Source organism: Falco rusticolus, chromosome 4 (genome assembly GCF_015220075.1).
Source record: "Falco rusticolus isolate bFalRus1 chromosome 4, bFalRus1.pri, whole genome shotgun sequence".
NCBI classification, from domain to species: domain Eukaryota; kingdom Metazoa; phylum Chordata; class Aves; order Falconiformes; family Falconidae; genus Falco; species Falco rusticolus.
The window spans coordinates 26,443,633-26,557,814 of record NC_051190.1 but is presented as its reverse complement, the minus strand read 5'-3'; the positions used below and the strand labels follow the sequence as shown (position 1 = coordinate 26,557,814).

The following is a 114,182-nucleotide window of genomic DNA, read 5'->3' as shown; positions in this document are numbered from 1 at the left end:
AGAGAGCAGTCACATGTTGACACTCCCTTAACGGCAGCAGAAATGTGGGGATTGAAACAGGCCAGAGGAGATGACAGAGGTGATCTATAATAAGCCCTTGGCATAAACCAAGTCAGAAAGTGGTCCTGCTGGGTGCTTCCACCAGCCGAACAACAGGCCTTGGGAGGAGACAAGCACAGCAGCCCCAATCTTTTCAGGACCTGTACAGGATGGGTTTCTTTACACCCAATCATCTTGCAACAGCCTGGTTTTATCCATGGTTTACACCGGGGCTTGGTTTGGCTCCTAGCGAGGTGCAAAATCAATGTTTCCTTCAGAAGTCAAAACTGTTTCATAAAAAACACACTTTGTATAACTCTACTTCCCCTGGGCTGAGTTCTCAGCGTGAGTGGTAGTGCTTTCTGCATTCCTCCTCTTTCCCATTCCAGAAGCTGCTTCAATTAAAGATAAAACTCTTGATTCCATCCTGAGAACAAGAGGTACCAAGCCTGTCAGAGATCAAAATACCCACTGACCTCAGCAGCAAGTTCTTGTGAAAGTACAGCTGGCCTCCAAAGTATCTGACAACTTCCAAAAAGCTTAATGGAGAGTGAAAAATACCTCGTTCAGTTCATTCTAGCACTAATTTAAATCAAGACTGGCTGCATACTGTGAATCACACGTTACTGATGATACTTTGCTAAAGACTGGGTGTCCAGGAAGCTAACCTGGGCTTTGAAATACAGCACGGGAGCGAACGTCTTCTGAATAAAATCATAAAAACCTCTGAAGCATTACTATTTCTCACCAGCTCAATCTCAGGGCTCTGATGACACAAGAGGAAATATCAAGATAGCATTTAAATTTTGCCGATTCTGACTACAATCTAATTCAATAATTGTCACTTGTGTGAGCAGTATTTGCTCTCATAGTCATATCACAGCCTGCACGACTAGTCACTCAAGACAGACATATTTGGTCAGACTTCTAACAGACGCCGACAGGCCTCACAGGACTCCTGAGTGTTTGGTGTACTGAAGAAAGTAAAGCTTTGAAAAGTAGCAGGTGATAATAAATCAACTGTGTCCATATTAACAGGAGCTTGGCAGGGTCCTTACAAACGGCAAGGATTAAAGGCATGGCCATGTATGACAAAGGACCGTAATTCACCTCCCCTAAAGCTGAAGAGTCACCTTCCTTTCACTATTGAGATGAAACTCACATTTCAGAACTGCATCAGGGACGACCACAGAAACAAAGAACTTCCTCTTCTAAAACCATCCTCTTGACATTAAGCCACAACCCACAAACCTTTAAATCACAGATATACAAGACGACAAACCGGTCTCGCACCTATCAGCCTTCATCAGTGTTTTTAAAATCTCCCTTCACTCCCTGACCTCAAGCACACAACTGACCGCCCAAGGTCCAACTGGCTCCGGCCATTCAGGTGCCTGCAGTGGCTGCTGTCTTCCTCCACCTTCCCATACTCCCCAGTGGAGCAGCAGTCCAGCCCCTGGCAAACCCCTCTGATACCTCCAAGGTATTGACCTACCTCCTCTGAAGCAAAACCCCACCAAACCTTTCTGTTATTGGGCAGAAGCTTCCAAAGAAGCAGAACAAAGCATCTTTCCATCCACTGGAAGCTCAGAGATGGAATTCATTGTCACCGGACACCAGAGATGCCAAAATGCAATTAGACAAATTCATGCAAGACAAATCCACCATGGGGCCCTTAAGTACAAAGACACGTTTCCATTCCCTGGCTTAGGAATTCCTCTGACAGAGACAGGTGAAACCAGGGATTCACAGGTCAAATTCAGAAGAGTCTGTTTGTAAGTTCTTACATTCAATTCAGCAAGAGTTTGCACCCATTTCAGTTTTTAGGATACAGAAGCACTTTCCTGAGCCAAAAAAAGAGATAGTTGAATAGAGCAAGTAGCTAAGAAAAATCATAGGAAAATGTAGACTGTGAGCTTATTCAAACAATCCCTTTGGGATCAAAAGTACAACAGAACAGATGATTAGCCCATCACAACAGAAGTATCCTAACAAGCCTGCAAGGAAACTGTCCTTACATAGATTCAATGCTTTTCTTTACACCACTACTGAGGAAATGTTTCCTGTACCAGAGTAAGTGCATAACAACCAGTAACTGCAGCAACAGTTTATTAAAACAGTGTTATGTGATGCCTCTTTGTTGGCTAGTCATTAACTTCCTACTGGAGCTGAGACTTAATTTCCATGAGACTACACAGTAAAATTCTGCCAAGTTCTGAGCTTTCCAGGGGATGTTCAACGGCCCCCCACAAACCCACTTGGGAAAATAATACAGAAATTTTGTCTATACAATTGCACTATCAAGTCTACATGAATTCTATGACCTTTCCTATAAGCTATTCTCACTTTAAGGCAGCTCATTTCCATGCTGAATGGGTGGAGAAGGACAGAGACCGCTACTGGAGTTCAATTTTTTTTTAACAAGTGGCAGTAGTTATGTGATACCTGAGGATACCACAGGAAGGGCTGGGCCTTTGTTGCTTGGAACAGAGTCAAAGAAGTCACCTGGCATCACTCACCATGTTCACTGTGATCAACTGGGTACCACCATATAAAAAGGTGGCACTGGAGAAAGAGCTACTGCTGTAGACAGTTGCTGGACTACATGCTGCTTTCTAGAATTCACGAAGTTCTGGAAGGAGAAAAAGTAAGTTTTGGGAGGTATGGCTGTTTTGTCTTTCAGCTAAACAATTAAGTTAATGATTATTAATGAGCAAGTTGCTACTCTGTGTAGGAATGTGTATGTTGTTGCTCTTCCATGTAATTAGGCAGAGGAATTGATTTCCAGTTGAACTGCATGTTGTTCTTGGCCAATTCCAGCCATTGCATTATCACTTACAAGGATTTTTAAATAATAAAGTGAGGTGCTCAGAGAAAAGATAGAGGCAGAAAGGCACAGTGAAAGTGATAGGTAAAATATGACACAATTTCAAAACAGCGATTGGTCAATGGCTGTGGCTGTTCTAGGACATAAGGTGGTTGAAAACTTGCTCTATCAAGGCAAGATATTACATTGATTGAAACACTGGAGGGATCTGTGGCACAGGCTTTGTGCTGTGCTTCAGTGAGATACGTTACAGAGAAGAATGTTGGAGAATTTCTAATGTAAGCGAGATCTGACTGTCTCTGGTCATCAAGCTGACTGACAGTTGACAGAAAGTACATTAGGCAAAGAAAGTAACAACTTTCAAAGAAAGATACTTTTATGAAAAAATACAATCAGATTTTAGGGGTACCTTTTAGTGCTGGAGGAATGTTTCTGTTCACCGGTGATTAATATCAGCTCTGATTATTTGTGCGAGGCACCCATCCCTCTGTCTGTTTCACAAATGCTGAAGCCACTGAACTCTCCCTGGCACTAGCCACCATGCCAGGAGCAAAGTGAACCTGGGTCACAATCACCATAATGGAGCTGCCATTGGTTCCAAGGGATGTAAACAGAGATGCCAGGAGGATCCTTTGCCTTATAGCTTCACTTCCCAAGCTGCAGCATGCACTAACCCAGAGCAGCTTTCCAATACAGCCACAGGGACAACTTGCAGAAGCATGTCTACTGTCAGGGAGCTTCCACTCACTTTGCAGGGATCTATACTTGCCCTTGGAGTAAACCTCAGAAAAGGCTGAAAGCCCTTACAGCAGTTAAGGAGAGCACTAGTTCCAGTGAGCAGTAAGGAAGTCTACAGCCAGACCATGGATGTGCTCAGTGCACTCCACTGTTCTCCAGCTCCATCTGCAGAGTAATGGTCCTGACAATCTGAGCAGTAAGGACAATTTTTGCAGAATTTCAGGAGAGTAGCTGTACTCAAAAGACACAATTCGCAGATCTTTTATGCTTTTTTTTCAGCCTTGAAAAGACAATCCAAGAAAAGAAGAGCAATGAAGGCAAAAGAAAGGCCACCACTTTTAATCGTGCTTATGACTTTACTCAGTTTAGGTAAGTCAGTTCCGCCCCACAACCATGCTGAGGGCTGATTCCCACACAGCTGAATATACAGATTAGTGGATCAAAGCAAAGTGTCTCTAACGTTGTCAAGACTTTGCAGTGTGGTTTGGGCACCAACACTGAACATGTAGTGCTATGTAACAAAACCAGCACAAATGATTGGGGTGCGTGCTCAGTATTAGTATATAACCAATGAAGGATGAAAACTTACCTCCATTTCATACTCTCCTAGTCTCTGTTCTTGCATTTCTGTGGGGGTCTACAATAGTTAGATGACTGAAACTAAACTGATTTTCATCTAACTATTCCATCTGCATTTTGGTTTTTTTTTTTTTCCCCTAGGACCACGTGTAAAAGGTTTAAATCAGGTATGTGTGTAACATCACCAAATGCTGTAAAAAGCTTTTCTGTGTTATCAGTCATAGAGCAGACACTTAGTAGTAACATCAGTTACCTGCAACAGCCACTTATGCACAAAATACACTTGTATCCACTTAAGAGCCATCTAGTGCAAGGGAATCTCCATAAGGTTACTAACAAAGACCTGCAATACTTCCCAGAGCTCCACAAGCCCACGGGCTGGAGCAGAGAAGGTATAATACTGCAGCCAGGGAGGATTCCTGCTTTAAAGCTGATCTGTTGGCTGGAATAAAAGTGCAGCTCCACCAAGACACTGATCATCAGCTCATACCAGCTGAGAATCTGGTCAAGTCTGTCCTGAGCTGGGAGCAACCAGTCTGTTCTAACCAACAGATGCATAGTGGTACTGGGCACCTTTCAACCCATCCCAATGGTTTGCCTGATGCAAACAGGGCAAGGCAGTACAGGAGTAATTGCTTCATAGCTAGCAGCCCGAGTAAATTACATCCTATTTCATGCCATGAATGCTCTATCCTCACCAGTGCTTTCTCTCCTTTCTTTTCCCAGTGCCCAGCATTCCTCATGTGTAAGTAAAATTTTTTTTGTATCTAAGGTACCATTTGTACACTTGAGATGTTGGACAGGGTCTAGCACACAAAAGAGCACAATGGAAGTGTTTTGAAAGCTAATACCCCTAGGAAATATCCCTGAATAGAGCCCATGTAGATTTTCTGCATCACTTATTTAAGGGCTCTCTAAAGCATTTCAGGGGTCTCAGCCCAGCACTGAAAAGAAAAGCTATTATACACCCACAATTTCACATACAACATGAACAGGAAACACAAGGAGCAGAACAGAGAGATTGTCAAGTGTAAGACTGGAAGAAGTGTTCCAATACTTTCTGTACCCAAAGAAAAGCATCACATGTATCCTTAAAGTGAGAGACTAAAATATTAAATGTCATACACTTCTTTCTTCTTTCACAGCTCCAACATACTGCTCATCTGAAATCAGGTAGGCACCGCTGGGAACTGGTATCCACACTGCTTGGGAGAGATTACACTACTGCTAAAATATCTCCCAAAAGCTTCACCAAAAGAACCTGAGCCCTTTGCAGCCTACCAAGCCCTCTTCTCATCAGACATTTAATGGAAAATGTTCAATGTTTCCTGCTTCCTTTCCAGTTCAAATCTAAGCTCCATCCTGAAGAGCGGTGACTGGTGCAGCCCTTCCCTCCGGCAGTACGCCTGTGCTTCAGTAAGTCACCTCCAACAGGTCTCTCCTACCAACTCCCCAGATACTCCTTTCTAGCTACTTTAAGACACTCACAGTCAGATCTGGCTTCCCCTCCTTGGGCACATCAGACAGCCTTGCTCTGGAATCACTCCCACCAGGCAAAAGGCAGTAAGCCAGGCACTCCTCTTTCCCTTGAGATTGTCTGTAGGAACAAGGAGAGCAAGAGAACCTCAAACTTTGACCTTGGACTTGTAGTTCTTTACCCTTTTTTCTGACGTAACATGCTTGTGTCTGTCCCAGGGCACCAAGCTGACATCAAGACAACTCTCCTCCATCCTCAAGTGCTACATCACGGATGCTACTGCTCTCTTGGACCAAGAGACTTTCCTGCTCTTGTTTCAACAAGTCAACACTGAAGTGCTGCAAACTGCTCTGAATGAAATCAGCGTGCAGGTAATATTAGCATCAGAGGAGAGGACAGTCAGCAGCTCCCTCTTTAGACGATACGCCGGCACGCTTTAGCCTGGGCTACATCCACAGCTGCTTGAGTACTTGACTGTTTTTTTCCCCCATGCTGCTAGACGAGCAGAGATTATTCAATAGTTACCTTGAGAGCCTGCAGCTCTGGGTCTCTAGTATGTTGTTACTACAATTACACGGAAATGTGAGCACAAGTTTCAGTACAAACCAGCCTTCTCCTCTCTTCTCTTCCCTTCTTCCTCTCCAAATCCTCCCCAAGACCTTTCCCATTCTCCTTAACAAGAACAGGAGAGGAGTCTGGCTACCAAGGTGATGAATCCACTTCTTACTCAGCTGAACACTTCCTTGTTCTCCTTCTCTACCTGCATTTACTTCTCTCTGTTGAAGAGAGCACAGCCTACCTGAACAAGTTACTACCTTTCAGCCCAGATGCAGTTCTTGCAGTCTCCATGCTCCTAGCACAGTGCCAGCACCAAGGAAAATAGGTTTGTTCAAGCCACTCTCAGGAGTAATTTTCAAGGCAGTATAGATAAACTCATATGAAGTAGCATTTGGGGATTAGAAGCACAAAGGCAATTTCTAGATCTTCTCAAGAAGAGCCAAGCCAGTTACAGTTGGACAAGCATGACGAGAATCAACTTGAAGATCCTGGGAAAAGGACAGCACTCTTGTCCCAGTGTTTGTGCAGAATCTGCCACAAAGAGTTTCTAGTCTTGGCACTACCCTTAAGCATGGCAATAATACCCGTAACACATTAGCAATACTTTGAGAATTTTCTATCTTGTTTTCAGGTCCGCAGTGACCAGGTTGCATCTGCCACCAAAGCCTTCATGTTAAATGCAGCATGGGAAGTCATGAAGTCTGATCCTAAAGTTGCAAATGCAGGTTTCCTGGCATCCTGGTTCCAGGAGACCCTGCACGCCTACCTTCCCTCCATCGGCACCAACATCCTGGACTGCATGGCACAGCTTCCAGTCACTTGTGATGGCCTAGCCACAGTGTATGTCTGTTCTAAGCTCAGGGTCTAATTAGATGGTATGCATGAGCGCGTGGTTTGACAGAACCAGGAAATGCATTGCATTGTCAAAACAGGGCTTTTTAAGATTTGAATTTTGATGTCTATTTTCCTGCCAGTTATCTCTGTTCCTAATTGGTGCTATTAAGATTGATCCACAGAAGAGTTAAGATAGGGCTAGAAAAAAAAGGAAGATAGAACAAGATCCCAGAGCCCAGTCTGTGAAAGCTACCAGCAAAGAGCAATACAAAGGTAGCACACTGTCCAGACAGCGTGGTGTGCTTACTGGAATCAGTGTCACATGATTGTATAGGGTACAACCATATGTAATACTCATCTGTGCCTCACACACCTTCACTGCTGTTCGGGAGGTAGATGTAAGCAGGTTTCTGTTCCAGCCATATAAGAAAGCAGCAGATATTTATTAGACATAAATACCATTTTTTACTATTACATTCTGTGCCTCTTGAGGACCTCTCCCACAGAGAGAAGCTGGTGAAGGAGATGAGTGGAAATGGGTAGAAACTTGGGAAGCAGCGTGAAGCAGGATGGAGATGTGAAGGAATTAGCTGGGATATGGGAAGAGCTCTACAAATTCACCTTAGAACATGAAGGGTTATCTTAGTTTCTGTCACGCACCCAAACAGAATTTCTAATGTTCATCTTAAAGAAGGAAATTAAGGGCACTATGAGCTAACAAATTGTTATACATATCAGCACTTGGCAATGGCTTTTGTCTCATCGGTCCCTTTTGAATTCTAGGGTTCAAGCTCTGGACACTGCTTATTCTGAGATGGACAACAGCACAAGGCAACTGGTAGCTGACTGGATCAGAAGATTCCTTACTACACAGGGTTAGTGATCAGTATTTACAGTCCAAATTTTCCTGATATAATTGCAATAGATTCAACAGATACCAGTATAAACTACTAACATCTATTGTCTGCAGAATAAGAATTAGCTGTTAAGATCAGATGATAAAGTACTCTAACGAAAATGATTCAGTAACATACCCTTGCTTCCAGCAGCACAATGAGATAATTTAAAAAGCTTTTCTGAACTCATGTCAAATCATTATGTTAGAGGACAGAAGATCAGTGACAATGATGTTTTTTGGATCAAATTAATCTTATTTTTCCCCGTACCCTCCCTCCAAGCCTTTTCCATACCCATGGCCTCATAGGAGACCAACCCTTATCTGTCCATCAAGAAATAACAAGTTATTTTATGTTTTTAGTTTGCGAAAAAAATTCAGCAAAAGAGTGGCTACTGACCAACTGGAAGAGTTTCCAAAGTCATGCATCATATAATGATCTCACTTCTTGCTGGAGCAGCTTTGATGGGGTAAGAAATCACTTTGAAAATAAGGTTTCCTCCAGTTGTTTCACCCAGCAGGCTGTGAACACTCAAGCAACAGATAAGCAGGGGGATAAAGTGACTGAAACTTTTACTTGCCTATGGATTGTAGTATTGGTGGTTAGAACTACAGGTCAGTGAACAGGCTTCAGCAGTCCACTCCCACATGGCACCTACTAACCTTACCTCATATATTCAACAATCTGGTAATTACAGTGTTGTATGGAAGAATTTAGCTCACATGGCAACTTGTTCAGTAGTTTAACCCTTGCCCTGGGTCTTTAGTCATGCCTCTCTGTTCCCAGTTTACAGCTCTTGAGGTGCTCACCGCCAGCCAGCTAGCTCAGCTTACAGTCCTCAGCCATGTGCTCTCCAACAGCAGCTTAGCCGCTGCCATCGCACAAGTGCTCAGCACCAATAATGTCCTCTACCTGGAAGACTACTTAACCGAGTTATCAGCTTTAAGACTGACTCCTCCGCTTGACCACAATGCAATGTACTCAATGCTGGAGACCATTTTAACCAAAGTCAGAGAGAACTTCCCAGATCTGTGCTCACCCTCCTTGAAAGACTTGTTTCAGGTGAAACTGAAAAGGATGTTGGCTGTTACTGATGCAAATATATTAAGACTCTTCCCAACGAAAATAGGCTGCACTGATTTCCAAGATATGTGAGTATACCTGTCATATGCACTTACTAAGAAATTAAGTTAGCAGAGATAATACATAAACATGGCTCAGCACTGCCAGCCTTGCGACTATTTTTATTACCTGTCACTGCTAAGACTACCATGAAATCAAACCTGCAGCACTTCTCATGTTGTCAAATGTTGCCCTGGAGATTTTGAAATGAGCACTTTTAGATTATGACCATAAGATAAATGATGTTATGTCTCTCCAGAAAAAGCAGTACAGCACAATGAAAATAACTATTAGCATAGGCTAAACTTGCCCAGAAGATATATGAACAAAGCACCTCAACACAAGTGAACGTTAATCTTCTACAAGGTTCAAAACTGTTTTACTTATCTCTCACTGGGTAAAGTTATCTTAGGCTTTAAAAAGTATTCCTTTTTTTTTTTTTTGGTACAGCATGGCTCATAACTACTTTGATGTGAAACACTGAAATCACATTTCATTTTTGTCAATATACAGCTATAAAGGACTGAATTCTGTGCACCATGAGTTAGATCCTGACACACAGAGAGCTGTATACCAAGCCAGAATGGATTTTCTCAACAGGCAAGCAGCAAAAGAAGGTAACAGATTACTGCATATTACTTTCCTTTATGATCCTCTGAGTACTTTAATACTAAAACCTTACACTAGTTTTGAGCAACACATGAGCAGTAATACTCATATTTTCAAGATTACAACAAAATTCACAAAAACAAGCAGACCCTTGCCTCGTCTTGGGTGAACTACACCAGGAGTACTCTCTGGTATGGCATGGCCAAGCTAAACTGCAGAAGGGTGGGACGATTCTAGTATCTGAATTTAGGATGAAACTTCAACCTCTTCATTGGCACTCCTGAGCACCACTTTCTACTTCCTACATCCACTCTGAGCTTCTTCAAGGCCCAGCTGTGGCTACAGCACCATTTCCACCTCACCTTCTATTTTTCCAGGAGCACATGCCTCTCTGGCTGTCTTGCATAAATGAGCATCTGACGTTAGACAAAGCTTCCCTCTCTCCTGCCAACAGGCTGTCAACTTCTGACCTCCCAACACCCTGTCTCTTGCAGGAGTAGCCTGTACATTCACCACTGCTAACAGTCGAGACTGGTTAGAGGACAACTTTGGCTTCTCTAGTATTTACGCTGACTACAGTGATCTCCTCCGCCTCAACCCCAGCTTCAACGGAGTAGGTATCACACCAAGCAAAGCTTACATTGGGATTCCACAAGGCTGCTCCGTTGTGTTGCTCTGCAATGGCAGTAGGGCATTGTCCTCGGCCTGGGGTTACCTGTAAGCTTCTGAGCAGCCACTCACATGCCAAAAGGCAAAAGCTGGTGGGGGCATTTAACTGCCGCTACAATGACATTCTTCTCCTTTCCTTTTTAGTTTGAGGTGACAGATATGCTAACTTCAGTGCAGCTAGGAAAGCTACTCATCACCTCCTGTATCCTGACTGACAACACCAGGGCCAACGCAGAGACAGATGTTACAGAGATCATGAAAACCCTCCAAACGCGGAATGTCTCTGAACTACACACCTTTCTGCATGAAGTTAATTCTCTTGCAGCACAGGTAAGAGAGCTCCTCCAGTTGCAGACTCTAGGCACCATCCTTTCTCTTGTTGGGTCTCATTTTCATTTGCCCTTGCTCCTGACTGCACAATCATCAATAGATTTCTCCAAAGCAGATTTCTATAAAACAATATAACGGTATGATTCCAAACAAGCAGAATGATCAAGTTTCTCTGATTAAGCAGCAGCAGGGGGAAAAAAAAAAAAGAAAAAAGGAAAACAGCCCAGCACATTTTCATTTTCACTACCCAGCCATGTATCACAAAATCTGCTGTTCATATCTGCAAGAACAAAGCCACACTAATATACATAACTGAGACTGAAAGATAAGCATCTCCGTCACACTCCAGTAGCACATCACTTCCCATTTTTTCTTCTCCCTAGATGCACAAGGAAAGCATAACAAGCACTGGGGTTCGTGACATAATGCTCAAAGGCATTTTCCAGATCCTGAAGCCACATTTTGCCTCAATGACAAGAACAGACTTGGAATCCCTGTTCAACGGGACACTGACCTTTTATCTAGGCTCCATCACTCACGATGAATTAATGACACTGCCTACTGTCAGTGACTGCCCACTCTTACAAGTGATGTGAGTATAAGTCCAGCTCAGTTTCTCTCATCTGTGTGCACTGTAAAGGAGAATGTCACTGTAGCTACGGGGAGGGATCTGACGGACAAGCGAGAGGAAGAGTTGTGAATTCATCTGTCCCATCAAAGAAGACATTTCTAACTACCTGCGCTAAAAATGTTATTAGCTTGGGTCTGTGAACGTCACGGAAAGTAAGTGATGCTGACGTGTCTCCTCTCTCCTTGACCTGCAGAGTGAGAGGTTTGGACTACGCGTTTGATGACATGACAACAGAGACAAAGACTGACATAACCCAATGGATTGTCCAAACTATTGCTCGCTTAGGTGAGCCTTTTCTTCCCACTGAGTTTGTTCAGGCATCTGGTTTCCCTCAGACCTTGCTGGCATGTGGATTTCTCCTCTGCCTAGGAGTTTTCAGTAATCTGGAGCCATGGTTTTTGTTGACTGTAAATGTTGCACTCCAATTACAGCTCAATAAGCCAGTTCCACCTCAGTGCAGCTTCCCCAATACAAAGTGGAGAGCAGCCCTTGTCCCTATAAAGCAGCAACACCAGAATTTCTTGTTGACTGAAGGGAAGGGCAAATTTAAAAAAAAAAAATTAATTGCATACTTATTATAAGCACAAACTGCTTTTAAGACCTACTGAACCACTGAATTATGTTCCCTGTTCAACATCTTTGTCTTACAATGTTTGTAAGGAATAAAAGTTGAAATGTAACGAAGCAGCAGTGTCCTGATTTCCATGAAATCACTAGTCACTACTTTGTGAGAGTCTTTCAGGAACTGCACCAACATGAGCTACCCTAATCGAACCTGGTGATTCACTGCTTAGATGCATGGTAATTGGAAATACTTCCTCTATCATTTCCATAAATACCCTGGAATGATCTTTGGTTTTGTGAGTCTTAAACTGAAACATAAATGATTTGTTATTGCTGCGTTTTAGATTGTGAGATGGATGAAAACTGGATGATGTTTAACTTCCGGAGATTCAGATCCATAGCTAACATCACAGACTTTGTTGCTGCCTATGAAAACTTTACTGGGGTAAGACTACTGATTTAGACACTTTGTCACAGAGCAAAACTATTCCTTTTTTTTAGATAGTCACACAATTAATAGTGGGATTTATAGCCTGACAGCCAGAGGGTATTACAAAACAGCTTGAAGAACAGGCATGAATGGAAAATGTGTTGCCCTTTCCTCCTTAATTAGAAACAATGGAATTTTTTCCATCCTTCTCAGGAGAGAGAGGACTTTCCCCTCTGCTACAAGAAGAGTTCAACTAGTTTCTGATTATTCCCATGCACTTCAATTCCAACAAACCCTGGCCAGTTGGTTCATTTTCCCTTAACACAACACCCAGCAGAAAGGACGGGTGCACAGCTAGAGCACCTGCATGGCAACTAAAGGATCTCTGTATCTGATCCAGATCCTCTGTCTGTCAGAGATGGTTATTAGACAACTTGGTTTGTTTTCCATGGGGCACTGAAGGGATATTTCCATGGAGTGTACCAGAGAAGCCTAAACTGGGGCCTGTCTCACTCTCACCTCAACAAAAGAAGGAGGTCCAAGAGCTATCCAGCTCATCTGGGCCAAGCAAACACCCACAATCTTTCACCAGCCTTTCCAAAATGAATCTTATTCATTAAAACCTAACACTTCTGCTGCAAAGACTCTCTCCTATTTCAAGACTACAAAAACCAGAACAGTCTGTTTCAGCCTCACACCATTGCTCCATCACAAACATTATATATCATAACCTACATCTGCCAGAAGAGAAAGAGTCCTCGTCCTCGAGGACAAGGTGTGCAGCAAAGCTGTGGACACACATGCCAACAATGTCAATCCAAGAAAATACAAATGTACACTTATAATTAATTCTCTCTCTCTGTTCTAGATGGTGCTCCTGGAGGAGTTGACTGCCGTCCAGCTTGCCCAGTTAACACTGTCCCAAGACATGCTCAGCTCTGTTGCTAACATTGAACGAATCTTTGACAGGTTAACCAAGCTGCCAGGTCTCCAGGAGCTGGCTGTTTACTGGGATGAGTTTAACTCTGCTTTAGAGGAGGTAACTGCAGACAGCTGGTTAATGGGGCTCTGTGGGAGAGGTCTGTGAGGACAGAAGTCTTCCCATGGTACATGTGCAGTAACCGAGAGTAAAAGGAAGGTGATACAACAGGTTTGCCAGGGAACCTTGCAACAGATTCAAGGCCAAAAAGAGATTATGCCATTGCATTCCTCACATACTTAAGTCTGTGCTCTGGTTTGACAAAACTGCCACCAACCCCTTCCCATCTCAGACTGGCTGAAACACACAGGCCAGATCTCCAGCCTTTGTAAAAGGGTAAGGCTCAAAGAGCCCCCTAAAGCACCATTAATTTACATCATTTTAATTCACAGTTTACAATTTGTCTTTGGCTCAGGCTGTAGTAACTCCTCTCCCACATAGTTCTGACTGTGCACCCAGTGCCAATTACTTCCTGAGGTTCCTTTAATAAGTAATTAGCTAAGAGCCCTTCTTGGCTCCTTGTAAATACAATACCTTTTATCAGGCCAACAGAAGATATACAAAGTCTCAGTCTGCAAGACTCAGAATCTGGAGGTCTCTCCCTCAGGTAAGATCTGATCACAGAGAGAAGACTTCCTACTGGGTTATGGCATCATGACTAACTCGGCTTTTCCCAGGACTATGACAGCTAGCTTTATACCAGAGCAACTGCCTTTAATTCTCCACATTCATCCAGAAGATAAAGCACATGCCTGGAATGATATAAAGCTAGCCTCTGGCCTGCAAAGTTGTAAATGTTACTACCCCCCCCCCCCCCTTAAAATAGCAAAGAATGAAACACTTCAGCATCCATCTGCTCCCACCTTTTTTGATGAGAAAGCAACTCTAGTGTGGAGGCAGAGTCTCACCTGGGCTGTACTCACAGAGCTGCTGGAAGCCCCTCCTGGTGGCAGCAGGAGGTTCAGACACTTTAGCAGCTTTGTCACACCAACATGGGTCCTTCAGTGCTCCCCTGGGGCCTGGCTTTGCAGGGTGCTCAGCACTCTCTGAGAGGCAACAAAGCTCAACAAGCTGAAAGCAAGGGATATCTGAAATCTCTGGTCCTGTTCCAGGCTCTGCAGCAGAGGTGACAGAAAAGACTGTATGCCTGTTTCTCAGGTGTCACAGTTCCTAGCCCAGCATATCCATTTAAGCTGCCGTTAATGGCCACTGACAGCCTGCACCAAGACACAAGGTGTGGTAGCCACCAGGTGACAGCTAGAAGAGTAGCAAAGGGCTGAGAGTCAGACCTGTAATTCTCCCTTAAACAATAATGGCATGAAATGAGAAAACGATCTCAACAGTGAAAATAACACACCTGTCAAAGAAAACAGCTGACCAAACCATTTCCTGAGGCTCAGTAGGAACTGAACTATAAAACAGTGCTACATAGCTTATATTTTTTGCTATAAAATACAGGACTTGTGCTGAGGTGTCAGGGAATATATTTATATCATAGATCAGAAGTAAGTCAGAAAACCTCTTCATTCTTGTGTAAGCAGCGGGAGCTGTACCTGCTTGGCTGCCTCAAATAATTCCCAAATACGGAAGAATGCCATCCCTGAAAACTGAAGGTCTAGAGGAGAACACAAAAGTTTGTTTCTCCTACTGTGCTGCATTAGTTTCAAAACATTTCCCTGCTGCAGAAGATCAAGGTGGGAACATAAACAAAAATCTCTGTTCTTCTACGCTGATTTTGCCAGAAATTTTGCATGTAACTTGATGCTTAACGGTAATTCAGTCAGGTCTTGGCTGCACTGTTACAATGCTGTAAAATCCTTACAGATGTAGCACGATTTGCTATTACTGTTGGGTTAGAAATAGAAACTGCACCACCCAGAAATACTCTTCTCAGTTTTCAAATATTGCCCTAGAGCCTTACAGTTGCATTTTGTGTTCCTGCTGCAGCCTTCTGCCAACACCTTCAATATCTCCATGGCGGTGAAGCGCACCATGTTGGCACGAACAGTGGAACAGCTCCGTTCTGCGCTCCCCACCTTCACAGACAACGACTACCAACTCTGGTTTCAGAAGAGGCTCGTGGCTGTTCTGCCAGGCATTCATGCCACCATCCTTCAGGGCATCCCCAACACGATGTCCTGCAGTTCCTACAAGTCTCTGTGAGTCATGGTTGCCCTGCCTGAGGCTGTTTCGTATTACTTGAGATTTAAACTATTTAGTAAAAGAATAATTCAGTGCAGTGAATGAACTGCAAAAGGAGGGAACATGCTGCCATGCTTACCGAAAAAGGCCAGAAGAGTTACTCCCACTTTTCTCACTCATTTTGTCTTGTATGTTTTGGCAGGTCACTTTATTTGGCTTTTATTTACTTTACGTATCAGCCCACAAGCTCCTGAATTCAGGTATTAATTGGACTTCAAACATTTTCTAGGGACAAGATATTTAGAAGACCCCAATTTGGACTCACTTTGCCTCCACTAAAACCAATGACAAACTCCCCAGGCAACAATGAAGCCAGGCTTTCAATACTTCACATTGATTCTTCCAATACATTTATTTTCAGGGCAGCCAGAGAGAACAACCCCAAAATATTTCATGAGAACTACTCAGCAAATGGGGTTGGCTCCCAAAAGTCCTTCACTTACACCGGGTTACTTTCTTCTACAGGATTACTGGAATCAATACAGTCTTCTCTGAAATCCCTACAGCTGGCAAAATGGACATATATAACTACATTGTGGCATTCCTCACCCAGAAGTCCGAGCTCACTGGTAATATCTATCAGTTCAGCTAATTCTCTGTGAGCCCTGTCACCTTCTGCAAGTTGTGGGACAGAGCTAATTTCTTTCTTTGCTCAATACCTTCTGAACTGCTTGATTAAGGAACAGGTGTCTCTTCTCAGAACTCACTCCTGCCCACAGTATGAAAATAAAAGAAGGCAGAGCATGTCACTGGAGGACTGATGCATAAGCCATCAAAATCAGGGACTTCAAGCCTTTCTTTTCCTTCAAGGTGCTCTAGCAATCCTGGGTACTGATGTGTACTTGAATCCACTCTCCCATGTTACCTGTTTTTCTGTGCCCTCACCATAGGTCCTGCCTGCTCCACCCAAGCCACAACCAGAGACTGGGTATTACAGTTCTTTGGAAAATTCTGCACAGAAGCACCTTACACTCAATTGGTTTCACTCTACCACCAACCTTTTGATGCGGTAAGTCTGTATATATCCAGGCTGCCTTTGCACTCAAGAGAGGATGTGCCAGAAAAGATGGACGTTAAATTGCCCAGGTGTGGGGTAACAGAATTCATCTCCTCTCTCCTCCTCCAGTATGCAATTTTGGACCTCCTCACTCCCACTCAGATTGGTGACATGATGGTATACTCAGACACACTGACCCGTATGGATGCAGCAGTCCAGCTTGTCCAGTTCTTCCAGCAAAGTGAAGCTGAGGATGTTCAGAGGATTCTGACACAGTTCACCAAGGCTGCAACCACGGTAAACACCACCCATGTTCTCTGCAGTCTCCACCTCCCCTGCAGATACCTGCCACCTTAAGTTGTTAGGTGAAAAAAAGGCTTTGCAAATACCATGATTTTGAAAGTACACTGTTGCAACAGTAACCTTTAAACATCTGTACACATCAGGTCCTTTCAGTGACACAGACTGCACTCTTCAGAGTATTGTTCACTTCCATTTTGAATTCCTAAAATTCTGGCCTAGAAAACCACTTAAAGAGCCCCCTCCCCAACTGTAGCATTGCAGTTCTGATTGCCCTAACAGCAATGTGTTCATCACATAATTTTGTTCCAGCGTAAGATCACAGTCCTGCCAAATGATGAGATTGCTCAGCTGCTCCTACTGCAATACCTGACCAGCATGTCCGAGCAAATGAAGACATACACTGCCGCTGACTGGAACATCACATTCCAAAATGGGTTGCACTTCCTGAGTCCTGTCATCAATGAATCCACCCTCGCCCTTGTTGTGCCACAGGATTATGACTCCTTCGTTGCTGTGTAAGTCTTCTGGGCTTCACTGGGATCTCTCTTCAGCCAGTAAACAGGGCAACACTGTCCTTCATGGAGTCAGGTTGAAATGTGAGACAGCTGATGTGCTGTTGGCCTGGATGGCTCTGTTTGAGTACTTTTTCACAGCTCTTTTCTGATAAGTTTGAGGGGAAGTTAGAGCTGGGCCATATCAAATCTAGGCCTTGGTCCACAGATGCTATTTGTACAATAAGGATGGAGTATTAAGTCCCTCAGCAGAAATTTCCAGAAGGAATGGGCCCCAGTATTTTGGAGAAGAGACTGGTTGTCTTGTCCAAGGCTCAAATTAGACAAAGTTACAAAGACTCTGTCACCATATGTATTTCACCTGGGTCCTTTTTCTTGTTCATCCAGTGTTACTGCACTTGATAACACTTATGAATACATGACTGAGTCCTCTAGAAGAGACGTAGCACTCTGGATTGCACAGAACCTTCTGAACTTGAAAGGTAATATTGGGAATCTCACACCCCAGCTGGCTCTGCTAACAGATTCTTCCAGGAAAACAAGGGCTCAGCTGACAGACTTCTTCCAGGATGCATTCAACCACAGCAATATTGGCTTGTATAAAAAGGCAAGCATTAGTGCACTACCAAGGCTGTCCAAGTGGGAAAATGCTGTCTTTCCAATGTTCCCCTCACACCAGGATGCTTTGTTGGTCTCTGGTGACCGTTGCAAGATTATGATGTATATTCCTGGAAACTGAAAAAAGAAGGATTAAGGGACATCTCTGTCATCTTGACCTGATCTGAGTATCCTCATTTGTCTTTCTTCTCTTTCTCTCTCTTGGTATTTATTACATTGATTTTACCTTCTCAAGGTACAAAATCTCATTTCCCTTTGAAAAAAACACAAATTCCACCTAGTTCAGCACCCTGTATCCAGCACTAGTCAGAAGTGGATGTCCGAGAAGGAGTAAAGGAACCCAACCAGCATAATCTGGTATTTCCCTTTTACTTTTCACTGTTTTCCAAGTGATCTGTGGCTCAGACTTCCTTGAGCTACAAGTGACACTACAATGTATCAGTAACTATGCAGCTATTCTTTCAGTCAATTGGGATCTGAGTTTTCCACTTTTCTGCAATAAACATATTGTTTGAGAAGCAGGACGTACTGTGGTGGGTAATTTCCTGAGAGTCACTGCATCTTTCTCCTACTTAGGTGGTCCAACCGAGTCCACGACCGCATGGATACAAGTCAACTGGAAAACCTTCTTCCATAATATAGCCCTCCAGGAAGTCATAGCGACCAACAACAACTTTGACCCTGTACGTATGATCTCTACACCAATTGCATACGGGTAACTAGGGCTTTTAGAGGCCCCTAAAAGATTTAATTTCAAAATTTGTAATGGAATATATTCCCACTTCTCCTCAGCAACTCTAAAACCAGAAATAGTATGTTTTCAACTAGCTGGACTTTCAAAGAAGCTTCTATTTGGAACAGGCACCCTCAGACAGTCCAAACAAAAATATGTCAGCTTTTTGAATCTCCTCCCTATGCTGAAATAGCTTTGCCTAGGATGTGAAAAATAACTTCAGGATATAAGCAAACCTCTACAAACCATGAGACTAATACACACATTTAGCAAAAAGAAAAGTGTGAAAACTGTGAAAAAAATATTTCAGCTAGTTCTAGCGAAGCGGGGATAAACTCATCTTCAGTGGCTGACATTAGCATTTCCTAGGCCAAAATTCTGGACGTCCTGAGTATTGAGCAGCTGGTGGAATACAGCCTGACTTCTGATGTGCTGGTCAACGTGACCGCAATGCAAGATGTCCTGAATGCCCTGAGGGGTGAAAATCCCCAAATCTTAGAGCCTAAAATGAGTGAATTCTTGATGAAGTTCAATCTGGCTCTGACACAGGTACTGTAACTTTCTTTATAATCATTCTTCCCTTTAAAAAGGCAGGGATTCTCAGGCACTTCATGTGTAAGAAAGTCCTCCATCATGGTGCCAGGGAAAACAAGGAAGCTGATGAAAGGGAGTCATGATACCCCTTCACCATGCCACTGCCAAACAGCTCCCAGGTAACAGACATTTCCACTCTCCACAGGAAGGCATTGTGGACATAAGAAATGATGAAGTAAGGACAGAAATGCTGACAACGCTCTTCACAGACCTTTCCAAGCACTTTTATAAATTTGCTGATATTGACTATGAATTCTGGTTCCTGGAGAACCTAAGATTTCTCTTGCCCAGTATAAACACGGATCTGCTCGAGTTAATCCCAGGAGACCTCAGCTTCCCAGCCTACACAGCCATGTGAGTATCATGTGCTGCGGAGCGCTGCCTGCCAGACTTGTACTGCAGGAAAGCAGTGCACATTTTAGCAACTTCTTTCCCAGCATAAGTATGTGCTAGTAATTCACGTGGATTAAAAAAAAAAAAAAGTCTCAATTTGATTTTTGCAGTAAAGGAGACTCAGATAGCATTTTTCACACATATATGTACTGTATTGTGCTCTACTTAGGTCTCTTCACATACCCTCCAACCCCTTTTGTTCCCTGCTGCAGGACAGCATACTCTGAATGAGGCAGGTGGATGCCAACTCTCCCCATGACTTACAAAGCCTGTACCTTTTGCACTTCTTGTTATTACCATTGTTCCTGTAATGTATTACAGTTGAGGCAAGATGTACACTACATATTATCATAAATAATGTTATTATTTACTTATTACAAGTCTCTACAATCTCAGGCTTATGAGATCTCACTTCTTGACTCTTGCAGAGTGCAAGGCTTAGATAAAGTCTTTCCAGAGCTTCCACAAAACACATCCCATGCGATCTACCTCTTCATCAAAAGGATCCTGGAATCTCAACTTACTTTTTCAGGTACTGGTCTGCTTTCAGGGTTGCTTCACAACATAGTTGAATTGTAGCTATTTGTCACCTGTGTGCTAAAATTTCTGCCATCTGCCTGTCCCTCCTTGGGTCAGAGAGGAATTCACTTGCAGGAGTAAGTACAACATGGGGAGGTTGCCCCGCAGCCTTTTGGTCATTGGGCTTCCCAAAGCAGAGTACTGGCTTTCCTCTGAAACATCAAGTATTGCTTGCAGCTTATAATCAAGGAACCAAAACACTTGGGCACCTGTTCTCTTCCATGATGCCTCAGCACCACAGCTCTCCCAGTAACACTACCAGGAATACCCCAGTAGCTGCCAGAACCACATAGCAAACAGCAGCTCACTGTGCCCGAACCAGCCCCACAGCCACCGGGGACCTCTAGCCCTGCCTGGTACCCACAGCTCTCCAAAGCCCTCTGCATGCCGAATCCCCCATGCTCTGCAGCTGCTCAGGACTGAGGGAGAGCCACGTTGTGGAGTGCTGACAAGGAAAGATCAGTTACAACAGTATGCTGACAGACTTGTACTTTCTCAGAAAAGGTGTTTCCTGGCACATATGACAGCAGCCGAAGTTTCCTGGAACTTATCTTCTACAGATTTTCACATTTTGCTCCTTACAGTGACCTCACAGACTTCTACAAGGCCTTTAATGGGGTAAGGACATGCATAGTTCTGACAGCACAAAATTTATAAACAGTTCATGGAAAATTTGTCTTTCATTCCCTGTTATGACTTCAGTGAGTAAGAAACATTTTTTAGTATCACCTTCAGACATAACCCTACAGTTCATAATCCTCTTAACCTTGTTGCTGCCAACATTGACACTCCAAGACTAGAAATCAAGACAAACCCACAACCATTTAGGAATCTCACAAAGAGACTTTTCTTACAAGCTTTCCACACTCAGACAGCTCTGTAAAAGGGATAAAAAGTTCTGAATGTTTTTCACAAGCTGAACTTCCAGGAGGTATTATCCTCTTCCATAACCACCTCCAAGGGAAGAGCCTCGCCAAAGAAATCAGTACTTCCTCCGACTTTTAGCATTAAATGCAGTTCATGATTCCTCCATGAATTTTACAGAAGTGTAACAACCAAGCAGGGACACTTCTTAGCCTAACACTTTCCACTCTTCTGCAGAACTCATTGCCATACAGGTTTTTAATACTGCAGTAGAGGAAGTTACGTGATTAGAGAACAGAATGGCTGTTACATTAGTTAGCTAGAGCAGCTGATGATTAGCATTACCCTCAGTCTTCTGTGTTAGGACATAATACCGTTTTTAACCACCCCAGCTAGGAAAAGCTCTCACTTGGTGCTGCGTAGCATGGTAGAGACATTTGGGTGGCTTTAGGGCTTTGATGAATTCAGTCAGAAACATAAACAATGAACTATGTACATGGCTGAGAACTGTAATCAGGGGACAAGCAAACAGCTTTTGAAGTCTGTATTCTTTCTGCTGTGTTTTCCTCATTAGTATGAAGTTCTTGACATTCTGTCTGCCAGACAAATAGGAGAGATGACAGTTCTCACAAATGCTTTTAAGAGGGAACGCCTTACTGTCCAGATTTTGCTGGAGATGGAGAAACGCTCCTTTGAGGAGCTGACTGAATTCATAAAGGAGCTGAACGCTGTAGCAGAAGAGGTATGGTAAAAGCTCCCACCCCAGAGAACAGCATCCTGTTACAAGTCTGAGAAATACTAAAATGCCACAGAGACAAACTCTTTCCTACAGTAATGTAAGCCCTGGGCTCTAGACCACTAGGTTAGAGCTCACATGTCTGGGTTTCCCAGAGGAGTATCCAGACAAAATAATTATTCTTATGCATGTTATGGGTTACACTGCAGATACCTTACTCATTTAAAAAGGTTATTTATTTTCTTTCACAATGTTTATTTAGTTACTTCAACTCAGAACTCATCCCTTAGGCACGAGGAATAATAATCTTCATTAGCTAAGGCCGTGATCAAATGGCTTTTCTACTCGAAAATGCAGAGCACATCTATTTCATTAATTTGCTACAATAATAATCTCATTCAGTTCCAAAATTCATTACTCCAGCATTACGCTGCATTGTGCTACTACACATCCATGCTGAAACACTGGTGGCTTTCCTGAAAACTGTAGACCACATGACAGGGAGGAGAGGAAACCTCTCTTGCCACCAGGCAGCTTACCTGTGGAAAGCAGTAATTGCTAAAATCAATTTTTGTGTGCTGGTTTTGTTTCCAGATGGATCTCACTGTCCTTCCTGACCCCTGGATTCGTGAGCTGCTCTTCGATTTCCTTTTTAAATCTTTACCGCTCAGCACCTTTACAGCCAACGAATATGCCTTCTGGTTTGGTTCGGAGCTGCAGCTATTCCTGCCAGCTATGAATGCCAACTACCTGCAGCTCCTGCCTCTGGGTATTGACTGCCAGTCTCATCAAAACCTGTGAGTCATGAGCAGCCAGCTTCCCTGAGGGTGGTACCTTGTCAAACCAACAGCATCACTTTCCCCAGAGTATCTGACATCTTACTGCTGTTAGCGTACTGAGCTTCACAACAGTTTTGCATCAGCCAAAATCATTCGTCAGATAAAATGCCTGTCTGTACCTTCATTTCATTTTTCAAGGCTTTATGAAGGGAACAAGGAGGAAAAGGAACAGTTTTATTTAAACCAAATTAAATATTTCAGGTTTACTGACACTAGAGTACTCTCAGCTCATGTTTCCTATGGACTCAATTTTTTCCTCCAAAGGAAAACTGCTCTCTGCAGATGTTTGACCCATAACCTACTTCTGCTCTTGTGTTGATACAGTGTGCAAGCAATGGACAGAGTGTATGAGCATTACACAGACGAGCAGAGACTTTCCATCCATCACAGAATACACAGCTTTCTGGAGATGTACCACACCACTCAAGGTAAACGCACACTAATGACTCAAGAGCTTTTCTTTTTTCTGCCATTGTAAAATTTAATCTTTGTGCTTGGCAAATACTTCCTGGGTTGAAATCTTCTAACCTAAAACCTATACACAAGCAGAGCACTTTAACTGCAAAAAGGGAGTTATGTAGACCCTCTGTGAAGTCCACTAGGATCTTGCTATTGCTATTAATTTTACACATTAAATTCCTAGATGCTACAGTGATGGACAGTGGTATAAGAGTTCTAACACAAATTAGACAGACAAGAAGATGCTTTCTGAATCTGCTCTGCTTGCTGCCCTCACTCTAACATCCTGTTGAACCCAGCTGAGGTGGATCTGATGTTCCTCCCATCCCTATCACTAGGCAGGCTTTGTTGTCACGCTAACCAACAGCTGAGGAAACTGCTGACTGTTTACTGACTGTGGGCTCTTCTGCATTTCAGGTGTCACCTGTTCCCCGAATGCAAACAGCAGTACATGGTTAGCTGCCAACTACGGCTATTTCAGTGCCCATGCCACTCTGCATGAGTTCTCTTCGCTCAATCCAAATTTCAGTGGGGTAGGTCACATACTGAAGCTTGCTGTATTTGAGTATTGTTGGCTCCTTCCTACATAAACTTAGCTGATCCATAACTTCTTGCCACAACGTTGACAGTGAACCTGTTTATGAATATACAGGTGTTTCTGTGTTCCTTTTCAGATGTCAGCTCTGGAAAAGCTGTCACCAGCTCAGCTGGCACAACTAACACTGGAAACAGGGGCTCTGGCTGATGAAACAAGTGTGATCACCATCATGGACAACCTACGTACACCATCAGATCTTGCTAAGTTCTTTGCCACGCTGAATGACATGGCATCGGTAACTTCCCTTATTGTACCTCAAAGCTCCTCCATCCAAACACTGCAGCTACTTCAATCAATGCCCACTGATGTCTGATACTCAAACTCCAGCCCTGACCGAAGAAAAGAAGGGCTTGTCCTATAGCCTCGCTGGTCATCACAGGGAAACCTTCTTGAGACAAGGCCACAGGTCAAACCCTTGGATAGCTGTTCCTTAAAGGCCTGAGGCTGTAGCAATCTGTTTTTCTGTCTAGATACCTAGTTATTCTTCCTCTAAGGGGCTACACGGAGCCGTAGCAGGATGTGATGGGAAGAGATGTGAGCAGAGCTCAGGGAAAACAGACCCATTCAAGAACAAGCACTTTCCAAGAGCGCCCTCCTTGGGTCCTTCTCTTGATGCTACAACCCAGTCACCTTTATTCTGACTTCCCAAGCACAAAGAGAGAGATATGAAATAATCCTGAACAATATCTCAAATTGCAGAAGGTTTAGCATGACAAATTACATGTCAACTATACTGAAAGGTGTTGTGTGATTGCAGGTGGAGCTTCAGAACAGCGACCTTGCCCATCTCCTACTAAGCAGTGCCTTGCATGGAATAGCTCCTAGTTTTCACAAAATGAAAGCTGCTGGCTTTGCTGACTGGTTTCAAGACACTCTACAAAACGTGTTGCATGCGGTGAATGAGATGATTGTTCCAGAGATACCTGTCAATATTTCATGTGACTCTTATCAGCAAATGTGAGTCACCCATTCCATACATATCTATCTTAACTGAGCAGTTCTATTTACTTATGCTGTATATGGCTTTCTGGTGATACGTTCACATATTCTTAAAGCAGAATGTGATGCTCCTGCTGGAAAGCAGAAGTAACCGCAGTAAAACACTCAGCGTTTTCAGGCTTGCATGGAATATACACTGAAACTCAGCAAGTTTTTAGTTAAGAGCACCCTTAGCAATTCTGTGACCTTTATCTTAAAACAATTGCACCAAGTAGGGACCATACTTTAAAAAAAAAAACAATGGCCTTATCACATAGGTAGGATATGTTCAGACTGATCTGAAGATACTTTGCAGTTACTTCTTAAGAACCTCTCTGATAAGGTCTTGCAATAGTTAATTAATAATAATTAATAATGATGAAAGCTGTTAACATTTTTCTAATGAAAAAGTTTTTGCTATTGGAAAATTCTGATTTGATTAAATCAAAATACTTCCATGACCATCCCAGCATTCCCTCCTGCAGGTTGAAGGGTTTCAACAAAATCTATGCTGTCATCCCAGCAGAAAACATTCCCCATATTTTTGGATTCTGTAAAACCTTCTTGACATCAAAAGTGAAATCAGGTAACGGAATAAAAAGTCTTAATTTGGGAATGTCTTTTGAGAGCTTTCCAGCACACTCTCAGCTTGAGAAGCAGCAGAAATTCCTGTAGTAGTGTCTGATATGCTCCTAATGGCAAGAAAAGGAAAGAAAGCAGATACTTATATTGTTGCTCCAAGACTCTGGCCTTCCTCTTACTGACAGGATTCTCACAACTCCCCTATTTTGGATAGCTCACTACTAAGTTTAACCATTGCCAGCCACAACACTGGATGCTCAACATTGTTAAACAAGCCCAAATTTAGACAACAGCACAAAAAAATGTTATTAGTTAATAATGAAGACTCTAATAATGAATGATCTCTCTCACACCAATGTGAATTCAAAGTATTCTGCTGTCCGCAAGGGCTTACTGGGAACTTGCAAGATTGACTAGGGTTTCCAGTCAGAAGGTCAGAGACGAACATATAGTCCCCAGCATTCCCAGTGTCATTATTTTTCCAGGTGTTGCATGCGACAGTGCAACCCAAAGTACTCAGAAGTGGTTGGAAGTAAACCTTGGAAATTTTAGCAAATATGCTGAGTATCAAGACTTAGTCACTTGGAACAAACACTTTGTGGGAGTAAGTATTTTTAATATATTTTTTCACTAGCATTCACATGGCGGTGTTCCACCATGAAACATTACTTTGCCAACATTTGCAATGCCTTTATGCTCTATGCAGCATGGGAGGTGATGGATCACTACCCTTAAAAAATATTCTGGCATTAGTGTTCAATTATCACAAACATTTTTACTGCTTTTCACTGGCTAGTGGCACTTGCAGAGCTACAGTAGTATTCAGAAATGAAATAGTACACATCCTGATGGAAAAAGGACTTTACAAGTCCTGTGGATATTCCAGCCTTGCAGATTTGTCTTGAGTCTTCTTGAAAGCAGTAGCTTTTACAAATCACTCACATGCTTAAAAAGTTTGTCATCTGCTTTGTGTCCCTTTGCACAGATGGATGTCTTGGACAAATTATCCCCACGACAACTAGCATCCCTGACACTTTCATCTGATGCCATTAATGAAGAAGGGGAGATGTGTCAGATCCTTGCAAAACTACACAACAAACCATCAGAGGAAATCTATCAGTATTTAGACCAGTTCAACAGAGAGGCAGCCCAGGTAGGGTATTAACACTGCAAGTCCAGCATAAACCCAGTGCAGCATGGACTTCAGCTATCCAGAATCTGAAAGACACCATCAAAGATGGTTTCTGAGCCTTTATCTCGAAGTATGAAGAATTGCAACAAAGCACATCACATACCACCTCTCATCATGGGTGTTTGGCCCAAAGTGCTCAAACACCAGTGCCCGAGGCTTAATGGCTGGCTGATACTCAAGCGCATGCTTATGGCAATGCTGTGGTTGTACCAAGCATAGCTACTGAACCTTGTGATCTGTGCTCTGTGGAGGAGGCTGATCCTTGTAGCCACTCCTCACCTGAGACATGCACCTCCCTGTCCTTGAGTAGTCACAAGCATGCAGACAGTGCCTTCAGTGACCCTGCAGTGGTGGTGTCCCTGCCTCACTCAGGGACACCTGCTGAGACTGACAGCTACCCCTTGGTGTTGGCTGCCTACATGGCAGGTTCACAGGATATCCCTAAGATGCATCTTCCCTTCAATGGGACTCGCCCTGGGTCTTTTTCTACAATGCCTAGTCCCTGTGGCTTTGCACTAGGGTCCCTAAAAAATTAAAAATCCTGCCTTCTCACTGATGTTCATTACCTCTCTTTCAGCTGGCAATAACCACTATAAAGAACAACAATGTGAGGAAAAAGATGCTCACCCAGTTCGCAGGAGACATCGAGGCAGAATTTCCAGCTTTCAGCCCTGCTGAATGGACTCGTTTCCTTGCAAGACTCACTCTGCTACTGCCAAGTGCGGACAAGGAGGACACCAAACTCCTCCTGTCCCACATTTCTGGTTGTGACAGTTTCAGAGCTCTGTAAGTACACCAGGGAAGCATCCTCTTTACTGTGTGCAAAACAAAAAAAAAAGGAGGTTGTCAGGAAAGAGCAAAGAATTGCCAGGGCAGCACTGTGCTAAAGAACATATGTGCAAGAGAGTATCATTTACAAAAATGCTCCATCAAGTAAATAAAACAGCCAGGGTCAGATCTTTGTTCCTTTAAGTAAAACTGTGCAAAAGCAAATAAACCCATTTTCTAATACAGTACAAAGTCATTTGTAATTTCTATCAAATAGATTTTACCTGTTTGTAAAATAGTGCAACTAGGAGCAGTAAGATGAAAAAATATCAGGAAGAGGAAATATCCCTGTTAATGAAATATGTTAAGCTGAGAAATAAACTCCAAAGGGCAGCACTGGAGGGAAACTGCACAGACAGTCACGTCTGGGCGACGCAAAGCAGGGAAGACCACACTGCCAACAGCAGTCCTGCTTTGACCCAGGAAAAACACAGGAAAACAAACAGCAGGGCTGGGCTCAGAACAGACATTTCCAGTCTGGTCCTGTATTTCCCTTTTCTGGCACAACTTTATTCTCATGGGCTGGCACGACACAGCTCTGCTTTTTGCATCTGTACAGGACTTCTGTATCTATAGCAAGTGCTTCAGATCTAGCAGTTTATATTGACTCTTCAGAAAGCACTCTGAAATTAATTTGGCAATACAGGGAGTGAAGCTAATTACCCATTTCACGAGCTGTTCGGGGGGGTTAAGATCCATGAAGCACGCAAAGAGATCACTAGGGGAGGCTGTACTATCAGAGTCTCTAAGGACTTCCGACAACAACCTAGATAAATATCTGCACGGAGCTAATCCTGCCCTGGGGCACACATCTCTCAAAGACCCTTGGTAGCCCAGTCTTTCACATACAGAGCACAGCCAGCAAGAAACAAAGCAACGTGCCATTTCATAACAACTAAGCTTTCTCTTCCTCTTCCTTTCATTTTGTAAAACTGTTTACTCTGGAGTCACATCTCTGCCATCTATAGCAACATGGCACTAGCTAGAAAGCAAGAATTAAATCTTTCCCATGTGATTTCCATCCACAGTGTGTCCTTCTTGAGCCAGGCATACCCATCCCTGTTGCCCATGAATCAGCAAGGCATCTGTAGTGCTTTTGTGACCTTCCTTGAAAGCCAACACACCATGACAGGTAAAATAAGCCAAAATCTAAAATGGGTTTTCAGCATTCCTGTGCATTCTAGCAAACCTGTTCTCCTGTGCTGCAGGTTCTGCATGTGCTTTGGGACAGGAAACAAGCCTGGACTGGCTGGAAAAGAACTTGGGGGCATTTGCAGCCAATGCTCATTATGAAGATTTCACCAGATTAATGACAGATTTCCGTGGGGTTAGTTTGTTTTCTGACTCAGACCCAAGTGCTTTGCCTTTGCTCAGGTTTAGCATCCTGCTCTGCTACAGCTCCTTGCATGCACAAGGCTAAGCATGCTCCTAGCTGATCTAATTCAGTAAACAGACATTGCTTCAGCCATAGCAGAGCTCTTCCCAATGTGGGGAATCCAGCCAACTCTATGGCTTAGGTCTCCACCTGTTAGCAAAATCGTACTGCTTGCTGATCACGTCCCATTTGTTTTGCAGTTCAATGTGAGAGACAATCTCACGGATACCCAGCTCGCCCACGTATTTTTTGACCCTGGAGTCCTGGATGATACCAGCATGGTTGAAACCCTCCTGGTCTCCCTGGACAGCAGGCCAGCTCTGGACATCTCTGCCTTTGTTGCAGAGTTTGTGGCCACTGCTTCTCAGGTGAGATACTGACCCTTGCTCTGGATTTGCAGGGAAACACAGCTGCTCATGGGGATCTTGTTTTAGATCACAGTGAATTGGGGGAACAATGTCCAGCACAAACTACCAGGCTTCAGGCCATGTGGACCTAGAGAATATCTTCCCAGAGCTGGGCCCCCTGTCAAATGCTTTATTACACACAGACCCACACGCTTGCTACAGCAAGAGCTGGGAAACACCTGCTCACAGCTGATTTGTGTTCTTACCCACTTTGTTTTGCAGCAAGGCTTACCATCCCTGGCAAATGTCCAAGTTCGAGACGCCATGTTCAGTGCAATCTTTCGCAGACTCCAAGACCAGTTCCCTACTTTCAGTGTCTCCCAGTACAAGGACTGGTTCCAGAACAAGCTCAGTTTGTGGCTGGGCAGCATAAATGCCTCTGCCCTTGCAGCTATCCCAAGGAACATACCCTGTAGAATATACCAAATTATGTGAGTACTCCATTGCCTGCATTCACTTCAACCTTGCTTTTCACTTCAGCTTTTGCACACAGTAAGGACAATAGGAATTCTCTACTTGATCCTGTCTGAATACAGAAACAAAATTGTATCATGGCTCTTAAAATCCCAGGCTCACACTTCCTTCCTGTTTTCATTCCCAATAGATCCATTCTCTCACAGCTCCAGTTTCTGACCAGGGCTGTCATCTCTATCCAACTATTCCAAGTGTTCTGGCATAACAATCTTATTTAACAATTCAAATTTGTCTAAAGAAAGAAGTTGGGTTACCACTGAGAAAACAGGCCATAGACTGCACAGTTCTCATGTGCAACCATATTACAAACTTTTGGTGACTTCAGTCATCGAAACCAAGGCTTTACTGCTACAATGAACCTCCTGCTTTCCCTTCTCTCACAGAATGAGCGGCTTAGAAAGCAGTTTTCCACAGATGTCCCTCGCTACCCACCAGGATGTTTACAGCTTTGCAAAAAGCTACCTGTCTGCCAAGACCTCTCAAGGAGGTATGCTGAAGGTGTCCCACACACCCTCCCTCCTGTAACTTCCCTGTGTCTCTGTCAGAAGCAGTAACATACAGAGTTACAGGATGCTGGGCATTTACTCATGAAGAAGACAATCCAGTTAAAATTGGAAGATGTCAACTGCTTTTTGCTCTATAGCAAGGAGAGAAGGAGCACAGAGTGTCTGCAGGAGCAGCTGTGTTCTTCCCTGAGGCAAGGACAAGCCCTGGTGTTAATCGTTGCCCCTCACCACAGTGGCAGCTCACCAGCTGGGAGCTGGTTGGCACCTCCCCAGCTTCCATTACCATAATATCTGAGAATGTCCACAAATTCACATTCTGATCCCTAGATCTTTGCCAAAAGGTATGGGAATGCCATTTCCTTACCAGCTGCTTACAGGTCTAAAGGTACATGTTGGGCATTAGCCACTTCAGTGCTGCTGATATCACAGAGGGATTTAGGCACCCAGACATTCTGGGTACAGTCATATTATTCTCACAGAAGAACCGGGGGACTGAACCGCTGCTTATATCACCCTTGAATTACACTTTGTTTAAAAGGTAGCCCATGTGTTGAGAACACCCGGGGAAGCTTGGGCTGGCTACAAACAAATCTGGGCTCCTTCAGCTCCTTGGCTACATACAAAGACCTGACCAACATGAATGCAGATTTCAGTGTTGTAAGTAACTCTTACTTACCCAAATCCTGCCTGGCAGCCTTTCACAGCTAGTGAATACTTGCTGTCATAAGGCAAGGCCAATATTTTAACATTTGATTTCACAGGATGATGCTGTGGCAGGGCTCAGCCCAGAGCAACTGGCAGCTTACACGCTGGCTAGCGATGTCCTGCGTGACATGGACAAAGCAGTCAAGGTCTTCAGCTCTCTGAGCTCTCACACCATTGGGGATTTCATGGATGCATTCAATGCAGCTGCAAAGCAGGTAGCAACTTTACCTCTTGTTCAAGAGACTGGAATAAAGCAGCTTACACATGAAGTGCACGCTGATGTGGAAGCTGAGGTTCCAGGGTAGGAAGAGGCCACAACCCTTAATTACCCTGGGTCCCATCCTGGGAGGGATACAGATTCTCTACAATACTGCCACTCTTTAACCCGGTTTGAATTCCAGTGTTGTCACAAAGCCTAACAAGTCTCAGGGAAAGAACAAAGGAGTCATTGTGTAGGCATTGCATTATGGTCTCCTTAATCAAACAGTAAAAGCCCTGGGTCTTTTACTACCTATAGCCATGAGCATCCTCAGAGGATCCCCCAGGAGGCTGTACCCACAGGCCATGTGCTGGAGACAGAGCAGGCTACACCAGCAGTTTGTGTATCCACACCCTTAACTGCCCCGGAAGGGGCAAGCCCTGGACTCACACTCACTGCAGTCCCACATCGAGCAGACAAGCCACCAAAACTGCACAAACAGCAGCAAATTAAATTACTTCATCTTGTCTCAAGATACATCTCCAGTAAGGTTATCTCAGAACTGCTTGGCCCTCTGTTTGACTCCTTTTTACCAGTTCCACCTTTAATATTAAACTGCATTGCACACTTTTAATGATATCTTTTTCTTTTGGTTGAAGCGTAATCTATCTCTGCTTCCTCATGGTGACGTGAAACGATTTATCCTGGGGCAGATCTTCTGTCACTTAAGCACAGCATTTGAGCTCTTCTCTACTGAAGACTATTTTGCCTGGTTTGGAGGAAAGCTTGGCCTCTTCCTGAGCAGCCTCAATGCACAGAGTCTCGGCTTCTTACCCAGTGACATGACATGCGAATCTCTTGCAGCCATGTAGGTATCAAGTCCACTATCATTTCAGTGACATTCTTCTTAGTTCTTTGTTTGCCTGTAAAGATGGGAGCCTAACTACTGGGGTGAGGAGAGCAGCTTTCACCACCCCAAACAACCAGTACCAAACCTGAGATACACATTTGGTAAATATCATTATGATCTTACTTGGCTGCCACTGCAGTTTCACATTTCAGGCCACAAAGAGGAGACTCTAAGCAGAGACCGCTTCACTCCAATACACCTGCAAATCCACGTAAAAGCAACCAAAGAGCCTGATCTCCTGAAGAAGCAGTTCTGGTCACGCTCTTGATTAACGTGTCTGTTCCCTGGCATCAAGGGAATGGAAACATCTCCTGAATGCAGCCCTAACACCTCTCCACTCAGTGGCAGAGGGCTCTGCAGGTCCTGCCCCACTGGCTGTGGATTGCTTAGTTGCAGCTGGCTTACCTGGCCTACTCGTGTCCTGCAGAGTGAAGATCCTGGACGAACACAAAGCCCAAGGGGCCTATGAGAATCCAGAGCACATCTACTCCTTCATTAAGAGAGTTCTTCACTTCCATCTGCAGAACTCAGGTAACAAATGTCTGGGCCTGCTCATGTCCAGGTATTCAGGAACACAGAAAGGCAGAAAAATTCAGCCACCTCATAAAACATCTTTGATTTCAGGTGACATACAGACCTGTTCTTTCTGTGGGCAAGAGTCATTTTATCATTTTAGCAACCTGACAGTTAAGTGCCTAACCAATACTAGGCCTTTAGCGTCCCCTGAAGTCAATAGACAGAGAAGTGGCTCTACCTTTGGATAAGCTGCTTCCCCAGCAGACAAATAAGCTGAATCGCCTGCTAATACCTAATGAGTCCTCTCTCACTCCTCAGGCTTCTGCTTAGCCCTTCAGCTCACAGCAGCCAGAGAAAGATCCCACCATCCTCTTTAGAGGACTGAAACCCTTCTCAGACAGCTGAGAGCTGAGGTGAAGAAACAGAAGCTGCATCAAGAACAAAACTAGAACTGCTGACAGGGCAGGAATCTGGCCAGCCCAGTATGCTCAAAGGCTAAATTATTCCCCCATCTCCTCTCTGGTAGTGCTTGGATCCCCACAGGGAGCTTGTAACATGAACTATAACATATATTTCATTGTCAGTGGGGACTCACAGTATTACACACCTCAGCGATTCAGTTAAAGAAGTTATGTATCTTCTGAGCTTTGCTGTTCCTTTTGTAGGCTCTGCCTGCACACAGGGCACTGCAGCAGACAGAGAATGGCTGCTACGGTATTTTGGTTTATTCACTGCTTTTGGATCATACTCTGATTTTGCAACACTGAAAAGCAACTTCCATGGGGTAAGGGCTAGATACAAAATATCTAGCATTTTATTGTTAGCCGTGAAACAAGCTGACAGGAACATAGTTCAACTTAATCAGTTATGTGTTGTTAATTTTCTCCTATGTGCTTCCTTTTTTTTTCCTCATTGTTTATTCTTGTTAAGTTTTAATGCTAAAACGGTGTCAAAAGCACTGGCTCTAGGAGATAACCATCTTATCAGCAGAATATAAATTCCATAGGAAGACAAGATTTCAATGACAAGCTCCAAACAGCAGTGTCTGGTACTGTTTGGACACAGTAAGAGCAATAGAAAGGAAATAAAAGCAAAAAGAAAGAGCAAAAGAAAGAGCAAAAGACACAGGAAGAGCAAATACTAAATTACAGATGGTCTGCTAAGAATATTCTCACAAATCACCTGTCTAGCAGCAGAGAACAACTATTATTAAATGTAATCTCAGTACTGTGCACTGCTTGTCTGAAACCGAGAGAAGTTAAATGTTCCTTATATGTCAAAGCTCAGGTGGGCTGAGAGAGGTGACATGGGGGAGAATGCTGTGGCTTGGTTTCCAGGCCTCACTCTGTGCTCTGGCTTCTCCAGCAAGACTCCCTAGACCTTCTCTCAGCTGAGGCACTGGCCCAGCTGACTGTTCAGAGCAAGACCATCTACAGCCCCTCAGCCATCCAGATGGTCCTGGAGGCAATTGGGCACAAGAAGGAGCCTCTCCAATACCTCAGTGCCTTCCTAGAGGACTTCAGCACTTTTGCCCTGAAGGTAAGTAGCCCAAGCATCCACAATAACTGAGTCCTGGGGAGCAGAACAGGTCACAGGTGAACTTTCAGGCTTCCAACTCTGTGACTCTCATGGCCAGATATAAAGTAAACCTGGAAGACAAGCCAGAAAGGATTTCATCCTGCTCCAGTATGATCTTGATCTCAGTCCAGACCTTACCCTGGCTTAACCTCTGTGCATAAACCAGTGTAACTAGTTCCTCTTCAGAGGCCATGTTTGGGAAGCACATTCACCACTCAAACCTACAGCCAGGATGTAAACAGCAAGGGCTTCTCTACTGCTGATCTGTGGTGGATAATGACTTATGAAAGGTTCTGGACCATGCCCCTAGTATCGCTAACATCCATTAAAACATTTGTGTATGAGTGAGCAAGACCACTGCTTGCCCTGGCCCTGCTGCGCTAAGGCTATTTGTACAAGTTAACAGCAAGCCAAGCTGAGAAGCCTGAGCTTACCCAGCTCCACTTCATACAATGCGACCACTGCTGACTGCCATAACAAAAGTAGTGGCTGTGGGAGTGTAAGGGAAAGGAAATTCAAGCACCTGGCTTGCTTTGCTGTCCAACTCTGCTGACAAAAGAAAACCTGAATTGCCAAGGTCAAATCCTCAACAAGGACAGAGTCAGGTCGTATTTCCCACTTTTATTGTTAAACAGGAGAGGAAGGAAGGGGAGGAGAGCAGCAAAGAAGAGTAATTGTAGTTATTTTGCCAGTTTTTCCTTCACCACTTTTTCTGCATAGCTTCAATATTCAAGGCTTTCTAACAGCTCTGCTCATCACCTGCTTCAATTTCTTCTTCCTTTCTCAGAGCTCTGACTTCCTAGGAAGCACTAAAGTTCGAGAAACTATGCTGATGATGTCAGCTGAGATCATCTTCCCACAAATTACTGACATGTCCCTGGAAGACACAGCTACATGGCTGCACAGACTGCACATTCTGCTCCCCCACGTGAACGCAACAGTGCTGGAGCTGCTGCCCCTCAGCATGCCGTGCCCATACTACCAAGCTTTGTAAGTGCAGTGCCTGCCTGCAGGGCTGTGGCTGCTTTAGCTTAGTGTTGCTACAAGGGCAGTCACTCTTGCATTGCTACTTACTGATCAAGCAAGAGCTGCTTTTTACATCCGTGTTTATTATTGGGTACAAGCAAAATCAGTCCATGACTCTGCTCTAATGATGGCATTTTCTTTATCAAACATCAATCCTTATTCTAAAGCACACCATAAATTATATGGCCCGGCAGAAAACAAAAGTGATTACCCACGTGCTACAGAACAACTACTAGCATCTGCTGCCTTTGGTTTGTTAGCATCGAGTTCTCCTCATTTCACTCCACTCATCTCTGTTGTTTTACCCACATGGAAATCAACTATTATATGGTTTGTTCCCCAGCATTGCAGCAGTTGATGGGGTCTACCCAGGATTGTCAGCAAGGAAGAAACATGATGTGTATGAGTTTCAGAAGGTCTATTTGACAGCCCAGTTCACAGACTCAGGTAAGGTGCCTACACCTAAATTGCCAGTAAAGCACTAGTATTTGTACGGAGTACCTTTTGTATTCCAAACATTGAAGATTTTTACGCCTAACAATCACACATCTTCCCCACACTGAGATTCAGTCACTTCTACTGTTCATTACAACCCTGTGAAGGGCAATCACTTCTCCCTTTGAAGCTACAGGGAATACTGACGTGATGAGGCGTGATATTATAGAATGAATAGGATTTCCAGTTGCCATAACCATTTTCCCAGTCTGGAAGTGAATCTGAGAGCAGAAGATCAGACCCTGCACTTGCAATAGGAAGATTAGCCATCCTTCTGTTGGCAGATACTTAATCATTCACACGAAGGATGCCTAGATGCCCCCTCCAGTGTATGTTAACTCTTTGGATCTGTTTTTGTTACAGGATCAGCATGCCAGGATGGAACAACTGGGACCAAAGACTGGTTGCAAAAGAATCTGGGAGAGATCTGTTCAGTAGCGAAACTAAATGAACTTCAAACCTTTTACCCAGACATTGCTGGAGTAAGTTTTACTAGTGTATGCACTGAACAACAGTAAAATTAGCAGCAGCTTCCAAGCAAAACAGATAGCCTCCTGGGCTTTGCATTTTACATTTACAATAATCAGTAAGGGCAAGATGGAGGTGATTCCTCACACAATGGCTGCATCTCTTAAAGCAGGCATCAGGCCTGTGTTTACGTGGGAGAGATTACTTACATATGACCCACATGTAGCATTAGGGATTGAAATACGCATTCCAGCTGCTTGCCTCCTCTTCACAGCCTCTCTTTGATGAAAGCTATTAATTATCACTGGTTATCAGAACCAATGGTAAGAGCTTGGAATATGTCTGAAATAGAGGCATATTCTGCTATGAGCCGTGAGGAGAATTTCTTTTAAATCATCTTTAAAATCAAACTGGCTTAGAGGTCACAGTAAAGTTCTCATGTGGGTATTGCCTTTCCTAATTCCTCCAGACAATGACTCTTCAAATTACACTTAGCCTTCAAAAATAGTAGAAATTATTTGCTCAGGTCTACTAAAATACCAGATACATTCTAGTATTCTGAGTTTAGTCTAATCAGTAGCAATGGGTTGCACACCCTGATGACACAGTGAATTGATCTTTCAAGCTACCTACATGATGATACCAAGCTGTAACTACAACAATGTAAATGATGCATTAAGAAAAAATGTAACAAAGGGCAACAGCAGTTAAGACCAACAGGAACTGAATCCTGCTAGACTAGCATTTGGTTGGGATGTATCTAAATATTATTATAATATTGGTTTCACAGCAAAGACAGAAATTGCAGTAATTAAATAAATCAATTCTGCTTTCATGTGGAAAACAGATTTTTCTCTTCATATGAAATTCTAAAAAAAATAATCCTGCAGTTATAAAACATGCCTTAATGTTTTAACTTTATACATTCTGTAAGCCAGTGCTAGTATTTGTTAAAATGCTGATTTTGTTTAAAGAATGTGTAACACTACCTATCCAATCACCAATAAAAGTAATGTTCAACAAACCACTTGGTATGTTTCATATTGTTTCAGACAATCTTATTGACAGTACTTAAACTAAACTGATGAACTAGGTAGTGGTACAAATATACCAGCTGCTACTGGTTAAACTAAACCAAAATTCTGTAATCTCAAAACATGAACCAGTTGGCTAACTCCTTACAGAGATACTGAAAACACACCCTGTTACCGTATACCAGGCAAACACACAGAGCTCTGTGTAAGGGAGTTATATTGATAAACTTCCCATTCCAACACTTAGATTAAATCTTAAACACCAACGTTATCAGCATTCACAATTCCCCTACTTGAAGTTAAGTCAAAAGCCAAACATGCTGTTCTATAACCAGATGTCTTAGCCTACCACATCCACAGCACCCAAGCAACTTCTAGCAGAATCTTGACTAATACAGCTTGTCTGTGTGCACATTTGCCAACTGCACCACAGCAGCTCAATCCAATTTCCCCATTCATTCTGCAGCTGAAACTCTGGAAGGAGAAATGCTGATGTGTGCGTCTTGCAGACATTCACTCTGCTTCATAAGTTCCCTGGCCAATGCTGCCACATTACACATCCTTCATTTTCATCAGAGAAAGTGACCTCTCCCTCTCTTCAAACACACTGTAGCAAACAAGAGACTTCTTTCAAAGCCACTTTGAGATAACTCCTGGGGTACAAACAATGCCTCAAAAAGACTTGCAGACTACAGAGCCTACCATTGCTTTGATGTCTTTTCCTATTCCCTTAGGATCCACCTCACTCTGTGAGAAACAATGCTATATCAGAACACATGATCTGAAACCCATCAGGGTTTGAAACACCAGGTTTTGTGGAGAGCCTTGATGCATCTAACCTCCTCAGCATGGTGTGCACTAACTTTTTAGTAATGACTGCTTTCCTCTCAAATACAGTCCTGAAAGTCTTTAGGTGTGAATTTTTCAGAGCAACTAGAAAAAAGCACCTTTCCCCGCCTCAGTAAAATAAACCATTTTATATGAGGAGAAAGGAAACATAGTGAAGTTACTTCAATTCCACCTCCACAGAATCACATTTCAGAACAAGATTGCCTTTTAACTGGGTAAACACCTGCACGCAAACACATGCAGTCTGGCAATGTCCCACAGCTTTATCTTGCTAAGTTAGTTACTTACACCAGCATTACACAACTCAGCTTCCAGTTGCTTTTTATTTTTATATATTTATAAAATTTATTTAATATATATAGATATAAAATATTTAAATTCCCAGAGAGCTGACAGTACTGTCTGGGCTAACACAAGGGGTCGGAATCCCTGAAACAGAAACTTACCATCTAGTATGACAGGTAGAGCGAGATACAGACTCAGCACACATTCAATTTTACAAACAATTGACCTAAGCACTAATTACAAGCCAACCTAAAGCCCTTTCACCTGATAATCGTTATTTGGCAATTTTATTTAGGGTCTTAAAGACCTGGGTAGGTAATATCTTACAAATGCTCTCAGCCAACTCATCCCCGCCAAAGGGATTAGTGTGGAAAAGGTGGCAGTAAGAAAATGGTCAAGACAGAGCAGGGAAAGGTGGGAGCAAAAAGGAAGTGGAAGCGATGAGGTGGGAGAGAAAGGGGTATTGTAGATGGATGCTGCACAGAAGAGACAGTGGAAGGTGAAGATCTGAAAGAATATTCCTTGGCAAATCTCAAATCAACAAATGTTAACCAACGACAGGTTTTCAGGCAGTTTTATTAGATTCTCCTTAAAGCTTAAAAGTTATAGACTATACTTAAAACTAATTAACTAGCTAAACACTTCACAGGCAAGACCTCCTGCTGATACGTAACGGCCCATTTCCAGGAGAATACCTGACATTTTCCCCTAGAAGGCTCTTTACACAAAACTGAAGGGTTTTTTACTCTCATCCTCCATGGCACCAGACTATTCCCAACTCACTGTTCCATAAGAAAATGCAGATCTGCCCTGGTATAGTCTATTTCTGGTCTCCTCAGGGAGTACTGCCCACAAACATCTGTGGTACCACAAAAACATTCTGTCATTCTCTCTCCCTGACTCACAGAAGACTTTGCTTTACATCCACAGCCTTGGCACAACAGTAAATGTTGTCTTTGGACAACACTTACACATTTTTCTTCTTAGTTCAAAGTTCCTGATCTTGATACCCCAGAAGAGATGGCACAGCTGACTGTTAACTCAACACTGACCAGCCTGGAAGATACACTCTCAATCCTGGCAATACTTGAGTGCGGATCCTATAACACAGTGGACAGATACATGAGCCAGTTTAACGCATACGCTTGCCAGGTCAGTCCTAACATATATTCTCCAACTCCCACATCACTGTGCTGGGGGAAGGTCTATGCCATGGTTAACTGCCGTCACTGCACAGCTCACATTGTGCTGCTCTGAGTATAACAGCAGCTCTCTACATGTAACAGAGCTGAAAAGCAGAGGAGGTGTGGTAAATATTAGACAACTTTATAAGCAGAGATCTCAGCAAAGGGCAAGCTAGTAACCAAGAAAACAGACTTAACACCCTAGATGGGGACAGGCAACTAAAATATTTAACTTTGTTACAATAATGCTGCATGTATTCCCTTAATAGCCTCCTCTGATGTAAATGCTTATCCAGAACCTCAAGCCATACTGATGGGTTTGCTCTTCTTTATACCACAGGTAAATCTGACCTCATTACCCAGCATTCTGGTTAGAGACACAATACTGAAGTCGGTGCTACTAAAGCTAAGGCCTGAACTCCAAAATTTTTGCAGTGAAAGATGGGCAACGTGGTTCCAGCGGCAGCTGCCCTTATTGCTGCCTGGCATGAACAAAACCTATCTGGGATGGCTGGGGACCAACATCTCTTGTGATTCCTATCAAGCAATGTGAGTTTACCATTACTCTTAGGGTTATGACAGCACTGCAGTTAAAAGCTCATGTTTCAGCTGAGAGCTCCACATTTTGGATTTCTAAGGCAAAAGGATTGAGCTCTGACTCCCTTACTGTTCTACTTATTAGCTGAAACCAAACACAGAACCACTAGGCAGGAATTGCACAGAGATGTTCCAGGTTGCTTAATTTGCTTGTCACTGTTGGAAAGCCATGAGTAAGTCCCATATATTCTAAAATGTTTTTCTGTTCATAAAAATGGAACTATTCATGAGCCCCTTCTGTGAAGTCCAATTAAGAGATGTGACAGCCCCAGGCACCACCCAGGCCACACAGAAGGTTGGAAACAATGGGTTGACTTCCTTAAAACTCCAAAAAAATGTCGATTCTTTCTGAAAACGTACTCTTTTATTTCCCAGAGTGAAAGGATTCAATATCGTTTACAAGACTCTTTCACCTTCCAACAAAATCGACATATATAACAGCTACATTAAAACCTACCTGAGCCAACAATCACATTCAACAGGTAACAGTACCAAACAAGTAGAATAATTCTAAAGCCCAAGGATAGAGAGCGATCGCAGAGTTTGTTTCCAGGCTAAAAAATATCAGTCATGGGTTCCTACCTTCACTCAGCTGTCCACATGGCTGGAACTGACTTCACTGAGCAAGAGCAGAGCAGGTCCAGACTTGATTTAAAGTCTCCTTAGAGCTGGTTCTGTCTGTGGGTCCTGCCTGCACTGCATGGGGATATTTCCTAGAGTTAAAATTGCCTCCAATATAGTCTCTTAATACCTCAAATAATCTGAAACAGTCAACACCCACAGGACCAGTGCCCTACTTCTTGTGCCTTTCATTACCATCATCGTGGCTCACCTGAAAGGACATAGGTTGTCTTAGATTGTAACACTGCCTTGTCAATAAACCTGTGGTTTTTGTTCTCTTCCTAGCAATTGCCTGTGACATCCAAAGAGGAATGAGAAACTGGATTGACATAAATCTTGGGAAATTCATAGAACAATCCTCCATGCAAGATCTTGTTTGCTTCAATGCCAAATTTAAGGTATTGTGCTGAAAGTCTGTACAGAGTTATCAGCAATGCCATAGTTCGTTCTCGGTAACAACATGCTGTACTGGGCTTCAGAAGGATTAAAATTTCCTACGCAATACATTCATAGGCCTTTATCCAGAAGAAATGAACACAATACACAGCAAAACCGAGCACTGCTACTAGCTCTGCCTTGGAGACACCACCATCTCTGCATAGAGCAGCGCCAGGTTTTTACACTATCCCACTTGCACTTTGGGAACAGCTAACATGAGCCAAGCCTTGCTCTACAGCTTCAAAGTCTCTATCATGTAACTATTGAGTGAGCAACTCCACATAATTTTGTGTGACTGTTACCCAGTTCTTTCATCAGGGTGTTTTTTTTCCCCATTCCGTGCAGGAATTAAGTGCCCAGAGCCTGAAAGATTTGCTGGGACCTAATTTTGGGTTTCACCTTGAAGCAGGATATTCACAACAGCCATCAGCAGGTGAGTGAAAGAGGACTTAGGAGCTACCATCCTGTTTTCCCTAGCACTGACACCCTTACGTTTAGAATGCCAACAAGTTCCAAAAGGCTTTTATCTGCATAGCAAGAGTACACAAAAAGGTTTTTCTTGTCTGCCTGATGGTAGATTCTCTCCCACTATGTAGAAAACAATAGCTTATCACATGAAAGCAAGCATGTGCTGGACTTCGAAGTGGGATCTCCTGGTATACATGCTGCTCTAAGCTCAGTATCACTGCACAGAATACCACATATGGGGCCAAGTGGAAAGTCACACTGGGTCACACTTAGTCCGCTGCGAAGGAGCAGCAGGGCTGTTGCACACTGCATGCTCCCCAGCGCTTTGCACAACCTAACTGTAACAGACTTCACAGATGACTTTCACTCCTTCCCTCGAGAGTCTACTCCACTAGTAAAACATGTCCAAACGGGTTTGTGGGAAAGCTATCAGGCAGTGGAACGGTTATTCCAGACCTTTGAACAGATCATTGTCTTTGTGGACAATCCCCATGGATTCAGAATTGATTAGGTGCCTTAATATTTATTTCAGCACCTCCTGTAACCGGAAGAGCAACAACATCTATGAAAAACCACACGTTTCAGATTTTCTACTGTGTTCTCCCCCTCTGGCTACAGAACACTGCCTTTTAAGAGTATATCCTACCCCTACATGGTGAGGCGCTCTAGCACAGAGAAAGTTACACACTTCAATCAACAAGGGCATTTACTTTCTCCAGTGTTCATCACTTTTAAACAGTAATTCAGAGGTGCAATTGCAGGATGTTAAAGTCATATACAAATCTGCAGTCTGGTGCATTTGTTGGTAAAGTATGTCATCTGGAGCCCCATCTTCACACCTCAACCAAAGTTTTTGGAGCTGTGAGGACAAAACCCAGCAGTGCTTTCAGGATCAGGCCTAGACACTACCAGCTTCTCCTTGCATCCTGCCTACAGCTGTGCCCAGCAATGACACAGAGCTCTGCTTACAAACAGCACCCTGCACTTAGCACTTCCATCTAGGCACCTCAGGGTACTTCTACACACAGTGCAAAGATTTTGATATAGATTTTTTTGTTAAATAAAGCTCCTGTTAGTATGTATTAGGTCACATTCTGTAAAATCCCAGATTTGAAAAGCTTTCCTGGAAACACCACTGCCAGGGAGATCTCCAAGTAGGGTCCAGGCTCTGCAATCAAGAAGGTGCCAAGTTCTCAACCAGACAGTGCTACAGCCTCACCAGCAACCTCAAAAAATTGTTACACTCCTTTCCCCAGTTTCTCGTGTAAATTAAATTGTTTTCTTCAAAGAACTACTAATTTCTCACACTGAGCTTTGAACCTCAAACATACACAACATCACGCATTTGCGCGAACACAGCAAGCTGCTCTGGGAGGATTTACCACCTCAAATCCCCATGCCACATGGGCAAGAACCTCAGCAGCTGCCACTGTGGCGGGAAAGCAGTCCCAGGGACGGTGACGTCCCCAGAAGCTCAAGGGCTCTGAGGCCTTACTCTCTGCAGGAACCAGCACAGGCTCCACACTGTTTACAAGGCCCAGGGCCACGACACCCCGCTCCATAGCGCCTACATCTTACCCCAGCCTAACACATCTTCCACCGCCGCCTACAAATCGACAAACGCCCTAGAAGCAGCCTGCGTGCGGGAGGCCCTTGCAGCAGTGCGGCCCTGCCTCAGCCACCCCTCCCGCCATCACGGCCCCGCAGCCCGCCACCCGCGCACTCGCACGCGCAGCCCACCGCACGCGCCACCCGCGCACGCGCAGCCCGCTCGCCGCCCTTTCCGGCAGTGTGGCGGGCCGCCCTTTTACGACACTGTTGCGGCCCCCGCCCCCTCTGCTGGCTGCCGCGCTCGGCGGCGGCGCGGCCGCCATGGCGTCTGCCTTTAGCGGGGTGCTGCAGCTGACGGACCTGGACGATTACATCGGGCCCTCCCAGGTGGGTGCGGGCTGGGGGCGTCGAGGGCCGGCCGCGGGGGGACAGCCCACGGCCCTGTGAGGGGGCGGCGCGGCTCTGCTCCCCGCCCCGGGGTCGGCCCTGCCAGCGCCGCCTGGGGGGGGGAGGAAGATGGCGCTGAGGGGAGGGGGGTGACAGCTGTGGCCCGCACGGCAGCGTCGGCCTGGCCGGGCCCCTCGGCCTGGCAGTGTGAGGGAGGTGGCACAGCACGCAGGGAGGCGAGGGGCCAGGGCCGGCGCTTCCAGGCGTCCTTCGGGTGCTGTTAAATAAAACGGTAAAAGGAGAAAAGCGCGCAGATGCCTCGCTGTGTCTCCCAGCCAGTGCACAGGGAACGGGGAGGGCAGCAGCGCTGCTCGGGGCGAGATGCTGTGAGCAGCTAAAGGGAGAAACCTTGGCCCAGCAGCCAGGCGGTCATTCCCACCCTGGCCTGGAAACTGCCCCGTCAAATGTTAATCTAGACACCTCCCCCCCAAAAAAACCGTTAAGCCTAAACAAGTTTCCTTCCACACTAGTTTATCTGCACGGATGCTCGTGCCAGCATAGGAGAGTGGGTGGCAGAGAGGTGGGAATGAGTGGCAAGGACAGGCCAAGACTATTTTTTTTGCTTTTGGAGTCGATGCACTAGCAAATGTATGAAATAGTAATCCTGGAGGTGTTTGCTGACAAGTACAGTAGAAAAAACTACCCTGAAATTAAATCAGTGGAACAGGGCATAGCAAACCCCATTAACTTGAGTTTCCTAGTAAAGTCTTTCACATAAATAACGTGACCTGCTGTTCTGTTTCAAGTGGAGATCATTGCTTGTTTTATTCAGTGACCATAACGGAAGAATCGTACTGACTTGTTCCTGCTAGTCTCTGGGGCTTGCAAAATGTAGTGAAGCTGGTTTAATTTAGGGGGGGGGGGGGGGAAACCTGAAGATGTTGGCACAGCAAGGATGGTGAAAGGCAAAGAAAATCCTAGCTGTAGAAGTAGGACAAGGAGTCATAAGATGCCTAAACAATATAAATTGCACAAAATGCAAGAACACCATTTAGACTTCATCATAGAACAATACAGAAAACTGGAAGCAGTCCATCAGAGGTCATCAGAGTCCCTTTGACATTAAATGAAACTTAATTGGCACTAGCCACATGTTGACTGTGGTGACCACGCCTCCACCAGTTAAAATTTGCAATGAAGAATGCACGATCATCTGTAAGATTTTAGGGAGGAGGCCCGTGCAGGCAAGCCTCTGTTCCTTTCAAAGCTGCATAAAACATAGCTGTGTTCTTCAGAAAGGATAGCAAAATTGTCCTCTGGTTTTGCTATGATGCTGGAAAAGTGTTCCTTCTGTAAAAAAGGGGTAAGAAGTTTTTGCTGTTCCATTTTTCTTTGGTAGTAGTTATAGATGCTGTAAATAAGTCCAGTATAGTTTAAGGGAGACTAAGCAGCATTCACTCTATAAGAACTATTTGGTTTTGATCATTGTAGTTTCTGTTAAATCTATCTCTTTGTTGCTCATCTCCTTGCTTTTGGGCTTTATTTCTCTTTCAGGAATGTATCAAACCTGTAAAAGTGGAAAAAAAGCCTGGAAAAGCAGCAGCTAAGATCAGAATTGAAGCAGATGGAAGCTATTTTCAGATTGATCAGGTATGTGTGATTTTTCTTCATTATTGTGTAAAATATCTGGAAAATGTGAGTGTATTGTTAAGTATTTGAATAGTCGACAGCTATTTTAATGCCTCACAGAGGACCGAGACATTAGAAAAGTGTGCTGTTGCTGCCAGTATTCTCGTATCTTTTTTCCAAAGTCCAACTTTTTAATTACCTGGGTTTATAAGCAGTAATTCCAATTTTGTGTCAGTCTTTTATGCTCTGAAACACCAATATTAATAAGTGATGATTTTCAGTAGAAGAGCAGATAAGCTGAGAAGTCTTTTTTGCCATCAATACTTAAGTATTAGCCATTGTTAGGTTATTTTTGACAATATCTTTGCTTACTGCATTATGTCATACAGCAGAGTGCTCAGTCACAAAGAGATTCAATTAGATACTCTTAAATTTTGCTCTGATTTTTTTAATAACATTTCAAATTGTTTGTTAAATAGCCTGCAGAATTCATAAGCCTTCTGCTTCCAAAATTAACGCCAGGTTTTGCAGAACAATTTTCCTGTTTACACAGAAAAGGCTAGCATTTCTTATTTAACCAAGCTGGGAATTCATCTAGAAATGTTACTTTTAACTTTAGGCAGATGATGACCTTTTGACTTAAAAAAAGAGGATACAGCGCTTCCAAAGGAGTCTGGTTTCTTATTTTAAATTTTTAATTTATTTGTACCTAATTACTCAGCCTATTCCTGACTTTATTGAGAAGTGACGTTTAAGAGGAGAGTCTCATGGGAAAACTGACTTATTCAGGTCAAGTATTATGAAAAATACTTATTTCCAGTGGCAAGCCATACGCTGTCTTTAATATGCTGCCATGCAGTTTTCCCATCGGTGTCCATGTGAGTTTTGCATGAAGAAAGATTGCAGAACACTCAGTATCAATTAAAAATATTAGCGAGTTTGCAGTCTGGTTACAGAGTCTATGCAGAAGGACTGAAATTCAACTTCCTGTGAAGAAACGGCTCCAGTATTATTCAATAACATGAGCAGCATCTGAGAGAGGTGACAAAACTGGCATGCTTTCTCCAGGGTAATATCCAGTGCACGCTGGAGATTGGTGCTTAAAGGCTTAGGATCTCTGTGGTCTACAGTTTTGTGGTTAAAATAGCAGCTGCCATCTGTAGCCCGTTAGCCATGCTAACCCAATCTTCAGCCACCCACAAGTTGAAAAACCAAGCAAGATAGACCCTATTTGCTTCTGGGATAGTACAATTTCAGTGGTTTGGAGCAATGTTAGCCCACCAGATTGCACAAATAATTGTGGCCTAAGTGACTGTTAAGTATTTGATGAAAATTACGTTCTTGGTCTTGCTAAAACTTCCCTCAGCATACTTGCATGTGTGCTAAATAATCCTATTAAAAGCAGCAAACTTCAAAGATACTTGTCTTCCCCCTTGTCTTACTAAAAATAAAAGATTTTTTTTTTTTCCACGGTAAACCAAGAGCATAAAAAGGGCAACTTCTTTGTTACTAAATATAGTAAAGGTGGGAAAACTGCTACCTAATTCTACACTGTGATCAGAACTGAGTCTAATCTGTTTCTTTGTAGGATGGAGGAGCACAAAAACTGGAAAAGGCTAAAATTACTCTGAACGACTGCCTAGCTTGTAGTGGCTGCATTACATCAGCAGAGAGTGTTTTAATCACTCAACAGAGCCACGAAGAGCTCTGCAAAATGCTAACTTTTAACAAGGTAGGTGTTAAGCCACGGCTGGGTAGGCTGCAGAGTTTGAAAATCTTAATAGATTGGTATGAGGCATCTGCAGAGGCGTGCATGGAAACAGCGCGCCTAAAAATTAGTTTCAGAGATCTGAAGGACCTGAGGACATTCTCAGTGCACTATTTTATCGATTTTTGAAAAGTAATCGTGGGTTTGGAAAGGACCTTTAATGTAGCGAGTTACTAACTTGAAAGTTAAGCTGAGGAATACTTTCTGATGTTGTAGTGTGCTGAAGGCTCTGTGTGTACCGTATTAATATTGTCTGAACAGTGTTGTCATTTGTTTGGTTTTTTTCAAAGACTGCAGCTCCCAATGAACAGAAATTGGTGGTGGTTTCTGTTTCACCACAATCCAGAGCTTCACTAGCTGCAAGATGTAAAATGGGTGTTCTGGAAACAGCAAGGAAGTTGACCGCATTCTTAAAGAGTTTAGGCAAGTGTGCTATCGTGTTATTCTGTTAATCACAGTGGGGACTGCTGGGGTATATGTTAAACATGTTACAAGCACGCAAGGTTGATGTGATTTAACCTCTCTACGGACTCATAATGTTTTGTAACTGGCATTAGCTAAAATGCAAGCTGTCTGCAGCTTCAGTTGCATAATAAACTTGGAGTGATGGAAGGAAAGAACTTTAAATTTTAGATTTGCAGTCCTCCTGTCACTTTTTCTCATCTTACTGTGCTGAGGCGCTAGGGAAAAAAGGTTCATTCTCATCGGCCAGATTGATACCTGTAAATAAGACGTGCAGTTTGAATCTGGTTTGACGGGAGGCTTTTTGTTGTAGTTTGCTGTATCTTTCTTGTGAATTTTAACACAGATGCTGTACTGCCTAGGTGTGCACTATGTTTTTGATACAACTTTCTCAAGAAACTTCAGCCTATTGGAGAGCCAACGAGAGTTTGTAAAACGCTTTCGAAAGCAATCTGAAGACAAAAAGGCTTTGCCAATGCTAGCTTCCGCCTGTCCAGGTATGGTATTAAATGAGTTAAGGAAATAATAAAATGGCATCTGAATAGTACACTAGAAAGAAAAGTCAAAAAGCTAGTCAGAGAAGTTTAAATGGATAAATTACTTGGAAACTTACTGTCTTCACAGTACAATGAGATCTTGGTATTAATAGCAACAGGAGCTATACAGCTATCTAATGATCTCTCTAATTAATCTTGTGTTATACTTCCTTTGCTTTTTGTGCTGAAGTGAGGCTGAAAATGGTAATTAATGGGTACTAAGCCTGGCGTTGGGGGGACAGTAGGCAGAGTGAAGGGCTGCTTGTTATTTTTTAATTTATATTGCTAATTACACTATCAGGTTGGATCTGTTATGCAGAGAAAACCCATGGCAGTTTCATCATTCCTTATATCAGTACCACCAAGTCTCCACAGCAGGTCATGGGCTCCTTGATCAAGGGCCATTTTGCAGAACAGCAGGTAAGGGTCTGAATATATACTGTGCTTAATGGAAAACTGCTAAAATTGAATGCTTTAAGCTGATATTTTTTATTTTGCTATATGTTATACATTGGAGATTAAAGGTAAAAAATATGTTGCAGAAGCCAGCAAAGGCAGCATCTTTCTCACTTCTATTTCATCTAATGAGAAGTTAGCAGCAAGGGCAGTAACATTAAGCGCATGCTGCATGGACTGCTTAAAACCTCTGCATGTTATTTAGGAAAGCCAGAGAAACTTATTTTTCCATTTCTTTGTGCTCCCATCTTGTCTGTGTGTGGTATTTTCATGTTGTTTAAAGTTGGTGAATAACTTAAAATAAATCATCCCAAGACAAAACTTCAGTCAGTGCATACGTGCAGACCATGTCTTGTCTAAAAATTACTTGCTTGTTCCCAACTTAATGTTCTGTTTCAGTTTGACTTAGTTCTGTTCTCAATCTTTAACCTTTGGAATCTCGCCAAATGTAAATTTGATATTTAAAGACTGGACTTATACTAACAGCCTGGATTTGTCCAGTAAGAAACTTAAGCAGCCCTTCTGATTGTATGATTTATTGTCCATTAATGAGCAGTGGTTTAACACTTGCATTAAGTAAATGCTGACATCTGCATACTTGTTAGAAAAATTGGCAGCTACCAAGAATATTTGGCGCAAGATACTGAAACAATGGCCTTGAGTCAATGACTTGTTTCCTCAGCCTGTGCTTATTTCTTGGATGGTCATGAGGTTTTTGTCTGACTCCAGATAATTTCTTAGTTGCGGATGCAGGGGCTGGATTTTAGTAGCATGGAGGAAGCATATTCTCTAACTGCATAATTAGGAATTCACTTCACTGACTGACTTTGTCTGGATCATCTGCACTAGCAAAAGGAGGTGGGGGGAAACCTGTAAAAGGCCATACTGCTGACACTTGCTACATACTAAATTGGGTTCTATGAGAGAAATAATTTAATGTATATGTGTGTACATACATATATTAAAAAAAATACACGTTCAGTAGTAGCGGGGAGTATCTCCAGAGGCACGGTGGCATTAGTTTCATCAGTTTCATTTCTGCCTGGAAAATGTCTCCCCCAAGGTAGGTTTGATGTTGGCCAATCTGACTGCACAGCTTTGTCTTTTCTTCCAGCACTTAGCACCTGACCAGATATATCATGTAACAGTGATGCCCTGTTATGACAAAAAGCTAGAGGCTTCAAGGCCAGACTTTTTCAACCAAGAGTACCAAACTCGTGATGTGGACTGTGTAATCACCACAGGTAAGCAGAGCCAGAGGTAGTCCAGCTAATTTCTGGAAGCCTCAGAGCAAGGCATTTGCTAGTTTTAATAACCCTTTGTCTCTGATAGAGGATGTAGTATATGGATCTTGCTGTATAACTACACTTTAATCATGCAAGCCATATCCTGGTTGTAATTGCAGATGCAGCCTTACATACTGATCTGTGGATTTTGTTTTCCTTTGTCCCAAAAATAAAAACTTTTTGTCTGTGGTTCTGTTTTAGGAGAAGTGCTAAAGTTGTTGGAACAAGAAGGAATATCTCTATCAGATGTAGATCCCGCTCCATTGGATACCATGTAAGAACAAACTCTCCTTTGCATCTTCAGTCATGTTCTTTTTCGTCCAGTATTTATAGAGTTCTTCAACAGAATTTCTCTTTCCACTACTGTTCTACACAAGGCTGCATGTGTTTGCATTTGATTTGTTTCCTTGTGTCACTTGAATCAGTACAATTGCGCATTAAAATACTTAATCTATAGAATGCAATGAATTTCCACCTCAGGGGTAGAAATCAGAGGTAAAACCTCAGATTTTCGTAGTCCAAGGCTTAGGGACTCTCACTGTAAATCAGCAGCATGGCTAGAATTATCCCAGTAAAAGTATAAGGGCAAAATAATTATGCAAAGAAGTACAAATTGCATGAGAGTCATTTAGTTCAGTTACTGCTACTCATAGTATAGCTGGTGGAATCCCACAAAAATCCACCTACAAACTGTGAAAAGTGAAAGAATCGACATCAGTGATAAGAGTTTGCTAAAACAAAGCCTGTTACTGCATTGTACTCAGTTTGCTTGTCTCTGTTCCTAGTTATCAGAGCTACTGTAAGGATTCCAGAACTAAAGCATAAAAAATATTTAGGTCACTCAGCTAATATCTAGGAGTTTTCATTTGTAAAAAAATGAGATCTAAAACATGTGCAAACCAGATGAGACTTCAGTTGCTTCAGCAGAAAAGTACCATCTGGTTAAGTGACAACTGCACAGAGATCTAAGCGACTACAGAAACATTAAAAATCACATTTTACTCATCTAAATTAACTTGCAGTCATGGTTCCATGCTGAATGCTAAACCAAAGCATTCTTTTCTTCAGTTTGAAAGAAATATCTTTGTAGTACTTTACACATTAATAAACAGAAAGACTACATGTGCGGCAACCTTTAAGAATTATAAAAGATGATTAGGTATATGGTTCAAACATTTACTTCCCAGGCACCTTAAGTTTTCAGGAGAGATTTTGATACCCCAAATACACAGCACCTAGCACATGAGTGGAATGTGACACTAGCCTGTTTTCAGCTGTACCCCTTGCAGATGTGACATTCTTGGTTTGAAATTTGGCTTATTTCTGAATAGGCTTCAAGTATTTCTAGTACAACCAGGTGCAGCTGACAGCCTTTGCTCAAGAATTGTCTGATCAGCAAATGTACGTTGACAGAGCTGTGAAGGGAGGTGTCTTTACATGAGGCCTATTTCCTAGATCAGTTTTGTTATAAACATTGATCACTCTGCTTCTGAGAAGAAGAAGGTGAGGTAGAGATGGTCTCTTGCCATACAATCCCTTTCATGTAAGGGATATTTTAAATCTCTTTTTCAAGTTATATGTGTGCCCAGAGCCTCAGTTTCCTTATGCTACATTTCAGTGGATGGTAGGTGTAGGTTTCACGTAACACATTTACTAGCACAGATCTGTTTATGCACACTTTTTCCAGGATTAAGTGTCTCTTTCTGACATGGCTTATCCACAAAGCGTATTGCTTTCACATCAAAAAAGAAAAGTCTCCCCAGCTATAATAAATGTCAGCATGCTGAGTCCCGAAATTGCAACTTCAAACGTTACCCCTGTAAACAGGTACTTCTACCTTTTTTATTGCTACGCCACTAGCAGAAAATTGAGGAGCAAAAAAAGATTCTGAAGTGTTTGGGTTCCCTTAGGAAATGACATTATGGAAGTGTCAGTTATAACATAGAACTGAATGTCTAATTACTTGATAAAAATCTCTGGCCGACTTCTGAGGAGTACATTCTGAGCACTAGGCCTCATGCTTGTGGTGATAAAGTGCCTCTATAACCTTTCGCTAACTTTAACATACTGGGTAAATTGACTGGTTACAAACAGCACGTATTCCTCAGAACTTGGAGCGTTCACATAAGCAGTCCAATGGCTGTTGTTCTGTTTTATCCTCCAGCACGTGGAAAAGCCCATTAAGAGGTTATTACATTTGGCAGCAAGAATGAGATAAAATGCCAGAAATCCCAGGACTTCTGCTGGTATAACTGTTTGCTTCAGGCCAGCGCTGAGGCTTACTGGCAGCCTCATTTTAAGAGAGTAGCAGTACGTGAGGCCAGACACACTGAAACACTTTGTTAATGAAGCTCAGTTCCTGTAAACAAGATCAAATTAAAAATAGTTTCTGAGGGTGATTGCAGGCTAAAGTGTTGCCTTCTGCAGTTCTTCCAAAGCTAAGATTTTATCTGCAAGAGGCAACATCTTCGATTTGACTTGAAACTGTTTGGCCTGAATTCAAGTGTTTTCCCTTCTGCAGCTGTTAGTAGGAGAATGCAAGTGTCACTGCCTGATGAGTGCTTATAAGCAGATCCCTCATCTTGTTATTCTCTCATAACAAAAGCTATTGTTGTGGCTTCCATCTGGTGAGCTATTCTCAAGAAACATTATCTTGACCTCTGAATAGTTGGTTGTGTTTTGGCATGTCAGTGAGATGGAATTATTTGTGCAGAGCTAGAATTACAGAACTTATGTTAACATAGTTGTTCAACACCAAAAATGTGTTGAACTTGAACCAGGATCCCACTGAGGACAGCCCTGTATGGAGCAGATGTCCTGGCATCCTTAGGTTCCTTCACCTTTGTTACATAACTTCCAGCCCGTGAAACCACAGCAATACGGATTTCATCTGTCTGTGCTTGTGCTCTTGGCACCGATACCTCCCAGAAGTGTTCTTTCACATCCCAGCAACCACATCTAAAGTAGCTGGTCTCAAAAAAATGCATCGTAACAGGGAACTAGAGCTTGCAATAATGAATTCTGCTTCTGTTGATGTTGCACAACAGCTTAGCAGTGATGAGATGTCTCTCGACTGAGACAGGACTTCTAGGTTGTGTTCGCCAAGAGAAGCGTAGGATACGGAGACCCATCCCACCACTGTTTCGTTACTTCCCTCCTCCCATTTCTAAGTGTAACCCAGGATGTTTGTAGAGGTATTACACAGGAAGCTGGCAAAATATGCGTGTCAGCAATTGCCCTTGTAACTCAAACTTTCCCAAACATACTTCTGGTACACGAAGGTTATGTTGGCAGCGCGTGGGTCAGGCCCTGTTGTGGTGTGTGACATTTCCGCTGAACTTGACCCAGAGGATGCTAGGCAGCGCAGGGTTAAACCTGCTGGGCTCTGAAGCTATAAATAGTTGGTTCCCAGGAGAAAAGGAAAAATGAGGAGCTCAAAGGGAGCTGCTCTGTGGCTTGTTCCATGGCTTTTGAGTCCCCCAGACCTTCTCATTTGTGCTGGCTGTTGCGTTTTATCAGAAAGATTCCCCTAAGACTGCTGCTTTCTTCCTGTCCCCCAGGTTTAGTAGTGCTGCAGAAGAGGAGCTCACCAGCCACTCTGGAGGTGGTTCTGGTGGCTATTTGGAGCACATATACAAGCATGCAGCCAAGGAGCTCTTTGGGATTCAAGTGGATACAATTCAGTACAAACCTTTAAAGTAAGAAGTTTTAAAGTCCTACAAAAAGCACTGGTTTTACTGCAGTTCTGTTTGTGCCGTTACCTTGATGATGGACTGAAGCTTTCCTTGCAATGTTAAACATTTTACTTCAAGGCATGGGAATTGGCTTCTCACTCCCACAGTTGCTGAGCAATAAATCAGCCAGCGCTCCACGCAGCCTTTCCCTTGGAGACTTCTAGCCCCTTCACCACCCACACGCTTTATTTTGGCCTGATGGATTTTCCCAGTATCAAGTTGCAGATGATTTTTAGAGTAATTTAGAAGACAGAGCTCACATGGATCTGGGCTTCCTCACCTGTGATCAGACCAATAAAGTGATTTGTTACTAATCTGGCTATCACAGCACAGAAAATCTTGTGTTAGGACTTTGGGGATCTGTTTTAACTACGTTGTGGTAAGACAGAGAAGAAGTCACTTGAGTTTGGGCACGGAGGCTCATTCAGCTGAGATTCTTTCTAGCTTCCCAGTTATAATATTACTGTTCCATTTGTAATGAATTATATCCCTGATGAGCAATATTTTTGGTTAGGATTCCCTGGTCTGGGAAGCAGAAGAAACAGTTCCCCTGAGTCTCACTATAAATACTTAATAAATCACTTACTCTTTTATCAGGAACAGATACTTCCACTGACCTTTGGAGTCTGGAAGCCTTCAGTAATTGTTTTCTCCCTAGTTTTATGAGCCACTACAATTTAAAAGTTTCCTCAGTGGCCTCACTAATGTAGAAGTTGGCTGAAGCCAACTCGGAAGGCCTGTCACAATGAAACTTTTGTTTAGGCTCTGTTTGCTTAGGTTTTAGGGATTTATTCCACACAGGCGTTCTTCAGCAAACTCAGTTCAGGTGGCAGGCCCTCAGACAAAACTGGAAAGAGATCCGTAAGCTAGTGCCTTCATCTGTTTTGTTTGGGTGGCAAAGAACTGGGACAGCTTTTTTCAGTAAGATTCCACAAAGAACTTTTTAGCGCAGGGCTCTTTGAAGTTTAAAATAGAAGTTAATTTGGATAAGACATTTTCTCTGCTCTTGTTCCTCAGAAACAAGGACTTCCAGGAGGTGACACTGGAGAAGGATGGAGTAGTCCTGCTCCAGTTTGCTTTGGCATATGGGTTTCGAAATATACAGAACTTTGTGCAAAAGCTGAAACGAGGGAAGTCACCCTATCACTATGTTGAAGTCATGGCCTGCCCGTCAGGTAAGGCTGCACAGGGGTTTCACTGTCACAATCTGTAGCTGTAAGAATCTACATGAAACTACATCTAAATACAAGAACAGTAGGCAATTTCTCACATCCTGAATATTGTGGCAAAGCCTTCAAACTCTGGAGATGTGATAGGCACAGTATCAGAATTTCAAATGGGGTGTGTGTATGTGTGTATTTTCCTACCTAGAAGCTAGTAATTCTACAGGATTTCAGTAACTACAGTTCAATTCCATTGCACAAAGTTTGCATAATTAGTGCTTTTATGGAGGGCCTCCTGGTTTTCTGAGCTCCTTGGTACATGAGGAGATTCTTCCTCTAAAATTGCACAAAATTGACTCATGCTATCAGAGAGTGCTTGCTATGGCTGGTGAAGAAAATCTCTTTCTACCTATTTTATTCCCTTTTCAACACTGTGCAAGCCCTCCTTGCCCTCCTTTTCCTCCCTCCTGGTTCTCTCTGAGTCTGCTAGCAGAGGGCACAGGCAGCTTGAACCCAGACTGAAGGTGATGCTGAGCTGCCACTCGTGGCACTGAGCGACTGCTCTCCCGAGCGCCTGCACAAGTCCCAGCCCAGAAGGCTGCTCAGCACCAGGGCACTACTTCAGGTGGCCATACGCTGCGTGGCTCAACCCCTAGCACACCTCCACCCCAACAGCAATCCCAGAACGTTTCCCAGGCGTGTTTATCTTACCTTCAGTTGAGACTCCAAAGCTGTTCTCACCTGGGTTATGTTCTGGCCCTTTTCCGGAGGCAGGAGATGAGTGCCAGAGCTCCCTGCTGCTTACCTCTCCCTGGCGTGTCCCAGCCTGCCTCAGCAGCCCTCTCACAGCTGGCTGCCATGGAACTAGCACTGGGGCACACACTGGCAGGTGCATGATCTCTCCTCCGGGGCTGCAGCCTGCCCTGCTGGTGTTAGATAACTGGGGAGTAAACCACAATTACAATGGTGTTTTCATTTCTGTAACCGTTTGCAGGTGCAGCATTAATTAACTGTAGTTGGCATTTTTTCCTGATAAAGCTGAAGTGTTTTCTCAACCCAGACATTTTCTCACTTTGTTACACGTAGGCTGTTTAAATGGAGGCGGTCAGATCAAACTAGATGGTGAATCCAACAAGGGCCAGCTTCAGCAAGTTGAGAGGTTGTATGAGTCTCTTAAGACTGAAATTCCCGAGAAGAACCAGACTGTAAATGAGCTATATGAGCAGTGGCTGGGTGGCACAGACTCAGAAAAGGCTGCGAAAGCTTTGCATACAGAGTACCACGCAGTGGAGAAAACAAGCACTGGATTTAACATCAAATGGTGAAGACTGAAGCTGTGAAGCCCAGATACAGATACTTCGTGCCTTTTTAACTCGATTTTATTTATGATTCTCAAAGTTCTGTGTGATTTCTGACTCTTGTTAGGGAGGAGAAGGTAATGTGCATATAAATAGGCAGGCAATATTAATTCCTACAGCTGTATAATTATTACAGTGATGTAAATAAAAACCAAATGCTGACTTAAAACACATGTCAAAAGAAGCAGGAATGCATCCTAGCCTCTAGTCTTCAAGAACTAAATCCACATTCCCTTTACAACCCTACTCCTACCGGAACTGACGAATTTAAGGTACTGAAGGATTTGCCTTGCTAGGGACTGTAGCCTCACCGAGATGAGCTCTGTGCTGCATGACTGTATGACTCATCCAGGCATTGCTGTATTTTCACAGCACTGAGTTTTATGGCTGTTTCTGTCGGGACATCCTCATTTAGTTATAAATGGTCTAATTGAACTTTGGGTTCTGTTTGTTCCATTTCAGTGCCCCTGACTGGCTGCCCTCGAGGTGCAGCTGCAGTATCGTTGCCCCATCCGAGGGGGTGGGCAGCAAGCAGCCTGGGAGCACGTGAGATGCATCATCTCTAGGGCTGTTTTATTGCCTGCTGAAATGTGACTTGAGTGACTATTTAAGAAGAAAGTTAGAGTGAATTCCACACGCACATCCCCTTTAATTATAACCATTGTCTGTAATTGTGGGCAATTACATCTCTCTTTCTCTCCCTAAATACACAGCAGAGAGTCACAGAATTGTCACATCTACCCCATCCTCAACAGCCAGTTATTGATGAGTCACATCCTTAAATTCAGAGAACATAATTCTGTACAGTGTTTCAAGTAAGAATGCGTTGCCAGCTTACTTTCCATCAAAGAACAAAGTCCTTGGTGTCTCTGAAAGGTGCTGCTTTACAACAGTTCATAGAAGGCGGCTGTGAGAAGGAATCATTACAAGTAGTTTACCAGGACAACCCAAGGGGTTGCTAAAAGTACGTCTGGTTGAATGTAGTGTATGATGATGCCATGCCAGAAGACAGACGGATGTGAAGCAGATTTGGTCTTTTGTTCCTGGAGGTGACAGGTGCCTGCCGTGCTATCTGTATTTTTACACACAGGTGTTTTCAGAACCGGTCACAAAAACAACAGAGTGAGTAACTCTTGGTTTGGCCTGTTCCATCCCAGTATCGGTTTTTCTGGAGTAACAGTGTGTACAGGGAGGGCAGCAGTGGGAGGGTTTGCAGCTGTACCTGAGCTCGAGGGGAAGGGCGCTGGCTGATGTGGAATCTCTCCTTGTGGCTGCTGAAGCTGCAAGTGAATGGGAACTTACGAACAGCATTACTGATCGCTTCAATGTTTCTCCAGTTACTGCTCTTTGAGGAAGAAGGACTGTGCAGAAAGTAGTTAAGTGGATGAAAACTGAAAACAAAGGTGCCATATTGCTTTGTTCCTTCAGAGTAAATACAAACAGATGGAGCCGGTTACTGCATCTAGCCCAGCGTGAAACCTGGCCCAGAGCCTCATCAAAGAGCCCTCCCGCAGTTACTGCAGCCCTCGGGCTTAGGGCTGCCGGACCTGGCCTGCCCCTTGTAACGGCCGCTCTGGCAGTACTCGCCTCTGTCCCTCTCACAGCCTCCTCCACCATAAGTAAGCCAACAGTGTAAAAGACTTCTTTCTTTTTTTTAATGTTTTTAATTAAACGCTTTACATTTTTCAGGTGTTGCTGATCGATTAGTGAATTCACAGTGTTCATAAGGCAAGAATCTCCTGCTGCTTCCCCCTCCCCACCCTATGCATTTTACGAGCGAGTCAGTGAATGCCCTTTTCCATGCATAGATTTGAAACACAGTGTTACACTAAACCATAACATTTTTATCTACAGCAAGAGGTACCACTGCTAATGCAAAGTCAGTCCAATATGCTGAAGTGCAGGGACCACAAACTGTACATCAGTGCAACAGAAACACGTTCTGTTTCTGCTGAGAACATGCACATCGAGCCAGAAGCGCACAAATAAAGCTAAATTAGCTGTAGATTAAAGAGTTGGGAATCTACATTTTGTCTCTTCTCCAGTTAACCAACGTGCACATTGTTGAAGCCAACCAAGGACTCTCCGCTCAGAACACAGCAAGACCTCAGCTCCTGCAGGCACTCCTGGGTGGCTGTTCTTGCTGTGGTATCAAGAACACGTTGAATTTCTCCCAGCCTTCGAGCTGTGTGCTGCTGCTGTCAGCATGAGCAGACTCAGTGCTAGCTCAGGGACAGACACGGGCGCGTCTCTGCTCCCAGGTAACATCTACAAACGGTACCACTACATTTAAACTAAGTAACTGAGGCAATAGTACCGAGGCAACTTGTGCAGCAGGATTAATTCCCCTCCTATGGGGGAGAGTAAATTCTAACGCTAATTTCATGAAAGGCAGAAAAGAAAACCTTAAGTCTAGTTTCTAGCAAAGGAAAAATGGCCACAAACAGGGTCAGTGGCAACAGATGCAGTTCACAGGCCACACATGAAAGATCCTGAAGTCAACTCTATTCCAGTGTAAGGAACTATAACATTTGTAATCAGCACTGTTTAAACTGACAACGTATGGTAAAAGGATTATGGGACCAACTTCTCTGCGCTGCTCTTTTCATTTGAACTACGCAGAACAGGTGTAAGCTCAGCCACACCAGGGCAGCCACACACACTGTGTGCTTTGAGGTAAAGAAGAAACCAGAGACACACGACTGTCCCACAGGGAGCCGTGCCCAAGCCCAGACCTTTCAGAGGGATTTTCACAGCTATTTGCAGAGCCACCATCGAGCCCTATTGGTTTTTTTCACTAAAAAAGCAAACTACTAGTTTGTCATGCAGCTCCCCACCACCTGCAAATAAAAATCTTTGCATGTTTCTCAGATAAAAAAAAATACAGTACTGCTTTTGCTGAAACTGAAGGCTGCAAGCTGAAGAGCCTCCAGAGACCCATCTGCTCCCTCCCTCTTGTTCTCATGACAAGGCAACGCGAATGTAGCTTTCAGCCAAGGGTTTTCCAGTGTTTTTTCACCTTGGAGGTGCAGGGGGAGAAGCAATAGATGCGTAGCAGCACCTTGTTGCTGACAAACTGTCACACCTTGAAAACTATTTTACAAAGCCAGTGGGTTAGAACACGCGTTCCTCCAGGCCTGGCCCCACCTGCAGGTACTCTGCACCGCTTCAGTGGTTTGGATGCTCCCCAAAGTCAGTGACTGTGTTACAGCCCCACACGATGGTTCTATGTTGGTGTGTTATAAAAATGGGGGAAAGGGGGAAAAAACACCCAAAACCCACTGCAATGAGGGTTTTTCTTAGCCCAGCCCGGAGATAAGTAGGTGCTGCTGAACACCAGCCCAGACGCCAGCCCCTTGCCGGCTTCCTCGTGCATCCAAATCCCTGCGCTTCGTCCCTGCCCGCCCTCGGCGTGGGAAGGGCACGGCCGGACGGGAGCGGGCAGTGCCAGGAGGGCTCCCCGGCCAGCCCAGCCATGCGGGAGGCCAGCGGCTTCGGGGCCACACTGGTGCAAAGCGCTGTGCCAGCCAAGCCCCTGGGAAGCGCGGTGCAGCCCCCAGGTCCGGCAGGACCACAGGCAGCAGAGCCCCGCAGCCCGGCGGGCACGGCCGGTGGAAACAGGCTTTGCTGGGCTCCAGGCTGCGGGCAGGCGGCAGCTCCCGCACCCGCCAGCCCGAACGTCGTGGGTGTGGGTGGCCTCTCCTCCAAAACACCTGGGGACCCTCTGCCAGCAGCACCCACAGCCCCGCCGGGGCGGCCTCGGCTGCCTGAGCTCGCTGAAGGCACCCACGCGCTCCCTCCCCACGGGGACAGCCCCTCGGCACAGCTCCTGCCGGGCTCGGCGCTGCAGGGAGCGAAGCAGAGCAACCTCAGAACAAGCAGGTTAAAGACAGAAACCACTTCCCAGCTGCTGAGCTCACGGGAGTTGAGCCAGAGCTGGGGGGACGCAGCCCCCACCATGACAGCGATGCTGCGTCTCGGCGGCCGCCGCGCTGCTCACTTCTTCTCCAGGAAGGGGCTGAAAAGTCCCCAGTCAAACGCGAGCATGGCCTGGGGATGGGGCCGCTCCTTGGGCTTCTTGAAGTTATCCTTCTCGGTGCGGAGGGTCCTCAGCACCTCCACCGGGTCCGTCTTGCCTGTGAACTTCTGCAAGGGCTCCTCCCTGCAAGGGGAGACCGGCTCTGCTGTGACCGCAGGGCAGAGGATGGGGACCCCCTCCCCGCCGAGACGGACAAGGGGGGAGTCACAGCCTCACAGCGGGGCTTGTCTGTGGGTGCCCTGTGCTGGGCGACGCAGGACCCTGCGGCTGGGCGCCCTGCCCTCCCTCGGGGCTTGGATTTCCCACCAGCTATGGAAGCCACTGGGAGAATGGACGAGGCCAGAGGGAGAAGGGGAGCGCAGCCTGGCAGCAGGACCACCAGCGCGGGCCTGTCCACCCCCAGCAGGACCCTTTGCACCCCTCAGGTACCGGTGCTGCTTACGTGACCCGCAGGAAGGGGTTGTAGAGGAACTCCTCTTGCAGCGTCGAGGGCACCGTGGGCAAATCCTCATCATCCCGCTGCTGCCAAGGAACCAGAGAGATCCAGAACCGTGCCGGTGGCACCCAGCACCTCCCTCCACCCCACCCCATCAGGGACACAGCCACTTACTTTGGCCCACGCAAGTTTCTTCTTCACTATTTCATTCTCCGGTTCCACCTTCAAGGCAAACTTGAGGTTTCGGACGGTGCATTCGTGGCCGCAGAACACCTTCTGCAACACCAGTGGGAAGTACCCGGTGTCAGATGTGCTCCCGGTGCCGGGTCCGACCCATCCTGGTCCCGCTGCAGCCCCAGCCCCGGGGACAGGCGCTGCCACCCAAGGGGTGCCAGCCTCGAGCCCCCTCCTGCTCCTGAGGTCAGGCTGGGGCTGAGATGGGAGCACCCACCGTCTCCTTCGGCAAAGCCCCCAGGATCTGGGTGAGGTTGGTGTACATCTGCTCCGCTGTCCCCTCGAAGAACTGCCCGCAGCCTCCCACAAACAGTGTGTCACCTGCGGGGAAAGGGGTCTGGACATGGAGGAGGCCCTGCACTCCCAGGGACAGGGTGCTGGGGGGGAGCTCCCCCCGCCCCCGCTGAGTGTGGCGGGGACAAGCAGCATGCAGGCAGCACGCCCTGTGCCCCCCATCCCACCGGGTGCACAGCAGGGTGGTTTACCTGAGAAGAGAGCCGGCGCGTCCGGGGAGCCGTCCTCCCACATGAAGTAGCACATGTGGCCCGAGGTGTGGCAGGGGGTGAAGAGGCACCTCACCCGGATGGCCCCGAACTGCAGGGACAGAGGGTCAGGACCCCCTGGGGTCACCCCAGCCCCACTGGGCAGGCAGAGCCCCCCCACCCCGCGGCATCGCCCGCCCGGAGTTCAGCAGGTCACAGGCACGCCGGGGGACGGGACAGCGGTTTGGGTGGGGGCTGGGTTGCCCCCAGCTCCAACAGCATTTAGCAGGGGGACCCCACGAGAGGGTGGGGTCCCACAATGCCACCCCAAACAGGCTGGGAATGGGGTGAGATTCCTCCTCCAGCCCAGTGCCCCCTCCCAGCCCCAGAAGGTGCCACATCGGCAACAGCCCCAGGGCATGCGGTCCCCGAGCACGGGCCCGCCAGGCACCAACGCTGTTGGCTGCCAGCACATACCACAGCATTGGGACTGCACCATCACCCACCTCAGCGCCCCACCAGCCCTGCACTGCGCCCGCCACGGCTGCCCCGTGGGGCAGGATCCACGCGTGGGGGCTGAGCCTTGGGTCCCCCAGACCGATGGCCACGTACCGTCAGCTCCTGGTTGTGGGTCACCTTGTGCGTCAGGGCCCCGATCCGCTCGTCGGCCCCGTACACGCGCAGGCCGGGGCAGAGCCTCGCCAGCTCCTCATTGCCCCTTGCATGGTCCCTGCACCGCAGAGGAGGGAGTGGGCACGCGGCCCCGCGTGGGGCACAGCTGGCCCTGGCCCCCCGCCCGCGCCAGCGGCACTTACCAGTGGTGGTGGGTAGTGAGGATCGCCCTGAGCACCACGTCCTCTTTCCTGATGATTTCCAGCAGCTGAAGGAGACCCAGAGCAGAATGAAGTGAGCGCGAGAGAGGAGGTGACATGCACCACGGCTGCTACGGCCACTGTGCCTGTCCCAGCGCAGGACCTGTCCCAGGGCAGGATGCATCCCGTGCGGTGCTGCTCTGCAGGCAAGAGGCCCAGCAGCCCAGGGCAGAGAGAAGGACTCAGAACCACCGGTGGCAACGCAGCCGGACAGGGAAACGCTGCTCACACTGGGACGGCAGCATTGTACGGCCGGTGCCTTCGCAGAGTGGGCCGTGCCCGGGCAGCCAGCGTGGCTGGGGGACGGTGGCCACGCAGCCACCCTGGTGCTGGCCAGGGCGTGGGGCTGCCAGCCCCGCAGCTCAGCCACCAGGAGGCCTTTAACGGCAACTTAAGATTCACGGCTCCAACGAACCCTCCGGCTGCTCCTGATCACGTTCCTCCGGAGGAAGGAAACGTCGGAGCCAGCAACAAACGCTGAAAACCCGCGACAGCGCTTGCACGACGTGCAGCAGCCGAGGGTGGCGAGGAGGCCACCAGACAGGGAGCCCCGGGGGTCACGGTGACGAGGGGTGACCTCGGCCGCTGCCCCCCCCGGCACGGCCGGCTCCCCCAAAAGCGGGATTTCCCACGGGTGACGCGCTCCAGAGCTCCCATCCCAGGTTATCCCCGTTCCCGACGGCTGCGCACGGGGGGCTGGACGGGGTCGGCCCAGGAAACTGGAGATGTCCCCCAGCCCCGGGGCGGGCGGCAGGGGGGCGGCCACAGCCCCCCACCCCGTGGGGCTGGCGGGGGGTCAGCGCTGCTGTGGGCACGCAGGGGCAGCCCCCCCGCGTGCGGGCAGCCCCAGGGACCCGTCCTGGCGCTCTCACCCTCCGGGGGACCGCGGCGTCCACGGCCACGGCGTCCCGCGTGCGCTCCTCGATCACCAGGTACATGTAGTTGTCCTCCAGCACCGAGATCACCTTCACCTTCATGGTCCCGCACCGCCCGCGGGGGGCCCACGCACCGAAACCGGGGGCGGCCCCGGCCCCACGTAGCAAAGCCGGGAGGCGGCGCCGGCCCCACGCAGCCGATGACACGCCGGGGGTGTGTGCGGGGGTGTCCCCAGCGCGACCCCCGGCGCAGCCCGGCGTGCGGCGGCCGGTACCTGCGGCGGCCCCGCCCCCGGTGCGGAGCGGAGCGGGGCGGGGCGGGTCACGCTGCGCGGGGCGGGGTGACATCCCGCACGGCCCCCGGCGGCAGGGGGGGCGGCAGAGCGGGGGAATGTCCCCCCACCACCACCTGCCGAGCGCCACGGAGCATCCCGCCCGCCCCCAGCCCTGCGCTGCCCACCCCGGGTCCCGGTCCCGCGTGGGAAACCAGCCGCTTCTCCCACTCAGGGGAGGGACGAGGCTCGGCGGACCCCGGGGGCGCTGGGGGTGTCGCCCCCACCGGCGCTGGAGCCCCCGGACACGCGGCGGTGCATGGACAAGTCCCGGCACCGGTGCCGTTCGGTGGGAGGTCACTGGGGTCCCGAGCAGGGCCCGGCCCACCCCCACCCCCCACAGCCCCAGGGGTGCCCGAGCGTGGGGCAGGGCCGCCCGTGGGCCCCCAAGGACAAGCACAAATCCTCCCGCAAACAGTTGCAACAAGACCTTAAATCAACCCCCAGAGATCCCAAAGCGCCACCATCTCCTCCCCCCCAGGATGAGGCAGAAAGGTACTTCCAGTGGGTTGACCTCAATCGCTAGTACAAAAAAAAAAAAAAAGAAAAAAATTGTGAGATAAAGAGCCCCTCCCAGGCCGTCCCACCAACGCTCTGTTTACAGCTGCTATTTATTTGCTTGTTTGCAAACAGCCATCAGTACAGTCACGCTCCGTTGTAGCAGCACAGCGTCCCAAGTCAAGGAGCTAATAGTTTTGGGTACCACTTTTCCTTCCGAACTACATAAAATGTACATTTTTAATAACAAATAAAGAAACGGCGCTACACCAAATCCCACTCCTGCAGCTGGAAGGGTGGTGACACCAGCAGTTACGAACTCCGGCGTGGCCTTACCGACACATTGGGGAGAGGGGAACCTGCAACCAAAATCGTTTGACTCTCTTGATAGTTTCAGCTGTAAAGCATTTGTTTGAAAGTCCCTTGTACACAAGCAGATCTGCAATATGAAGCCAAGACCAACAGAGAAGGAAGGAAATATAATTAGGAGGAAGATGCACTACAGACACAGCTGCCAAGCCCGCAAGGCTGGCTCCCACCCCACTCTGCTCACAGCTCTCGTTTACAGACACGGAGCTGCAGAACACGAAGGGCAGGAGCCGGGTGACCCACTCGCTGAAACTCCGGGTTTATTTTCCCTCAAAGTTTACCCCATTCACCCACTTCGACACACTATTCCCCGTCAGAAAAGGAGCCCAAGGGGAAGTTCCCTCCCTGCAGCTTCCAAGGCAGCCACAGCCTGCGGTCACACAGCACCGCTCTGAGAGCAGAGATGGATTTTAGCCCCACAGACCAACCAAGAAAAAGGAACGTGCCTCGCTACTGTGGGCTCTCAGCAGGTCTGGGGTCTAAGCCCTGTTTAATTGGCAATGCACAGGCACCCTCACCATTTACATCACCCCAGCGGCCTTCCCAGCGGAGCGGCTGGACCAGGCAGCGGCTGCGGGGAGGGGGGCGGCCCCCGCAGCACCCACCTCAGCCAGGCCCTCAGGCTGGAGCCTCCTGGCACAGGCCAGCGCAGCCGCCTGCTCGCTGGGGAGCAGCGTCCCGCCACCAAACGCTCCATCACCGCGTTACTCACAGCAAGGTACAAAGCAGTTCTGGCTATCGGCAGCGAGGAATCTGTTGGTGGAGCCTTGCCGCTGCTCAGCTGTTAGATACGCAGTTAGACACTATGTTTTTTCTCGGGATTTCAAGCCAGCAGACAAATCCCTTCTTCATTTGTGCAGTACTAATACAAGTCACATACAGATGACACTTAAGAGCAGTAAGCAGGCACATGCAAACAGGCTGAGGTTAAGAGTAAAGGGTAGAAGCAACAGTGCAATCTCGAAGCCAGCGTGCTGCCTGGAACGGTTCCTGCAGTCCATGACGGGGAACATCAAGAGGGAAGCTGGACAGCCCCCGCATGCCGCCCCGAGCCAGACCCCCTGCGTATGTCACGAACCAAGCCCCGGACTGGCGGTGGCAGAGCAGGTCTGTCACGGTGAACTGCTTTTAGCGGAGCCAGAAGCAACAGACTCAGAAGCATTTAAGTAGCAGCATGAAAGAAAAGTTCAAATCTTCAGCTGGCAGCGCAGTTACTGCATTTTGTCTCTGTTAAACGAAGACATCTCGGGCCCCAGTCCCGCTGTCTGTATTCACATCGGGCTCCTACAAAAATAACAGGAGCTTTTTCCTAGACCTCAAGGTTTGACCCTTCCCCACCCCAGGCTCTGAGCCACATATCAACACTTGTAAAGTGATCTCCATGTGACACATGTGACAGTTTGAGAGCCAGCAATAGAAGGATAAATATTCTTCATCATAATATAAATATGCTGTAGAACATCTCAACAAGGGCAAAGTGCTTTTTTTTTCTTAATTAAAACAAAATAAAAACCTAAATATGACTGTCTCAACCACAACAGAGGGTTCAACTCCTAAAACATCTGAATGCTCTAAATTACACTTAAATTGACATTAAAGTGATCCAGGCAGAGTGCTCAGTCCTTCGGGACTCGGAAGTTATCCTTCTCTTTTCTGATGGCCCCCATTGTTCGGACGGGGTCGGTCTCCCCAGCATGCTGCTGGACTGTCTTCTCCCTGCCAGGAGGGAACACCAGGGACAGCAAATGCACAGACTGCAAGATAAAAATCTCGGGTATGAAGCTGCAACTATCATGTTTCGCCTGCATCAAGGGGAAATGTTGCACTTAAAGATCAAAGACTCAGGGGTTTGGCACAGGCTTATCCGCTGCCTTGGTTTAAATGCTCATTGGCAGGAGGAAATTGCAAACACTCTCATGCCTTGAACAGCATCTTTTGCCGCGCCTGTCTGCCAAACTCAGCTTGATGAAGGAACATAATTACAGAATGAAGCTTGTTCCATCTCCTGAGTCAGGGACTTCACGGCAGCAGAGATGCTCACCACAACCCTTCACACGCCACAGCAGCAAGCCTCTGCCAGGACAGCAAGTACATTTTGAGGAGGGTCTTGAGGGCATCAGAACAGGAACACGTGAGGCAGGAGAGCAATATCCACTTCCAGCTCTTTCTCTGGAGACCTGCTCCTCCCCACATCCCCCCTCCAAACAGAAGGACCCATACCCACACCTCCTCCATACCTCACTCGCATGAAGGGGTTGTACGTAAACTCTTCTGCAATGGTGGAGGGTATGGTTGGCTCACCACTGTCATACTTTGCCTGTAACACAGGAGAGATTCCTGCTTCAGGAAGAATGTGGTGGTGAACAAGAAACGGCCCGTGTATGAGCCGTGCAGGTGCAGTGCTGCAGCTGCCTGCCTGAGCTGCTCCTCAGGCCAGGGCCACCGGACAGACAAGCACTGAAGGACGCACAGAGAGACCGGGAACAGAGCGGACCCTCCCAGACAGATGTGGACATCAGCCTGTCATTATACCAACAGGCTTCCAGGGAGGGTCACCCCACCACCAGCCAGCCAACCGTCCGCTTGGGACACAAACAAACCCTGTTGCCCAGCGCATCGCTGCCCTGGCCACACCACATACTGCAGCACCGGGCTCTTAACTCCCTTCCCTCAGCCTCTCTGTCTCCCCAACACGGACTCTCCTCTACCTCCATGAAAGCATCAAGTGTAGGGAAAGGATGAACCAGCTCACCTTGGCCCACGCAAGCTTTTCCTGGATAGCGACATTATTGGGTTCAACGTGTCGAGCAAACTTGAGATTGTTGATTGTGTATTCGTGACCGCAGTAAACTCTCTAGGAAGAGAAAGGAAGAGCAAACACTGGGTAACTCTGAGGGTACAAAGGTGAGTGCCATGTACCATCACCAATGTCATGGTACAGCAGAAATGAGAGTCAGCCCTCCAGAACACACGACACTCCACTGTACATGCACAGAAGTGCCAGGAGTTATCAGCCAGTACCTTCTGCCAATTAACTGACAAGCCTGATGAAAGAGCCCAGGCGCCCCAGCTCGCTAGCCTTTGCTTTAATAAGCAACCCCTGCTCTTTCCCCACAAAGCACAAACGTATTTTAGGTAGGTATTTCCTTCCCAGAGGACTCCAGCTATTCAACATCAAAGACAATTCCTGATGTAAGCGTTCATTCCTTCAACACATGAGAAATTCTCTCTTTGAACAACAATATTATTAGTTTCTTTGATGTCTACAGCAGTTCCTGGCCAGTTAACTTTCTAGCACAGAAGGAAAGGCTCATACCGTTTTGGGGTCCAAGCTGCCCAAAATCTCAATCAGCGCTCTGTACATTTCCTCCGGGGTTCCCTCGAAGAATTTCCCACAACCAGCCACAAACAGCGTGTCACCTGCAAGGGCGGTGTGACATGGCATCAGGACCAGACAAGGCTCCTCACACCAAAGCGTGAGCACACAGTCCCTGAGGGCTCAGTCCTGCCACTGCTGTCCTCAGCGCTGCTTGGCAGAAGGCACGGGGAGAGCCAGGCTACACTGCTGCCCCACACACAGGCTCAGCGCTACATAAACCCACGTGGCAAATGCAGCTTCTAATGTAGGAAACCCCACAGTCGTGCCAGGCAAACCGTGCTAGCGCCTCCCTACCTGTGGGTAGTCTGCCGGCCCCTCTCATCCTTTCTAGAATGGAAAAGGAACACTCATTCTTTTTGCTATGAAGCTGAACAAAGATGAGTCACCTCTGCATTTTCTCCCCAGTGCGCCCTAAAGTCTTGCTTAAGCTGTTACTTCTTCCATGCAGCAGCTGGTGCAGGCTCTGGAGAATGCCCGTCAGGAGAGGGATGAGGTGGCAGTCTGGGGAGACTGGGTGCAGACTGAGGGAAGGGGAAACCCTACTCTCCAAAACAGGATCCAGAACCTGGCTGCCACAGACGGACCACCAGCCCTTTCTTACTCCCCTACTTCCTCTTCTCTCAGTTTTGTTATGGACATGAGTACAGATATATGGAAAAACAACAGGTTTTAGAATCAGCCACAGCTTGGCCCGCGAGAGTAAACCAACGGCTCTTGTTTCAAGGAAGAAAATGCTAGATGGAGGACTCAGCCAGGGCTCGCTCTTGATGTTGCTTGCAGGGTGTCCAGCAAAGGTTTACAAACCCAGAGGGGTTTCACCAGTTTCATCTACAATTACTACTTGCTAGCACTTGGTAAGGGGGCAAGATGTAGATGTTAACCAGCTGCACGGGCAGCAAGGGATGAATGCACATCCAGAGTCAGGAGCACACAGGCAGAGGGGTAGCTTATTTCTTTGCAACACAGACTGCCAGCAATGCAACCTCCCAACTCCTCACCTGTAAAAACAGCAGGTGGCTCGGAGCTATTTGGCTTAGTCACATAATAACAGATGTGTCCAGAAGTGTGACACGGCGTACAGAGGCATTTCACATTAAGAGATCCCACCTGAGAAGAAGGCAGAAGACTAGAGCTTAAGCTACTGTTGGCTGGCATTTGTATGGTTAGAAAAGAATTGCAACTATTACAATGGTCTAGTGGTCCTACAGGCACGTTCTCACATAGCTGGCCAGTAAACATCGGCTCTGCTCCTGGGAGAGTCCAGCAAGAGTTTTACAGCAGGGACTTGGAAGGGAGCTGTTTCCTCCTAGCAGGCGTTGTGGCAAAGAGAAATGCCAGATTCTATCACTCGCATGCAGAGTGACTCAGCGTCTGGTTGGCAGCAAGAGCAAACAGATCCAGAGCAACACAAAATCTTACAGTCAACCAAGTGTAAAAAGCTCCAAACAAATATGAAGCTGAAGGGAACTGGATGACACTCACAAAAAGGGAAGGATTAAGCACATTCATGAGGCCAAGGGGATGTTTCCCCCACAGCCCTAACACGCACACCTTCCCGTGTATTTCATGCTCCCCTCTTTGCTGCTGCCCCCCGCAAAGGTGCATGGCAAGACTAGCAGCGATGTTCACGCCAGCCTGCACATTTCACAGCAGTTTATGTCATCTGACAGCTCGTCAGTACACAAACAGCTAGGTTCCAACAAGGTTCGCTGCTTTAGCACCAGAAAAGTAATGCAGGCAGCTAGCACTGCTCTTCCCCCTGTACTCCCGCCGTTGTTCAGAGAGGACCACTTCCACTCGCTCAGCGCTAACCACGCTCCAAGCAGAGCACAAGCCCTGTCCTTTCACACCAGTTAAGACAGCCGTCAAGGAGCACACGGACACCCAGCACACCCCTGGCAATGCAGGTGCCTGAGCCACGCCAATGTTCTCATCAGTGAGGAGGTATCACTGGCCAAAACAAGACAGAGGAGTCACGGTTCACAGGGCAGGAAAAAGGCAAAAGCTGTACTTAAGTACCAACTACATCCAAGAGATGTTACAAGGTAAAAGAGCTGTGACGACAATGTTAACTCAAGTTGGACCACGCCGGTCCAGCCCTAAAGCTGTGACGCACTCAGGAGATGCCCCCAGCCGAGTCCTGCAGCTCACTCTCTTTACCTTGAGCGATGTAAGGTGAGACACTTTCTGCGTCAGTGCTCCTACTCTGCTGTCTCCCCCATACACACGCAACCCCGTCTCCATCTTTACGAGCTTCTCATTTCCTCCAGCATGGTCCCTGGAAGGTCAGAAAAATGGATTTGTGCAGGGTGGAGGACAAAGTTATTGTTACTTACATTGCAACAGTAACCCCCAGGTGATCATTCCTAATCAGTTATTCTCACAGTATCTAACACTGTCCTCACAGCAAAGGATATGTCACATCAACGTAAGTGGAGATCATTTTTCCAGTAACTAGGGCTGTGAGGGAGGGAAACAAACCCCTGCAAGTTCATACCTAGTTGGGAAACAGGAGCCTTAGGGGCTCACAGTCAACTCTCCAGTAACTAGGGCAAGAAGCAACTGGAATAACTAGGGTACGTATAATCCAGTGTCCCGTAAGACACCATGGAGCAGGCATACAGAGGTCCAAACAGCGTTCACTGGTGGTGCTGGTCCTGCCAGATCAGGGCTGGCTTCCCAGCTGTGGAGGTGGCTCCACTGCGATGCAAAGGAGGGGTTACTCAGGTTCAGCACTGCACAGCTGCTAAAGCAAAACATTCACCTTTACGTGCCTGGCAGGGTTAATCCGCAACACAGGTAATCCTCCCAAAAGTGCTGACCGTGAGCAGCATGCCTTACAGACATGTCCTAGCACCTCAGTGTGAGTGTGCTCCCTGCCACACTCCACAGCTACCTGCACACACATATCACTGGCCACCTGGAGTAAGTCAGCATTTTAAAGGTTAAAGGCACCGACACACAGAGCTTGCAGTCTAGACAATGCATCTGGCCACAGGGAGCCAAGGGAATGCTTCCTGAGCTCTGATCCTGCTCCTCACACCTGAGCTCCTGCTCAGAGAAGACCAACCTGACCCAGAAAATGAACAGTTCTTGACAGCTTCTGTTTATGCAGAGGGAAAAGGGATCCTACTACAGCAGATAGTTACCAGTGATGATGTGTGGTCAGAACGGTGGTCAGCTTCACACCATGCTTTTTGACTGCATCCAAAACCTGCAGGCACAGCAAGAGCACGACAACTCAAAAGAAATGATTTAACAAGCACACCTGGTGCCCAGTATAACCTGGACACAACTGCTGCAAGGTCTGAGAGCGGCACACCAGCACTTCTGCAGAGAGCTCGTCCCTCTCCAGGTCGTAGTTACAGATCAGGGTACGAGGTCTCTGATCCATCTGGCCATGACTAGGCCCTCGGTCCCTTTCCCTCTTTTCTGCACTACATCAAACAATGGACAAAACTCAAAATCAGGTCAGCAACAAGCTGCCTGAGCCCAGAAGCAGACTGCCTTTGAAGCCCTGGCCGCACCTATGCATGGCCAGCATTTCCTACCTTCCCCCACGCCTGAGTCAGCGTGTGACTAACGCTCCCATGGATGTGGCAACCTGGAAGAACGTCCCAGACCCACAGCGGTGAGCACCCTGCCCCCAAGGGCAGCAGACAGCGTTACCTTCTGGGGCTGCACGGGATCAACTATTGCAGCCTCCTTCGTTTCTTCATCAATGAGCAGGTACATGTAGTTGTCTGTGAGGGCTGGGAGTAATTCCACCTTCATGTTGGCTTGTGTGACCGTCTTCGACTTCCTCCGCTCGTGCTCCGTGTGCAGGAAGACAGCTCGTAGCTGCGCTGGACCTGGGGACCCCGGAATAGTCAAATCTCAGGTTAGCCCAGGGAGGGAACAAGTGGGACCGAGCACAGCACGTGCCCCAGCTCACAGCCCCAGAGAAGGAAAGGTATGGACAGCCCAACCTGCCTCCTTCCGAGGAAAAGGAGAGAGGCCACCACAAGACAAACCCTTAGTGCCTGGCTGTGTCACCTGGTGCCCCACAGCTGCACCAAAGGACGGGACGCTTTGCTCCCAGAGCTGTGCTCATGCAGGGAAAGCACTCTACCTCGACTGAAGAGATTTCAAAAGGCAGGAAAACAGAATGGAGAGGGAACAACAGGACAAAGGTCAGCCTGGGACAGTGACTTTGCAAAAAAACCCAAAAAACAACCAACCACAAAAGGCCATGTTACAGCCAAAAGACAAAAAAGCATGGGGGGTGGGGTGGAAAGGAGAAATACAGAAATACACGTGCTGCTACAACAGAAATACCTGGTTCACTACGCAGGGAAATAACATCCTGCACAGCACAGGGAGAGCAGACAGGCTCTTGGCATGGCAGGCAAGGCTCCCCTCCTGGCCTGGCACCAGGCACGCACTGCAGGCAGGTTTTTTGCTCATGGGCTATCTTGATGCAACAGCAGCGCTTCCCTATTTGCTCTTAGTTAAATGTTTAATCAGACCCAAGAAACAAATTTAAGGGCAGATGCGAATAACCTGGGGTCCACTGTTCAACTCACAGATACCCAGTTCTTAAAGAAACAACCAAGCCCTTAGAGGCTCTGCCACAAAAAAAGGAAGGGAAAGAAAGAGGACAAGGTCTGCCATTGCTGCATCCCTGCAACTCAGGCCTGGGTTCATACGCATACAGGGACAGAGGCATCGGTCTCTGCAACTCAGACATCAGTTATCTCAAAGCCCAAGGTCCGTGCACACCACTGAAGGCGACGGTGCTGGTCTGAATTGTGCTGGCTCAGCCACTGTTCCATGTTGTGCTACTGAGTCTCTCCCTCAGGCTCGCAACACAACGCTGGGTGCCAAAGGGAGGGGTCACCACGCTCCTAATCAACCGGCCCCACTCTCCCAAAACAGCTCAGTCCTGCCCATCCCCGATAAGAGCCTGCTTTGGGGAGCAGAGGCCCCGCAGAGCAGACACAGACTGCCCCCCTGCAGCACCACAGAGCCACGGGGCCAACAGGGCTGCAAAACCGAGCTCCCAGCTCTTGACAGGTGCCCGGCCCAGGGCAGCCAAGGCAGTCAGGCACCTCTGGTACAACTGTCCTGCCTAGAACTTCTTCCCTCCTACTTCCACCAGCTCGCTTGCTTATGAGGTAAGGAGGGGAGATGGTAATAAAATTAAACACAGTGCTGCAAAGAAAATCCCAAGGAATGACAGTGTAGCCATGCACCGTTTGGGTATTTGACAGCGAAAGGGCATAGTATTGAGAAAAGCATCCATACCTGCTGAATGTTCCACTGGAGCAGAAGAGTCCTTTCAAAAAAAAAAGAATAAAAAAAAAACCCCAAACAACAAACCAACACTTACCATTCTTTGACGGGAAAAAAAAATAAATTTAACTGCTCCCTAACATGAAGTTTGGATGCTCTCAGTCACAAGACCTATATATGCTGCGCGTTTGTTTGCGTGCTAGACACCAGCTGGGGGCGGGGAAGAAAATACCAAACCCAACAAAACTCCACAACCTTAACTTCAAGTCAAAGGAATTATTTACATATTTAAAATGTTTTCTTCCTATGAGCCGTTTCTAACCTTGGCCATGATCCCAAAATCTCTTTGCAAGTTTAATTCACAATTCTTGCAAAAACAAACAAACAAGCTACGCCACATAAGGAAATGTTTTCTAAACTGTAATTTAAACAAAGGAATGAGAAAACATCCACAGAGTATGAAACTAATTCTGAGCTCCCACCTGCAGCTGAGCTGCACCTTCCCAGCCTGCCCGCCCGAGCGGAGCTGGGGCGCTCCCTGCGCACCCCGTGCTGCTCCCACCAGAAGGGCCCATTCTCAGACCCTGCTCTACCCAAGCAAGCTCCCCCAGCGAGACGTAACCCCTGCCCTAGCCCAGACTAACGCAGGTCGTTTCAGGATCGCTGTAACACGTGCAGGTCTGCTCCAAAATTAATACCCAATGCCTTCATTTTCGCTCAGTTTTGTAACACATTCCTCCTGACTTCATGCCTGAAGCAGGGAGGACTGGGGACAGCAGAACGCCCGCAGCCTTTGAATCCCACACCCCAGCTTTCTGGAACAGTTCGGTAGTGCAGCTTGAGCCACCAAGAGGAAAGGGTTTGCAGATGGGAAGCGTTAATGTTATCACATCAATGCATACATGCCGGAGACCAAAAGCAAGCAGGCGGCAGCACAGTGCAAAGAAGTAGGGTGCCTCAGAAAAGGGGTGCTTCGTACATTTTCTCCATAGCGTTTTGGTTTACTCTCTTTATTAGAGAAAAGAGTGGAAAATTCCTATTTCAAAAATGGCTGTCACTCAAAAACAGCTGCACGCCCACACCCAGATGAACATCCCTGCGCTGCCTCAGAAGAAGAACCACCACGCTCCCTTTTCACATACTCTGCCCACAGATATTTTTTGGATACCCAGCAAGTGTGCAGCTCTACACAACACCCAGCGAGCCGCTCCAGAAGCCAGGGCAGCTCCCACTCGGACTCGCCCCTCCCGGCACACGCTGCACCCACCCACCCACCCAGCACAGCCTGCTGGAAGGTGCAGCACCCACCCCGCACCCCGGGAGCGGCTGGATTCCTCTCTCCCACGGTGGCATCAGGGTTTCCAAGCCTGGGGGTTAGCTCCGATGGGTCTCACTTATTAAGGCCAGCTCTTGGAAGTGGAGCAATACAGCAGGCCCCTAGCAAGGCTCCCCGGAGCCGCTGGGAAGCTGCAGCCCAAGCTCTGGTTCAAGGAGATGCTTTCAGAATTTAGGCCCGAAACGCAAACGCAGAGCTTCGACAGTTTTGGTTCATAGGTTGGTTCTATTTACACTGCCAGTGCAACCTGCCGCCCGCCAGACGCAGCCGAAGCGCCAGGCCACCGCCAGAGCGCTGCGGGACCGCCGGCGGGTCACCCCCCGGCAGCGCCAGCTCCAGCCGCGCAGGCACCGGCCGGCCCGGGCTGCCAGGCAGCGGCAACACCGGGGCGCAGCTGGGAGACGCGGAGAGAAAACCCCTGTCAGAGCCGCTGCCCGCCGGCGGACCCCGGCGCCGGGCCCCCTCCCCGGTCCCAGCCGCACGGTGCGGGGCATCGCCCGGCCCCCCCGGTTCGGCACCGGCTGCGGTGTCGCTGCCCAGCCCCCGGGCCCGCTGCAAGGGGGACAGCCCCCGCGCTGCCCGGGGACGCGGCCCAGCCCCGCGGGCCCCACCGGGCGCACCCCGCCGCCCGCCCCACGTACCGGCTCGGCACAAGGCCCCAGCTACCAGGGCCGCACCGAGGCCCCGCCAGCCCCCGCCGAGCATGGTGGGCGCGCCCCGCCCGCTGCCCCGGCCCGGTTACCTCCGCTCCCCGCCCTGCGGCCGGCCCCGGGGAGGCGGGCAGCGGCCGGCGCGGCCCGGCCCGGCACGGCGTGCGGCGGGGGCGGCGCTGCGCCCGCCCGGCCCCCTCCCCTCCCGCCCGGCCCGGCCCTGCCCGGCCGGCGCACCCGGGGAGGAAGCGGCGGCTCGGCGCTGAGCGGCCCGGGGCAGAGGCGGCGCCGCGGCTCCGGGCCCGGCAAGGACGCTCCAAGGGCGCCCGCGGTCCGCGGGGGGAGAGACCCGCGGCGGCCATGGCCTCCTCCTCCTCCTCCTCCAAACCCCTGTCCCGCTTCTGGGAGTGGGGCAGGAACATCGTCTGCGTGGGGCGCAACTACGCCGAGCACGCCGAGGAGATGGGGAGCGCGCTGCCCCGCCAGCCCCTCTTCTTCCTCAAGCCTTCCTCGGCCTACGTGCGCGAGGGCTCGCCCATCCTGCGGCCCTACTACTGCGCCAACCTGCACCACGAAGTGGAGCTGGGGGTGGTGCTGGGGAAGCGGGCCCGGGCCGTGTCCCAGCAGGCCGCCATGGAGCACGTGGCCGGCTATGCCCTCTGCCTGGACATGACGGCCAGGGACACCCAGCAGGAGTGCAAAGCCAAGGGGCTGCCCTGGACCTTGGCCAAGGGCTTCCGCACATCGTGCCCCATCAGTGACTTCGTGCCCAAGGAGAAGATCCCGGACCCTCACAAGCTGAAGATCTGGCTCAAAGTGAACGGTGAGCTGAGGCAGGAAGGGAACACCTCCTCCATGATCTTCTCCATCCCTTACCTGATCAGCTACATCAGTGAAATATTCACCCTGGAGGAAGGGGACTTGCTCCTGACAGGATCTCCCAAAGGAGTTGGGTCTGTGCAGGCCAACGACGAGATAGAGGCCGGGATAACAGATGTCCTCTCCATGCGCTTTAAGGTAGCACAGCAGACACGTGGATCCTAACCGGGAGCCCGTCTGCGCAGGGAAGAGGCTCTTCTGTGAACATCTGGGGAGCGAAGAGAGACACAAGCTGTCCTTTACATTAGACACTCACACGGCCCAACCATTGAACGGACTGCCACGCATCAGGGACACGTAACCCATGAGCTTGAAAGGCTTTTGACTAAAACAGCCCCATTTCCGTGGAGGCTTCAGCCTCCTCTGAGGCTCTGAACCTGGAATCCAGCTTGGGGAAGGGGATTAATACCTAAACCGTACCTTGGAACTGGCGATGGAGACTATGTGCCCAGTGGCTGGTGCTCACGGTGTGTGCTCTTCTGTTCTCCTGATGCTTCAAGCTTTGTCAATGTATCGTGTTAAAATAAAAATTAAAAATTAAATTATTAAAGTGGTGATGCAGGAGCTAAAGCTCACCCATGCAATGTAAAAATCAAAGATGCATGTAACAGTAAATCAAGAATTGCAGCTTGAGAAGGAAATTCTCTCGTTGGGGTGTTCTATAATGAAAAAGATGTTTGCTTTTTAGATTAGTTTCACGATTCCTCCGTGCATTTTTCAAATGTACAAATTAAATGAGGATTGCTTTCCCTTGCACTCCAAGGGGCGTAATGCAGCAGGAAGTGTGCCAGATGCTTGGCAGATTGTTGGGTTTTTTCCCTAAACTGAGCTTTACATATACTTCTAAGAGTAAAATAATATAAAAGATCAAGAATAAAGAAGATCACTGCTAAAGATCACCAGCAAACTTGTCTTTACTTTTACTCATTTAAATATATTTTTAATAAAAATCTAACTGCAGCAACTGCCATTACTTACAGTGGAACAGTTGGAATTTTTTAACTATTTCCAGCTGTTAAAAAGCCACACTGTAGAACTTTTCCAGTTTCCAAACTCCAACTGATTTAACACTCTCTACTAGTTTGCATGACAGCGGGTTCTCTTGAAATTCAAAGGAGGGACAGTGATTTGTAAAATATAATTTAAAGAACCCTCCCCCCGCAAACATCAAAACTTACCATTTTCAAACGTTGCACAGAACTGACTGATTTCTAACAGGAACAGATGATTTATTTTTTTACATATGTGCCAGGACCGAAGTTAAATGCTTCCATTTATCGGAGCCAGATCTTAATAATCGCTAGAAAAAGTTGTGGGTTCAGAAGTGCATTTGGAGAGTCTTACAGAGAAAATTACTGTAGCCCAAAGATGAGCACCCGTGTGAAAGAGCAGCATAGTCCAGGATACTGCAAATCACGTCATAAAAAGAAAGAGCAACATGTAGCAGAAGAAAAAGATATTTTCCTGCCAGCCTGCTTCTCCAGCTGCATGCATCTGTAGTACACTACTGCATACCCATATGCCACCTGCACTGGGCACCAGTCTGGCAAACATGCAGGTGTTTCAGTTCGCTGTAATTTGAGTGAACTAAAAAAATTATATTCAGTGAAATAACAATAATATATTTCACATATTATTTCAGTTCACTTAAGCCAATAGTTTAAAGCAAATGTAAACGTTCTTCGTATGATGAGACCTATGTGCTGCGGACATAATTCAGACTCCATCCGAGGGCAGCCTCAGGAACCGAGGCCAGCTGGAGCGTATAGCCATTGCCTCCAGACACAACCAGCCCCGGGGCTCGCAGAAGCCCAAACTGCTCCTCGATTTAAGCCTGGCTCTGTCAGTGGGAAGCTGTGCTCTGATATTGCTGCCACTTGGGGAGCTGGCCAAGCAGCAAAGTCAGGCCTACAGAGCTGGGCTGAGCAGGGAAGCTGGGGTCAATAAATTCTGAAAGAGGAAGAATTAAATTCGCTCTCTGTGCTGCTTCCATTTCTTCCTGCCTGTCAAATGTTACCATCTATGGCAACAGCAACAACACATCATTTGTAGTTTGGCCGTCAGCACTGTTTATTGACCGCGGAGCTGAGCTGTAATTAAACTCACTGGAAACATTCACGAGAATATTACCTGTTACGGCTGGAAAGGGTTGACGTTGTTTGTTGCTGCAACAGGAGAGATGCAGTGACCCAACATGGTCAATTTTTTTTGGTGTGCTTTTAGTCCCTTGTTCCCACTCACATGAGTAGGAGGATGCAATCTTGGTGGATTACTTGTTAAAATTTACTGTTTCCGTAGTTGTTTTCTGTGTGCCATGTTGCTTTAACAGGTAGGTAGTGCACCAAGTGTAATCTGAGTTCCGCAGGGTATTTAACCTAACAAATACTTTGTAAAAGGCGGCCCTGGTATCTTCCCACCATTTGAAATAAGTCCCCATACGCTCACGTGGTGAGGACCGGTGCACCAGCTGCAGGGGATGCTAAGGACAGAAATAGATTAAAAAATAGGAAAGAAAAAAACATGGATAAAGGCATATTATAAGCATACCTGGGTTCTTTATGTTTGGCTAAGAACAACTGTCTTGCTAATGAAGAGCCCTTTTTCTCTGCCACTCATATAGTCTTAGCTTGATTGGTTGTCAGAGGTCCCTGGAAATTGATTAGTCTCTTCTAATAAGACTTAGTCTGCCCCAAAGAAAAGCAGCCTTGCAAACACCATGGCTATTTCCAAGCCTCTGCAGCTGCCGAAAGTTCCGTGTTTGGACTTACCAACACGCACCACAAACCCAGGCAGTATTTCAAAGTGAGGCTTTAATTTTGCACTAAGACAAAACTAGCACAAAATTAGCAGACAGTTGAAAACAGAGCAGCTCAGACCTGTATTGTACTATTTATTTCTGATTTTTTCAAAGGTATTCTAAACCAAGTGAAGAAAGCTTACACTCCACTTCTAAGGAGCTGAATTCAGTAGAACTATCTTTTCTTAAGCTGAGGCCCTAGTACACTTTTTAAAGTACAATAACCTGAAAAAGATCAACACAGAAGCCCAATTATAGGCATTAGTCATGCATATTCCTTCTTTACTGTCAGAACATACTTGGTGAAATACAACAACAGCATTCTACTTCTACAAATACAGCAAAGAGAGTATTTTTCCTAGCTGTTATTAATAGTGTAATCTCTTATTTCCAGTCTCTTTTCCCAACAAGCTCCAACTCGCCTCTCTAGGGTCTGCCAGTTTGCATGAAAGAACATTCACTTTCAGTCCAGTTCTCCAAGTGGATGACAAAGTAACCTGTAAAAATAACGGTCTTTGTTTCTACTGCTGTGTAGCACTTTGAAATACATTGTTTTCAAAAATCACACAGCATGTTTAATTGACAGATTTGGTTATACTTATTTTACATTATTTTATGTATGAGTACACACATGTCATGCTATATACCTGCCACTGCTAAAATAAAACACTTCCATTTTTTCCTGGAAATAGAGCCAAAGGGTAGGGGAGATGGGAGAGTAAGCACAGTTTTGGTGAGAAGGGTGAGTTTAAAAAGGGAGTCAGTTTAGAGTTGTCTAGAACAGGCAGTTTATGAAAAAGGAATCTAGTCCAGTATACAGCATGCAATTAAAAATGGATGCTGCAAATAATAGCAGATCTTTTAACAATTGCTCCACGTGTGTGAATCCAATATTGTTGTTGCTTTAAGGAGAACTGCAGATTTTAGACAAACCTAATTGCATTATTTCTAAAAATACAGGTGACTGAGAAATATACTTGGGTGACGCCATATACCATACAATCTGTTACATATATTAACTGTGCTGCCTTCTTGCAAACAGGTACTGTTAACTTTATTCATTATAAACCTACAGCCATAGAAGCCAGTGGCTGAGGAAGTCACATATGCATGCTTTTGAAATACCAGCTCCTTAATCAGTATTGGCTAAGAGCAGTTTGTGTCTTCCATAGTTCTCCTGAAAGAGGCCTGCACATCTGATCCTGCAGGGACATCCCCTGTGTTGGAATTCCGACAGAGTGCTGGAATATTCAGAATATGTACAAAACCTAATCCTTATTTTTAAAAGTTCAGCAGACTTGACATGGAATCAGTACTAAATATACTACCGAATGAGAAACAGCCACTGTTTTAAATTAACATTAAATACTAACTTTAAAATAAATCTTGCTTCGTTCCAAAAGAAGTTGCCATTTCAATGCAGTCTTCTTGTCTTCTGCTAGAGCGAGGAATTCATGGACCTGTTAATAACAGGACACCACAGAACACTTCTTTGGCATATAGTTATAACAACATCTCCACAACAAAGTGATGATGAAAAGAGCATCTTACACATTTTTTTAATACATTTCTAAGCTGTATTTTTCTATTTTAACATAGTGTTTGGTGTGATAAATGTACCAAGACAGTCAGATTAATCAGAATAAACTGCAGTCTTTGAGAATCAAAGTTAGGGAATTCCAACCATCTTTTCAGAAAAGTGCAAATTAATTAAAATAAAGTGGTATTCTGAAAATTCAGTCTTACATTTAACACATTTCTTCTTATTAGCAGCTACTGACTTCTAACTTTTGACTTGTTAAAAAGCCTTGTGTGTCTATATCCATATGCATATGCATGTGCAATTTGTTTAACTAATGTACACACACACACAAAGAACATTTACATAAATTTGTAATTTTCATCAGGCTTCACAGCTCAGATCAAATAAGAACAAGCTAATTCATTTCTACTCACTGTGCAGCCTAATGTTTCCTCAGCTACACAGTCAGACAGGTAACAAGAATAAAGAGTGCCTGTGTGATCTGTCAGGTCGACGAGTATGTCAAAGCTTGCAAAAGTTGACTTTGAATCTGAAGAGACGTCACTGCAGAAAGTGCATGTGTTTGACATTTCATTCACTATAAAACGGCATATTGAACTGAAACAGAGAAGGTAATTAATGCATATATGCAATTCCTCCCTAATTGAAACTGTTTTCTAGACTGAGATTTCCCAAGAGACATTTTTTCTTTAAAAAAATTCTTCATCTTCTAAACTCTTAAGTCCACCTGAGACAAAATGGCCTCTTTCTTCTTCGCTCCTCTAGGACAGGAAAAAGCAGGTCCTTCATAAAGCCAGCTCCTCTTCCTTGCTACTTCTGGAAGTCGTCACAACAGAAACCTACAAGGACTCCTCCAGAGGAGTTTTATTTCTTGTCTGGAACTGGACTAAAATACTGTTCTACCTAATTTGGGATCAGGGAAGAAGGACAAGCATTTTTTAATACAAATTTAAAACAGGCAGTTGCTTACCATCTGTTGCGTACAACTTTAGATGCATTATCATCAATGTCCAGTGTAGAAATGTAGCCATAAATAATGCCATAAACTGGTTCAAGTTTTCCATCACTCTGGAAAGCTTTTTCTTTCAGCTGTTTCACAGTATAAACATCAACTATAGTCTCCACTAAAAGTTTAAAAAACATGTTAAGTGCATCTGAGAAAGAAATGACACAGAAAAGCGAAGACAAAAAACAGATCTTACAGTAATAAACAGGAGAAGATTTGATCTAAAGCATCAGCAAAGCCCCACACACCTTCCTTTTGGAGCAGGCTTACCATTTGGGGACAAAAGCAGACTCAAATCAGGAAAATATCTAATATTTAATCTCTGTATCCCCCAGAATGTTTTTTTGAGAGAAAACTTTCCCTCTCCATTTTTCGTACTCGTTCAAGACAGAACACACCAGACAAGCTGCAACTGGCAGTCACCAACCCTGAAGACACGTAACTGACAATGTAAGGGATAACCCATGGTAACAACAGCCTAAACTTTAACAATTCAGCCGGGCTATACCTTAGTTTTGTTTCTATGCCCACACAGAGCAAGAACTTAGTATTTCAGCTGCACTATGAAACTACACTGTACAATTAAATAAAATCAAAGTGTTTGGAACCATACTTACAGTTAATGGATTCTTTTGACTGCTCTTTCAGTTTATCATGCAAAGTTCCTGATTGTGCACTCTCTTTTATGAAGCTGAAGAGAACATTTGCTTCTGCTGTTTCTTGAAAATGTATTTTTAAAAATTATTAATATATGTAGCATGTAAAAATAACAGCATAATTATATTCTACAACTTTTCATTCTGGTAGCACCAGCACATTGTCCCCTGGAATTAGCCAAGAGATGCTTTCCTCTTTTTCACTTTAACTGTTAGTCTTACATGGAATATATGAAGGCTGCTTAGATAAAATAAAATAAAAATAAAAAAGAGAGAAATGGGTGGAAGCCAAAAGCATTGGTCACTACATAACGGAAAAGAAGCAGTGAGTTTTCTGAGGCAAGCAAGCAGAAGAAATCAGACCTCCAATAAAATCGTTTGTGCATTCTAGCCTATAATGATTACTAATACCAAAGCAATACTTCAACAGCTCTTACCTGGGTTAGTGGTAATGATGGTTTTTGATATCACAGTCGCAATCATACAGTTTCTAAATTTGTCAAAATTTATTCTCACATCTGATGCAAATATTACTGTGCACACAAAAAAAACCCAATCAAAACCTGTCACTGTAGAATAAGTATCACATTATGAACTACAGTAAAAACATAAGCCCCAGACTATTATACCTGTTTCTCGTGGGATCCAACTCTGCGCAAGCTGAATAGATTCATTATCCCAACTAAATTAAAGAAAGTAAATGTAGCAGAACGTTTTTAAAATAGCATTCAAACTGTTTAGTACTAAATTACTAAATAATATAGTAATAATTGAATTAGTCAAAGGGGACACAACTCCTTCATTACATACACGGGCAAATGAAATGCCATGTAAATCCACAGGCATCTGGTTTGCAGCCAGCCAGAATGCTTTATGTACAGTCTAATACAGCCCCTATTTCATCCCATGCCAAACAGGATAAAATAAAGGGCTATTAGATTGTTCAAAATGATTAAATGAAGAATATATCTGGAAAAATACTGTATTTCAGAGATTTGACAAAAGTAATTTCTAACTAAAGCAAATCACAGTTAAAATAACTGCTTATCAGCTGAGCCTCTTCTGTAGGAACAAGTTGATTGCTCACATCGCCAGGCCAGATGTTCAGCCAGCTTTGCAACCCTGTAACTGTGGATGATGAGACTAGAGTGAGGTCAGTGGTATCCCTCAAAAATGATAATTTGATGGTTAAGTCCCTTGATGAAATCTTATTTTGTTCCTTTTAAGTCTGGATGGCAAGAATACTGCCAAAGCACAGTTTTGTTCTGGTGGGTTTTTTTTCTTAATCCTTGGAGAAAGATTTGAAATATTTACGTTTTCTTTAGCATTGCTCAGCCACCTCTTTCACTGATGGCCTCCAAAACCTCTTCACTACAATGCTGTTGCTCAAGGATTTCCTGAGTCTTTGCCTTTACCTACAGCTCCATGAAAGTACAAAAGGCACCTAGACTCTGCTTCTGAGGCCTCAAGTATGCAGCTCTGTGTCGCTGTGAAACACGACGATGGGAGGTGCTGCTGCAAAATCAACATCGGTGGCAGCTCAAAGGCTAGAAAGCTTCACAACATAGATGCTGCCTATTGTTCGTGTGTGTACATCAAGTGTGTTAAACATTACACTGAATGGTAATACAGTTTCTAACTCAGACATAGAGTGCAATGCTATCTTGCTACTTCTGTCTAAAGAACAAAGGTCAACAGAGGAACAACGAACAGCAAACCCAGTGCAAACTAATACAACCCCCCCCCTTGCATGTAAGTAAGGCACAAGTTGATTGAACAAAGGATGGGCAAAGTGCAAATGTTGCTGTGTAAACAAGTCACTGTTTAAATGCATAAACGGTATGGACATAGTCAGGTTTGTAAATGGGATACAGCTTGAAAATATGGCCAAAGTAGTATCAAAATATTTCTGTGCTATTTTAAACACTTAAAACTATTTCAGCCTGTTTCCATTCCACTTGTTAATTCTGCTTGGCTTTAAAAATGAAGCATGCTCCTCCTCTTCCTCATGCCCAGTTTGTGGAAGAAATGTACTGCCTTTGCAGCTGTTTTTAAATGCCATTTACTGAATTAGTTCGAATTTCCACATTAAAAAAAAAAAAGTAACTCTTCAGAATTAAGCTTCATTTTGCCATTGATGAGCTAGCAGTCTGCCAGCAACAATGTATATAAGGTCACTCTATTGAATCTCTTTTTTAAGCCTCTGTGCAGTGTACCTTGCTGCCTCATCACAGTTGCCACCCAAATAATAAATTTTAATTAAAAGACAGTGTTGTAACAGTATGTAATTATAGTTAATCTCTTTACCTAGTCTTGTGTTAATTGTGTATTTTAGTGAAATAAAAAGCATTTTACCATACTATTGGAAAAGACATCTCTGTTTCATCATACAGCTTTACTTCACATCTCTGACCTTTTCTTTTGTCCAAAGTCATAAAATACTTTGGCTCCCCAACCTTTAAGAAGAAAAAGAAGCATTTATGTTTCCTTTACTAAGTGTTCAGGAGAATAAAAGGGATAACCTAGCAAATAGAAAAGTTGAAAAGGGGGAAAAAAAAAATCCCTGTAGACCACTAAAAAACCACCCACCACCCCATGCACACTATGTTTACATGTTTATTACATTTACATTTATATGTTAAACAAATGTTTAACAGTAATTTTACTTCAAGATAAAGGGACACATTTTATTTTATAAAGATTTGTGGCTTACAAATTTCAAGTTATCTACTGCTTGCACACACATGATTTTGAAAAGATGACTGATACAGGACATTTCCATTCCCTCAGTTTCCCTCCTTGTGGTGTTGACAAAAATCTCATCAAGTAGCTTGTATGGTTATTGTATCTCAGCCCAAGTGACTGCCAACCTAAACAGACCCACTGATTCCCATCCACTGTGAGTCCCCAAATCCATATTCACACTTAGTTAATTCAGTTACCCATGGTACAGTAAACAAGCACTACTCTGTTGTGGCTCCTTAACTTACTGACATTACAGCTGCAAGCACATTAAGGATTCTTCCGTCAAGGCTTTGTCCATTTGCAATGATATCACCCAGTGAATAATAATCCTGAGGGTCCTTGACAGGCAGATGCAACAGACAAAGTAGTTTGGTGTCCCTTCCGTAACATGAAGATGCTTTGACCACTGAATGATTTTCACTGAGCAGTAATTTGTAGCAACTAGATAGTATGCACAAAACAAATCACATTGATTAACATTTCACTCACCAATATATTAACAGTGTAAAATGTTAACTCAATTCACATGAGAAAAATGACTGCTGATTTATTCCTTTCTTTTTTCCCTTAAGATATGAAAAAGTGTAATTTGTTCTAAATTTATTTTTGAAAAGGTTACATGCTTTTCTCTTACAGAAGATGGCTTGTTGTGTACATTAAACTCATTTAGAATTGAAAAGCCAGTGTGAATCACGAGCAACGTACAATACATATTTGTAACTCTGTCAGCTCTTATCAATCCCTAAAAATAAAATAAATTCTGAAATGTCTGTAATCTAGATAATTGAGAGGTTTTAGCATCATGACATAATAAGACATCACTATAGTCAGACTAGATATGGTAAAGTGCTTTCAAAAGTAAATAGCCCAGTGACCTCAGTAATATTTATAATGCACTGTTAGCCAGTGGAAATAAGTTATATTCAATATTTTCTGGACAAATGTATTTTACAAATGCTTATGAACTCTATAGACTCAGAGAGGAGCTCTTTTCATCAGTGAAGTTTCTACCTGACATTTGTTCTTTTACTTATTTCTGCTTAGCCAGAAAGTGAGTGTAACTGCTATAACAAACCTTAGAGATGATCAGTAGAGCAAGAATATAAAACTTCCAACTTGCCAATATAATGTGCTTATATGCAATATCCTTACAACTGCCATATGACTAAAAATATTAGAATCTGACCAATTAGGAAAGAAACCCTAATTAAAGAACAGGCATATTAGTCTAACAATTACATCTTGGATAACACCTACATCTAAGATACCTAAAAGAAGTTATATCTATCTAAAGTACGACTTGCAATGTTACTTTCATATACTGGTTCAAACTGTTCAGATTTTAGGGAACGGACCGACAGACAGCAAATACCTTTTAGATAAACATGTCATTTGAATGGATTTTGATAAGGATATACTGTCTATAGAACAGTTATGTCTGATGAAACACTTCAGCAAAATCAATTTCAAATTATTTTAGTAGACTACTCAGAATTACAAAACTCCACAGACCATATACAGAGAAATACATTCTCTTTTGAGATGATTTAACCATACATAGTTGAACACTGGGTGGAAGGTTCAGCTACACAAGAGGACTAACCCCAACTATTTCTACTAATTGCATGCTGCTGCAGTTGGTCGGCAACTACAGCAAGTATTAACTTTCATCTTTCTGGAAAGAACTGCCAGTCTATGCTTTACATTTACCTAGGAGTTACAGGGCTGAATTTTTCTTCCCTTTCGGCTTCCTTTGACTGAACTAAAGGATTTTCAATTGTAACTAAAATAAAACATTGATAAGTAACGTTAGGAAACTGAATACAGATACACATAAAGAGAGATGGCTTTTTAAAATGGTTATTTTCAAGGCTGATGTGGAAAAGGTATGTGCAGTAACTATTGCCAAATGTTTTCATACTGAAAACCAGATCTGTCCAGGCAGCTCACATGAAGCCAAAGTCCCACAGAAGTCCTCAAGACATTTAATGGAAATAAAACAACACTGAGTTCTTCTGTGTATGCTCTTCACAGTCACAAGTTTCATCCAAACACTGGTCTAGCAACCATGGGCAGCAAAGTCGTTCTATTAACTTAACAAGATAAAAGCACATACTAGAAATAAATACAAGATTTATGATGTTTTTTTATGAACAATCATAGCCATATCTATAACTAAACAAAAATGAAGAAAAACACTGAACTACAGTTTGTTTTTTGGAACTTATAAGAACTGAATATCATTTAAGACTATAGATAGGTTAACCATAGGTAAGTTCTGGGTGGCTGCATTCAGTGGGTTTGTATCTGGTCTTTTTGTTGACATATTTACTGGTTTTGCATTTAAATCCTTGAAATCTTACTCCTTTCCTCTTTTTACTTAACATAACTGAACAATTTGTTTCCAATTACACTGTTTTCTGAGTCCTCAGAGAAAAATATAGCAAAACCACAAACATGTAACACTGATTTACTGGGAAAAACCCCACATTCAAACAGAAACGTGTTAAGAATAAACTCCAACTTACCACAGTCACCAACTCTAAAGCTTTCTGAAAGTGATCTAATATACTCTTCTCTGCCCCAACAATTTACATTTATAAAATCGCTTGGTGAATCACGAATAGTAAAACTGAAGGTGTATCTTTCGGACCCAATGTCTGCAAAAATAAACAGCACTATTACAATTCATTAGCACATCTTGATTTCAGTCTAGAAGATCTGTGTAAAAACTACTATTTTGAGGCTTTTCTAGATTTTGTTGTGAAATTACTACCCTCAATCGGGAGAGTACCACTAGAGGTCAGGAGCCTGTTCAGTAAGCAGACGTGTTCACGAACAGGGATGGCTACAACTCACGCTGCAGCTGGACCTGAACCATCCATCCACATACACATATCACTTAACTTCAGGCAGCATCGCATAAATAGACCTAATGCCAGAGAAATAAAAGAACCGTACGATGCTACATTCAAGGTACGGACAAACACATCAACGAGGCTATCACATGAAGCAATTCTGTGAATGAGCGTACCTACTGGTCCAAAATTTGTAGTAGGCAGGCTGTCTTTTAGTGGCCGTGGCCACGTACAAGACCACCCTGATGACATACAAGGCTGCAGACCACAGGCAGTATCAGCGGCCAGGTAGTATGAAGAGGTTTGACTCAATAAAGGGAAGTAAGCAAAGTGTTTCTGGCTTTATGGAAAATTCACAGTCAAGAGGGTACCAGTCTCTGAAACAGTGCACTCCCTTTTCTCTTACAGCTAATTAACAAAGCTTTCCATGGATCATACAGCATTATGCAATAATTAAATTATCAATGAAAACTGTATAGTAATATGTATAGGGTAAGCATAATTCCATGGAGGCATAAATATGAACACCACATTTTTAAACTGTATAGAATTGCTTCCAGTGACAACGATGCCTGCCTTCTAAAAATTCACCACCAGAGCAGCTCAGCGTGACAACAATCCAGCAGAAGAGCTGAGCACTCCGCACAGAGCGGGAATGGCTCTCTGGGACTGGAGATGCTTCCTAACTGTGTCTGTATCAACTCTAAGCTGTGGATATGTTATTTCAATTTCCAACTTATGCTGTATTAACATCTCAGACCAGAAATTACTTGTTTTGCTCCTCAGGACAGATTCTTAACATATCTGTTTTAAGAGAGAATGAATTTGAAGGGACCAGATCAATTCCAGCAGTGTTTATACAATAGTGGTTTAAATCAGTACCATCTTTCTAGACCCTGAAACACTCCCATGATTAAGTTTTTCCAAACAAATTATAATTTATAAGGTCCAGCCAAATTAATGCTGCTTTTTCATCTTGATTCTCAAACACACACGATTATATTTTTTTTGTGCATTTTTATTCTCTATGTTTTACACTAAGAAGTCTGTTTATTGTTCAAATACTATTTTCAGTTATATATGCCAAATTATACTGTATAAGAAAAAGAAGGAAAACCAGTTAAAAGGTACTGTACTTTTTCTGTCTGGAAAGCCTCTGACATCTGTTTTCCCAATAACCACACCGATTACATTCTAAAAAATAAAAATATTATAGAATACAAGCATTAAACACAGATGTAAATGATGAATTAGATTTCATGGACTTGTACTTCACTGATGATAATAAACATATTTCTGACTGGTAATCATTTTAATCTATTTATTTCAAAGTACCATATGAACTAAAGGCTAAAACATAAACATACAATTTTACATAAAGAAAAAGAGTGACTAATAAAAATATTAGGAGAAATACATCTGTTTCTGTTTGTAAAGACAATGGGAGGGCAAAAGCTCACCCAAAACATGCACAATTTTGGCTGTTCTACAGCAATCTCTTCTCAGGTAGGCAGCACTATTGTTATTTCATGCTCTGTGCACAGGTCTCAGATCTCCTTAAATGCACCATGAAAAGCCTGGACAGGATTTATTTTACAGTTAAGCATCCGAGGTTTCCCCTGCAGTCAGCACTAGAATACACACGTGTACATCCACAGGGAGGGCCATTTATCCTAGCCTCATCTAAGCAACAAATTTCTACAGGTTCCTCTTCTTTCTTGCTGTCTGTCTCTCAACCAACTACAAAGAGAACAGGCAATGAACTGTTCTGACAATTCAAAACAAAATCAATCTTATTCTGCTTTGCTAAACCTGTATTTATTATGCAAAAGCACCCCAGACTGAATTGTCAAACAAAACTACTAGGAGCAAATACACACAGGATCATATATGTATTAATATATAGCTGTGTGGTGGGTTGTTGGGGTTTTTTGGGGGGTTTTTGGTTTTGTTGTTTTTTTTTTTAAAGGTCCTCCTCAGCATGAGAGAGGAGTATTGCGGTGCTAGTTTGATATTTAAGAGGTAAGCAATGAAAGCTGGTAACAAGGACTGGAAGGGGAGACTGAATTTGCAACACTGCATGGATCCTTCAAAACACGAAGTGTCCCACACATCCTCCACCTCACACGGACATTTACTTGCAGTACTGCCTGACTTCCTCGTTCCAGCAGGCGAACCCCAGCAGCCAGCTGGCAAGGGGCAGTGTAACCAAATATTTAATAGTCCACACAGGCTGAATCCTGCACCTATTCACAAAGCAATGCAGCCTGACTTCCCTGTAACGATATTGACGTGCTCAAATATCCGATCTCATGTTCCCAGTTTATTTTGAATCACTAGATGGAGCAAGGTAACTGTCTTATCCTACAGCGATGCAAACTAACTCATTAAGAGGACTATGGGTACAACAGTGCAATATCCTAGTTCTTCCAGTCTTTCTAACAGAATACTTTCTGTCCATAACATGCAGTGATTTAGATTAGGATTGTTTTGTTTTGTTTCTTAAAAAAGCCAAAAAAACCAAAACAGGAAACATTTCAATTAAATCAGAGTGCAACATAACCTGTATCTCACCACTAGTCAAAAAACCCTGACATTTAGGATGACTTCACATGAATTAAGCTGATGTAAATCAGTCGTTTCCAAAAGACATCTCCCTTGTCTCTGCTGCAAATATATTCACTATATTCACCTCTCTCTTGCTCTTGTATTAGCAGTAAGCCTGCACAGCAAGCTGGCAGAAGGAAGTGATCTGGCTGGAAACTATTTTGGGGGGTGGTTGTGGAGAAAGAGGGTAGGACAGCTTCCAGAGATCATTTCCTTGATCAGCTTATTCTGCAACTACACAAGCACTAGTTTCACCAAAAGAGGAGGAGTGGAGCGGAACAGGCCTGTGACAGGGAAGCAGGCAGTACTGCCTTTTTTGGCAGAGCATTGCTTGAGGCTGCTCAACCAAATCATGAAACTGCAACATTAACGCATTGCAGGTTTCTTAGGCTTTGATCTACTTCACTTTTAAAAAACAAGATGCAAAGTAAAAAACTGTGACATTTTAATACTTTGAATGATGTATGCTTAGCCCTTTTAGCTTCCTAAACAGGTAGTAATCGTGAGATCATGACTGCATCATAGATACAAGTGAATTACTTTTTTATAAAAATACTTTCTTCACTATAGGTTGCTAATTGCGATACTCAAGATTATCTTTATTTGTAAAATACAAGCTTTTCACTGAGTGAGTGGATCACTCTGAGAATAGCAGTGAATGACAAATTAAATTAGCTTTGCTGGAGACCAGGAGTTTATAAAAAGTTGGAAAGAATATACAACACCGCTGGGAGAGTGTATAAAACTCCTTCTCCTAATTCATCCCTTTTCTGTGATTTCTCTTTCATTTGTTTGAAAGAAATGAGAAAAAAGGGCTCAACTGTGCTCCTCCCAAATAAAAAGCTGAGGGAACAGGAAAACTCCTTGGTTTTACCCTCTCCACAAGCATCAGGAGTTCCATGGGGCATACAGCTCTGCATACAGCGCATCTACTTTAAACTGGATGGGGAGACAGGGTTGTAACACTGCAAAGCTCCCAGTGCATCTGTGGGGAAAGGCCACCTCTGTTTTGTCCTCCAGGCTCCAATTCCCAGCACCACTGAATACTCAGAAGAGATGTTACTGCTGCTGGGCTACACAGTGAAGGGTGGGAAACACTGCGACAGAGAATAACATAGCCTTCTCCCTCTCACATTAAAACACCATTTTAGAGAGCGAAGAATGAAAAACTGTGCTCCCCAGACGCCCTATTTTTTGTTCAACCATCTAAAACCCAAAAGACGAAAATACTGAGTTTTACAGCACACTCCCCTGCTCAGCTCTTACTCCATTGATGATAGTCCTCACTCATATCATGACAACAAAAACCAATTAAAGAAATCATTCAAACACCTGTACGAATCTGCCAACTACAAAGCTTTGCTGTTTAAGTTTCTGTTTTGGTTCATCCTGCTCTCCTGTACTCCCACAAGCAAAATTCTTAGCTCCTTACAAACTGACAACCACAAAACCTGTTTTTTGTTCTAAAGAAACAGAAACTATCTTACCTGACATGTAATTGTGAGACTTTTATCCAGCTAAAACACCATACCATTCAACAAGAGTTTTGTTTGAATAATTCAGGACTATGTTCTTTAGCTCAGAGGGATTGAGAGCACAAGTAAAGACTGCAGGATTGGGCCTTACGTTCATAGTTTGTAGTGAAAGACCATTGTAGGTTACAGATGTATTGTGACTACATAATGCTGACTCTGTACATGTCTTTACTAATTCAGCATCCATTTAAAACATTACAAAGAAGCCTCTGATACTTTCAGACATTGAATTGTCCAGTCAATATCTATAGTTGTGGTATCCTCATACTATGGACAACAACAGCATCAATTTTCATTTTGCTGGTTTATACACAAAGAAGGTAAGGTACTTTATATCTAACAATTACACTAATGCTATTAGTATCTAAATACACGTCAATTACATAATTTTGCAGTAATATAATACAGTTGTATACAATTTCATTTGAGAACAAAAGTACTATGTCTATGCGACTTACAGGACGAGCAAGATTTGGATGCAGATCTGAAAGTGCAACGAAGTCCTGTGTTGAACTAGAATAAGCCATTCTTTATCTGTAACTTGAGAAAACTAATTTAGATTTTTTAAAAATTTAAACAAATCACTTAACTATTCACAGTGAGAATAACAAGTTATTTTTTAACTCAAATGTTTTGACCTGAATAGCATCTGTTTTCAATAAAAAGCATTTTGAGCTGTCTGAAGTAGACAATCCTTTATTGTTTGTATTTGGCAATGTAAGTTATGAATTTTACTATAACTACTCTACTTGTGTTTCTCAAATAAAGGTCTGTAATTTTTATTTATTTATTTATTTTTTCAGCATTAAATGACTCCATTAGCACCAACCTCTGAAAAATATTTACCCTCCTTCTCCTGTCTGGGAAACCCAACTGAATTTAATGAGGCAGTTCATATATAAAAGGCCATTTACATGGGAGGAAAGAAAAGTGTTGGGTTGCAAACCACCTTCATTGAGTTTTGGACTTAATATTAAACTACTTTAAAATGTGAGTGTGTTCTGTCCTCAAAGCAGAAAAGTTTTTAATTCATTAAAATAAAATTTTAAAATATCAGTTATTTCCAGGCTGCCAACATAGCATTACTGCCCATTCCCGTGAGCTGCTGTGCACTCAAGTCCTCTCTATTGATGCCAAAGTTGGGCTATGGATGCTTTGTTAGCCTGTCTGAATGCCTCTTATTATTTCATGGGTACACTCAGAGACATTACTGATATTTAGCAAATAGTTGTCAGACTTTTTTTTTTTTTTTTTTTGTAAAAGGAACCATCAAGTTGTCCAAATCTTAATAACCTTTAATGTGAGAGAACTGCTGACATTTTTCAGAGGACTCCTGTTCAAACTTTATAAGAGAAGTCCTGAATGGCTTTTACAGTCTTTATACCTGGCACCTTGTGTGAGAACTGTTAACCATTTCATCGTGCATTAGTATAATGAACTGTTGAACACACTAGAAAAGAAATAGTCTACACTCTTTAAAAAGCAAGCAGTTATCTGAGACCAAAGTGATTTCTCAAAAAGAACATTTCAAACCAAACTCTCACAGGAAGATATCCCAAATTTGCCTTACAAAAACCACTGAACAACGAGGCCTTCAAACCTATTCCCATCCCATTATATGGAAGAATAAATGTTCACTTATGTAGGAAAGTCACCTCAGCTATCCCTCCAAGGCATGTTAATATTCTTGCCTCAAAAGAAGTTAAATATTGTTAAAGCACATACTTCACACCACAGCTGAATCACTTTAAAGAAAACAGCACTGGGAACACAAGTATCCAAGGAAGATTAAGGAGGTAATTTAGATTTAAAATGCTGCAGGCCCTACCGGGAAGCTGCAGCCTCGCTCACCCCTCAGAGGCAGGGCAGCACACCCGAGGACAGCCGAGGGAACCCTCTCACAACCACCTGGGATCAGACCTTCTTCTGAGAGAAAGAACAAGACGGAAATCATAATAAATAAAAGTATGACCATCCCAAAGTGGTGTCTGCCACCAGACGAGCTTGCACCCCAAAAGCCAGGACAGACTCTGCAAACAGATTTTTCTTGTGTGGGCCCATCCTCCTCCTAATGTCTTTCCCTCTCCAAGACCTGACAGCACGTGGCGGCCATTCCACACAGCTGCAGACAGCACCAGTTTGGAGGCAGGAGCCCTTACCGCAGCCCCAGCTACTGCCAAGGGGTCTCAGGGGAGACACAGAGCAGCTGGGGTGGGAAGGCAGCACCCCGAAAGGAAGGCGTGAGGTGCTGAGGACAGAGAGACAAAATGGCGGCTGAGGACAGGAACGCAAAATGGCAGCAAGTGTTGTGGGTGGGAAAAGGGCTTAGCATTCTCTTGCTGTGTGCAGCCTTCCTTCAGAGGCCAGCACAGGTGTGAGGGGAACAGTGCAAGGGCAACCAGGGTTCTGGCAGCCAGCCATGGCCCCAGGGCTCAGAGGAAAGCTACCAAAAAAACCCAACCTCACCTGAAATTCAGGGTCAGGGCGCTTTTGCAATGGTGTTCAGCCCAGGGGGACCAGCTCAGAGCACACCACCATCAGCTTCAGCCAGCGAGGTGTGCCACAGGTTGGAGCTGAGGGTTCAGAGCTTGGGTTTCACTCTTTGCGAGCCCTCTGATCTGTGGGGCTTTGCCCCAGCCACCCCCCATGGCTGCCCCATCGCTCCCTCAGGGCAGCGGCTTCACCCCGACTGCACCAGCTTTCCCAGGTAAGGCCTTGATTTGAACCACCCAACTGCATCTTTTGTTTGCTGTTCTAACAAAATTTCAGTATTTTCTTGCCATGCTACTCCACAGTAGGCCCTGGAAGATTTTTTCCTTAACCAAACGCATTCAGCAGGACCACTGGCAGCTCTCAAGATCCTGGACTTAAAGTCAACGGAACACCAGCCCACAAGTCTAAAGTCAACCTTATTCTGCTACAGTTATAAATGCACAATACACCAGCAAGACAAAGCAAATTCCAGAAAGCTTTGGAGGAGCCATTCCCTAGTTGGTTTTTGGGGTTTTGTTCTTTTTTTTGTGTGTGGTGGCTCTAAGGGAGAAAAAACACAGCCTATATTTTATAAATGAATTAAAATTTATGGTTTAAGATATTATTTGTATTGATTTGCACACAGCACTCCTGGGTTTTCAGACCCTGCAGAAGACTGGAGTGAACCATTTTGTCCATTTATATTGCATATAAAATTATTTTTTATAAAATCGATACTCTTCACTTCTGTATCATAAAAAAATTTTACTCCTGATGAGTAATTTTATGACCTCAGGGTCATGGTTATTGAAGTTTTTAGTGTAGCCTGACAAATTCTCTATGTTGACTCTGTATTACAGGATCTTTCATTTCTTCAATTAAACAGCTGAAAATGGATACCACCTGTGCTCTCATATTTATTGTGTCACTAAAGTCCCTGATAATTACACCATGCTGATGACAAATGGCATGCCAGAGAACTGACAGCCTAGGTGGTTGGTTTTTAGGACACCTTTTATACAGTGCGATCCACGGATCTAACTTTATTCCATAGGTTTGAAGTCTCCGGTAAGCAGCATAAAATAATTTTTTTTGTTAGTTCCGTAGTTTTAATTATCTCAAGCTAATGAACAAACAGAAGATAATGAACATGGTGACAGGATCCTAATCAAACGGTAAGGAGAAGGTGTACGCTAGCTGGAAAATGCTGGCAACAGTACAGGTGTTATCCTTACCACCATGACTGCAAGGTAAATCAGGGGGAAAACCCTACCCTGACAGGAGATCCACAGGGTTTCCACCACTGTGGAGGGTGGTAAGAGCAGGATCACAGCCCATGGGCTTGCAGGCGTTGAGCTTATGTAGTATCTCAGCAAGGTTTTGGTGGAACAAACACCTGCTTAAATGGAGCCTTGCTGAACTGAGCTAGGACCTTGTGCTGCTGCCCAGCATGGTCACCACTTTCATTAGGTTTTGTCCAGGTTGAGCTGCTTTTCTCCCACAAGCACAAAGGGCAGGTGAAACCCAATGCTGCTGGTGTCCCCAGCACAGGGCCGCAGGCTTTGTTTCATTTCAAAGCCACCGGAACAAGGATGCTGTTGTGCACTGCTCCTCAGAGTCCCCATAGTCTCAGCAGACAGCTAATGATCGGATGGTTTTGCTTTGTGGTTTAGTTCCACTCCCATTTTCAATGCACCTACGTTTTGAAAAAAAGCTGCTTTTTACTTTCCCATGACAGCCTCTGCTAGGAAGATGTTATCAGGGCCATCGTGAAGGGATGCACCAATCTAGCCACAGGCACAAAGGCAGCAGATGTGAGCCCAGAGTTATTTCCCTAGGAGATGTGATTAGATGCTGAATTTCCAACTTGCAGATACTGAGGCAAGAATTCATTTGATTGACATACTTGTCTCACAGTGATGCCGTGAATTCTGCCATTGGTATGGCACATGGCACAATGGGAGACGGTCAGTGACTGGGACTCCTGTAGGTTACTGTAAACACATTAACACCTTTTTTGGTGCTTATAATAAACAAATGTCTAACTTGAATGTCTCCTGCTAATTTACAATGTCAACTGATTCTCCAAGTTAGGAATCTTTAATACAAACACTGAAGAGAAGCTGCAAAACCAAAAATTACTCAGCTTGTACTCAGCTTTTCTCAAGCTTTCTTCCCCAACTGATCTCAAAGTGGTCTCTAAAAGAAATCAGCATCTTTACCTCCCTTTGACAACTACAAAAACAGAGGCAAAAGAAAGACCAGAAGCAGTTTCCTGAGGGCTATGCACCACATGAGGACCCGCCACCCTCTGCAGTACTAGCACCAGCCCCTGCGAGAGGGCAACTATTAATTCAGTAACCTAGTGCTTGATCCCTGAAAGGTCTGAGTGATTTTAACTCTCCAGCAGCACTTAGCATTCTGCTGGATTCAATCTGTGATTAGCAGAGACTTCCCATACATGGCTGCAAATTGCACAGTCCCTGCTAATTAGGCTTTCATGAATGGATTTATTTAAATTACACTCATCAGCATGGTCAAGGGGTGCAAATGCCATTTTGTAATTCATTTCAGCAATTTGTTATGTGATGATCAGTACTGTTTCCATGCAGAGGAAGCTAGTCTCAGTCCAGCACTAGCAGGGACGTTTCAGAAATCATCCTCCAAAGGATCTTCAAAGCTAGTGCAATATAAAAATATTTGCTCTGTGAGTTTTTATGCTGCCCAAAGCATTTACTGAGTGGGCTCAATGAATATTTATATATTCTTAGGACCAAAAGAATCTGTAAAATGAAAAGGGCAGACCCATAATTTTATGTAATTGGCCTGACTGAATGCATTAAAAGCAGCAAATTACTAAAGGTATTCACTGTTCAGTGGCTTTGGCTGTTACCTGAACTGGCTGAGAATTGGCAGTGCTGATGGAGTAATGATGGACATCTTTAGCAGGAGTAATGCAGGTGCTGATGCAGCCAACAGGTGCTCAGTGTGTTGAGGGATATTTAATCTGAATTTCTTCCCATCACTGCAGTAAGCCATTGTTCATCTCTTACTTTGCCCTGTGTCTCCCCAGTCCAGGTCCCCAGCACTGGAGTCATCCCAGTGCTATTATTTCAGTGGGATTTCCTCACTCTGAGCAGGACCGCAACCTCCTGCAGCACAGGAAAACACAGTAACCTGGAGTTTTATTTTGAAATGTAAGTGAAAGTGAACCATCGCTGGTTCTCACCTAACCTGTGCTAGTTCTGGCTTCTTGGGTCCAGGGAAGACACCGAAGACTAAGGCTAGCGCATCTGCGAGTGGCAGGAGTGGTGCTTGTGTGCCCGCAGGCAGCTCAGATGCTGAATGCACATAAGCAAGCAGGATGGGGATGTCAACAGCTCTCCTCTGCATGAAGAAAGCCCTATTTCTGGTGAAGAAGAAAAAAGACTTTAAGGTGTAAATCTATGTGGGACATGTAAGCGCTGCTCTTTCCAGCTATCCAGGAAGGACAGTGTTTTGAAACAAGAGCTGCTCTCAGGCCAAAGCCCCCCTGTTCCCTGGTGAATTCACATGCAACTGCTCAAACCCAGTCCCAGCCTTTCCTACGGGCAGGGAGCACATGGCATCTGCAGGGCCTGAATGCAGCAGGCACAGCATTTCTGCAGCCATCCGTGCTGGAGGAAGGCATTGTCCTCACGCTCCAAGGCAGGGTCTAATTGCCCTTTCATCAGCAAGCCCAATTCTTAACTATTTCAACAAAATTAATCCTTTCTGCAACGTTTGCGCAACGGTGGAGCAGAAACATCATGCAATGCAGGCAAGCCAGTGCAACCCAGAGATGACAGCAAGCCATCAGCGCCAGCCCATACACTGAAACCAGCTCATGTCCAGTGGCCATTGCGGAATTATAGAAAAAAATAAACATGACAATTGAAATTAAGACCTTCTGGATAGTCACTAAGTAGTTGGCATACTTTCAGTGGATAGTTAACAAATAAATGTATCACAGAACTAGTCTTTCTGTGTCTTTTTTATAGCAAAAAGTCAGAATAAGATGTCCATATAGGATTTCACTGCTTGAAAACACTGGCACGAGTTCTTTTTCTTCAATTCTCTTTGTCCTCAATTATATCGTACCTTGCCTTTTTGAAGGTCAGGCTTTTGATTGCCCAAGATTTTAAAACCCTCAGCCTGTTGTTTAGCTTGCCTGAAACTACAGAGGTGGCAAGTGCTTCTTTCTGGAGTCTCCCAGCAGCATGAGAGCATTCAGGCTACAGAAAATAAATTCACCCACACATAATACCAAAATAATTTAAGTGAGGTCAATGAAATTACTTCAATTTTCATCACTTTCCCCAAGACCAGAATTTCCTCCTTCCTTCCTGAGCAAATAAATGATGAATATATTCCAACAAAACATCATGAATTAAAACATACAACAATTAAAAATAGCTTTAGTGACAGCTCCCTGACACTGGGCAAGAATGCTTTGGAATAATAATAATAATTAAAAAAAAAAGATATTTAGCATTGGTTGGCTGCCATTCAAACATTTTTAGCTATTCAAATCAATGAAACCAAAACCAAACAAACTATATCTGGATTTCAGTTTGAGACACATGATACTGAACAGTACCAGCCAGAACACGTGGGATGGGCGTCTTCCAGCGACAAAACTGGGGGAAAACCCTTCCAACCTTCAGTTGCTCCAGTTTCCAACAAAGTCCAAAACTTCATCCTGCACAAACAGTTCATAAGGAGGAAAGCTTGGGGCGTAATTCTCAAAGACATACAGGCATGGCTGTAAAATAAAAAAACCTGGGATCTTAAATACATTTTTTACCCCCACCACAGAATTCAGTGAACAGAACACCAGTGAAATCCAAACGACTTGTCCAAGCTAAACTTTTCAGCAAAAATATACCTTTGATCTCCTGGCTGAGCACTTGGCCCCGGCGTGGTGGTGGCAAGCCTCCCATATTGCCTCCATAAGCCAGGACCACATCCAGCCCCTTCCTAGGTAATCATGTGTCAACATTTCCATAGTATGCCTGGCTGCCTGTCAGCCAGCTCGTTAGAAAATTCCTGCAGACTGACACTGACATTTTAAGTTTTTATCCATTAGAAAAACAAAACCTCCCCCCAAAGCCTGCTCAGAGTGCAAAGGTACAAGACCTGATCAAAACAGGACTTTATCAAGAAATTTTCCCTTAAGAAAATGAACGCTAGAGGTCAATCTAACAACTTGTCCCGGAAATATATATCCCTGGAATAAAATATTACAGACTTCTTCTGTGCACTGCACACCTCTAACTACATCCAGATTCACTGGCTTGGCAGTGCACTTCGTATCTAACAACAGTTTCTTCTATCCTTTTGAATATGTTCTTGTCTTGCTATACATTAGTATTTCCTTTGCTGGAGCTCGCCCGTATGATCGCTGTCCTGATTCACATGGCTCCCTAATGTACTTAGCTACCCGTTTATGAAACAAAAGGGGAAATTGGCACTCGCGTGAGTAAATACTGGAGGCCAAATGTGTCCCTGATGTAACTCCGCTGCAGCCAGTTGACTTAGATTAAAGATGAGTGCAGAAACAGAGGAGCAGCCTTCGCTGCGCAGATGAAAGCCCATCTAACTCAGGATCTTGTGTGTCACAGATAAATCCATGGTTTCAAAGAGGCAGCAGGGAGCCAGTGGAGAACTGGGCTGGGATGCGAGTGATGGGTTTGTGACTTCCAGCCTTAAAGGCTGATTCCCTTTCAAAGTGTCTTCCATCTAGTAGCAAGGGGGATGACTTCATTACCTGCACCTCACACTTTCCTCATCTCATCTGCTGTGCTTGGATTCTGGAGAACCTCCTGGCTACAAGCTCCCACAGATCATGCGTATAGAAATATGCATAACATACAAATACACATAACAGAAAAATGGGTTTGGTTGGGTTCATTTTTCTTTATCATTCTTAAATGCCCAGTCTTCTAATTTCAGTGAATTTCTTCCTCTCTCTTCCCTGCTCTTAACAACAGAAATAAGATGTAGCCCTGCCAGCCTGCTTCAGCCTCCCCATCGCAACCTTCTTTCGCAAACCCCCGGCTCCCCTTTTATCAGGCTCCTGTCTCAGCCAGACTCAACGGAGACATGGAAGGAGCCCAGGCTTTGCTGCAAGGGAGGCTGCCTCCACCGGCAAAGCCAAGGGAGGTTCAAGGCACAAAAGTCAAGTCAGATGAAAGTGCAGATCCAGCAAAGAGTGTGCTTAAGCACAGAATTTCTCCCAGGGAGTCACCAAGACTGCTCGTGTGCTTCGCACTGAGCACATACATGAGTGCTTTGCTGAACCCAGGCCAAAATGCAGTTGTTCTTTATGAATGCCGGCCAGATCCTGTGTAACGCCGATGAGTAACATTTATTCACACAAGTGGTCTCCGCAGAGAAGGGCTGCCAAGTCCTGGCCCCGTATGATTTTTTTTCTTTAGCAAGCAGCCAGAGCAGAGCTCCATATGGCAACGCCGGCTCCTCACTCAGCAGCTTGCCTGCTGCCAGTTCCTCAGTGGAAATGGCCCAGCGAGGCAGAAGTGTTCCAGCTCAACCTTTGTGTTACAATTACCTTTAAAAAACTGCCAGATAAATTCCTTAAAATTCTTCCAGGGAGTCTCTTCCTGCTGTAGCTGCCTGTATGACCGTGGCAGTCCTGGCTGCAGCAGCGATGCTCTCCTGGGCAGCTCCTGAGCCATTCCCAGGCAAAAGTGTCTCCCAGGGCATGTCCAAAGGGTGTCTGTACTTAGTGCCCAGCTCCTCAGAGGCCTGGCGTATCCCAAGGCTGCCACAGAGGCGATGGGCTGTCAGGAAAAGCTTCTTACGTTCCTCTTCAGGCAACGTGGCCCTAATGCGGAGCTTAAGCTTGTGCAGGGACACACCTCTGGTAGCCCTTCCCAGTTAATGCACGCACAGAAGAGATTTCAGAGGGGTATGAGAGTGGCTGGGTACAAAGATAGATGCCTTGTGCCACCACGCAGCTGTTGTACCTTAATACTTTTGCTTCAAGACAGCCAAAATTGGGCAAATTGAACAGGAAACCTCCCTTCTTGTTGATCTCCCTTGCAGCTTGGCCCTAAAACCTGGAGATCTTTTGATGCCTCACCTCAGTAGATTTTATTCTATTAAAATGCACAAAGGAAGATGCAGTCCTGCAGCCACAGGTGCTGCCCTTCCCCAGTGCCACCATTCATCCCCACACGCCTGGGAGTGTGTGCAGCCAAAGTCTGGGTGCACCCAGAGGCTCTCCCCAAGGGCTGACAGCAGCAACCACAGCAAGCAACGCCTGGCTACAGCAGAGACACAGTGCAGGGCCCGCCCTTACCAGCCCCAACACCGGCTGCACCAGCCACGAGGAGCCTCCAAGCACTGCAGGGACCCTGCCCAAGCTCCCCAGCACCGTAGAGACCATGTAGCAGAGAGTAGCAACTGCTCACTGGGGACCCTCAGGCATCCCATGTTCTCTCCATCCTTCACCATTCCCTTTTACCAGGGGTCACACACGCAATTACTGGCAAAGATCCAGTAATTGCACAGAAACTGGCAAAGAACAGGGGCTGACATTTTGCAAAGGTCTCCAAAGGCCAGGCAGAGCACTTTGAAGTTGTACCTGCTAGCAGGGACTGGCAGCACGGCCATCGGACATCCCTTGCCACCACCAGCAGCTTCCCACCACCTCTGGCACAGCCCTCAGTGCCATCACCCTCTTCACAGGGTCTGGGCATACAGCGCATCCAGCCGTGACACCAAAGGGGGAAAAGCCACAGCAGTACCTAAAGTAACGTGGGCTTAACCCAGCCAGGCTCAGGTCTGCTGAGCACCTAGGCAGGATCAGGCCCAAACCAAGGCTAGCATCAAGCCCAGGCCCAGTTTACACATATGTAGCCTTTCAGCATCCCCGCAGCCCCAGCCCTGCCATGGCATGTGCAGTTACTGCCAAATCAATATATGCATCTTCCTGGTAAATAATTGTGTCAGTGGGATGTTAATGGTGTGCAGTGCTCATGGTGTCAAGGCTTTTTTTTTTTTTTTTGTCAACGAAGCAAAGTCATTCGTTTCCCTCCCCTTCCCCCCCATGAGCCTTCCCAAATGCACAAAATGGGCTCCAGACCCACCTCCTACAAGGAAATGAGAACCAGCCCCGGAGGATCACCCAGCAAGAAGCCTCTGTTCGGAGATCTGACGCCTCTTCAAAGTCGGGGGAGCAAATGTGCTCCTACCTCCGCTGATTTATGAAGAACGTCTGCGTCACCGATGCAGGGGAAATGCTTAAATGCTACCAGAGAGAAGGGGAATAGAGTGCTCACTGCCTGCACTTTGGGGGTTGCACCGAATATCCCCTCTATTTATTATAATTTGGTTTTTATATAATTAGATCTATATTGCATTTTGAAGGAAAACAAACAACATGGCAACTGCAGCATGTGCTGATGGATTATATGCTCGCTATAACCGGTGTGCCACCACCAGGACAGGCTGATGGCAGGCAGGATGTGCCAAAGGCAGCTCTTGAATTGCACGTGGCAGCAGCCAGCCTGGGACTGTGTCCCCGCGTGGGAGGGGATGTGGGAAAAGCAGGTGGCTTGCCCGTGCTGGTGGGAAACTGCCAATATCACCTCAGCTGGGGACGGGGCAAAGCCAGAGCCATGGGCAACCAGCCTAGCACCCCAGGAGAGGCAGGAGAAAGGCTCAGTCAGTTAAGTGAGGGGCACAGCCCAGGAGTGTTATCTGAAGCCATTGTTTCCTTCCTTCCCCGCTGTGTTGAAAAATTCTGGGTGTAAATCCTTCTAAGTGATATCTGTTTGGTTTTAATTTTTGCTGATGCCCCAAAGTTATTTATGCTCTTGAAATATTGCAGTAGGCACGTGTATGGCATTGCATTCATGAAATACAGCCCGCTGCCTATAGTATTTATTGATCAGTGCAGTAAATAATTCCAACAAGCACAACTCATGCGAGCGAGCAGAGGACACAGCCAAGGGCTGCCCATCTGCCAATGGGTAACACACATCCCTCCCAGGGCTGGCAGGATTGCACCAGCAGAGCAGGGCTGACAGAGCTGCTCCCAAAATGCTTTTTCATCCTAAACAAAGCCAAGAGAGCTGGTGCCCCTCCCAGGCAGGTCCTGGTGGCAGCTGCGCCCTGGGTTGGCATGAGGCTCACAGCCAGGAGGGCCAGTGCTGTGAGGACATCCCTGGGGACACGCGATACAGCCCTGTGCCCACCATGGGATGCTCCCAGTTAATGACGGAAGGGCAGTGGCAGATGAAAAGTGACTGCTCTACTGTCAGAGCTGGAGCGGAGGGCACCCGAGGGACACTCAGCCACACCAGGAGCTGGATACCCACAGCACCCTCAGCACCGTACACTCCAGGACAACCAGGAGGCCACTGCTAGAAATAAAAGCTCTCTGCAAGGATCCTTTTTGGCTTTGATTTGACCAGGGTTGGGGAAAAGAGGAAGGCTGTACTTAACAGCCCTGCGTGTAAGCAGTTGCTTGATTAGCATAGTTAATGTCTGTGGAATTTATTCATGTCTGAATTCTTGCACTTTTTCCAGGGGAAAGACAACAGGGGACTCTGCGTAATGCTGTCCATGCAGAAGCGTGTCTCTCAGTTGTCCCGGGCATTTCCCTGGATGGCCTCCCTGTCCTGCAGCAAAGAGAGACCTGGGAAAGCCAAGCAGAAGGCTGGACAGATTTAGTGTTGCTACACTGGGACTCGTTTATCTTTGCTCAAAGGTGAGCAGATGCCATCCTCAAGGACAGGAGCTTAACAAAGTAGGAAGATCTGAACCAGATTTTGACCTCGTCTCAACCATGCAACTGCACTGAACCAAACAAGGCTGATTTATGTCAGCAAGAGGCCAGCTTCTTATGCTCAAATTCACACCTAGCTCCTATTGCCACAGCATTGTTGGAGCTGCCTGTCCATGCCACGCAGAGCTCATCCCACTAATGCCAGCTCTCCCAGTGGCTCAGGGACTGCCAGCAGCCCAGTGCAGAGCAGTGACATGACACCAGCACCCTGACTCCATGGGATGCTCACCAAGACATTGTGCCACCGACCTCAGCATCCTGCCTTATCAGCAGCCTTACAAGTCTCAGGGTGAAACAAAGACCCTCAGAAGGGGATGTGCTGCAGCAGACACTCCCCTGGGCTTTGCACAGCTGCCCATCACTGCAGGATGCTGTGCATCTTAAACACAGCCTGGGTTTAGGAGAGACCCTCAGCACCACATGGTACATACAGGACTGTCCCAATAGGCACTCACAGGCAACTCCTCTTGGCTTTGCTGCAAAAACGCCACTTCCTGGAGAAGATAATCCTGCATCCAGCTCACATTTTAGCCATGAAGCCAGTCTCTGAGAAGGTCGCTGATCAGGAATGGAGCAGGTTATGGGGAGCAGTGGAGCTGTGCAAACCAGCTGGCCAGGAGTGGATTTTGTGCCCGGGTCCTCTTGCCCTGCCTGCCTGGGTGAGGCTGCACACAGCAACTCCAGCACCTTCAGTGGCATTTGCAGCATCCCCACATCCCCCGCTAACACAGAGGCCCTGCACCTTGCAGCATCCCCTGACAATGATGCCTGACAGCACTGACGGGGCTATTGCAGTAACACCTCTAATGCTGCGAGCTCTGGCCTTGCTGATCCCAGTTCATCTCAGGGCAGTGTTTCCAAGCAGGGTGGCACACAGCACAAAAGGGTGCTTTCATCAGCTCTGCTCATTTTTACTCTGGGGTGAGCATGATACCCTGCCAGCCTCTCACAAGGGACAGCTCCTTCCAGTTTATCTGGTCACTGCCCCAGAAAGGGTGAGCCCAGTCTGAGGCACCCTGGAAACCAAAGTGGGATCCCCAACTCCAGGCAGCATAAACTGTCAGATAGCCCAGCACCCCACCAAGCCCCTTGCTTTGCACCACTGCCTGTGCACACTGGGGCCTTCTGCCTTCCCAGGCTCCCACCAGATAGCCTCTCTCACCCCGCAGGCAGAGGGAGATGGCAGCAGACACCTGCCAGCCCCACTTCCCAAGCTGTTCTTGAGCTCAGTGTCTGCTCCTTGCCACCACCAAAGAACCTTTCACAGCCCCAGGGACCTGCAACATCTTCCACCTCCTGCAAAATACTCCAGCTCACTTCCAGGGCTGAAGGCACAAGATGGCAGAGATGCCCCAATACATCCAGCATCAGCAGGGTTGGGGGACCAGCACCCCTGTGCTCCCCAGCACCCCAAACCCCACAGACACTGAGCAGATGCACTTCACCTTGGCCCACACCCTGGGTAGAGGCTGGTTGCCAAGCTCAGATTTGGATCTAGCAATAGATTTTTGTGCTTTGGCTCATGGATGTTGAAAACAAGAGCTTTAATCATTGCTTGCTTTTATGTTCCGAGTGCCAAAATTGTCTTGTTAAATACAGTAAGTGATCAGTGCTCACAGTAAAGAACGTTTCAGTGACTGCTTGTGTGGGTAATTCTTTCAGGCTTGCCTCTCTTCCCCTCTTGAGAAAAATTACAGAATGTGGAAATTATTGCAAAGCCTGTCCAGACTTGGAATGTTTTCTGCTGGTTATAGGCGCTTGCTCTGGGCAGCAATTCAGCCTGTGCCTACGTTTCACTGCCTGGCTGTGCACTGTCCCGCTCGCTGATGGGTGCCGGTCCCTGGGCAGACTGCAGCATGATCAGATCCTGCGCGAGCAGGCACTCAACTGGGCTTTAGCTCAGACAGCTCTAAATAACCCAATACCTGTCCTAAAGGCTGTGCCAGCCTTGAGATAAGCCTGTCCTCCGCTGTCTGAGCACGGCACATCAGCACACACCAGCCAAGCCCAGAAAATACTTATGTCTTTTTCACCCACTTCTGCATCCCTGAGTGGCAGCCGTGGAGCCCCAGCTGTGCCACAGCCCCAGGCAGGACCTTTTTTCTCCCAGCATTTCTCTTCCAGCCCTCTCTAATATTACACTATTAAAGTTTTAGCTTTTATTATGATTTTTTCCAAAGATAAAAGAGCTCTGTAGAAGCAGAGGGAGCCCCAGCACTAACCATGTCATTGGAGCTCACAAAGTAGGGAACCTCAAGCTGGGAGCACTGTGGCAAGGCCAGGGTGCACAGAGGAAGAGGAGGATGGTGCTCAGCCACACTATCACTCAGCCCCTATTTTGAGAAAGGGACCAGGAGAGCAGACTACAGCAATACTGCCTGCCCTGGCAGTCAGGGGATGTTTTTCTGGAAAAGAGGGATTTCTCCCTTTGAGCAAAATGCCCTGAGCCCACTTGCAGCCAGGTTTGCATCACCTCCATCTCTGCAAATGCAGCTGGTAGCTGAAACCTCAGCAGGAGAAGGAGAAAAAACCCAGATGGGGACAACTTAGTTTGCACTCAGTTCTAAAGAAAGGTTTAAGGTTACAGAGAAACACACAAACCTGACTTTTAAACACAGGCAGCCCCGCACAGCATGCTCCGCAGCAGGGTTTGGCACCCACAGATTTCCGCTGAGCTTGGAAACTCTGGGAAAGCCCGGCCCATGTGGGAGCAGAGGGAATAACCTCCATCTGCAAATGCATCGCCTGCCTGTGCAGGCAGCTCCGGCCTTGGCGAGGAAGTGTGATGCAGCACCTTCTGCCCACCCCACCCCCCGCTACCAGAAGCTTAAACCTAATGCAAGAGGAGAGGCAGGGCTGGGGGCATCCCTGCAGCTGCCCGCGCCCACCAGGGCAGGCTACCCCGCTAACACCAGCTCCCTGCATTATTTACAGAGCATCGCAACGTCCTGATGCGACTGTGATTCATGGGGCACTTTCCTCCCTTTCATTACACTAATAAATCTCCTGGCGAGGCAGGAAGAGCACATCATGCACCCATCGCACGCTCACAGCCAGCAAAAGCATCTCCACTGTCACCTCCAAGAGGATTTTGCACAAAGCAGTTTTGGTGGTGGTGCATGGGATGGAGGAGGGAAAGACTCCAGGAGGATTTAGGTGAGCAGATGAACCTTAAAAAGGCAGAACAAGTCCCTGAGTACTTTCAGCATAAACACCTCTGTGCAGGTTTACATGCAAAAAAGTCTATCCCCACCTGGCAAGTGGGCAAATGCCTTTGCTCTGAAGCTCATTTCTGTGAGTTTATTGCAGTAGGAGGAATGGGGCAAAGCTGTTGCTCCAACTCATGCCTGGGTGCCCCGTGGCAGCCCTACCACCCTTGCAGGCAGGAGGGGCTGAACAGCATGGCTGCAGCACCCCACGGGGGGAACAGCATGAGAACTGCAGCAGAAAGGGTGCCTGTGACATATTCTTCCCACTGCAAGTAGAGCAAGATCAGAGCAGAAACCTTTCAGGGTGGGCTTTAACATAGGGCTGTACCGTCATACGTAAAACCTGCTGGGAAGACAGACCTAAAGGCAGCTCAGTGCCACCCAGCACCGAGGGGCAGGAGGCGCACAGAGCGAATCTGAGCGCCATCAGCAGAGAAAGCAGACATGTCCTGTGGCAAGCACAGCTCCACAGCACCAAACTGAACACCACAAGGCACAAACAAGTACCCAAGCAAGCACCTTCAGAGGATGCTCCGTCCCTTAGCTGGGTGTGAGCAGCTCTGCAGCACCAGCTCAGCCACATGCACACAAACATCACTCCAGACCAACCCTTCTCCAACTTGGATGATTTTATGTGTTTTGGGTTTAGGTGGGTTTTTTGGTTTTGTTTTGTTTTTCTAGAGGCATTACAAAAAGCATCATTGCAGCCACAGGCACAGCACAGAGCAGCAGGGTTTGCCCACTTTGATTGAGACAGTATTGACGTACCTTCACAGTGCCCACCTCGCCAGACAGGAGCTCCTGCACTTCAGGTGCAGCTTTGACCTCCTGTTCCTGTCCCCAGACTTCCCCATACTGCAGCCACAGCCTTAGGGCTGGTTCCTGGCACCAATATCCACCCCAGAGCAGTACCTGGAGCTCGCAGTCCAGCGTTTGCATGCTGGGTGCGAGACCACGCTGTCCCCCCCAGCTCCCAGTGATGCCACCGGCATGCTTCCCCCATGGACTGCTCTGGCTGCTGCAGAAACTGTGTTAAAGATACCCGAGTGTTGCAACCACGTCAGAGAAATGGGCTCCTTCCCTGCCTCGCTCCTTTGGGAGGGCAGAGGGCTCCCCATCCTCTCCACCCAGGCATGGCCCCACTTTTCTCTGCCCCGTTTTTTGGAAGGCACGGGGACTGGGGGCGGTGGGGTGGGGTACCCATCACCCGCACACAGGGCCAACAGGAAGGGACTCATTCCTGAGGAGCATTGCTTCTAAACCACTCCAATATGGCAAGGCAATGTTAACCAGCTGGGAAAACGCTTTAAAGACCCTTAATTAAAGGCTGGCTGTTGCACAAGCCCCTTTCCCATCCCCACCAGAAGCATTTCCCAGTTTCCCGGCCTCTCCCCTGCTGCCCTCCATCCCTCACACTTTCTTTCCTGCTGGCATCTGCAGGCAGCATGCTGCGGCTGCCATGGGGTGTCTCTCCAGCAATCAGCCCCTGCAGTCAGATGGAAATTTGCACTCATAGCACAAGAGGGAAAAAAAAAAGTAGTGAAAAATTCTCTCCATTGACTTTCAGGCATGGCTGGAGGCAGCAGCTGCCTGTGTGGATGCCTGTGCTGGGGCAAAGCTGGTATGGCCACCCCATCCTGCTCCTGCCCAGGTGCTGGGAGCATCAGCTTCCTCATCCAGCCATGGTAAATTGGGAGAAATGGGGCTGAATCAGATCCTCATGTAACAAGATGTGGCATTGCTCAGTGCCCTGCCACAAGACAGCCCCAAAGGCTCCAGCCATCCCCATCCCCCTCCTCGCATAGGGAAGGAGCCTGGGGAAAGAGCAGTGGCAGCAGTGCCCCATCCCACATCTCCCTCTACCCCATACTCATGGGGAGCGACAGGGGGTATGTGATTAAGGCCTGGGGCTTGCCTCCTGCCAGGGGAAAGCTTGCCAGAAAGACACCAATTTATTCTTTCTATTGATATAAATTGATTAATTATGCGAGGCAAAGCATTGCTGTTTCTAATCAAAGGAAAATAATAAAAAAAAAATCAGAGCTCTGGCATTAGCTGAGGGAAGCGAGGGTGCACAGCCCGATGGGGCGTCTCTGCCTCCAGCCAGGAACCGGCCCCTTCACACAACCACAATCTCAGCTCTTGGAGTGGGGCAAAAGGATGCCGCAAGCAAAGGAGATATTCTCCTTCCTGATCACATTTGTCACAAATCCCAGGCATAGCAGCACCTCTGCAAGCCCACGGACCTGCTGCAGCCCTGCCAGCAGCATGGATATGACCCCGAGCACCCAGAACAATCAGGGTGACCAGTGCATTTTAAAATGCCCCTGCAACTGAATTAAACCTGCACAGGAGGAGGCTGAGGCTGGCAGCCCTCCTCCTTTGGAAGCCACATCCGTTTGAACGCACAGGCAAGATTTAAAATCTGAACAGAGAAGCATCTTGCATTTTCAAAATTTATTTTTGCACCAAGAAATGCAAATAAACTTAGCGGAGCTGGTTTCCTCCCAGCAGCCACACCACTCACACGTCTTCCACGTTTGCTCTCAGGAGCCACAGGGTTTGGAGGCAGCAGGAGGGAGCCAGGGCGATGACCAGGGCTGTGGCATCCAGCCCTTACCTGCAGTGGGACCCCCAGAGACACCCTCGCAGTGGGGACATGCCAGCAGCATGCTCTGACCCAGTTTGGACAGGCACTAATCCCATCAGGTTGCTTACAAATAAATCATTTGCTTAATTATTTCAGTAAGTAACTACTATTTTCCTAAATACACCTTGCTGCTTACTCAGAGGCTTCCAGAGGGGCTGAGCACACAGGCTGTGCTCATCTCACCCTAACTCCAGTTAAACCAGTGGACAACCTGACCCAGCATCAGGGCAGAGGCTGGACCAAGGCAGCCCAGCTCACTCCTGCATTGGGCACAAGCACCATTTCCTTCATTCCATTCACATACCCCAGAGCTGCCTACACCTGATGGTGGCTGTTTGTGCCCACATGTGGGATCCAGTCCACACTCTACATGACTTGGAAGCCACCGCCGCTCACCTGGTTGCAATTACAGCAGCCTCTCCCTCGGCTTGGGCATTTTCTTGTCTATTGGGGAATATGACATGAGTTTATTCTGTGTATTGAGATCAAGATGGAAACCAGAGCAGAAAAGCCAGCGGGGCTGGCAGCCCTGGGTGCTGCTCAAGGGTTGTGTGTGGTGCCGGGGGGAACTTCGTGGGAAGGCAGGACACTGCAAGGGGACACACACATCCCTCTCAGGAGCTCTCCTTTGTGCTGGCCAGGAAGGGAGACCACCACAGTGTGCCCTGCAGCAAGAAGCAGCATGGCTCCAGACATCCTTGAGCACAGGATAAGCAGAGGTTTGCAGGCAATCACTGGGAAGCACAACCACATCCCGCACAGACAGCCCAGCCTTGCTCCGACAGAGCACTGTGGTGCACCAAAGAAGCACCAGTGGCCCTGGGGAGAAGCAGGATTGCACCAGGGGACAAAGATCCTCTTGGAGACCCCAAGCACAAATGCCAGAAACCTAGAGATGCACCAGCACCCACAGACACTCCCTGAGCACTGCTGCGCACAACCACACCACTCCATCCCCAAACACCACGCTGGCCCTACATCCCCCAAAAAGCAGCATGAAGGATGCTAGACATCCCTGGCAGTGGCTTACCTCTCCCCGAGTCAGAGAGCCCCCTGCACCCTCCACAGCTGGGGCAGGTCCTAAAGAGAGGGTCCAGCCCCCTGCCCCATCCCTGCATTTATAGCCCACAGGTGCCTCACAGCCTGGCAGCACGAGCCCCACCTGGGGGCTGTGGGGTGGGTGAGGCTGCATGCAGCACAGCAGGCAGGGAGTGGGGATGTATGGGGTGTTTTCAGGGAAAAGTATGGCATTCCCTGCTACGGGTTGTAAAACATTTCCAGGATGCATCAAGATGAAGTGTGTAATTGCAAATCAGCCCTGCTGCTCTCCTGCATCTCCAGGCCTGTGCAAAGGCAGGGAAGTTTTAATTTCTTCCTTCTAGAGCTTACACCACCCCCCCCCCCCCCCATTTTTGTTCTTTCCGTTCTGTCATCGTAAATTTGGTATAAAAGAAAAAGAAGTATATAAATATTTTGGAGACATCTTGCAACTCTGTTCTTCCTGGCTTATGGAGTGGTTGGGATGGAGGGGGAGGCCCAGGGTACAGGAACCACAGCATTTTGGGTAGCTGGATTTTCAAAACAAAAATGGGGTTAGAAATGGAAATTTTCATTAACTGAGATGGGGATGAAAACTTCATTTTACACTTGGTAGCAAAGCTGGATGTCCATCGCCCTCTGGCCCTGGCACTTCCCCCATTTAACCTGGTGCCCCAAAGGCATTTCCACAGCTCTGCCGTAGTCCTCTGAGCCAGCAGACGTTGGGCGCACGGCTGCCCAAGCTCCCCTGGGAGAGAAGCGCTTCCCCAGGGAAGCGCCAGCAGCGTGCTGGGGTGCGGGCAGACTTCAGGTGCTCACCTGTATTTTTAAGCACATCCCCCACTGTTCTGGGGGGAAAACGTCGCCTTCCCGGTTTCTGGATTTTTAGCCACCTGAGACAGGTACAACGAAGGGAGAAAGCCATAAAAGCAGCCACATGGGACAATGTTCCCTCCCTGGCAGTGCGCAGTGGCAGGCACGCAGCAGACATCACCACAGCTCAGCAGCATCTTTTTACAACTTTATTTCCAGAGGTCTTGTGCAGAAAGATACAGCGGTGACACCTGTCCCTGAGCTTCTGCAGGAGTTTTCTGGGGGTGTTCCAGAACAATTCCTACCGATGCAGCACCTCCCATGCAGGGACCAGGGTGAGCGGTCAGATCCCCACCACCCCGGCCAGCCAGTGGTCCCCAGTAGTGCCACTTCCCGGCAGCATCGCAGGGTCCCACCGGGTGAGACCCCCCCGGCTCCTGCATGAGCCCAGCAGTGGCAGCCCCAAAGCTGGGGTCCACGGGCTGATACCGATGATTACAAAAGCCACTGCGAAGGGGGTTCCAGCTCGCATTTCCCCAAGAGCCCGCTGCCTGTTATCAGGGAAAGGGCTCCCAACCAAGCTCCACCAAAGAACCTACAATAAAGAAGCCAAGTTTCCATTTCTCAGTAGCCCTTGGCTCAGTGGGACAGCACAAGAGCCGTGTTGTGCCTCTGCTGAGTAAACCAGTAAACCTTCAGTAAACCAGCTGCTGGTTTTTCTTAGATCTTTTTTTAATCAGGCGAGCAAGGCAGTGATGGGCAAAGGCAGTTGCTCCTGTGGATAGACATGAGAAATGCATGTTGCACTAGCAGGTGATGGGATCCTTGTCGGGCTGGTGAAGGGAACCCACCTGATCCTGGGGAGTGAAGCATCGCGGTGAAGAGCTGCTTGCTGAGCACACTGCCCACCCTTCCCACACCCCAGCCCTTCCCTTGCACGCTGACTCCCTTCTCAAGCCGAAACCCCCACGGCACTGGGAGGGCCCACAGCACAAGGCAGCAGGAGTGGGATGCAGGCACTGCATCCCCATGCGCTGCAGGTGACCAGGGAGCGATGTGGCGCAGGTCCTGGCGGAGACACTGGCCCAGCCGCCCATCCTGCACCGGGCAGCATCGGTTGGAAGCGTATTGCTCTGCTGGGGCTCTTGAAAGCAACGGAAACAACCCAAAACGCTGCCATGGTGGACATAAGCCTGTGCTTGTGCTCAGGGCAAGAACCAGGAGATTTCATCCTGGGTATCTTCCCCCTTCCTACCCAAAGCCGCTTTTATTGTCTTGATCTAATGAAGTGCAGACTTCACCTGGACAGACCCATAAGTGGCTCCTCTCGGAGGCAATGAATACAAATACTTGACCTCATGAGCTGCGGGGCAGCAATTAGTTTAAGCAGGGGGTTTGTGTAACACTTCAAAAGTCTTAATCCATGCGGTCAGCCCTGGCACGGTATTTGCCAGAACCTATTGAGTAGTCTTAATGAGTCTGCAAAGCAAGCTTTCAATACATTTTGGGTCGCTTCAGATGCTTTAAATGGCATAGTCTATATGGTATTGTGGGGCTTTAGAAAGGCCCGGGCTTTAAAAAAGTATGGCTCCCTTTCACAGGGCAGACAGAAACCATCTTTAGAGCCGGGACCCTTAACGTTTTGCATATCAATATGGCTGGGGCTGAATGCAGTCACTCAGCTGAGAAATAGGATCACTATCAGCGTTTCCAGGCTTTCACAGGCACTTGGGAAACTTTAAAGCCCTTCGTGGAGAATAATTTGGTCGAATGTCGTGGCTGGAAACAAAACCTAAACAAGCAGAGCGCAGTCCATCATGTGGAGCTGCCAGCGAGGCTGACAACAGGCTCCAGCCGCTCGACATCCAACCCCCAGCGGGTCGGCGGCCGGGGCACTGGCAGTCCCGGGGGGACATGGCTGGGGGACACCGGCTGGGCATGGGGTGCTGAGCCCATCCCAGCAGAAAACCAGTCCTGATTTCATCTCTTCTTATTATTCTTTTACGATATACCAGTTTTTAATACCGGCCATAAAGCCCCCAAGTTCTGGCACCACACTGATGGTGGCATCTGCATCTGTCCCCGGCACTGCTCACACATGCATGGACTGACACCGCCATGCCCCGCTCCCCGCACAGAAACAGGCAACTGGTTGCATTTAACTCCAACATCATGTTAATCCCATCCCCACATGTCACATCTCCTGGCAGCAGCCAGATGAGCCCAGGGGCTGAACAGGGCAAACGTGCTCAACCTCAGCTACAGCCCAGAGCATCGCTACAGAAAATACGTACCGCCTCGGAGGGGCACAGGGGAGGTGTCAGCAGCCGGGATGTGGGAGCAGGGAGAGCTCCGCAGGGTATAAAGCACAATATGCCAGTGTAAACCCACCCTGGAGCTGGCAGGAAAGGGGCCAGTGCCTGTTGTGCATCCCAGGGGAAGCGGTACCTGCCACCTCCATCACCGTGGGCAGGGGAGGCGATGGCACGCCTGGCAGGGCATGCCTGGCTGGACAGTCAGCTTTGGGATGCTGCGCATGGAAGAAACCACAGCCAAAGCATATTTGCAAACAATGCAGGGCCTGAGGGCCCTTGAAAACACATAATTAGCTCATTAAAGAGACAAATACAAGTCACTAATAAGATATTAGAGGTTAATTAAATGTTTTCCCCATCTTTAATTAAGGGAAAACTAGTTAATTCAGATTAGACTAATTTCTGCAGCCTCCCATGATGGCCCTCTAAGGCTGCAGGTTTGAAAATCCATTGAGATTCTTGCACAGAAAGGTCAGAGTTTGGGGCTTTTGTCTGCTCTGCTTGGGTGAATTCGGGAGAAGCAGGGATTTTCATCCTAAGGGTTAGAAATGCCCTGCTTTATCATCTGGGTTACTCAAAGAACATAAGAAGGTATGTGATACGCAACTCCCTCTCCCTAACCCCAGACCTGGCATTTATTCAAAAGTACTGCCGGTAATTGTTTTTTTTAACTAGGAAATTCCTGCAGACTATT

At 46.1% G+C, this 114,182-nt stretch overlaps 5 protein-coding genes and 2 long non-coding RNA genes across 20 annotated transcripts in view; 2 read left to right on the top strand and 5 right to left on the bottom strand.

The window, feature by feature from the left end:
* Positions 1 to 2,173, bottom strand: part of LOC119147001 — a 7,310-nt gene extending 5,137 nt beyond the window's left edge. Inside the window, exon 1 of the long non-coding RNA XR_005103916.1 lies at positions 1 to 2,173. This exon is cut by the window's left edge and continues 138 nt beyond it. This is a non-coding gene — a long non-coding RNA (uncharacterized LOC119147001).
* Positions 2,174 to 15,817: 13,644 nt separating this feature from the next.
* Positions 15,818 to 43,119, bottom strand: LOC119147695. 2 transcript variants are annotated; one of them, XR_005104124.1, is made up of 4 exons: positions 43,003 to 43,119; positions 40,480 to 40,593; positions 27,089 to 27,276; positions 15,818 to 18,024 (listed from the first exon to the last, which is right to left on the bottom strand). It is a non-coding gene; the product is annotated as an uncharacterized LOC119147695 (long non-coding RNA). The 2 variants fall into 2 exon arrangements; XR_005104123.1 differs by having other exon boundaries at positions 40,480 to 40,588.
* A 111-nt stretch (positions 43,120 to 43,230) lies between these two features.
* Positions 43,231 to 55,938, top strand: CIAO3 (cytosolic iron-sulfur assembly component 3). 2 transcript variants are annotated; one of them, XM_037384223.1, is made up of 11 exons: positions 43,231 to 43,362; positions 44,917 to 45,012; positions 46,580 to 46,723; positions 47,050 to 47,182; positions 47,584 to 47,718; positions 48,059 to 48,177; positions 49,328 to 49,457; positions 49,701 to 49,773; positions 53,060 to 53,197; positions 54,251 to 54,408; positions 55,483 to 55,938. In XM_037384223.1, the coding sequence occupies exons 1-11, from the start codon at positions 43,297 to 43,299 to the stop codon at positions 55,719 to 55,721; spliced, it is 1,431 nt and encodes a 476-aa protein (XP_037240120.1). In that variant the 5' UTR covers positions 43,231 to 43,296; the 3' UTR covers positions 55,722 to 55,938. The 2 variants fall into 2 exon arrangements, with proteins under 2 accessions (XP_037240120.1, XP_037240121.1); XM_037384224.1 differs by lacking the exon at positions 53,060 to 53,197.
* Positions 55,939 to 57,387: 1,449 nt separating this feature from the next.
* Positions 57,388 to 62,977, bottom strand: HAGHL (hydroxyacylglutathione hydrolase like). 3 transcript variants are annotated; one of them, XM_037384228.1, is made up of 8 exons: positions 62,690 to 62,977; positions 61,761 to 61,825; positions 61,558 to 61,675; positions 60,949 to 61,057; positions 60,681 to 60,784; positions 60,404 to 60,505; positions 60,236 to 60,315; positions 57,388 to 59,916 (listed from the first exon to the last, which is right to left on the bottom strand). In XM_037384228.1, exons 1-8 carry the CDS (start codon positions 62,792 to 62,794, stop codon positions 59,751 to 59,753), a joined length of 849 nt encoding a protein of 282 aa, XP_037240125.1. In that variant the 5' UTR covers positions 62,795 to 62,977; the 3' UTR covers positions 57,388 to 59,750. The 3 variants fall into 3 exon arrangements, with proteins under 3 accessions (XP_037240125.1, XP_037240123.1, XP_037240124.1); XM_037384226.1 differs by having other exon boundaries at positions 60,236 to 60,312; positions 62,690 to 62,900; XM_037384227.1 differs by having other exon boundaries at positions 61,761 to 61,957; positions 62,690 to 62,770.
* Positions 62,978 to 63,617: 640 nt separating this feature from the next.
* Positions 63,618 to 74,692, bottom strand: HAGH (hydroxyacylglutathione hydrolase). 10 transcript variants are annotated; one of them, XM_037383742.1, is made up of 9 exons: positions 74,623 to 74,692; positions 70,940 to 71,121; positions 70,420 to 70,484; positions 69,431 to 69,548; positions 68,269 to 68,377; positions 67,208 to 67,311; positions 66,644 to 66,745; positions 66,129 to 66,208; positions 63,618 to 65,607 (listed from the first exon to the last, which is right to left on the bottom strand). In XM_037383742.1, exons 2-9 carry the CDS (start codon positions 71,042 to 71,044, stop codon positions 65,508 to 65,510), a joined length of 783 nt encoding a protein of 260 aa, XP_037239639.1. In that variant the 5' UTR covers positions 71,045 to 71,121; positions 74,623 to 74,692; the 3' UTR covers positions 63,618 to 65,507. The 10 variants fall into 10 exon arrangements, with proteins under 10 accessions (XP_037239639.1, XP_037239637.1, XP_037239645.1 ...); XM_037383740.1 differs by having other exon boundaries at positions 74,522 to 74,634; XM_037383748.1 differs by lacking the exon at positions 74,623 to 74,692 and adding an exon at positions 73,853 to 73,876.
* Positions 74,693 to 74,699: 7 nt separating this feature from the next.
* FAHD1 (fumarylacetoacetate hydrolase domain containing 1) lies at positions 74,700 to 76,050 on the top strand. The gene has a single exon (XM_037383751.1). The coding sequence runs from the start codon at positions 74,891 to 74,893 to the stop codon at positions 75,572 to 75,574; it is 684 nt and encodes a 227-aa protein (XP_037239648.1). The 5' UTR covers positions 74,700 to 74,890; the 3' UTR covers positions 75,575 to 76,050.
* A 35-nt stretch (positions 76,051 to 76,085) lies between these two features.
* On the bottom strand, positions 76,086 to 91,683 carry MEIOB (meiosis specific with OB-fold). The gene is made up of 13 exons (XM_037383739.1): positions 91,615 to 91,683; positions 88,151 to 88,208; positions 86,685 to 86,816; positions 85,867 to 85,939; positions 84,402 to 84,597; positions 83,767 to 83,867; positions 82,041 to 82,093; positions 81,849 to 81,944; positions 81,373 to 81,474; positions 80,720 to 80,873; positions 80,163 to 80,346; positions 79,580 to 79,666; positions 76,086 to 78,703 (listed from the first exon to the last, which is right to left on the bottom strand). Exons 1-13 carry the CDS (start codon positions 91,681 to 91,683, stop codon positions 78,575 to 78,577), a joined length of 1,434 nt encoding a protein of 477 aa, XP_037239636.1. The 3' UTR covers positions 76,086 to 78,574.
* Between the last annotated feature and the right edge of the window lie 22,499 nt (positions 91,684 to 114,182).

Coding starts and splice junctions, on each gene's coding strand:
- CIAO3 (XM_037384223.1), top strand. CDS start 43,297: ATGGCGTCTGCCTTTAGCGGGGTGCTGCAGCTGACGGACCTGGACGAT. Junction 46,724..47,049: donor AAATGCTAACTTTTAACAAG/GTAGGTGTTAAG, acceptor TTTTTTTCAAAG/ACTGCAGCTCCCAATGAACA. Junction 54,409..55,482: donor AGTCATGGCCTGCCCGTCAG/GTAAGGCTGCAC, acceptor TGTTACACGTAG/GCTGTTTAAATGGAGGCGGT.
- HAGHL (XM_037384228.1), bottom strand. CDS start 62,794: ATGAAGGTGAAGGTGATCTCGGTGCTGGAGGACAACTACATGTACCTG. Junction 60,785..60,948: donor CGCGCCGGCTCTCTTCTCAG/GTAAACCACCCT, acceptor CTTTCCCCGCAG/GTGACACACTGTTTGTGGGA. Junction 60,316..60,403: donor AGAAACTTGCGTGGGCCAAA/GTAAGTGGCTGT, acceptor GTTCCTTGGCAG/CAGCGGGATGATGAGGATTT.
- HAGH (XM_037383740.1), bottom strand. CDS start 74,585: ATGCTCGGCGGGGGCTGGCGGGGCCTCGGTGCGGCCCTGGTAGCTGGG. Junction 69,549..70,419: donor CTGACCACACATCATCACTG/GTAACTATCTGC, acceptor CTGACCTTCCAG/GGACCATGCTGGAGGAAATG. Junction 66,746..67,207: donor GCAGCTTGGACCCCAAAACG/GTATGAGCCTTT, acceptor TTCTCTTCCTAG/AGAGTTTACTGCGGTCACGA.
- FAHD1 (XM_037383751.1), top strand. CDS start 74,891: ATGGCCTCCTCCTCCTCCTCCTCCAAACCCCTGTCCCGCTTCTGGGAG.
- MEIOB (XM_037383739.1), bottom strand. CDS start 91,683: ATGGCTTATTCTAGTTCAACACAGGACTTCGTTGCACTTTCAGATCTG. Junction 84,598..85,866: donor TTCAGCCCTGTAACTCCTAG/GTAAATGTAAAG, acceptor CATACTATCTAG/TTGCTACAAATTACTGCTCA. Junction 81,945..82,040: donor TTGGATCCCACGAGAAACAG/GTATAATAGTCT, acceptor TTGTGTGCACAG/TAATATTTGCATCAGATGTG.